Source organism: Scomber scombrus, chromosome 4, assembly GCF_963691925.1.
Source record: "Scomber scombrus chromosome 4, fScoSco1.1, whole genome shotgun sequence".
NCBI lineage: Eukaryota > Metazoa > Chordata > Actinopteri > Scombriformes > Scombridae > Scomber > Scomber scombrus.
The window spans coordinates 11,886,704-12,030,442 of NC_084973.1; the positions used below are offsets into that span (position 1 = coordinate 11,886,704).

The 143,739-nt window shown below is 39.4% G+C and overlaps 10 protein-coding genes across 12 annotated transcripts in view; 5 read left to right on the plus strand and 5 right to left on the minus strand.

Annotated features, from left to right (window-relative positions):
- The first annotated feature begins 2,774 nt into the window (after positions 1-2,774).
- On the plus strand, positions 2,775-4,558 carry nkx2.7 (NK2 transcription factor related 7). The gene is made up of 2 exons (XM_062418187.1): positions 2,775-3,009; positions 4,008-4,558. The coding sequence occupies exons 1-2, from the start codon at positions 2,775-2,777 to the stop codon at positions 4,556-4,558; spliced, it is 786 nt and encodes a 261-aa protein (XP_062274171.1).
- Positions 4,559-10,067: 5,509 nt separating this feature from the next.
- On the plus strand, positions 10,068-10,958 carry nkx3-1 (NK3 homeobox 1). The gene is made up of 2 exons (XM_062418166.1): positions 10,068-10,260; positions 10,564-10,958. The coding sequence occupies exons 1-2, from the start codon at positions 10,068-10,070 to the stop codon at positions 10,956-10,958; spliced, it is 588 nt and encodes a 195-aa protein (XP_062274150.1).
- A 7,296-nt stretch (positions 10,959-18,254) lies between these two features.
- On the minus strand, positions 18,255-25,854 carry slc25a37 (solute carrier family 25 member 37). Its single transcript, XM_062418273.1, has 4 exons — positions 25,628-25,854; positions 21,944-22,172; positions 21,589-21,645; positions 18,255-21,270 (listed from the first exon to the last, which is right to left on the minus strand). The coding sequence occupies exons 1-4, from the start codon at positions 25,784-25,786 to the stop codon at positions 20,741-20,743; spliced, it is 975 nt and encodes a 324-aa protein (XP_062274257.1). The 5' UTR covers positions 25,787-25,854; the 3' UTR covers positions 18,255-20,740.
- Positions 25,855-28,641: 2,787 nt separating this feature from the next.
- Positions 28,642-34,597, minus strand: entpd4 (ectonucleoside triphosphate diphosphohydrolase 4). Of its 2 annotated transcripts, none has more exons than XM_062418088.1 (13): positions 34,292-34,597; positions 33,767-33,894; positions 33,458-33,655; positions 33,168-33,373; positions 32,799-32,949; positions 32,532-32,635; positions 32,238-32,297; positions 31,924-32,054; positions 31,144-31,310; positions 30,707-31,031; positions 30,487-30,572; positions 30,218-30,379; positions 28,642-29,929 (listed from the first exon to the last, which is right to left on the minus strand). In XM_062418088.1, exons 2-13 carry the CDS (start codon positions 33,772-33,774, stop codon positions 29,695-29,697), a joined length of 1,833 nt encoding a protein of 610 aa, XP_062274072.1. In that variant the 5' UTR covers positions 33,775-33,894; positions 34,292-34,597; the 3' UTR covers positions 28,642-29,694. The 2 variants fall into 2 exon arrangements, with proteins under 2 accessions (XP_062274072.1, XP_062274071.1); XM_062418087.1 differs by having other exon boundaries at positions 31,900-32,054.
- An 801-nt stretch (positions 34,598-35,398) lies between these two features.
- Positions 35,399-39,273, minus strand: si:ch211-214j8.12 (uncharacterized protein LOC100000539 homolog). The gene is made up of 5 exons (XM_062417970.1): positions 39,217-39,273; positions 38,208-38,514; positions 37,756-37,922; positions 36,298-37,523; positions 35,399-36,048 (listed from the first exon to the last, which is right to left on the minus strand). Exons 2-5 carry the CDS (start codon positions 38,452-38,454, stop codon positions 35,655-35,657), a joined length of 2,034 nt encoding a protein of 677 aa, XP_062273954.1. The 5' UTR covers positions 38,455-38,514; positions 39,217-39,273; the 3' UTR covers positions 35,399-35,654.
- A 10,919-nt stretch (positions 39,274-50,192) lies between these two features.
- gda (guanine deaminase) lies at positions 50,193-61,007 on the minus strand. Of its 2 annotated transcripts, XM_062418272.1 has the most exons (15): positions 60,833-61,006; positions 60,051-60,139; positions 59,632-59,803; positions 59,298-59,385; positions 54,735-54,840; positions 53,968-53,995; positions 53,746-53,853; positions 53,354-53,461; positions 53,158-53,255; positions 52,883-52,950; positions 52,468-52,614; positions 52,109-52,227; positions 51,978-52,005; positions 51,585-51,881; positions 50,193-51,553 (listed from the first exon to the last, which is right to left on the minus strand). In XM_062418272.1, exons 1-14 carry the CDS (start codon positions 60,959-60,961, stop codon positions 51,805-51,807), a joined length of 1,365 nt encoding a protein of 454 aa, XP_062274256.1. In that variant the 5' UTR covers positions 60,962-61,006; the 3' UTR covers positions 50,193-51,553; positions 51,585-51,804. The 2 variants fall into 2 exon arrangements, with proteins under 2 accessions (XP_062274256.1, XP_062274255.1); XM_062418271.1 differs by having other exon boundaries at positions 51,585-52,005; positions 60,833-61,007.
- A 2,595-nt stretch (positions 61,008-63,602) lies between these two features.
- c4h9orf85 (chromosome 4 C9orf85 homolog) lies at positions 63,603-66,486 on the minus strand. Its single transcript, XM_062418274.1, has 4 exons — positions 66,313-66,486; positions 66,022-66,128; positions 65,128-65,241; positions 63,603-64,603 (listed from the first exon to the last, which is right to left on the minus strand). The coding sequence occupies exons 1-4, from the start codon at positions 66,412-66,414 to the stop codon at positions 64,351-64,353; spliced, it is 576 nt and encodes a 191-aa protein (XP_062274258.1). The 5' UTR covers positions 66,415-66,486; the 3' UTR covers positions 63,603-64,350.
- A 472-nt stretch (positions 66,487-66,958) lies between these two features.
- On the plus strand, positions 66,959-82,424 carry abhd17b (abhydrolase domain containing 17B, depalmitoylase). Its single transcript, XM_062418275.1, has 4 exons — positions 66,959-67,417; positions 69,382-69,858; positions 78,665-78,844; positions 79,764-82,424. The coding sequence occupies exons 2-4, from the start codon at positions 69,392-69,394 to the stop codon at positions 79,981-79,983; spliced, it is 867 nt and encodes a 288-aa protein (XP_062274259.1). The 5' UTR covers positions 66,959-67,417; positions 69,382-69,391; the 3' UTR covers positions 79,984-82,424.
- A 1,962-nt stretch (positions 82,425-84,386) lies between these two features.
- cemip2 (cell migration inducing hyaluronidase 2) lies at positions 84,387-113,586 on the plus strand. Its single transcript, XM_062418276.1, has 24 exons — positions 84,387-84,570; positions 88,287-88,638; positions 88,826-88,966; positions 89,449-90,016; positions 94,385-94,554; positions 95,471-95,662; positions 96,910-97,079; positions 98,699-98,911; positions 99,888-100,093; positions 101,122-101,191; positions 101,820-101,948; positions 102,781-102,869; positions 104,307-104,438; positions 104,902-104,937; positions 105,167-105,322; positions 106,782-106,959; positions 107,724-107,939; positions 108,062-108,264; positions 108,602-108,784; positions 109,042-109,261; positions 109,346-109,447; positions 109,576-109,721; positions 113,157-113,263; positions 113,376-113,586. The coding sequence occupies exons 2-24, from the start codon at positions 88,305-88,307 to the stop codon at positions 113,573-113,575; spliced, it is 4,161 nt and encodes a 1,386-aa protein (XP_062274260.1). The 5' UTR covers positions 84,387-84,570; positions 88,287-88,304; the 3' UTR covers positions 113,576-113,586.
- Positions 113,587-134,291: 20,705 nt separating this feature from the next.
- The window catches only part of trpm3 (transient receptor potential cation channel, subfamily M, member 3), a 124,772-nt gene continuing 115,324 nt past the window's right edge, over positions 134,292-143,739 (plus strand). The window contains exon 1 of the mRNA XM_062418331.1: positions 134,292-134,495. Coding sequence (XP_062274315.1) covers positions 134,292-134,495 — 204 coding nt within the window. The remainder of the gene's footprint in view (positions 134,496-143,739) is intronic.

Sequence of the window (143,739 nt, forward strand, 5' to 3'; positions counted from 1 at the left end):
ACATTCTTCAACCCCTATATTGTTGAAAATGACTATATTGAATTGGTAACAGTAGTTTACAAAACACAGGCTTAAGTAATGCATAACTAGTGAATGGCTCATGAAACATCTTACATATTAATCTGATTATGCAGGTTGCATCATGAATTCCTGTTGCTCACTGTTAAGAAATGACAATGAAGTCACTATGAGTTTCACTAAGAGATTCACCATATGATAGTCATTCTGTGACCATATTCATTAATTAAAATACTGCAGTCATGACTAAAGTGCTATAAGGCATCATCATTATCATTATCTGCCTTTGAAGCCCCATCTTGTAGAGTCACATCCTGGTATTAACAACAGCTCAGTTTCTCAAAACTCCAATCACAAAAGTGAAAAGATTTAACCATTTTGTCAAAACTCTACATATCTCTTGCAAAAGGAAACACTGCGTTCAAAATCATATTTTCTTCTCTCAAACTGATTCTTTCCACCAAAACGAAACACACAGCTATCATACGAATATCTCTTACAGAACATCAATTAAACACTAGTGTGATCAATTTAAAACTGCAAAACTCCAAAACCCTGATGGGTAAAGTGAGCGACACTACTAAATATTTAATGACTATTTTTTGGTTTATTTTTTGTAATGGTGAAATCAGTGCACAAATACACAAGGGTGACAAAGCACATATTTATTTATTATTGAAAGCTGACTGAACTTACTGCAAAAATGTCTTTTTTTTTGGCACACAAAAAATAAAAATCCTTGTCTTGCTCTCACTTTTCATCTTCCTCTCTGTTCTCCATGCTGCTTAATGTTTCCCCAACACAGCAGAGATTGCCTGAGGCCTCTTTTATGCTCTGACATGTAATTGAAATGCTTTGCCAGTTGAGTTTGAACAGGTGAGAAGAGTGTGACACTGATTGGTTATTAGGGTGTAATCAGAGTGGGATTTTTTGAAAGTCAGTGTTTTCCAGGTGAACAATGTGTGCTAAATGATTCAATTTGTGCCCAGACTTTGCAGAAAAATGTGATTTAGAGTGAAAAGAAATCGGATTGTACTAAGAGTTTAGTAGTCGGGAGTCTTGTTGTTGATACATGAGCTTCATGTCTTCAGAATTGTGTGCATTGTGTTTTTCCAATGGAGAAAAACTTGTAAGTTAAACCTCAGAGACAGCGACCTCTAGTGGCATTTAGACTGAGTTTAAAAACAAAACCACAGAAAGAACTTAAAATGCAGCTTCTGAGGACATTGGAGTTTAAACCTTAAATTAAACCAAGGAGAGAACAACAGCCCCCATGGTTCACTTGCACAGGTGTTTCCACGCGTTGTTTTTCTGTCTTTCCTGGCATCTTCCTGGCAGCTCTGTTTTGTTCAGTCTGTCAGGCTGTGACAATCTCAACAATTTTTTTTCTTCTGATTTTGGTAACCTCAGCAACCTATGAGCACAGCCCCATTGGTCTAACAATGAATTTATAGAGTACAAGTATTGCTGGAATGTTGAGCTCTTGTGAGTTTGAGTCCCAGGTTTTTGTTGTTTTACCAAGTTGGTTTAGTACAAATAATTCACCGATTAATAAACACATATATGCCACACATATATACACTAATGTATATAACCGTGAGTTAACCCTCATTAATTGATTATATATTTTAATTAATCAGAAACACATAGTGACTTGATCATTTCTTAATAGTGAGAAACAAGAATTAATGATATGCATTATAGTTCTGCATTTTTATGAAGTGTTAATATTGAATTTTGACATCTGTTCTTACTCCAGTTGTCCCAAACAAAGGATCAATCAACAATTTCAATCATTGCTTTAAAGAAAAAAGGTCGACTAGACTTAAGTGCCCTCCATAGATCTTCCTGTGTGCAGCAGGAGGTCTGTCCTTGTTCCTGTCTGTGTGGACGCGCGTCTCGGCCTCAGTCATGCATCTCAGGCTGGCGCCGCGGCCTCTCCACTTCCACAACATCAGGTGTAATGTTACTGTTTGTTGTGGCCTGAGAACACTAATAACGTGGCTGGAAAACAATGTTGATGGTAAAGCTGTTCAACATCACCTAAGATCACTCAACCCCCGAGGACCTGCTCTCTGATTAAGTGGTTTTGCTTGGCTCAGAAGAAGCTGGTTTTGGGTATATTACACCTTTTTAAACAGGCTAATTAATCCCTTGTAGAGACTTTCTTTAAAATCTGATTGTTTCACTTATTTGTTTCAAGAAGTCTACTGCCACTGTGACAATTTCTAGATGAAAAGGTGTAAAATGAATGAAAGTGGGATGATTTGAGCAACATAATTTTAAGACGACATAGAGGCCCAAATATATTATATATTATTTGCAGTTGCAACCACTGACAGATAAAGGAAATCAATGGCTGAAGGGAAAAAACTGACCTCTTATATAGAATTTAGTTCAAACATGTATTGCAACAGTCGTTTCCAGTACTGCCGTAAAATGTCAACGACATCATCAACTCATTTATTAATTAACCTACTGCACCTCTTCACGCAAAGTGAAGGGTGGATATGATGTGAGGTGTTCCTGCGTAAAGTGAGAAGAAGAGGAGAGCTGTGCGCGCAGGCTGGGTGTTGGCCATTGTTTTGGAGAGAGGTGACACATATCTCTGCCTTGCTATTTAACTGGACCCTTGAATGATTTAAATCTTCACGGGCCCTCACTCATCAGTCTGCTGAGGGAAACGTCCTGCAGCAGCTCCAGCGCAGTGCGTAAAAACGGATCAAAAATAATTTACATCCAATAAGAAAGTGGGGATGCATACCAGCTCATCGACCACGACGCCTTTTTCAGTCAAGGATATTTTGAAACAGCACCATGCCTTTGGAAATGAATTCTTGGTGACTGAGCAAGTTGTTCCGATGCATCATCCACATATGCATGATACGCCCCGGACCAGGGACTTGTATGATTGCAAGGCAGAGGTCGCTGGGATGCAGGAGAAGGTTGATATTCCCAACTCTGCTGCAGAAGAGGAGATAAACGAAAACGGTGAGAAAATACATACATCAAAATCAAATCAGTCCCAGTTTATACACGCAGCTGGTGTATGGTTATTTAGGTTTAGGCCTACAGCCGGAATGGGGCCTTCGTCTCTAATAGCAGGGAAGAAACACAGCTCACCATCACCTGAAAATGTTTTGTTTACCTTTAAATGTCTTTTATTTAAAAACACAAACAAATACCATTAACGAGAATTTATTTATTAATAAACCCCTATCAATAGAAAAGCTATAGGTCTCAGTGATTACAGTCAAATGTAGGCAATCAAGCGCACAAAGTTTAAAGTAAAAAGAGTGAAATTTGCTTTTTTATAGAGGTTACATCAATTACATGATTAAAGTTTAACTGTTGTAAAGTAACAAGTATTCATGTCAGTGATTAAGGTAGTGGAAATGTGGTCATTTAAAAAAATAAAATAATAGTAACTTTATTTATTGAGCACGTTTCAAGCAGTAAGCACAAAGTGTGGGAAAAATTACACAGGCAACATAGACAACATTAAAGACAATAGCAAGCCGTGATTAATGGAATATACACTTAAACAAATGCATATAGCCTACACACACATAAACACCAACCAACATTTGTTTTTAACCTGGACTCTGGACTAGTTAAAAGACCCAGACTAGCAGACCTGAGGGGCCTGTTTGGACAGTAAAGTGTAAGGAGCCTTTCGCCAAAAGCATCAAATGTCTTGACTAAAAAGTTGGACATTTTATCTCTCAATGTCTGCATGATCTAACCACATAACATTACAGATGTTACTTAGTAAATGCTTGCATATATACGAATGATATCATCCCACTGCGTCGGCAATATTTAAAATGTGAACACTTAAAGCGTAGGGCTGCAATTTGTGTGCGTTATTTTTATTTACAATTTTGGCAACATATTTTGTAATTGCGTAACATTCATTTAAATATTATTTAACCTATTTCTTTTCTTTGCTCTTTTTTTTTGTCTTTTTGCACTTTTTTTCTTTTTAGAGATGAGCGGTCTTGACAGTTCTCCTGACTGCGACAGAAAGTCAAAACGCGGGCCCAGGCTGCGCAGGAAGCCCCGAGTCCTCTTCTCTCAGTCCCAGGTCTCGGAGCTGGAGAGGCGCTTCAGGCAGCAGCGTTACCTGTCCGGCCCGGAGAGAGAGCAACTAGCCCACATCCTCAAACTTACCTCCACGCAGGTCAAAATCTGGTTTCAGAACAGGAGGTACAAATGCAAGCGCCAAAGACAGGACAAGTCTCTAGAGCTGGCAGGTTATCCACCTGCACCAAGGAGGGTGGCGGTGCCGGTGCTGGTCCGGGACGGAAAGCTGTGCGGCGCAGGTTCCCATTCAGCTCCTTATAATGTGACTTTTGGACATTATAACCCCGTGTTTGAATATGGAAACAGCAGTGTGTATAGCTGCAGTTATCACAATGTGTCACCTTCAGCCGCACATCTGTCTAATAACCACCTGGCTGATTTAACTGGTAACACAGAGGGGGCCTTCAGCCACGGACACTTCCAGGCTTCATTACAGGGTGTAAGAGGCTGGTGATAAAAGTGATAAAACTGGGCTCCATATAGACGAAGATAATCAAATATGTCAGAGTGTAATTTGTATTGTATATTTTGTGTTGGAAATATTGTCGTCTTTTTTAAGTCAGAGGCACAATAAATGTTGGCTGATTGGTTAGGCACGCAGTCATGAAGGGTGTAATCATTTTCTTTTTGTTGATATTTTCGATTATATGTCGTTTAAGTAGCAACACATGAAAAAGTAAAACTGGTTGCAAAAGGGGCGTGATATAAAGTCTGTTTTTATAAGTTATATATGCCAACTAATCTCCTACAAACTACTTTTATATGCAACAGAAATTGCTTCCTTATGCGGAAATTAATTGTTCTGGAAATGTTTGTTTTCTTGACTTAAACAATATTGTTTTTATGTACTTTTTTTTTTAGTTCTTGTCACTTAAGTCAGGCTCCGATCCATTTTTTAACCAAATATTTTAAAGTTGATCCCTACTTTTCTAAAAAGTAATCAATACTTTTTAATAAGCTAAAAATGTAATTGTAGTTATCTCAAGTTATGTCGACACATCATTTCCAGTTGTAATTTGTAATTTTCCTCTCATCCATATCAAAACAGCCTGATAATTAGAAATCCTGTGGTGATTGCTGGTGGAATTGTCCAGTTTATCAATGGGAGCCATCAGAAGGCTAATGGGTGAAGTGACATCTGAGCTGACAGGGCTGCTCTATCAAATTAAGCTCATCATTGTCCCATTCACAAATCCGCTGATAAGGCTGGAGAGCTTGTCCTGTCCCGGAGCTTTGCTTGGTAAACAAACCCGCAGACAGAGTGGCTCTTTAACTTTTTTAAAACTTTCAATCAAACGGGAAACAGTTCCAGTCAGACCTGTCACTCATCGATGAGACAGATAGGACTGAATTCACCTGCAGCGCTCAAAGTGTTTCTCATTATAACTTATCCCATACTGTTGATTAGTTATTAAACTTATAGCAGCACCCTTCAAATGATATATATTATATCATTACACGAGAGCTTACACAATGCGATGTGGTGGTAGTATTTAAAACACATCAAACCGTAAAGAAGATTTAAAAAGTCCCTCAGATTAAGTTATTTCATTATGGATATATTTCAATATTTCAGGCCACAGATTCTGTGGTGCGGCTGCTCCATCTTCAAATAGAAATTGAGCAAAAAGTGAAACTAAATGTGTCGCCGTTAATGCACGTAGACACTCTGCTGAGGGCCCCCTGATGAGGAGAAGCCCCTCTGGGAGGAGGAGAGAGGAGCTGAAGGAGCATCTCTGCTCAGATAAGGACGAAGCTGTAGACAGAGAGGAGACCAGAGACACTTCAGACGATCAGATAATACCTGTGTGTGTGTGTGTGTGTGTGTGTGTGTGTGTGTGTGTGTGTGTGTGTGTGTGTGTGTGTGTGTGTGTGTGTGTGTGTGTGTGTGAGAGATAGAGAGAGAGAGAGAGAGAGAGAGAGAGAGAGAGAGAGAGAGAGAGAGAGAGAGAGAGAGAGAGAGAGAGAGTAGAAGAAGAAGAAATACTGACTAAATGTCTTATATAAATATACAATATACATTTATATCGGCCAAATAAGCAAAGTTACAAGTTAATTCAGTCATCTCCCAAAAATGTGGAATATTAATTGATTTTCTCTCTCTCTTAATCAACCAAAGTCTGGAAAATAGGCATATATGGTAAAAAAAATATTTCAAATTTGTATTGGACTTGTTTTAAACATCGCCAAATCTGGATATTTTCTCAGTGGACAAATGTAGCTGATGCGCAGAGGTTGTGTTTTATTGAACAGACTATCTTTTGACAAAATTAGAACATTTGGCAAAATGCTGTTCTGTACACAAGTCGCTTGAGAGTTGTGACACAACAGATTGCAGGTATGTGTGTGTGTGTGTGTGTGTGTGTGTGTGTGTGTGTGTGTGTGTGTGTGTGTGTGTGTGTGTGTGTGTGTGTGTGTGTGTGTGTGTGTGTGTGAGAGAGAGAGAGCGAGAGAGGGGGTGGGGTGGGGTGGGGGGGGTAAAGATGTTTGATTACAGTACACAATGCTGTGATTCACATTTCATGAGGGTCAGTTTAAATAAAGCATGACGTGAGTCTGGCCATCAGTGAAAGAGCCATTATGGTTTACTAAAAAAAAAGGCTTAACTCATACTGTTGACAGCATAACGTCAGTTTTAGAGAGGTAGCTGTCTCATCTTTGGCTATGTGAAAACATCCTTTTAATACCAATCTGACAATCTGGTGTTTATGATCGACGCTGAGATGCTGATAATAGATCAGCTTCAGAAAAGGTTGATTTTGTGGTTATGGACTATACTATCAAAGAAACACAGCGTAATCTCGCTCTCTAATCTTTGGTATAATAGCTCATTGTGAGGTTGCCCCTGCAGTTTATAGCTGTTCTCCTGTTTCCTCTGTGGCTTTAAAGCTCCCTCTAGTGGAAGACTCCCACATCAATAATGTAAACCAGTCCTTCACATCCACATGACTGCACACAAATAAGCTCATCTTATTCTAATATAAAATACCAAAAGTCAAGATTAACAAAACTAAGACAGCATTTTAGTTAAAGAGAGCTAAGTGTCATTTGTTAAACTGTGCAGTTAATCCTTTAAAAATATTGTTCTCTAAAGCACCTAAGGGACCTGAAAAAGCTCTCTTTGTTTACATTCACAATTTACAATTCAACAATTAGTTAAGTTGATTGCTTATTAGTTAAATTAAGTTAAGTTCATCTGCTAACCTGTTGAATTTGTTCTGACCATCTGCATTATTTTGTGTTAATGTAGGTTAATTGTGCAAACCTCAAATGAAGCAATTCAATCTGCTAATGTGCATTACATCAAACAACACATAGAGAAAAAGGCTCTGTGCAATAGCCCAGGTGCAGGATACAGTAAAACACAAAACTGATGCTAAACAGATAAAAGTCTGTCACTTATACTGTTACAATGTGGTCTCAGACAAAGAAAATAGCAGGAAAACAACAGAAGATTGATGGCAGAACAAGTCGTAGTGTCTCAAAGAAAACATCGTCACCACCATATTACCTGCTGTGGAAGACAAATGCCTTCGCGGGCTAAAAGGTCAGAGGTTCGACTATGTCACGTCTGATGTACAACTATGCAGCTAAACATCTTTGCAATGATGCATTACATAGAGAGGAAATGTCATTGTTTTCAAAACTATGAGCAATCACGTAGATTGTCTCTGAATAAGGGCAGAGGATGACACCATCTTCTGGTTTAGATCCTCAATAAAGACATTTTAAAGAATGATAGCCCCACCCTGCACACTCTCACTCTCACTGCTGCTTTTGTCACTTGACTGAGAGTCTTTGTGTTTTCTTTCAGTCTAGTATTTTTGATGCAGAACCAGCTGTGTTTGAAGACAGCACAAGGTGAGTGTGTGAGATATATATTTGAAGAGATACTGAAGTGATCAAAGACATTATTTTTTTTTAAGCATAATCAGAAAATTTCTAAAATGTGTTTTTTTCAGCATAATCCCTACTTTCACATTGTATTCCGTCCAGTACTGTGTGATCCAAAAATACACATGGGGGCTTGAGTCACCAACAATGTAAAACTGTGTCTAGACTGAGGGATAAAGGCTTTCTGTGCTTACAGTTCAACATACTCTGGCAGACAGACGGTCGCAGACAAAGAATTCAAGATGAAACATATCAAACAGATCATCTTAATACTATGTTGTCAAGACAACAGCTAATGTTTAAGAAGAGCCTGTTAAGTAGGTTAAAAACGGATTGCTTTCATAACGTTTTACATGCAGCACCTGAGCTTTCATCAGCAGTCCCTTTACCTGATGTTGTTAGGTATCTCAGAATAATATAACTAATAAAATATGCACAATAGATAAAAACATACTACTACATACATACACAATACAGTTAAAACAGATGATACAGGCACGGAGGGAAAAAGATGGTCTGGCTTAATGCAGTTTTTCTGAGTGAGATTGTGCATCTCCCCTTAGCTGCACCTCTAGTAGTTCTGCTTGTGGTAGATTTGAAGTTGATGAAACCAGACAGAGGAGCTGAGGAGGAGCTAAAATATGTATAATCTTATAAATTAGACAGACATTTTTGTATTTAATGCGGTTTTCTCAGCAGTGCAGATTACACTTCTTATAATATGGCAGTGGTGCAAATGGTTTTAAGGTTGTAAGTTCTTATTTGTATCATGATTCTAGTGGTTTTAAGCCTGTAGAGTGTGCATTAGACCAACTTATCAGACAATTGGTGATGTGGAGAAGTCAGGAGGGGCAGGGGGCACAGAGAGGACCATGTTTATCATCCCCACATTCACGCATTTCCAAATGAAGCAGGAACTCCCAGAGGGATACATATACTGCTAATAAATGTCTCATTCTGCAGGGAGAAAGGTCAGGCTGAACCACAGAGAACAACAAATAAACAGCCTCCGAACAATGACTGTGTCCGCTCGGGAGCCGGCCTAAATGTGTCAAACTCATTAGTGCTGCAGTAGGTATGACCACCCACTCTGACCCCCCTCCTAATGGGCAGACACAGCAGCCTCCCCTTGCAGGCGCAGACAACCGAGTGAGTCCAACTAACTATGGTGATATACAATATGAGTGAGACTGTCCACTCTACAATTCAGTATTTTTATCTGGTGTGAAGTCTGCTTTTAGTGTTTCTTGTACATGTGAAAAGAAAATAATGATGTTACAAGTACAATGACCATACTTTCAATCTGAAGGTCTTACACTAGTTTACTACCTCATGTTTTGCATATATCTTAAAGTTTATTCAGCCTAAATATGCATCATATACATAACAAAATATGGGATTTTAAACTACTATATACAGAATTTATAGCATCAATCACTCAGCTTTCAGTTTGTTTGTAGTTTGTGGTGATGTTGATCTTATTATACTGAGTGTTTTTTAATATTGTGTCTGTCAGTATAACACAATACAGCATGACAAACTGCAGCCTCCTAAATAACCATAAAGTTGAATAAACAGCTCTGTGATACAGTATCACAATAACTTAACATTGTAAGCTTAGTAAAGGCAGGGCAGTAGTTTTAGAGTGTTTTAACTAGATACGTACCTAAATAATCCAGCAACTGAGTGTGTAAAGTCTGTTTAAAAAGGGGCCATAATCGTAGTGCAGAAGCATACACAATTAAAAAGCATATAAAATTGTGTATTTTACAAAAGTGGTATTTGCATAGAAGGATTTAGAAGAAATATTAAAAAGTATAATATTATTAAAACTTATTTTTTACAAGACATGTCATGATGTCAAGAATTTCCATGAAGACCTATGAAGGTGAACAAAAGAAAGTAACTTAGCTGCTGGTCCCGCCTCCTCCACTTGTCAGTGCAGTCTGGGTAAACCCGCCCCTGCACTTGTATAAATTCAGACTGTGTGTATGTGTGAGGAAACACACTGCTGCAACCACCTCAGCCAGCCTGCAGCACTGAGAGGCCTCCAATCTGTGGATTACTGAATGGAAATGTCTGATACGGTCAAACCTCGGACTTCCTTCCTCATAGAGGACATCCTCTCTGTTAAGGACAGCGCAAGATTTAATGGAAAATGCTGCTTGCAGAACAAGGAAAGATTTTCAGGGTGGGAAGAGGAATCAGAAAAGTTGTCTAAGCAACTCTCCCCACTGGAGTCAGCATTTGGAGTACAGACAGGTGAGCTTCTGCAGTGTATACATACTGTATGTCTTTCAGTAAATGGTGCAGGGCTTTCAGTTGTGAGAAAACTCAACCAAACTCTGCATATTTGATGCGCAGAAAAAAATAATGATTTTTGAAGGTTTGTATCATGAGAAGCTGTAACAATATGATTTAAGACACTTAAAGAGTGTTGAGAATACATTTTGTTTATGCTGGTGGTTGTTTTCTTCATGATGATCATAAAACTTTTTATAAACTGTGACTGCTACAAACTTATTTTCCCTTTCAATGACCCAATTATTTGTTCTTCTTCTTCAGAGTCATTGGACACATCCTGTCCCAGCACTTCAGATTCCAGCGGTTTTACGTCCTCAGGGAAACAGAAGCGCTCCAGGGCAGCATTCACACACATCCAAGTGCTTGAACTGGAAAAGAAATTTAACCACCAGAAGTACCTGTCAGCCCCAGAGAGGGCTCATCTGGCCAGCACTTTAAGACTGACTGAGACCCAGGTGAAAATCTGGTTTCAGAACCGGAGGTATAAAACAAAAAGAAAGCAGCAAACACCAGAGTTCTGTAAGGATGTGTACAAAGCAGAGGGACTAGGTCTGAGAGACGATTTAGTCCGATCATCATTGATCACCTACAAAGCGTATCAATACCGACCCTACCTGTGGGACTACGGTGGCCCCTGGGGGCCAACGTTATGGTGAATATGATGTATGGAGCTATGATTTATTATCATAAAACTATTTTTAGTATCCCTGATATTTAGGTGTGTTCACTATCATACTTGATTCTTTGTTGCTGTTTTTTTACATTGATCCTGAATCCAGCTACCTGTATGCCCATTTGATTGTTTTTGTCATAACATCATCCTGTATTTTTTCATGTTTTGAGAAAAATGATCTCATACAAAATCATTCAGATATTGTAATGGACAAGAAATGGGTTTGCACAATGAACCACTTGAACTGATCTCAGTTGTGGCATTGCTGATTGTTTCATTATTAAATTAATGTTGATATATTTTACTTTTCTTTGAAGTTGTGTGTTGCAATATATGCAGAAAATACAGTTTTGGGCAATATCTTAGCTATAGCACAAGTTGAGTTCCACCTCTTTAGCATGTATTTTAATATGAGTCTGTTTGCTATGAAAGCTTTATGACAGCAAAATGCAAAGACTGTGCGAAAACTCTCTGTTAAGTTAGTTAGTTAGTTAGTTAGTTAGTTAGTTAGTTAGTTAGTTAGTTAGTTGAATATACAACCTATGTACAATTAGTTGTATTAAATTGGGAAGCAGACAGTTGTTTAAAATACAAGAAAGAACACCGCTCTCATGCTGGAAACATTTAAACTAACTGTGTTGAGTTAAACTCTGATAATACAGTAAAACTACATGAGAGGATAAGCGTGACTGAGATCAGCGTGATATTGTAAATGAGGGCTGAAGAATGAGACTTGATTCCTTAAAGAGCCCCAAACCTGATTACACAGAGATAAACTGCTCTTCAGATTCCTTCAGGTGACATCATGCGGAAAGCCACTATGTAAAACTAAACTGCAATTTATCATCCGGGACAGTTTGAGGGATTTTAAATTAAAATGTGAAGTACACAACAAGTAAGCAGTATAACACATGAGAACAGCCATTTGATTTATCTGGACAGTAAGTTTGAAAGAGTGGGTTACAGTACATTTTATTTCAACTCAAAGCCAGAACAGGCATGTTGTGTTAGTACGATTACAAGATGACGGTTTCACTTGTGCAACTGTGGCATGAAGCAGGGAACCCGAGTGTGTGACAGTGATTATTGTCGTAACAAAACCTGTTTGTTGACAGATTTTTACTGTAGGACATACAATGTGTACAAAGGTGAGAAGATTGTTTAGAATAAGAAATGGAAATGCCATCTGACCCTGTAGTAAGAGTCTCAGAGCTCTGGATTGGCTTTCAGTAAAGATAACACTAAATTTATGAATATTACAAAAAAAATAAACATGTAAACAAAAGTTACAGTTTATTACAACTATACTGCAGACTTTGAGATAACTACTAATAGGTTCCATTGTAAAACAGAAAATCCCATAAGAAACATTTTGCCATATTATTTCATTTCAATTACACGGTCGCCCATAAAGTTGGAATAAAATATTTTTTTATCTCTTTCCATGAAATGATTGTGAAAATGTGATTTATTCTTGATAGATAAAGTGTATATATTCTCAAAATTGTATTGATCAATCTCATTGCACCTGGTCAAAGGTGCTTACTGATGTGTATAAATAGAAAATAAAAAGAGGAATGTGTCTGAAAACAAAATTATTCCAACTTTATGGGCGACCGTGTATATGGTTGTATATTTTAATCTGACCCTTTGAATATACTGCAAGTTATACACTAAAACCTCATCCCAAACATTGTATCATTCAAACAATAACTTCACTTATACGTATGGCTAATGTGATTAAATACAAACAGTTCATGGAGAAAAGAGATTAATTTAAACTAGATATATATGTAAAGAAATACAGTTTTCCCCCTCAATTCTGAATGTAAGATGGGCTACTTTCAGAGATAAGACACTTTACCTTTAGCTTAAAGATTGTTTGTTAACCTCATGCAGGTGTGTGCCAGCACTGTGCCTTTCCACAGGTATCACACACGTAGAGGTGGAATGCGGTTTATCATCTCTGAATGTATTGATATGATCCATGTCTTGAATGCAGAGGGTCATCTCCTTTCATGATCACACGGCCTCTTGCGTGCACGACGCCCTCAGCAGATGCGTTCATGTCCTCCTTTATCATGAAGTTGAACCTTACAATCTAATTAGGTTTGACTGCACACTAACCATAATTATGTGAATCTCCTAACAGGAGTGATATTCTTCAATTCTTCAAGTAAAATTAATTTTCTAAATACTAGGCCTATTGATCACTCTATGTGAAACTCTAAACATTGATTGCCTCACAACCAGTGATTTGGTATATCTTTATCTACATAGCCTACATGGTCTGGATTTTGAAGTTAAATGAAATGTGCTGTTAAGCAACAATAAGAAGTGAAATCATGAATGAGGTCTGGCAGGATACTTAATGATAAGCCACATTGTGCTGTGTCAGCTGACATCTGATCCATAGCAAACATCACATCTCACTGCTCTGACTTAAAGTTAAAGGCCTTCAGATTTATCTGTACACTGTTGCTACCGACTTTTTTTGACCCAGAATGCACCTGCTACCCTTATAATCTGCTCTTGTATGTGTGTATTCTTCATGGAGGACTTTTGTCAGTTAGCTACTACTTGTATTCTGTATGTCAACCACAGGACAGTGCAGTGCAAGTGTTGAACCCTATCACAAAGTCAAAGTGTTGCCACCTCCAGAATCCGAATATTTTTTTAAAAAATGGACACTTTTTTTCTTTGCAAGACTGACATACAATACAATCTGAGCATATTCAGCAGGGAAGACACATATAAATTATGCATGATTCCAGATTTACATATGTAGCTGTATGTCTTGTGTAACGACCTCAGACAGGAAGGAGGACTCAAACGCTTAACTCGAAGGGAATTTATTAAACAAAAAACGCTCTCAAGGAGGATGATAAAGGGGAACAAAAAACGCTCACTCGGAGGACAGAATGAAACAAGGCTTCTCGGGCTGCATGACGGTGACGCTGACAAGACAAAACGAACTGACACAAGACAAGGGAGACAAGGACTATTTGAACATGAGGTAAGGGGACACAGGTGGAACCAATCAGGGGCGGGGTTGACAATCACAGCGGAGGGAAGGCACACAAAGGGAGGAAGTAAGGATCTGAAACAAGAGGGAAAAGGTGAGTACAAAATAAAACAGGAAGTGCATGACAGGACGGGACATGAGTGACTTGACTAAATGAAAACATAAAGGACCAACACATGACACAAGACAAGACATTAACAAATTTGACGAGACATAACATCTTGTTGCAAAGTGTATTTGGATCTCTTGAAAATCCAAAAGAACATTGTGGCATATGCATATTTTTGAAGAATAAAAAATGTACAATAAACCACTCTAAATAGATTTTAGTTTTGCATCTGAGAAGACAAAACATTTTAAACCTCTAAGATAAATTAAAGATTATACCTCAGAACATTCAGTAGAGTAAAACAAAAATCTTTTCTCAACTTTCCAGTATTTAAATGAAAGCTAAATACCAATACTGTGGCCCTTCCAATTGTTCATATAGCTATATGCAAGTTGGCATGTTAGGCTGGAGCAGCGCAACGTCTCCCTTTACAGTGCTGATAAGATGGCATGCAGGATTTATGGCTTTACATAGTTAAGAAGGTCAAGTCTGTAGTAACATAAGCAAAGTGTGAGCAGAGGAGTGATGGCATCGATAGGGAGGTAGACTTGAGAGCTCTCACGCCAGTAACCTGTCTGACTTTGTGAAGTCGCTGCCCTCATCAGAGATTTGTCTTGTACTTGGGCAACAAGTGTCCCAGGATTATCATAATCTGATTTTTGTAAATTCCATTATAAGAAAAATAGTTTGTCCTCACAGTCTTACATTATTCCTCTACCTTCATGTTTCTAGGGGTCTTTTTTTGTAGGTGTTTAATTACCTTTTTCAAAAAGCATGTTAGTTACAAAAGATGTTCTTAGCACTTTTAAAACTACTGTTTACAGCAAAAAGTGTGAAGTTCAAACACTAAATACACCTTGTACAATAAACAGAAAGTTGTACATACATACTGCAAACATATCTTCCAATGTATAAGCTAAAAACATGAACTCAAATGTAAATCTTGATGATTTCCTTAAACTAAAGTGAGTTTTTATCAACAATACCATGCCAGCGGTTGCACCATTCATTCAAAGCGCTTGGAGTAAACAGGTAATTAGACATGAAGAGGGGCAGATAACATCTGTTTTGACGGCATTGAAAATCTGACAGTATCTCTCGGTGTCTCTCAGCTGCCGGGCCTCATACAGACACGTTCATCAGATAAAGGAGCTTGTTGAAGAGCTGAAGGTTAGAGGAGCTATTATTATTACACTTGCCATTGTAATACCTGCACTTCCTCAGGGCTCAAAGACATGGTACATTGATTCACAAAAACACAGAAGACTAAAAACACATCCTCTTGTCTGTGTCTGTTCTACAGGCTTGGGGAGCACCTCTAAATCTCTCCCTGCACCACCTGGATTAACTGGATTTGGCAAGTTGACGATGAAAAGGAGGAGTTTGTAACATAACTGCCACATTTTCTCCTCTTCTGTAGGCTATTTGACTCATGGACTTGTCCCTTTAGCACATGGCTATATGAATATCTGGGATATGGAAATAAAGTAAATTCCAAGATATGCTCAGAGTTAAGTCTCTATTCTCGAGAGTTTATCTTCATTTTCTTTACTTTCAGGAATCTGATTGAACAGTGTGTCATGGAGCCGCCGTGGTGCTCTTCAAGGTGGCCAATGATGCTTTGAAAAACAAGCAGATCTTCTTAACAGATGAGGAGAAAAACCAAACCCGACCACAAAGACAGCCTTTGTCGGTGTTCAAATATGCCGTGACTGCTTGACAAATTTGTTGGAGTTGATAAGGAGTTTTAAAACAGCCCTGATCTTTTCACATGGGAACACTCATAAACTTCCTCGGATAGTGTAACTGGATCCCTCATGTTACGGTACCAGGAGAGCAGCTGCCTCTCTTCTATCATCAGCAGATACACTGCTGCATTCAACTCATTCGATGGTTAGCATTGATTGTGTGGCCAACAGTGTGTGTTTGTGTGTGTGTGTGTGTGTGTGTGTTCTGTGTGTGTGTGTGTGTGTGTGTGTGTGTGTGTGTGTGTGTTTGTGTGTGTGTGTGTGTGTGTGTGTGTGTGTGTGTGTGTGTGTGTGTGTGTGTGTGTGTGTGTGTGTGTGTGTGTGTGTGTGTGTTAGGGTTAAGGTTAGGGTTAAGTCATGGTTAGCGTTACACAAGTAGTGGTTATGGTTATGGTTAGGCTAAGTCTCAGGAACAGAATGCAAGTCTATGTTAATGCCCCAAAAGTGACTTAAGTAAACCTGTGTGTGTGAGAAAGAGAGTGAAAGAAAGGTAAAGAAAGGGGGGGCTGCAGACAGAGAGGGAAGAGCCAGTTATGATTGCTCTTATCTTTGGGATAAAGACATAAAGTAGTGAGACAGTTTACTGCAGATTAGGGTGATTAGAGAAAAGCTTGACAAGGACAGAGGACATGGGCTGAGGGGGGCGTTCATACACTTCAGATAAACAACTCGCTCACGGACAAGGGCGAAATCTAAACACATGCAGGGACAACAACGTTACAGCACAAGTGTACGTGTCCTGAGGCATGTTGGTTCTGAATAAAGCCCTGCACTGTATGCATCTCAATAAAAAACATCAGATGAGTCTTGCTTTTCTGTCATTGCTCAACATACAACTGGGCATATTGTATTTACCTGCATGTAAACAGTAGAATTAATTATATTATCATTACAACCCTTTCTAGTGTATATCTATTATTTCTTTACTGTGTAATTATGTATGCATCTAATATAGCTCTGTGTTCATGTACTATTCACATTGTAAGTTGGAGTTAGTTTAATACCTAGTAGTTAAATGATTAGTTGTATTTTCCTCAAATATATATTATCAGTTTTCCAATTTACAGATGATGATGGGCGACGTGTCATCACATGCAGATGTGTTCACACCCTCATCTTTACCTGTGGAGGACCATTTGTGGTTGAAACATTGTTATGTCCATGTAGAATAAAAGAAAAACTGGGAACTTGATCACAGGGATGTTTTTTTTCTTTCTTTTTTGGGGAAAGTTACAACAATTCCTGCTGTAATCAAACAGTGAGAGTTGATTCAGCTCTGTGATAACTTTTGAGGGGAGGTTTGTGGTTTCTGTGATTTTGTCTTGGATACAGGTACAGTGTATAAGGGACACTTGAGATGAACCCAGGTAAAATAATTCATTAATTCAGTGTTTTTTCCCCATTAAATTCATTTAACATTAAGATGTTTATTATGAAGCAAAGGACCTGCTACACTAGTAGCACAATTTAAAGATTAGGAATATCCTACAAAATCAACATTAACTTCAGACTGATGTGCAGAGAATATTTTTAAATGATTTTTTCCACTGAATTACTACTGCTGGCCGAGTGATTACCTCCAAAATCTCAAATCTGAGTTCAAGACCTGGGGGTGGCACTTCAAGGACAGTCCAAAGCTGGAAACCTGTGTAGGTGGCAAAAAGAAAACCAGAGACCATAGTGCTGACATCATCATCGTATCAGTTTTTCCCATTCATACCTGCCTCTGAGGACTTTCTTTTTGGCTATGTCGACAGTCTTTAAATGATGCTATACTGCCCTCTAGTGGCACTACAACAACAGCTAAATATGTACTTTTATTAAAGGGTCAGTTCACCTAAATTAATAAACATATTTTTTTCATAACACCACTACTAGTGTTCAAACATGCAGGTTGTTTTAAGTCATTAGCTCGGACTTCTGTTTCCACATCAACACAATGGATGTGAGTGGTATTTGGGTTGTGGTGCTCACAGCATTAAAAAAAAAAAGTACCTTCCCACCGACGATATAAATAAATACACTATTTACTGTATATATACTGTAATAGACTGTGTATGATCATTAGCCTCATCCACAATGTGCAGGACCAGACAGGACCTTTTACTTCCAGCAATCATCATGAAAATATTTGGCACGAATATTTGCCTGGAGCTCGTTCACCAAATCCACTCTTATTCCCTTTTAGCCACACTAGCAGCTGTGGTGTTTTTTATGATCCTGCTGCAACTGTTTGTTATGTGGACACTAATCATGGAAAATATATTCCTTTAACCAAATGGTATTGTTGTTTGCTCAGAGTCAACCCAAGTAAACATCTTCCCCAACTTCTTGAAAGGTTCTGGCTGAGGTCAGCAAATACTGATTTAGTTCAGAAACAAAACACAACTTTTCTCACTTGCATGTTTATTTCAGCTCCAGTGTTACATTACTGTAGCAGCATCACAATTATTTCATATTTGCATCGTGTGACTACCAAGCACTCCTCGTCTGAAGATGGCACTCAGTGAAAATCATCCAAACTCCAATCTCAATCATTTGTGCGTACATAGCATCAAAAATATTTACATCAGCATATAGAATATCAGTTATCACTGCTATCTCCTTTAAAATGTAAGCATGTATTAGAAAATGAGCAGTATCATAACACTACTACATGATAAAAATGTACTTGGACATAACATGGTTTGGAAATTATGAATCAACACCTCAAAGAGAGGGTTGCAAGTACAATGCAGAGAAAAATCAAGTTTTACTGGCTTCATTTTACTTTTCTTACAATATGATTAGCTAACTTGTGTGAATCCATGCTGATTAAGCTGAACTATTATATTCAAGCAGACAACAACTTCCATCCATTCATGTGAAAGCTATATTGCATATGTGACTACAGCTTATATCATTTTTTATATAGTCTAAAAAGACAATAAAAATTAGATCAAAATGTAATCTTCAACATTTCCAAATATATTGAAAACTTGTAATGACATCAAACTTCCACCTTATCTGCCTTTGCTCAAGTATTTTAGTAGTCAATGAGAAGTTTTGCAGGATGTTTCACCTTTTAAACAACGCTGAGGCAGACAAGCTTTCAACACAGTCCAAACATAGACAGCAAACAAGCTAAATGAAAGATGCTTAAGTGCTCAAATCATTAGAAAATGTAACGCTACTCTGTATGGAACTTTTAAGGGGGAAAAAAGATGACAATTCACAGCAGGCAGGCACACACATAGTATCATAATTACAGGTTCAAAGTAAGATGCATAGAAGAATACAATACATGTCTTTGGTATATTAACAATTACCCTACTTTACAAGAATAACGAATCTGCTGCTTAAGGGTTTGTGAGACCAATGGAATCCGACGAACTCTCTGAACTTCACCAGAGGAAGAAAAACTCTGTAATTAAAAACAAATAAATGTGTCTGCCTACTGGATTACATCAATATCTGAAGGAATGTCTTGACTACCGAGTGGAAAACAGTCAAAAGAGCTGGAAAGAGCAGAGAGCACACAGGAAATGTGCAAGTACAACAGGATGAGTGGGGGAAAAAAAGAAATAGCTATTCCTGCTCACCAGCTGACTTTCTCAGGTTTTATACTCACAGTCTCATGGTAACAAAGACAGCTTCAAAACAATACTAACAAATATGATAGATCACAAATAGTCTGCACTGACTGCATCAGCAAATCTTATACTCTGAAAATATTTTATATACAATCTTCAACCTTTAGGTTCAAGGTCAATATGACACACATATTGTAACTAAAGCACGTCACTCAAAACCTGAACATCACACCGGCACAAATGTATGTAAAGGTTGAGACAAGGCCACCAACCCAAGTTTCTCAAAAAATGGTCACCCACAAAATACGTATTCATGTTTGTGTGAACAGATATAAAGAAGCTGCCTTCTTTCTGTGACAGGTAAGGGTTCTTAAATGAGTATTGTGCGTGATTCAACGGCGTTGTAGTGCTGCACTTCAACAAGGCAAATAACTGGACCGTAACGGCCTAAACACCTTAACACTAAAAGAGACAAGAGAGAAAACATGGTGTTTTGCACTTAAAGCAGAAAAATAGTAACGAAAAAACAAACAAAAAACACAATTGCTGCAAACTGGCATTTTGAGGAATTGACAGGGATAATAACTGAAAATTTAACATATCACCATCCTCTTTTATATGCATAGCTTTAACAAATTTGACCGATTATAAAATAAGGACCAACTGTGACATTTAATCCCATTACAGAAGCATAAGCAACTTGGACCAAACAAAACTGAAATATGAAAATAAGGGCTTGCTTTCTTAAAAGTCACAGAGCAAAGGAGACAAAGGTGAAGCAGCCATTAATATTTATGAGGCACTTGGAAGGTGCAACTGTTCATGGAGTGAAAATAAGGAATGTGTCGTAATAGTTCTTTATAAATACACAGTGAAATAAAACAAGCAAACAGCATTGTGTTTCTTCCGCATCCGTAAAATACAAGCCTCAGAAAGCTAACCAAAATAAATAAAAAGTTCCAATATTACTATAAACATCGTTCAAGACAATTTAATCATAAGGTCACCACATGTAGAAAAGAAAGTTGTGGTTGATGTGTTTGTTGGGTGCAGGAGGAAAAAAGACAACTAGTCAGCTCTTCTACGTGTATCTGTCCTTTATGAATAGTTATTTCTGTTGCATATCCTGGTTGTGTAACATCGTCCTAACTTAAAAACCAGAGATTTCCTTAAGTGAACAATAATGAGCGCCGTTCTCTTCTGCACCTCCACCATGGTGACTTCCCTTTGAGATAATGACAGATGTTATTTCCTCAAACAGCACACAGTGAGCCTTCTTTCATCAGGTAAGGTTTGCGCCGGCACTTTCCATTACAGGGAGCTGTGTCTTGCCTCTTGTTCCATCTGCTGCTTGGTCAGGAAGTACTTGAAGAACTCATACACTGACCAGGCAATGGCAGTGGAGGGCATCTGGTATATAACCCGAGCTTGGATCCCTTTGAAGAAGGCTCCGAAGCCGCCGAGCCGGTACACTGTCCTGAAGGCATTAGCCATTCCTGATAAATGGCCGCTGATGTTCACGGAGTTGAGTGCAACGTTTTCCTGTGTGTTAAGCAGCGTTTTACAAACATCAAGTGGAGTGGTCACGGCTGCAGAAACAGCCCCTGCTGCTGCTCCTGACAATATGTGGCTGCCAGGGTGGTAATGTCTGTGGGGGTTTAGCTGTTCCTGCATCAGCTCGTATGTGATGAAGTGAACAGCCTGGAAGGGGATGTTCATGGTCAGCTGTGTGCTGTAGCTGCGGTAGAAAGCCCCGAAGCCCTCAGTATGCGTCACTGTCCGAACACAGTCCAAAAATCCTCGATATGGCGAATTATACATTTGCATCCTCTGCTTCACCACTGAGCCATGTGTGAAAACAGAAAGAGTGTTAGTATGTTTTATTACATATATTTTATATATTGCATGTTAAGAAAATGTCTTAATATGGCAAGACAACACTTTTAAAGACCATTAAATGATTAGTTGTCCTCAACAATGTACTTTAAAAAAAAAAAGTACTTTAAAGAAAATGGTGTAATAATTATTCATTATTACACCACTGGCCAGTACAGTCCAAGAGCATAATTAATATACTGCTATGTGTTCTCTTTCCATTAAAGAAAAAGAGGTGCTTGGTGCAATATAGGCCATAAATAAAAAATAAAATATTTTCTTACCTTCAGCTGGGTTCATGACTGCATCATGAAGAACAGTGGCCACACTACCTGCCATACCTGTAAATACAAATACAAACATAAGACTGAGGTTGGGTAAATTAACATTTGTTTTATACACCAGTCATTACATGGTGTTTAGATGCAAGAAAACTCTAATTTGTACCGACAAATCCCAGATAGTATGTTTGGATTATTCATGTTTGGGATATGGCTTTATTCTAGCCATTGTAAACAGGATATGGCATTAGCATGGCTTATTCTAACTACACTCCTCCAGGCTGCACTTCCTCGTCTACTGTGAAAGCGGTTAGTACAACAATCACATGATTTGTGGTTGAGACGGGAAAACTCGTACCATTGGCTAGATGGCTGTTGCCTCCATTCTGAATGACGTCACTTAGGGAGCGTTTGACCCGTTCATAGCAGGCAAAGTAGAGCGCATGAGCGGGAGCAGCCCCGATCACAGTGATGTTGAGGCCCCTCAGTGGTCTGAAGAACCCTTCAGTCTTGATAATCCTTTTCAAAGCCTCATACACGCCTTTGTACTGAGCATTCGGGTCCGGTTGCAGACTCTGCATCCTTGTCTGGAAAAATAAAAAGGCATATATGAAGACCATTTCTTACAATTTACTCCACTTGGGGTAGATTTGATAAAAGGTCACTGCTCGGCATGAATGCGTGACTGTGAGTGGCTTAAAGTGGACACCTGGTGTGGGCCAAAACATGATTTCTTGATGTATTGTTCTCTGTAATGCTGACACATTGTTCTGACAGTAAGTGCTCTTGGCAGCAGCAAGGTCCAGTCTGAGTGATGTGTGTCTCTCCCAAGGCTGGTGGGGGAGGCAGCGCTTTGTTTTACTCTACCATGCCAAGTTATCCGGACAGCACAAAGCATGTTTTTATTTGCGAGGAGATCTGGAGCTGGCCCAGGAGATAGGCCAAGTCTATCTTCCTCAGCATGTTCCCATGTGTTTCCTTCCTTCATGTTAACAATTAAGTATCAATTACATTTCCGTTTGATACATATTTGGGAACTTGGGGCACACAAAACCTGCTGGCACAGCTAAGTTTCTGTGTCTGATTGATGTTTCACAAACCACATTGTTTTGTTGAAGACAAGCAAAAGTGTGATTTTATATTGATATTGATTAAACTTTTCAACAATCAGTTTGATCTATAGGTAGTCTGAAGAGTGAATTATGCCGAGGACAAAGAAACCCACATATCCAACTGTAGACTGTGCTCTTTTTCCAACTTTCCAAATGCCTGATGATAAAAGATCTCATATACTTAAGACATGACAACGACATTTCTCCAGTAACCTAAGGCCAGAACATACAAACAAAATAAAATAAATTAATGGAAATGAACAAATGGTCAAGTTATAACAAAGGTTAGGTAACTAAAAGTTGGCTATCATTATCAGGTAATTCTCAAATATTGATATCTGTATAAGCCCTTAAAAAATCAATTTGGGCTACATTTAAAAAGTGGTAATATATTTGATGTGAAAGATTTATATTAGCTGCCGACTGAACATAAGACTAAAAGAAAGAGTTGAAAAACAAAGTACAGCAGTTTCAGGACTGACTAAAGCACAAGCATGCAAATCAGATGATCATCAGGTTGTCCACTGGCTTATCTTCAAAACAGTACTCATATTGTAATAGGCTGAGAAACACTGATTGATAATAAAACCATTTAAGAAGACTGTAATAAGAAATATTCCCATCTCCTACAATACACTGTATCCTATCTTTTGTGGTGTTTCAGCGTAGGCGGTTCTGTCCCTTTGGCGGTTCACTAATCAGTACCACAGAAGAGCAAATGCAGACACACACCCTTTACTGCATGAGGCTGATTTCAAATGTGCACAACACCGATAAGATCCCCCTCCTACTATTAGCATAGCTCCTGCTGTCTCGTTCTACATCTTCAGTGGACCGTTACCACAATTCAATTAACTTTGAAATTCTAAAAAAAAAAAAACACACCAAGCCTCGTTAAGACAAACATATTCTGCTTATCTGATCTGAAGCTGACGAGACACACCAATTAATTCCTTCATCAAACAAAGACTTGTGGTTAAATGGTTCACTAACTGTACAATTTAACAAACAATTATTTTTCTTACTGCAAGTAATTGCAGTGGAGTCTGTCTGTGATATTTTAGCTGCACTAAAAACTCCATTTGTAAAAAGTAAATGTAATTTTAAAAAAGGAGGAACTTCTTTTCAACTCCTTTTTCACTTTAAATACCCTAAAATTTCAAAACCGATTCTGGGGAACCAGACACTCTGATCAGACTGAAGGAGCACCTCATCTACAGCTCTGTGGTGCTTGTGAAAACTTTGAAAAAAACCTCATGAGGAAACAGTAACAGTGGCTTGTGTAATAAAGGCCCATTGGTTTAATTTGGCAAGATGTCCACAGCATCACACTGTAGTAAAGAGGATATACGGACATTTTAGTTTCAGTATGTTACTCAAAGATGTCTGTGCCACATCATGATTATTGTTAGGATTGTGCAGCAAGCCAATTTAGTGAAACAACACTACATTGTTGGAAAACAAAAGCTGAGCAGAAGAGAGAGGATTGCAGGGGCAAAGTTCACCAATTGAAGTTACAGTTAGCAATTTGCTTTGCAGACACATGCCAATATTTAACACGCTTAACACAAGCCGAAATAAAATTTTAGCTAGAGAACTGTGATTTCAAATGTAACTTTAATATGTTACTCATTAGAGTGAACTCATGTGATGACAGATGATTGAAATGTATCATCATCTGTGCACCCCTGGGACTGCCGCTACATTATCTGAGCAACACAAATCCAGCTGAAAATGTGCTTTGTTGCAGTTCCAGGGCAATTCTATTCAAAAAGTCTGATATTTCTTATTACTGTGAATGTGACTGAAATTGGACAATAATGGTTTTACATTATATACACTTTAGTTTCTTCCCTTTACTAACCACCACATAACAGTTGTAGTGCTATAATGGATTGTCTAATGATCAGGTGGCATAAAACCCATTTGTTAAGTTAGTCGTTTAAGTCTTGTAAGTTATGAAGTGAAAATTATTTATATATTTTTGGTCAGCCTAAAAAACTATTTAAAGATGTCACCTGGGGGCATTTTTTTTCAGTGATTAATCAATATGATAATTGGTAGATTTAAGGACAGAGTTGCATATCTAAACATATGTCCTGTCATATAAAGACGTTTTCTATAATATAAATATATTGCACTTGTGGTTTCTCTCCAGCAAACAGACAACCAAACTAAGATCCCAGTTCATCATATTGTTGCATTATTAATAAATCTTATGTGTGGACACAGACACACTTTGCAACTACACAGTAACGTTTGACAACACTATAAAGAATCAGTAACTTTATTATTTGCCTTTTCTTTTCTTTTTCTTTTTTACATAAATCAAGTGTTGATAAGTAGACATTTCAAGCAATGTGACAGGTACTTGACCTTCACTTAACTACCCCACTTCAATAATGGGCAATAAGGTAAGTTTTACTCATATTCTGTCACTTTATACAAAAAAACTCAGGGAAAACATATTTAGGCACACAGCGAAATGAGCTCATGGCTATCATGCTCATAACTTTGCACTACCCTTACTAATGACTTTGGTCAATTAAGGTTACACTGGTCCGTTCAGCGAGCTACAGTATTAGCAAAGTTTATAGTCAACTTACATCAAGACGGAAACGATAAGAAGTTACAGTACCCACTGCTTAGTTAAGCTAACCGTGTTTCTACTTCCAATGTAATGTACGCTAAGCCTGTTTAAGTAGTTTATCAGTGTACTTTAAGGAAGCAGACCGCCGTGCTGTTAAATGAGCTAACACCGAAGCTAACTAATGATAGGCAGCTTCAACATTTTACAGCTAACGTTTGTTAGCAGGCGGTAGCCAGGTCGTCTGTGGAGTTAGCACTTAAACTGTAAGCTAGTTAGTGAATGAGCCTTAGTGGCAAATACAAGTGAGACTGAGTACTGAGCTGCCATCTGTCTGGTTTACCTTGACAGAGTCCACCGGGTACATCACCGTGTGCTCCAGTATGCCAGCCACGGCTCCTGCTGTCATGTGGGTCATCACTGAGACATGAGGTGGCAAGCTCTCGTAGTCTCCGCCGTCCCCGCTGACAGGCTCACTGTCTGTGCTCTGGATCTCCGACATCTCCAGGGTTGCCACCGCACGGTCCGAGCTCAAACTCCATGCGGGGTGAGCTCTCCCAGGCCGGTGTACTTGCGCAAGATAACACTGAGGAGAGGCGTCGGCGGCATGGATAACCTCAACATCACCACTACACTTTACTGGGAGTCCCAGCACCCGTGTGACGTACGTGCCTCATTACAAAAATATGAGCCAATCACATCCCAGATACTCCAAGAAAGGGGAGGTTCTTGGTTTGAGGCAGCCAATGAGAAGTTTCCGTGGTGGATTCCTTCTGACACTTCGGAGTCCTGCTGCTTGTTATAGTTTTGTGCATCTCTGTATCTTTTGAGACTTTTTTGAATGGGTTTGACAAAAGTGTAATCTCACAGTCCTGCCTAAACAGATAAATGGGCTTGGTCTCTTTATCTGGCACCATCTGTTCTTTGATACTGTAGAAAATACAGGGAGTGATCATGCAGCTTTTCACTGTCATAAAAGGTCATATCCCCAACTTTGTAGTTCCTGCACGTTCAATATGATTTTACACAGTGGTTCAGATCATTTATTTATTTGATATAAGATTAAAGAATGTGTGTATTTATATAATTACTTTACTTTGTGTTTCTGAAACAGCAATCTTATATTTTTAGTAGATGAGTAGTTTTAAGTATAAGTATAAGTGCATAAAACATTAGTGCTCTTAATGCAGAAGAGTCCCCTTCCACAGAGTCATAATAATATATTGTATTACAGTACAGTTCAATGAACATGTGAGCTTTTATCAAATGTTGTAGCTGGTGCAGGCGGAGTCAATTTTAACACTACACAAGATAATTTATTAACTGGTCATATGTTTTGTGGGTGAAATCTATTCAAAATTTGCAAAGTAATTATTGACAATAGATAATTTCAAGTAATTATGAAAATAACTACTCAAACTCAGACTAAAATCACTAAATAGTTCTACTTAGTGGCTGCGTAAATGTGTTGTTTTGTTTTAAAGAGTTGTTTTCCACCAGTTTTTTTTATAGTGTATCTCCTGAAACATACACACACATAGGACAGAATGATTACATCTAAATTATAGTTTTATTACTCATTTCTTTGTCTAGACACACTTTTTATAGACAAAGTGTTAATTTGCATGTTTGTTGTAGCTTCTTCTGTTGTAGTAGTCATAAAATATTCCAGTGACAGGTGCTTAGACTTTGGTTTTTGGTGGCACCTGTTTTGGAGTGAAGAGCTATAATTAATTAGCAGGACAGTTAATCTGAAATACTTATTTTACCAAGGCACTGAAGAAGCACAGATCAAAAGAGCTTGGTGAAACCACATTGTGGTATATTATAAGGTTTTAATGTTTACATTTTTTAATTTAAAATCTTACTTTTGTTTTTTCATTGTATCAGACCCTTAAACAACATAAAGAAAAAAGTTTTACGCTTTAAGTTTATCTCTTAACAAAGAGGTGCATCACATCCATGCTTCAGTTTAAGCCCCTGTATGTGCAATACAATAGATACCACCCTCATACAGGTTCAAATTAATTACTTACTTAATTAAATTAGTCCTAAGAGCCTCCAACAGACTAATCATCTTAATTAGGCTGAATGAATGACTCCACATTTTTTTCATTACATCTCTTATTCTTAATAATTCATAAAATGGTTTTGGCAGTATCAACTTGTCTCTTGTTGCAGGCCAGATGTTTAAAATTTCACCTTGAGATCCATTTGGGAGTCATTTTGTGTTCAGGGTATCATCTGACTAGATATTTACCAAGATCCTGCACATACACCATAAATTCCCCTTGAGTTGGGTTGTAACATAGAATAACATAATCAGTGTAACAAAGACAGCATTAATTGTCTTCACAGGCAAATGACTGGGAATTGATCTATCAACTATCCTGTGTCACTCACCATTGACTGAAACATAAGCCGAGCACACTGCAGTATCGCCGTAGGTGTGTCAGCGAAGCAGCCTGATATGTCAGTGACTCAGCATATAAGAGCTTGAAGAGCCAGTTGTTTGAGCGGTGTAGTTACAGCTTGTATTCACATGTTCAGTGAGGAAACTATGTATACTGTAACACTGTATATGTCTATGAACACCACTTAACCAAACAAAGTAAAAGGTATAATCATTAAAAGGCTGTCCTTTACTGTTATGTACAAGGCTCATGTTCTACCATTTGGCTGTGAAATATCATTTATTTAGTGAAAGTTGTGCCCCAACAAGCAATTATTTCAGTTGTAACCACCAATTTTTTTCTATTAAAAGGAGAGGTGAACATGTTTATAATGCATATATCTTTGGATCCAGGGTAAATTAAACACAATATTGTTGTAGAATGGACAATCAATTCAATGAATGAAGCCTACTAATACCACCTAGTGGAGAGACCACACAGGATGGTCTGTTGTGTCCCACATGTAGAACACATCAAGTATTAACACTGCCCTCACACAGAGCACATGGGGTGGCTGTTTCTACTTGATATGCCTTCACTGGAGGATATAGTCATCAATAATCAGTTGATCACTATTTATTGCATATTTTTCATATCTGCACCAGTCTTCAAGTGAAATCAGCAAGTGAAAACCAGGACAGGTGTTGGTCTAACAAAACATCTGTCACAATGCTTCTGCACAGCTGTAACACACAAACAGCCTACAGTACCTGTGCTGGGCTGACTGCAGATTACGGCTTTTGATAGATACTGGCATGCAGCACTAATCTCAATTACCAAAGATTAAAATGTGATTGGGATAAGCACTGGCTTTTCCGCAGTGACGCAAGAAGTGGTTGGTGTTAACATTATGCTTCAGAAGGGCTGCCAACACCATATGTACTCAAATTAAATACAGACACCATTTGTTGAGTTTAATCTCCTCCTCAGGAAAGTAAACCATAAAACCTTTATTTACTGTATTGCAATGTGACATTTATTTCTTATTTCGCATTCATCTGTGAAAACATTTCACTACACTTTTCTTTATATAAATAATGGGGCGTGTGCTCTCATTTACAATCCCCTCACAGCAGTGATGACAGCTTCTGAAAATGAAGCCCAACGTAAAGATATTCAATGGTTTCCAACTTAATTGTCAGAGAATCCAACACAAGAATTTCAGTAGGGTTTTTAAAGAGATTGATACAAATGTCTTTCATAGGATTTCCTAACAGTGACAAGACATATATTGCACTATTATAGCTATTAAAGTTTACTTGTCTCGCAATATGAATATTTGGGAAGGACACACACACACACACAAAAAAAACAGACCATTCCAGCTGGGCATTACTGTGCATCGTCATTCTCAACTGCATTATGGTTATCCTTTCTCTAATTATTAATCGTATTGCATTTGAGGTTTCTGTAGAAACAGTGAGTGCTAACCCTAACCCCAAACCCATTTAACAACTCTTTAAAAAAAAATGTGATCATGCACTTAAAAAGGCAGACAGAAAGGCATGTCCACATGTAAATACAAAACAAATACAATTACCTATGTGATTCATTTATCCAACTTTGTGAAATTCAAAGTATAGACAACCTACATAGTGTATTTATATGGGCATGGAAGATTACCTATTGAGAGAAATAGCATATTAGTAGAAATAAAACTGAAGACACCTGGAGACAGCTGCCATTTGAATTTGACAAAGGAGTATGTGGCAGGCAAGAATATGATTTTGAGAATGACATTTTCATTATTAAACAAAATAACTTAAATACAATATTGTCATGGCTCAGTTAAGCCAGAAGATTCACATAAAATCTTCCTTAATTGTCCAAGTTCCAGTACCATCTCTTAACTTTATCAAAATCCCCTGTTTTCAGGGCAGCAGGCCTTCAAAAGGCTCACTGAGCAAGCAGAAGGCCTAAGAGAGAAGAGCTGCCCCGACGTTACGTTCTACAAAGCTTAAAGGTTGATGGGGAGGGTGGGTGAGCCAAGGCCGTCTTCCAACCATGGTACAGAAGAGGGGGTGCAGCGCTGCGCTGTCCGTCGATGGATCCGGCGAAGTCGCAGCAAGTACAGCATAATAGACAACACCACAATGAAGAAACACGCCAGGAATAAGTAATGATTGTTGACAAAGGAGAAGCTGTGCCGCCAGTGAGAGTGTACTCCTTTCAGACTTTCCTGTTGGATGTCCCTGGAAGAAAAGAAGATTCAGTTATTTTTATTTGTCTAGTGTTTTCATCTGAACAAGTCCTTCAATTCAAACCCGTAAAACCAGACCTATGACTGTAACTACGGTTCTATCAATTCTAGATGACCGCCAGATGGTACGTAGTACCTGGATATCTATCACTTGCATGCACATGAAGTCGTGACCAAGGACAAGGCATGGCCATGGGTGTCATCATCATTTTTGCTGGCCAATATCACTTTTGGCTGGATTAATAACACCAGGTCCCTAGTGAAAGAAAATCAAACTTACCTCAAAGGCAGAAACCGTGTTCTGTAAAGAATAGCTCCGAGAGTCCACTGGACCTCCTTGTCATAGACCAAAAGAGCAGTCTTCAGGTTTTTGTAATTGGTTGGGAAAGAGAAGCCTGAGTGCAATACTTCATACATCCATGCTGATTTAAAACACTGGTACCTGTGGACACACATAAAACCATTGATAAACAACCCTATCTTTTTTACAGTATGCTCAAGTGGCTAGCTGAGATTTGCAAGGGGTTTGATCAGCCAAGTGTGACTTACTTGAGTCTGTGAAGATCAGCATGTGAGGCATACAAGCCAGAGTCAAAGCGTTCCCTCAGAGTCTTCCACTGGGTGGCACAGTAGCTCTGGAAACAACATCAGGAAAGTTTCCAATAGTAAGACATCAACAAATCCCAAATATCTTTAGCAGAGGTGTTGCATTTCTCTAACTGAAGCTAAAGGAGATCAAAAGTGCTAGATTCTTTACTGTAAGATTTACCTTGGCGGCCTGTGAATATTTAGAAACATTATAATCGCCGCCCATGCGCAGCACGTCCTCCGTGCAGTAGTAGAACTCAGAGAAGCCATAAAACTGGCTGTTGTTGTAGTGAATGGCTGGCTGGTAAATCCCATTCAAAGATGTATGAGTCTCATTGGTGCGGTTGAGGAAGGGCTGCAGAATCTGCCGACACTGGTCAAAGTCCCCTGTGCCTCGCAGATATAGCCTTTGTGTAGAGCGACCAATATCATCCTGCATGTCTGTGGGTAGACAAGGGTCCAGGAGGGGAGACTCTGCTGTCTCACCGATATGCTGACCTAAAAGCCTGGTGTTATTAGAAAATACAGTGTAAATACACCGAATTATGAGTACTGACTAGTTGGAAACCAAAAAAACCAAACTGAAATCAAGCCATTAGATCTGTCTGTGGCTCTCACTTATTTCGAGTGGCAGTATTTCTGATGATGCTCTCCTCGTATCTTTGGCGTGCTGCATTTCCTCCAAAACCCAGGAAGGTGGACACATAAACACGATAAACATGCTCTGTGCGATGTGCGTCACACCCCAAGTTGAACTCTGCCAATAGATTCTTTGCAACTTCCTCCTAAAAGACAAAATAAAATTATCCAGGGGAAAAATTCTAAATATGCATTAAAAATGTAAAGATGAAAGCAGTGCTGACATGCATCACATATATTAATCATGATAGCAAGTGACCTATGTTTAAGGACACATAGGCTTAGAGTTCAATAATGGTATGTCTAGTCTACTATATATTTACAAAAGCAGAAGCTGGACCTATCTAACAAGATGAAAATTCAATTTGATATCACATGGCGTAAAGGAAAAACAATGAGAGCAAAAAGGGAAAGCAGTTTATGTCACACCTGCTACAGTACATCCATCACTACAACACAAACAGAAATTCATGACATGGACAATCTCCATTGTATTCAACTGTCTACATAAATGACTTAATGTTCTCAGTCCTAAATCCTGCTATGGACTCATGCAGCAGGCTTACAGTATGCCTTCAATAGTGATGAATGGAGAGCAGATCGTCTCCACGGGACAAAAATGGTGCATACAGGTTTAACCAGGGAATGACAGAAATTTGGAAGAGGGAGAAGAACAAAGGGTGAGTGGCAAAAATCAAAGGCAGCACAAAAACAGAATTGGTTGTGGATAATAACCTGCTGTGGAGAAGCAAAGCTTACAGTTTTGGGCACTTCGTATGCAATCTGTGTGGAGACCCCGCCCATGTCCAGGACGCCAGCAGTTCTTTTCCTCACCAGCATCTCCTGCTGATCGCTACCAGGGACATTAACCTCTATGACAGCTTCACCATCTTGAAAGATTGACAGAAAACATTATGCGATTATTATTTTACTAGAGATTTGTTTCCTGCACGCAGTCTCACTGGTAGACATATGGAGGCTGGTTAACATGCAGCACATCAGCATTTGAATAATAAAAATTAACTTTTTGAACAGTTGAAAGCTGTTAAAATATTACCTACAAGGTTCCTTACCATTGTGCACATGGTTAAAACTCCCTAGGACAAAGTTTATTCCAATCCATGCATAGACACCTGAAACCCAAGACAACAAATTATATATTTTTTTATCATCATTTTCAATGCTGCATTGGTTTTCAATTAAAATTATGTCGACAATGCAGAGGAGAATACTACAACTGCATTTTTTTTATTAATTTGTATCAAATATGTTATTACATTAACAAGATATTGTAAAAAGCCATGAAATACAATAAAGGTTTAGTTGAACCTAATGCCTGTGTCTTCCTATTATTTCTTTTAATTTACCTTCTTGTTTTCCAGAAATCACTTCCACATGGGAATCTGAGAACAGGAAGTTGAAGTGCACTGGGATGTCTGTTCGCAGATCCTCAAGAAGAGCTTCCTGTTGACTGAGAAAAATAAACACAGACACTTTACAAAATGAATGGCATTTTAAATATTTATCATTTTCTCTTTCCAGTGTTGGGCTTTTTTAACTTGTGGTCTGAATATTTCATACAGCTAAGGCTTCTGGATATAGCATTAGATGATGCTCATTAGGCCATACTATACCTCTCAGGAAGGACTCTCATTCCAGCTGTGCACAGGATGTACAAGGGAGTCTCTTGGTGCTTGTTTTTGGGGATATGTTGGGCTGCAAAGCTCAGCAGTGGATAGATATAATCACTGGCCTTTTCAGGTGTTTTAGCCAATTCAGAAATGCCTAAAAACAAAAGCACAATAAAAGAGATCTAACACAACTCTAAAGAACAAAAATATAGTGGGTATATGAAAGGTAGTCGATAACAATTTGTCCTAAAACATTGTTTCTTAAGTCTTATAACAAACTGCCAACTATTGAGTATTTAATAATCATAATCTAGCTATTCTTTAAATTATAATTTCTTGTGATTACGGGTAGCCAAGCACTACATATCTTACCCGGCTTAATCTTCATGACCACTGGCTTGCGATGTTGATCTCTCATTTGCTGAATGTCCAACAGTTCATGGGGATTACCATTGTGCCTGGGCCAGCAGTACACAAATACCCTAGAGCCACTACTGCCGCAGTCAACCACCAGGCCATAATTCAGGTTGGGGTTGCTTGTATCTGTTGCATCGATATCAGTCACCCTCGCCAAGTGCCTTTTGAAAAGCAAGGTACTGTTAAGGTTAATACTGCCTGAGTTCATGATAACACAAGCACTTAGGCAACAGCGGATAGTTCACCTGTGAAAGTGGTTTTCTTTACTGATCCAGCTGGCATGCCCCTTTCCAGTGACAAGCAGCAGGTAGAGCAGTCCGATGAGGCAGAGAACTAGGCCAGTGAAGAGCAGCTGTCTGATGGATGGTATGAGGAGCCGAGGAAGAACCTGGGATGACAGGCTGAAATGCCATGATGCCGGGAAAAGGCACGAAAAGCTGATCCTGTCAACAGATAGAAGAGAAGAGAGACTGAGCAATGTGTGCATCAGATATCTCAGATACTAGAGGGTTCATGAATCAAACTGCATCCCACACACATGACGACAAACCAACCTTCCCATGACGCAGATTGTCTTCAACTTGTTGGTTTATTTAATGTGAATCATCAAACAGTCGGCTGAAGGAGGGAGGTTTGGTATAGTCCACGGCTCCATCCCGTTGTCCTTACTTATCACCATGACCTGTTGGGGGAAAATATTGGACATTTTAACGTCACTCGGTTAACATCTGCCTCTGAGTTGTTGTTTGAGAAGGCCTAACGTTTTCAGACTGGTGGACATACTCGGTACACATACACAGTACACTGCATTCTTGTTTAAAGGGGGAATTTCAACATGTCTAAGTAGTCAATAGTAATTTAACTGATTACAAGGACGGTCAAGAAAGCACATAGTTAAAAACTGAAACCGGTAGAGTTAGCTAACGTTAGTCTCACTTGCGCCTGAGGACAGTGACTATCGTCTGTGTTTGGCAGTGGACGACAGTTTAAAAAACGAGGATTTTACATATTTTCACGACTCGTCAGCATTAACACAGTATAGTTATTCGTACGTTGCATTTAACTGATCTGATACTTACTAAGAAAAACGTAAAAGTCCCCTCCTGTGTGGTAAAATGGACATTTGTGAACTGCCAGATGCTAACCGCTGGCTAATGTTGAGCGAGTATGTGGCAGCAGGTCTCCGGTGAGTGACGTGGTTGTCCTGATGGTGTGTTTGATTTTCTTCTCCGCGTCGCCCGGAGAAGCAGTAACGAAATTGTTGCATCAAACACCGCCCAACATTCTTCTTCTTCTAATGAATTTCCAGGAGGCTATACACCGACAATGCAGAAAAGCGTATGGCTGCCCTTCATAAACAGGGGTTTATTATTTTTCCCATATTTTGGAATACACATCAGTCGTCTCCGCCCAACATCGCTCTTCTTCTTCACTATACGGCGGGTTGTAACCAGTGTCAGAGTGCATTACTGCCACACTGCATTGTCCACTGGCTCCTCTGACTCCAACATATCTATACTTGGTGATATTACATGTCTTTTCTGCAATGGTTCACCACCCATGTTTTTTTTTGTTTTTTTACATTACATTATACTAGTAATGTAGCTGTGTAATATATATTGTGTTGTGTACTGTATGTGTATTAATATGCAAAATGCCCTTTGTTGTCTTCTTCGTTTTTTCTTACACAATTAATGTATTTAATTATGTTCACGCCAATAAAGTAAAAATTGAATTTGGGTGCTTGTCTACTAAATTCAATAATATTCCATGTAGTGTGCCCAGCCTCAGCTATGATGTTGTCCTCAATAGTGCTTCTTCCTGCTAAAAATCTACTAAACCGAGGAATGTTAACTCTTACTGAAAATTACGAAAGTACAAGAAAGAGAGGAATAATCAAAATATATACTATTCAGTCCATATGAGTTGTGAAATAGAATATTTGATAAGAAAAATAAAATAAATCCAGACTTATTTTTCATTGTTTCTTGTAATAAGTTCTTTTTAAGTTGCCCTATAGTACAGTATAAAGTAAATGCAGCCAATATACAAGCAGCTTTCTGCATTGTAAATTCCCCCACTGTGGGACTAATAAAGGAATATCTTATCTTATTATCAATCAATCTCAATGGTGTAGTAGCTCAAAAATGACATGTCTGTTTATACACATGCCATATGTCTAGAACCTGGTTGTCAAAAGATGAATTTAAAACACATTACCATTCATTCAAGGCACTGTGTAAGCCCCAAATGTTTGACAGAAGTTTTAAGGACATAGTGCAATCTGTCAGCGCAATACCAGCCAGAAAGTTATAGTCGTAAAATATGAAACACTAATACAACTGACTCAAAACAGGATGCACTGTTTTTTTATTTGAATAATTTAAAAATTATCCACCTTTAACAGTGTTGCTCCTGTATCAGAATCTGTCAGTCTCTTCACTACACCCAGACAATTTGGACTTTTCTGAACTTCTTGCTGTCAACCCACTCCTGCTGATTGATTTGCCAGCAGTAACTCACATCTACATACTTAAGTCTCTTACTCCGTTGCATTATGCTTTTCACTGTTATCATCATCACATCTGTCCGTGGCAGGTAAAGATGTTGTACCCGCCCAAGTGGCATGGGAGGAAAGTGTGTAGAATCTGCAGAGTGATTCAGATTCAAGTCGACTCTGTGCAGTACATCCTGTAAAACGCAGTTCAGAGGGCACGGCAAGGACACCAATGAGAGCTTCTCCAGTAAAGGAGAGCCAGTCAGGAGACACCCGAGCGTCCTCCTCAAAGACATCCAGGACATGACAGGCTTCATTTGGCTGTGCTCATAGGAGAAACTGAAGAGTCACAGGGGAGACACAAAGAAGATGAACTGATGAATGAAAGAAGATACATTTAATAGGTAGTTATAAACTTAAGACTTACAATCTAAAGAAGTTTATTACACATTATTTTTAATAAGCCACAGAGACAAAACTAAAATGTGATTGAATGGGTTATTATTTAAAAAAATGCCACAATATCCTGTGTATAGCATCCTTTAATGCAAAGTGTCCAATTTAATACACACTGTATTAAGGCCTTACTTGAGTGTGAGAGAGCAGAGGTAAGGCAAGCGTGGAAGATCCCGATTATCCCGCGCATCCTCCTCCTCCTCTTCTTCCTGTGGCATGGTGGGAGGCTCAGCAGAGATGAGCAGGTCTCTGAGTTTGGGGCAAGCCTGGATGACCTCCAGTAGAGGGGTGTGAGGGTTGGTTTTCACCCCCTCCAGGGTGAGAGAGACCAGGGAGGAGCCTGCAACATGCAAGGCAGGAAGGAGATCCACCAGAGGGCCTGGGCAGTGTACTGAGAGGCTCTGCAGCTGTCCTGACCAGGTGTGGAGGCCTGCGGCTAACAGAGACCCCAGGTTTCTTCCTCTAGTGTCCTCATAATCATCACCGTTAACAGATATGGAGTAGATGTCTGGACATAAATGGCCCAGACTGTCAAGAGAGTCACAAGTTAAGCCCTTAATATCCCTCAGGAACAGAGTCAGATGTTCCTCACCCGATTGTGACAAAACTCTTTTTCTCCTTTTTTCCTCTGCTTGGTTCTGCGAACAGCTTGGCCTTTTGTCTCTACTTGCATCCTCCTCGCTCTCACTACCACACTTCTCCCACAGTATGCTCTCCTCCTCTTCATCCTCATCATCTACTGCTCCTTCCATCTTCTTCCTCCAACCATTCATGCCCTGCCTGCACCTCCTCTCCCTCCACACCTCATCCAGCCTGGGAACTCCTTCTCTATCAGTGAACCCATTCGTCTGTCCAAACTGTTGCTGCTGGATGACACTGCAGGCCTGCGAGAGGCCCTCCAAGGCCACTCTTTCCAGGCAGGGCAGGGAGAGTAGGAGGTAGGCTGCTGCCGCCACAGTGTCTCCGTCTTGCTCCCCAAACCCAATATGAAGAGCAAGAAGACTACAGAGGGGCAGAGGAGACAGAGGTGTGGAAAAGGAGGAAGAGGGGTAAGAGTAGGAAGGACAAATAGTAGATTTAGATGTAGAGACGGAGTGAAAAGGTGAAGGACTGCTAGAGATGGAGCAGAAAGGCCCCCTTCCAAGAGGAAGCAGTGCAGCAGGGGAAAGATATTGACAGCAGGATACATCTAGATGGCGCAGCAAAGGGCAGTGGTGGGCAATGGTCCTGATGACATATCTGTCACAGGACGTACCAGCCAGGGAAAGCGAACGCAGGGCGTGTAGATGGCGGAGGGTTTCAGACAGGACTTTTGAAGGTAGCTGTTGGGCTCCAGATAAGTCCAGACTGTACAGAGCCTGAGACAACAAGTGGGACACATTGAGGGTCTAAGGACAGAGAATGTTGTATTGCTTGTTGTATTGATTCTAAAGAAAAATGTATGATTTGTGATATTGGGTTATACAAAAAACTGACTTGACAGAATATCAAGACATTAAAGAAATACATGATGGACACAAGATACCAACAGAAACAAAACCATTTTTACTATCTACTTCACATCTGTATGGGGACTAGTTTCTGTCTGACCTGACAACGTGCAGCAATGTAGCCACAGACGGTGGAGGTGACAAGACCAGGACACCTTTCCAGAGACAGCCCTCGCAGCTGGGGCACAAGCAGGAGATGGAGGGCAGCTCTGGACAACTGCTTCCTGGTGCACAGCAGCCACGTCAGCTCTTCAACCAGGTTGCCCGCTACAGGGTGAGTTAAAGAGTAGAAAAAGAGTAAGTCTGTAAGCCACTTAATCTGTAGACACGATTAAGTTGTGAAAGTACCTAAAAAATTCCTTAGTTCCCCTTATAGGCACACTTTCATTTTCATTTATTAATTAGGCAATGCAGTATGTACCAGTGAATCAGTACATGGCACTTTATTGCTGGCCATGTTACCTGGCGCCCAACACCGAAGTGCCAAAGTGGAAGCAGGCAGGTGACTGTTTTCTAACTATCTGGTTGAGTATTAAACAAACCCTCACTCACGCAGTATGTTGAAAGGCCCCATGATGTGCCTGAAAGAATAATGATCCAAGTAGTTGTCAGCATAGTCTTTCACCCACACTTCCTTCATGTTGTCTGCCAGGCTCAGCAGACACAGCCGTGTCAAAGAGAGGACAGAGTCATCCTCATCTGTCTTCCCACAGCTCCCCATCCACTCCCTCTTCTTTGTCTTCCTCCGTCTGTGCCGAGCCTTCGCCCCACGCTCACCAGGGGCCCGAAACAGAGGCATCCCTGAGCAACAGTGGCTGGTTTCTGTGCTGAAGTGGGTGATGGATCCGCCTCTTTGCTGCTGTAGGACAAAGAGAACATAATTTACTAGTGTTGACCTGTGGTTGCCAATCTGGGGCTCTTGACACGATTAACAGGACAGGAACCACAAAAAGCATATTTCTGCTACACAAATATAATGCTTTGCAAGTTTTCTAATAAAACATACTGGATGATTTCAACTCTTCATGCCTTACAAAGATAAAAACAAGTTTTTGGTTGAGCTAGTCCCAACCTGTACTCATATGTCAAAACTAGATAGCGTTGTTACAAAGTACAGGAAAGAAGCGTGGGGAATCACTGGTGCAGATTATCATCAATCTTATGTGATAGCTGATATTAAGCTTTTGGCACATTTTATTTTTGGCATATATATTTAGTTGTTGTCATTGTTTTCATCATTAATGCCAAAAATATACTATTATAAACAAGGCACTGTTTTACTTGTGTTGGAAGAAAAACCAGATATGAACAATTAGACAATTGTAGTCGATTTTTACTTTATTACTTTTTGTTGCTGCTTTGGGTTGAATTTAAAAATAGATATTAGACTGTGATATACTAGGTGCGGTTACCCTAACTAACATGTACTATTCAGATATTTATTAGTAATGCAAATATCAAATCAACTCAAATGAACGGAGAAAGAGAAAGAATGAGAGAGATTGACTGTCAAGCGTACAGTGTAATACGGAAGAAGACTTTCTGTTACGTTGACTCTTACCTGCTAGATTTAATAGAGCTTCAAGTTTTCTGATGTCCAGAAAATGCAGAAAAGGAAACCTTTACTCTGCGTGACCCACCTCCTGTCAGCACTTCCTGACTATAGGAGGCTTGATATTGGACATTAAGCCCTGGGTTTAGTCTTTCAGGCACAACGCAGTGACAGGGTAGGTTATGTTGCCAATTTATCAAAAATACACAGCCTTGAATGTCAGCCACGGTCTGACGACTAATGCAACCACAAATAACAAGTTTAATGAATCCGTTTGACTGATAAAGGCTGACCCGGAGCTCTGTTCAGACCGATATGCAACTTCAAAACCTCCCAGTAAGCACATAAGCAGGCTAGGTTTTTCCCATAGTATTTTATATAGCCAAATTCCTTTGCAGCTTATAGCTTATGTTAAAAGATAACTATCAAACTGATTGTTTATTTGTTTGTCTGTCTGTCTTTTCTACCATTACCTTTAACTGAAAGTGTGCTTAACTCTAAGTAACCACATTTACTCACTTACCTCCACTGGTATCAAGCCATTTGGTTTTTGTTTATGACATTAAAATAAAAACAAAAACAAAAGATAACAGTCTAGGGGTCCGTTCCATAAAGCAAGTTGAGAAAAGCGGCGCTTATTGTCCAACACTTGACTTGAATGAGCTCCATAAAGGCCAATCCACGTTCACGCAATCAGAGTAATTCAACACTAATAATTCAATAATAATAATAATAATAATAATAATGATAATAATAATTAAGGCTCAAGTTTTTAGACTAATTGCATGTGCACGCGCCATTCATAAGCAGCCCATGACGTCTAACACAGATCAAACGGATTCACAATGGCAAAATCCAGATAAGAGCGACACAGCAGCAGCACACTGCTGGATACATGTTAAACCTATGATCACAAAAAAAAGAATAAAATCCAAGCGAAAGGCTGGCAGGAAATTGCTGATCGATTGAATGGGTCTGATCTGTCTCTGAAGGTGTGCTCGTGTTGCAGTGTCCTGTGTACAATGGCAGCTGTCATGTAAAACCTCCTCAATCAACGGACACGCCCTGCCTAACAGAGAAATAATCATCATAAATTAAATCATATCTTTTCTTTCAGGCTAAGCAGCAACTCAGACTAAGTCTGACAAATAGCCTGGTCCAGACCAGGTTATTTCAAGCATAGACATATATGCGAGTTATGGGCGCGGCCGGATCTGTGACGTACGTGACATGGGCGGGGCCGCCTTCCCGCAGGCCGTACTTGAAATCATAGACATACCAATTTCGCTGGTTAAAGAAGGTGAAGGTACATTTTTATTTTTTTAAATGCAACCCATTTGATGGAATATCATAATGAGTGAACAAGTGTCAGTGATAGCAAATAATGCAAATCATTACCAAAGGAAAAGTTGTATGTTTGTTATTGTATTATATAATATGTATTGTTTAGCAACAATGAACAGACTCTTCTGATCAAATTATGGAAGCAATAATTAGCAGGTCAGACAAAAAATTATAATATGGGTGCAGCCTCCATGCAGACCAAGCCATTTCCCTGCAAAAAATGTACAATTATTATCTTTTCATCCAGCAGTTAAGAGAGGGGAGACGTCCACCACTGCCGTTTTTTTTTATCCATCAAGATGTTTTGAAATGGATGATCCTGGTGGTTGTTCTGAATTGCCTCTCACAACTTCAGAGTACATCTCTCCACCACCTGCCTCCCCAGCAGACTGCAGCATATAACACACTTGCCACCACAGACTGATAAATCATCTAGATGTCTAGACGAAAATGACTAAAGAATGTTTTTTTATTTCAACAATTTAATGAACAACAAAAATAAAGAAAACATCTGAATGAACTTCTTGAACTTCTCTTGAACTCTTACTTCTCAGTATTTCAACTTCTGTCAAGTAAAGGAAAGGAAATCATAACGTCACTCAATTTGGATACAAAAGTAGAATGTTTATCAATGATAACTAAAGTTATTAATTTAGTCATGAACACATTTGTTGAGAATATAACTGATAGCTTGCAGCCACTCCGTCTTAGTAAGTAACTAAAATGAACATTTCTAAAAAATAATATCAAAGAATATGAGAGCTTTAAAAATTGTATTGAGATGAAAATACTCACCGACCAATCCACGAGTCACTCACTCAGGAATGCCTGCACGAATGAGTGAATTATTACTGCAAATTAGGGATGCCCATGGAAATGGACTGATAGGGTTTCAGCAGCATTTTCTCAATTACCTACATCAACTTAATTTTTTGATGAGAAACAGTTCTCTACTGCAATCTCTTGGAGATAATAACAAAAACAGCTATCATATTAACATTTTGCTTACCAGGAATGCCGTTTTTATATGTGTCATTGCACTCTCTGCAGGTTTCCAGGGAATACGGTTTGTAGAAGTCTGCTCGGTATGCTTCCGAGAACTTGCTCCATGTTGCAACACCTGTAAAACAATTTTCACCAATTAATCTAACTTGGAAAAAAAGTGCATTTTTTAAGTATAACATACGTTTTGTGTTTCTAAATCTTACTGTTAAGCCACATGAAATGAGCTTTTCTTCTGAAGCTCTCTGTTGACTTCTTTGAAGTGGTGACACACCAAGGAGAGGGTCAGTATTGCCATTGGCCATCAGCAGTCAGCAATTGCTCCTTGTGCTGGAACATTCTGAAAATAATAAATACATAGCATAATAACATTTAAATCAAATTAAAATAAATTCATTAGTAACATTTAAATACATAGCACATTTCACAGGGCATATCACATTTTAAAATTGCCCTAACCTTGTTATTAACATATGCCCATGGTCCAAGCAGTAGCTGTGCTGCAATTGATCTATAAAAAAAACAAAAAACAAAAGATAAGACACCATGAAATAAAACAACTAGGAAACACTAGGAAAGACCTCATGTTAGGATGTGACATGATATTTGTGGGCAACATTTTAAAACACAGGACTCAAAACTTAGTCTTCCATGCATCATTTTGGAACAAGATAAGATAGGTGCCTCAGGATTTTTGTCTGTACCCTAGCAACAACTTCATGGAGAACTTGACATGGAACTTCAGCCGTAGCTACGGATAGCTATTTACAGGTTTTGAATTAACTAGCATCTGCAATGACTATTGATCAACTGTTTTTCATCTTGTTTTATGCAAGATGGATACGCCAATGTACATTAAAGGATTTGGAATGAAGGGAAACTTGAAGAGCAGATGTGTCTGTAACAAACAGATGTCGATTTTTTTTTCCTTTTTTTTTAAAATGAGATATAGCCTCTCTAAAACACGAGAGAGGACACATACAATTTGGACCAGCGTCTCAGAAGTCTAAATTCGCTCAGGAGAAATGGGTATCGAGAAGCAACTGGACACCAAACACAAACTGTTATGATTAAAATGAGTAATTACACAATTTATTTAATTTCATTAATCAGTTCTTTTTTATCTTTCTCTTTTCTCAAAATAACATTTACCAGACATAACAGTGACACTACCACATGTATAAAAATAAATAAATACAAAAATAAATAGACTTTTCACTCTTTTCTTTACATACAACCTTGAATCCACCTGTCGGGTGAGTATCTAATTATTGTTAATTTTTAATTTAATATTAAGTGCTAAATTTAAATGATTAAAATGTCTATGTTTAGTCTTTTTACTAATTAAGCTATAATTAAAATATTTATTTGTATTTTGGTCTCTACCCAACAGGTGGTTCGTTCAACCCTATTTTTCCCTTTCTAATTCAACAAATAAAATGCTAACAAAATAATAACAACAATAACAATATCAAAAAACTTAAGTATCAATAAAAGAAACAAAACAAAACAAACTGGTTCAGGGTTGGCTCGCCACTTCAGCCCTACTGTAATGTCCCTTCTGGAACCAGCCGAGCTGAAGAATTTGTAGTGCAGATGGTGATCACGAAGATGCAGGGGATGACAAGGATGGAAGGGATGACGAGGATGATGAGGATGACTAGGCTGATGAGGAGGGTAAGGATGAGGATGGGGATGAGGATGAGGATGAGGATGAGGACCTGGCCTTGTACCCACAGTAAACCAAAAAATAATAATAATCACTATACAGCTCAAATGTTTTTTTTCTTTTCTTTTTTTCCAAAATCACTCTTGTTCTATATTTACAAATTATCATTTGATTGAAATTTTAATAAACTAAACAAAATAAAACTTGCTTTCTTCCTTATCTTATCATGTTTTCTCTTTTCTTTTCAATCATTAAGACATTAAAAATCGATAACAGAATTACAAACAGGTTATATCAATTTAACTTAAGATATATACAATGATGATTACAGTACAACTAATAAAACTTTAACATGGACTTATATACAAATTGATTTCAATAGACACACAACTCAAAATAGCTACTAATCGGTTATTAATTACCAATTGCTAACGTTAGCGTTGTTAGCACCAATGGCTATAAACGGCTACAAACGCTAACCGTTGCTAACTTCCGCTAACGCTAGGACCGCTAGCTATCAACAGTCACCAACTGCTATCAACATCAGTGGTGGCTAACTGCTGCTAACCGTTGCTAATGCTAGCGCGGCTAGCGCTAACGTTTTTTCTTTTTTGTTTCTTTTTCTTTTTAGTGAATATTGCTATATTTACAACTAATGGGTTTATATTCAAACTCACCGGGAATTTACTACGGCAGATGAGCAGCAGTAGGGTGCCTGCTCCAGGTTTATATCTCTCTAATCAAATCAATCTGGGTTCTGATGTATCTGTCTGTGTATCTGGATCAGCTGCTGCCTTGACAGCTGGGTGACACAGGCTTATATACTCTCTAATACAGCCGTTATTTATAACGGTTGTCTACTTAATACATTTAAAAATTAATTATTTATTTATTTTATTAATTAATATTATTATTAAAATCAAACCCACATAAATACACTTTTCTTCAATACATTTTCTAAATTATCCAATTACTTTGTTTAACTGTTTTGGTAACCGAGGGTTACATGTCCATAGTAGGACTGCAGATTGCTACCACAAATATAATGAACACATCACCAGACAGCTCCCTTAGAACACTGCAGAATAAATATGTAACTCTACTAGGAACAGTGAACGGTTCCAAAAATATGTAACTCTACTAGGAACAGTGAACGGTTACAAAACTTCAGCCTTATTTTCACACCATGCAAAAAAAGAACATATCCTCAATATTAGACTGAAAACCTGAGCATTGATAAATAGAGTAAATCTCCAAAACCTGTTGGCTTGGTGGAGTCGAGCACACATATCCTTCGTTGTTTAGGCTGGAGGGTCTGTGAAATGTATGATAGCATGATAAGGGAAGCATATTTGTGATTATGACATCTGATTTCTTGAGCAGTGAATAGGCACAACTTTCACATGAACACATTTGTCACAAAAACATTTTAAACTGAGCAACTGTTTTTATAAAATAGTATAAAATCATTTTGAACACATGTACTGATGTGACACATCTAATACTTACACCTAGTATCCAGTGTCCTGGTTTCCATATTGGGAATAAGATGCGGTCTATGGAGGCTGCATCAACCTGCATCATTGCCATGACAACAACAGCTTGTTTCAGTGACACTTAAAACACCTAACCTTAGTCACAAATAATGTCAATATGTACAGGTTCAACACAATAAAATCATAGATACAACAGATAGATCACTCCATTGTTTATGTAGGGAAAATAAAAACTTACTGGCAGTGAGAGAAGAGGTATCATAGGGAAGGGCTGTTTCCATGTGGAAATGACATAGGCATCCACAGCAAAAACATCCTTTCCCTGTAAAGTAAAGACGACAATTTTCTATTATATATCTTTAAAAAAAACAAAAACGAAGTACTTTCACTGATCAAATATTTTACCACATAACAAAAATAATCCATACATACCCTGTGTCTGCAATTTGTGACACCAGCCACAAACAGCAGTTGATGATCTGTAACATAAGAACATATTGTTGTATGAATTGTAGACAATTACACCTGAAAGACAGTCAAATAACTTTTTGAAAAGTGTACTAACATTTGCCTCTACTTCTTTGTTTAACCTCAATCCCAGGAAGTCCAGCCTTTTTAAAACCGAGGTGCCCACAACACCCATTACCTCATCCTTTGGTTTTTCGATATCCAACACATTGTTGAGCTGAAAAATGATAGTATGAATTTCAATAGCACAAGATGGCAAAACATAAAACAAATTAGAAATGACTTAAAAACACAATTACATGAAAAATACTATGTTTAATGTTGTCTATACAAAATACATATAGCTACCCATGTAACGTGTCCTTCATTCTTACCTGGAGATCCATCACACTGCTTCCAGCATTTGTGTGGAGCATGTGCTTCATGCCACCACAATCTTCACTGCACAATTGAAAACAACCTGTAAGAGAAGCCCAATTAGATGAATGGCAGCATAATTCAAGTAGTAACTACTTACCTTCTTTACAAAATGCATTAATCTCCATACTTAATATGGGGATGGAAGTGGTCGTGCTCCCAGAGGCAGCTGATGGTGTGGGGATGGGAGAAGCCGATGGTATGGGGATGGAAGTGGCCGTGCTCCCAGAGGCAGCTGATGGTGTGAGGATAGGGGAAGTCGATGGTTTGGGGATGGAAGCAGTACACGTTGTGGCTGTGGCTGCTGTTGCTGTTGACAGGCAAGGCAAACAATTAAGATCATGACTTGTCAACACCAGTATGCATTTACCTATTCAATAATGTACTAACTGGATTTAAAATACCTAAAGCCACAATATACTGTGCAACTACATACCTGCAACTGTTTGCCCATTTGAGTTCAACTGTATTTCCAGTCCACTCCCCAATGTTTTCTTCATGTCATCAATCCTTTTTGCATTGCGTCGATTGTTATAATGGTGCAAAATGTTCCTCATTAGAAATATATGGGATGATGGGGTCATCATATTTAAAAAATGATTATTCTTCCTCATTCCACCGAAGAGCTGCTCAGCACACTGACTATATTGACCCAGCCACATAAATCAGGAACAAATTCTATTTTCCGCAACACACCCTTTTTGTCTTTTGTGTTTGCCTCATGAAAGCGGTTGTAAAGAGCGTAATGTTCTGAAGATCCTGTCAGAGGCTGGCCACCTACATCTGGCACTGGCTTCTTTGTCGCTAGCCACGGCAAGCTGACTTTCGCATGACCTGCACAGGCCAATCTGATATTCTCCTCAGTAGCATCCATCAGTCTACCCTCGTGAGGACTGAAAGGCAAGGACAGTAGTTCCTTAATGTTTGTATGTGTTGCCAGTCTCCTTGCAAAGTCATACAAAGTCACATTGGGGAAGTGTTTCATCGATAGCAGCAAATCTGCGAAGTCTCGAGGGCTCTCAGCCCTTAGGTTAAACTTCACACCATATACAACAGCGCAGGGGCATGTGACAACAGCCCATCCACCTTTTGAAAGAAAGTTAGCATCATTAGGAGTACACATTCAAAGTAAAAACTAATTAATTACTGATGGAAACACTTGTGAGTATGAATCAACTCACCAGAGGCCCCGCAGACCTTTGAAAACACTTCATATGTTGAGCGGTCCTGCATTTCTGTCCTCAACCTCATAACTAGGTCCATCCTGGAGCCATTGGAGTCCATGCCACATTCCTTGCAAAGACTACACTCTAAAAACTAATTCAGGGGACCTTTAGTCATTACTTATATATATATATATATTGTTGTGAAATAAAAAGTTCTGAGATACTGTTAGACTTTTTACTTGTAATTGTTATTTTATTGAGCTTGGATGACACACAAATTATGCCTATTGATTCAATATACTATCATGACTTTTTAAATAATTTAATTTTAAGTTCTGTTAATGTAAAATACAATTTGATGACATGTAAACAGCCCACAGTTTCCCTCTCCTGCATGTGCGCGCGGGCATGTTCAAGGCCAGACGAGTGACCACAAAACATAGTGACCCCAGCTGAAACAGCATTGTGGTGAATGGTAGGCTAAGTAATTTTATGCTTAATAAGATATATGTGCATTCACTCAGGATTCTGTTGGTGATAGCCTACTGTAACCGAATACCGAAATCTGGAAGTCCTTACTCTGAAATTTGAGCAGTATTGATAGTAACGTTAGCATACAGTCTGTGTGCCGAGGTAACGTTAGCTAGTAGCTGTAGCCTGTCACTGATTGAGGGCGCACTCACACTAGGGCCAGTTGTTCCGTACCGTGCTGAAGCACGAATGTCCCCCCTCCCCTGTCCCTCGCTGGCCTGCATTCACATTACCTCAAACCCAAGTGTACTCAAGCACGGTTGCCTCCGATACATACGTTGCGCAAAAACATATAGACAGTTTACTCTCATAAAACATGCACAGGTGTGTGTTCGTGTGCTGTGCGCCGGTAAAACACAACACAGCAAATCATGCACTATGATTAAAAAGTGCAAGCATGTTCTTCTAAGTCATGCCTGTGTAGCATGCAGTACTAGATACTTGTGTAAAAAAGACAAATTGTATTTTATTAATTTCTATATGTACTTCCTGTATGCGGGGCGCCAGCCTAATGGGAGTCAATGCAAGCCCTCAAACTTTTGACAAGCACATGACCTGAGGCTGCTCTCTCATTGGCCTGCGTCACGTTTCCCACGGGGCGCAGCCCAGTGTCCCCAGGACACGCCCACTTTTATTGGCAGCGAATTGTTGTTGTTTCATGTTTTTTAATCTACTGTGATTGGACAGTTCCGGCTGTCATTCACGCCCTTCCGCCAGCTGCTGTCACCCAAACTCATGCTGACGGTAGTTTCAGGAGATGACGTTAAAGTGGAGCCGCGGAAATTGGAGAAGATTATTTTGTAATTTCTCTACAAAAACATAATTTCACAAGACTTTCACTAGAAGAGAGAAAGAGGATAAAGCAGCAGCAGGTGAGGGAGGAGCTGAGAGTTTCTCCTGCTGCTGTTATGATAAACGGAGCTAGCTAGCTGGATGCAGTGTGAGTTATTCCTTTTATTGCTTAATCTGTTTGCTGTTTCAAAGTGTCAGCACCGAAACGTTGTGGACAACGACAGGGGAACGAGACCTAAAACATCTCTCTGAAAAAAATCAAACAGAAAGCTGCAGCCATCGAGACAATAGCATGGAGCTAAGTTGTTTTTAGCAGACTTAGCATTGCTGAGCTCTTTCTGCAGCTATTTCACCACATCTGGCCACATGTAGACCTCTGCTATGCCAAGCTCCAGAAGAGGAACATAGATTCAGTCAGTGGGTGCATCCAGCAGCTCCAACAGGACATATAAAAGATCAGGTTGTAGCTGCATTGCTGTTATTAATATTGTAAAGTGTTAAAAAATACTTTATAAAAGACATAACTATGAAGTGTAAAAAACTAAAATGCATAAATGCAGGATAAGAAATGATGGAAGTAATTTTGACTATTACAGTTGATTTGGTGTACATTTCATTATTAAAATAAGTTAAATAAATTATGCTTAATCACAGCAGTGTATAGTGCTTAATGCGCCATCTATTGTCATGTTTAGGTATTGCAACAACTAACAGATTACAGTGAAATCAGGACTGAAGACACAATAACTAAAATATAGGTGGTGTCTCTTTTTAAGCATATTACCTTATTGGTAACTCTGCTTTAACTGCTGGTAACTTTAGGTGATGTGAGTGAAATGAGCATTTTATCATGTCTAATTATTTTTTTTTATTCCTCTCTCTGTGGGTCTGAGATACTATACTGGGACAAACCAGGGGACATTATAGTGTGTTGTGTTGTTTTTAGATTAGTTTTCCTTTCTTATTTTTATTTTTTTGCTGCGGTATGAAGTGGTGCTACGGCTTATTTGACACTAACCCTAGGACCACCAACCATCAAACAGCGCCCCCCCCCCCAAACATTTTTGTCACCAGCCGCCACTGCTTCCAACTGTACCGTGCCAGGGAAGTGTACCGTACTCAAGCACGGTACACTTGCACTACTGCACTTGCAAATTCATACCATACCTCCATGGTGGACTGCTCCATCTAAGTGGTTTCTCATATGGAAGACAATTGTATGATTTTGTGTTGTCTGAAAAGGACAACAGACATTTATACAGCTATGCTGCCGGAAAAAAAGGCTCTTCACCAGCCAGGAAATGGGTGGGATGCTGTGGACATATCCAGAAATGAACAACAACAACAACAACTGACCATTAGATTCAAGATACACAAGGCCTATTAGCATTAGTGTTCTTTTACATTTAGGTTAATTCATTTAAATAGAAATACAACATTTCCACGTTAGATAACTTTTGTTACGTTGCATACCTTAGCTATCTCATAAAACTTCTAACTTCGTCACTTCTATTCAAATAGAATTTCGATGTATACATGCATTGAATATGCCATGACACACACACACACACACACACACACACACACACACACACACACACACACACATACCCAACCTTGGGTACCTGGCTGGAGTGAGATTTTGATGCCATGGACTTAATCACACGCATGCATACTAAATCACGGGCACATATTTGGACTCAATTCACCATCATGGTTTAAAAAAGTATGTAGCTGCTAACATATGTAAGGATTTAAGGATATGGCTTGACTACGCCACCCTGGGACTTCCACATAGGGAAATACTTATGAATGAAACTTTGTGCCTTTTATTGAGTTAGTAAGTGTATGTCTAATATTGTAAAATGGTGAGTATTTATGGCGTTATTTTTGTGCCACATTAGTGAGAATGAAGTGAGACTTATTTGAGCACACACTTTATATTTTGAACAGAAAATATTAATCTGAGCAAACAAAAATGTGTCCTGTGCACCTGTCAACTCTACCTACACGCTCGCTCAATCTCTGCTCTGTGAGATGACAGGCACCCGGCGCGCTCGCGCTGCGTAAATAACTACTGATGAGATTTGAACATAAAAAAACAGACTTGGGAGTATTCTTTATTTCAATCTTTCATGACGTGAGACAACAAAGAGTACAAATAATACCTTTAAAATATAAAACGATCTACTATTGCATGATATTTTGTCATAAATTGGCTGTATTTAGTAGAAAAGTAAACTTATCTTAAATACAGTCTAATTTATCCAGACAAACACATATTCAGCAATCAATCCATTTAATGTCCCTTAATTTCCCAACATTCATAAGACAATTTAAAATGGTGACATAAATACATAAGTATATTATACAGTCCATAAAATCAGACATCTCACCGTTAATTCATTCACTGTCAGTAATGATTAATTAAATATTAGTTTGACAAAATATTACAATAGCAACTGTCTCTGATAATAAGGCACCAGGTTACGTGCAGTATCATTTTCCACTCAGTCAAATCAGGGTGCAGATTTTGACATGAATAAGCCAAGGGTTTGTGCTGCTAAATATTAGATAAACATCTAGGCTTATTTCAGTCTGTCCAGAGAGCAGTCCTACAGCTGGAATGGTAACGTTACAAGTGTGTATCACGAGTGTCCAGTTTCACCACGCTGAGCACTACATTCTTAAGGAAACTGTATGCTAGTGCATAAAAAACTGAATGTGTCATACTGAAATCAAGAGAGCACTATAAAATAGTGTAATAAAATGATCGTTTGTATTTTAAGCACCTGATTTGAGGCATTAGAAAGGAGTGTACAGTGTAAAAATGGATGATTCATTTTTATAACTCAAGTTCATTCCAGTCTTCTGATCATATAGCATTTTCTTGCCACACAAGCATGAAAACAGGAGCATTGCACCACTGTAGATAATCAGGTCAGGCACAGCAGCTACATTTAGCACTGAGCCACTTCACATCACCAGCACAAAGTCTTTCTCTATGTTGCTATGTCACTGAACTTCATGGATGATTGTCCAGTTTAAATATTTTATGGCGAAGCGGTTCGATATTGACATGTGGTTGAATTTATTTTCCTTAACTCACAGTAACACATCACAGCAGCTACCATCATCAGTACTTACATCTGTGCAAGTTTAAACCTGTCTAAGTACATAGAACAAAAGTTATGTAAAAAAAAAAGGCTACAACAACGTGTACATGAACAAAGAGAATTTAGAAGAGGCTTGTTAATTAGCAAGCCGTTGCTACAAATCTGTTGATTTTGAATTAAACGCTCCTATGTGGGTTGAGAAAATGTTTTTACGTCTTAAATTAGGTAAACAATTTAAAACTGCAGTATAAGTGCAATGTTCATAGAACTTATTATGTCCCTTATTTCCTTTTAAAAGCACTGTAACTGTATTAAAATATGAAAAAGATGTACATTTGAGCTCACCTTTGTGTGAACATCATTAAAATCATGTCACCTCTGCCATCCTCTGGATTTAACAGTCAAGTATTTATAGTGATGATTAATTTCCCACTTATTTGTTTAAGAGACAAAAGATAATGGAGCAGCAGTGTTTCCAGCTGATTGTACATATAGAGTACATATTGTTACTCTCTCATGTACTAATTTTAGAATCTAAACACCTTCGTCAAACTGGGGAGTTTAGATGTGTGACTGTGCGCTTAGGATCAAATGATTTACTCTGCTGTCTGCTCTGTGAATGGTACCACCCTCCTTCCAGCCACATACACCTCCATTATATTCCGGTCATCACCTGTCAGAGAGGAAGAAGCAGAAACAAACCTTGAGTAAATGGTGGTTTGCACTCTTGAACCTGAAAAGTTTGAAAGAATCTGAATTTGAAACTCACCCAAGTTCAAGAACTTTTCCAACAGAATCTGAAATGAGAGTGATGATACATTTTTGGTACTTTATTTGACTTCTGTTTAAATGTGTTTGTTCATGCCACCCAATACATTCAGACCGTGCCCCACTACCAACCTTTGGTTCCTCATGCTGGATCAGGTCGATGGGTCCACCAGGAGCTGCTACATTCACCCGCAGGGCATCAAAGTCTTTGCCTACTTCAAAGTTTCCTGTTTGGTTATCCAGGGACAAGGCTAGGAAAAAAACACATTTATTCAAAGAAACTGTTATATTCTCCATCTTGGTGTAAAATTACATCAGTCATGATTGAAAATGTCTTGTTCCCAGAGCTACTGGTGTACTGAATCAGGCATTTCCGCTGCTGTACTCTACTGCAGAGTGACTTCACGTCTTTATCCCTGGCATTTGTGTTCATTATAACTTCTACACAATGCTCGCTCTGTTTCTGACTGACAGCTGGTTTTATGTCCCACCTTGGCTGCCTCCCAGCGTGGCCAACCTGAATACCTCCTCGAAGGGAAGTGTGTGATGTTCTGGGTCCTGGATGGTCAAGAATTTGCATGTGTCCAGTGTTCTCCTCACAGCATCCAGCATAGAAGCCGAGTAGCCACCTGCAACGTCTGATGCAGAACCACAAACACATAAGTCAAACTAACATGAGCATGAGCATGACACTTTCAAATTTTCTGATTTTTCCTGCCTTGAGGCTTGACATTCAACATTTAGTTTGTTTTTATTTTTATTTTCAGTATTTAAACCAGCAAAATACAACTCAAGTGATCAGCTGATGGTCAGCTGGCTGGTGTTCCAAAACATTTTTAGCTGACTACACTCACAAAAACACTAAAATAATTGAGCCAAAACATCAGTCAGCTGCTCTGCTCCTACCTGTTCCCAGCCCCAGCTTCACTTTGTGTTTCAGGACGTTAGACACATTCAACAGACCACTGCACAACCTGGGTAGATGAAGAAAGATGACTAATTAACATTATACATGGATCAATAAAGTGTCATCTACTTATACATTTTTAACTGGAGATTTTTGCATTCAGGCAATTAAATGTTATATAGTATAGGTGTTACTTAATTGGAAAAATCTGTGTCATACAAAGCTTTCTTGGTTCAAGGCATTGGGCCAAAGAGGCAAGCTATGCAAGACTTACGAGATGTTAGAGTTGGGGCAGTGAGACAAAGAGGCTCCTGTTTCTCTGAACAAGTTCAACTCTTCATCGCTGAGGTGGCAGCCATGGGCCATCACTGTCTGTGAATCATTGCCATAATGAATAATATCAGCTGCATTCCGCATTTCTGTCATGTTTCATCTTTCACATTAATGTTTTTCTCCAAAAAATGTCTCACCTTGTCAGTGAGCAGGTTGTATTTGTGGTAGACATCGGTGTAGGACTCTGATTCAGGGAACAACTCCTTAACAAGCTTCACTTCCTCCATGTTTTCACTGATGTGACTCTAGAATTAAACAAACACACTAACATATGTCAGACACCTCATTGTAACTCTTAGAAGAAGAAGAGTCTGGACCAGGGTAACTAATGGGTAACTAATGTCAAAAGCCATTCTACAACACCTCCTTTAAAATTCTTCCAACAGAAAGAGAGATGACTAATTAACATTAGTCATGTTAGTCAGATGACTAATTAACATTAGTCATCTACAGGTCCAACACCAAGCGGTCTCTATGGCAACTGTCCCCTATGGACAAAACATGGGTTTGGTTGCCACGGTGACCTCACCTGAATGTGCAGGTTGTTATTTTTGGCGATTGCTCCCAGCTGTCCGAGCAAAGCTCCTGTGCAGGACAGAGCAAAGCGGGGAGTCACCACTGGCTTCACCAGAGGATACTGCTCAAAAGCCAGAGGAGACAGAAGAATGTGTAAACAAAACACACTTTGGACTTTTGTTACATTTTCTGTCATTGTCCTGTTTATTGAATTGATCATATTACAGAATCTTACCTTTTTGTCCAAGAGCTCTGCAATGAACCTTGAGGGGACAAAATAATAATTATAATCCATCTTGATCTGCCACATTCACATCATCTGCAGGGGATTGTAGTTGCAAAGACATTCTCAACAAACACAGAGAGGTATATGAGGCAAATGTTACTTCACAATCATGGGCACATTCTTTATGCTGGGCATATGCATGTTTTAAAAGGGAAAATATATGGCAAGTATCAAATATTAAAAGGGGAAGTAAAAGTCAAGGCATACCAATACAAAAAAGGTTCTTTTTGAAAACATTATTGTCTTTGGATCCACAGAGTATCAGGAGCCACAAAAGTCATGTTGACATGTTTCTCACTCTCCAAGACATGTCATCTCCTAAAAATGAACTGTTACCATGTTACTAAAATGTACATCCCAACTATCTGTCACACATCTGTTGTTGTCGTTGTTATCTAGGACATATTCTATTAGATGCAGTGACTTTGAGCACTGAAACTGAAAACTTGCCTGCCTCTGTCTTTTTCTCTGAGACACACTGGATAAATTCAGTGTAACTAAAGTTGTTGCCTTGGGGAATTTCTCCTCACTGGAAATTTATTCAGTATTTATCATGTTCCCACTCAAGTAAAAGGCTCACCATTGCACTGATAAATGAACAATAAGATTCACATACTTAACATATCCTTTCAAAAGGCAAAAGTAAGACTCATATCTTTCCAACACACTAATGACCGGTAGATCTGAAAGACATGACATTAAACTTTGGTACTCACCGACAGGTTTCCTCTTGAGACTCCTGAATGGTCTCTTTGTAATGTTTCACAGAATTGTTCCTGTCCATACACACCTTGCCCACCAAGGCACGCTGGCCAAAGTCATCTACAAGTAAAAAATAAGGAAAACAAGACTGTGAAACTTTTGCATAAAATATCATCTTTATACTTGTTTTGAGGACTAGACAATCTAAAGTTTACTTCTAAGGAGGCTGATGAAGTGCAGAACCATATTTATGTATGTGACAGTGACACAGCAACTCCTTTCACTTTCAAAGAAGATCAACTGCTTTTTAATTTTTGAATATCTGGTGTATTCTGTTTGATAAATTTTGTTGGTTTATAATAGTGTTATGTTGTTATCACTTGTACACGAGTATTGCTCTCTCTTTTATTTTTGCTTATGAAGTATATGTCTTTTATGGCCTGGTTAGTAATTGCATGTTAGACTACCTAAGAATACTATGAGAGCAAACATTTGGGGCTTTTGTTATACATTAAACTAGTCTATTTGTTTTCTTCACAAGAGCATCAATAGTCCCAACCTAACAAGAACTTTGCACTCACACCTTTCCCTCCCTATAACACGTACCCTGTAACACTATAACACGTAGTAGAACAATAACAGTTTCTCTTCTCTATGTTTCATAATGCACAGAATATGGCACATAAGTGACACATATTTGAAAGCTGCAGAGTTATTCTAATGGTCTTGCTGGAAATATGAATGATCTGTGTGTGGCAGTGCCTACTGCATACAGACATACTCCTGAACACACAAATCTTTTCTGATCTCGGTTAGTACTTGAACAGGAGACTGCCTGGACATTCCAGGTGCTGCAAGCTTTTGGACTTTTTGTTATACATTTAACAATACATTTTGTCGTAACTCAAGAACAGCAGTGCAGTCACACTTCTTTTTCCTTTTGTGAAAAAGAAATTCTATAATAACACTTAGCAGAACAATAACAGTTCATCCGATCTATGTTTTATAATGCACAGTTGATATCACAGCTTAGATTGTCTGGAGGTGACACATATTTGAGAGTTCTAAATTATACATGCTTACGCTAAAGAGGTTGACAAATTTCAGAGTTAAACCTTGCTGTCAAAAGCCTTAATCCCAGTCATTTTGTATGAATGCACCTGTAGACAAACCTACCACACTTGAAATACAGCCACCTACATATTGCACAAGTGCATGCACAGACTCTTAGATGCACAGACATACACAAAAAGTTATCAGTTTAACTCTATTCCCTGTCCATCCCCAGTGCAGAGTTAAGTTGATATTTTTATTTCTGACTTGTCAAATATACAAGCCCATACTTAGCTGAATGTAGACCAATACAAACTTTACATCATATATGTTTTGTGGTGCCTCGTTGGATTAACTTTATGTGTTACAACAGGTTGATCCTGTAGCATAGGGCCAGATTAACCCACAAGACAGTCAAGTTTTTTTAGTTATTCTAACTGATCAGACAAAGCCGGGCAAAAATTATAAGAAGTTAAATATCCTTGCAGTTGTTATTTCTGTGTCTATTTTATACACCTGGTGACAAACAGAAGGAAAGAAAACTGTATAAATGCTGATATATCTGACAATGAATCACTAACTTTCTTTTGTAATGAAGTAGGCCTACTCTGGTTGTGTGTGTGCGGGCAGGGGTTGGGGTTTGGGGGGACCTGGCTTGTCTTGGACACAAGCAAGGGGGGCTTCAAGGAAAAAAGGTTGGGATCCACTGCTCTACATGAAGGCTTTCAATGATGCTGCCTTACAGAAATTGTCATTTTAGTGGTAATTGTGCTTTAGCAGAGGTTATTCTTCCAATTTCCATATGAACCAACTAATTGACACACATTGAACATGGGACCTAAGGCTCACTTTGCCATAGAGCAATTTTGGGATGAGGAATCAGGAAGGTTTGTAAAAGTAAAGAAGCAACAAAGGTTGAGTTTATAATTTTAATATGTGATTAACTGTGCTGCTTGTGGAATGTGTTCATTACTATTGTTCTGAAGTTTATTGCTGCTTCCTTGCCTTGGTCCATTTTAAGTAAGATACAAGTTCTGAGTGAATATATAACCACTGCTTTGATCCTATAGGTCTGTGTGTCCTGAGGAATGTTCATGTTAACTACATCAAGGGGTCTGGTGGACATCATGTTTTTATCCTATGTTAAGATAAGGTAAAGGTTTGAGGTCTTGGAAAGGGTATGTTTAAGTGAGCGTAGACATTTATGGCTGAAGGTCCCATTTCCTATATCCAGGGGATGTATGACCCTTGTGTGAAATGACTTTGGGTAATAAGTATGCATATATGCAAATGTATTTGTTTGTGATCATTTCTTTGTTCCTTTGTTTCTTTGTTCCTTCAGAGACTCTAATTGATTAGGTTTGTTCTTTGCTTGTTGAGATAAGCTGATATGTGTCACTTTGTATATATGCTATCTCCTTATTAAAGGAGATAACAAAAATTGTTAATCTTAAACCCAGCAGTGTTTTGTGTATTATTTCATATTTGTGTTAAGTGTTTTCAGACAGTTTCCACGACAAGTTCAGTATGAACTACATGATAAAGTCAATACGTAATAATGGACGTATTTCACAGCAAAGATTCTGTGTTAAGTTACAGCAGAAAAAAACAGGTGAAACTAATCGCATTAAAGGTGGCTCTGTTCCATGAACGCTACACTGCCACAAGCCTAGCGCTAATTAATATTATTAGTTATACCTGCACTTTTCCTGCTGTGACATATCAAAGGGTTTTCTGTGAAAGGTTTCCAGCAAAAAAAAAAAAAACTGGATTAACAAACAGTTAAATGGCTGTGTTAATATAAAATAGAAGACGCCTTGGTTTATGTGAGTTAACTTGACTCAACTCAAATAATTTTACTGTCACTAAAAATGCTGCAATGATCATTTGACTGAGATTATGAGTCATATAGCCATATTACAAGGTTTAGTGACCTCATACATCTCTCAATGCAGTTCTGCCCGACTTCAACCTAATGCAGTGTTCATATCTGATGTGTGGGTTAATAATACATGAAAACTTCAACTTCATACACTTCAACACATTTGTTTAGGACTTAGCTTACATTTTTTTCAGCTATTTCTTATTTTAGTTTTGGTATTTTGAATGCCAGGTGAAGTATGACCTCAACTGTTTTAGTATTTCAACAGCTTAAAGGGCCTGATTTACTAAGATCCCAAATAGTGGGTACTAACTTGCGTGCACAGTGCGTGTTTCGGGTGGTCTGCTAAGAAAAACTGCGTAAATGAACATGTGCAACAGGGTGGATACAGCAGTATTTAAATGAGGGTTTTGCGTCTCTTAATCCTCAGTGTTATTATCAACATATTTCTTACCTCTGCAATGTCCCTGCAACATTTCCTTCAGTTTTGGTAAATCACAATGCTTATGCTAAATAACACATTTGCATTTTCTCCTCCCTCCCTGTATTTTGCACATTCGGTGTACAAAGTGTTTCAAATGCAGATTGTCAGCACAGTCAATAAGACCTCACTTAAATGTTATTCAGAAATTGTACTAGTGTCTAGTGTCTAGTGATCATTGATGAGTGATTGAGTGATGGGCCAAATTTATATAAATTTCATATCAGATTTTGCTTGGTAGGGGTAGCATGTGAGGGTAATGCCTGGATATAACTTAACTCCACGGAACAGATTTTGTGTTATGTACTATATATAGGACACTGCTGCAACTAGTATGGTGTTACAGGTAGGCTACTGTACATGATCAGCAGACAGAAGGCAGAACACGTGCATTCAAATCAGACTTCCCTGAGACCTTGAACTTTGGACCTTGTAAGCTGTGTAAGTTACTCACTCTGATGTCTTGTATAATACAAAGTTAAAATCTAAAGTTGTGCGCACACACAAACACACACACTGAACATCCACAGCTTTCGTCAAAACGAAGCAGCTGCTCAGAAGAGGACAAAGGTTCATTGGCATTGATTACACAAAAAACTGTGTAAAGCTTCCAACGCCAGTGTTCAATTCAGCGTGGTTGTATCTTTACATATTTGTGTGTGTGTGTGTGTGTGTGTGGATGTGTGTGTGTGTGTGGATGTGTGTGTGTGTGTGTGTGTGCTCAGTATTACATAACATGACACCAAGGTGATAAGGAGGAGGCATAAAGGTGAACAAAATAAGTCTGTTTCGGACCCAGCTGAGAAGGGAAACAGGACCCACAAGTTGCTGATTTGATTATAACAATTAAGACAAGGCAGAAGTGTTGATAAATTAACACTATGATAACAGTTACTAGTATTTTCTTCTGTTCATCACAGGAGCTGCTCCCACTTTTTACCAGGTACTATTACAAACTGGCAACTTCACAACAATCCACTATTCATTAGTTTGGTATCTATGCTGGCTTAAATCAAGACTCTCCCAATAGCGTGTGTGTGTGTGTGTGTGTGTGTGTGTGTGTGTGTGTGTGTGTGTGTGTGTGTGTGTGTGTGTGTGTGTGTGTGTGTGTGTGTGTGTGTGTGTGTGTGTGTGTGTGTGTTTGAGTATGGGACTTCTTACTTGTAATCTGACCCAGCAGGAGAGATGCATCTGTATGAATGGTAGCAAAATAACATGCAGTGGTTGTTCCGTTTCTCAGGGTCCTTCTCTGTAAAGCACAGGGATCATTTTACAGGATTAAGAGGTTTTATCTCTTGTCTGTAAATTGTTAAGCCACTAAAGTGTCAGCAAACATAGGGTGCATGATAAAAGGATGTGTTATTAAACGTTACACTTTTCTAGGTGTGGCACCTGTTTAGGCCATTAGCAATACCTTATTATCACAAACATATATATCAAACCAGTTTTGGGTCACTGTATGTTATTTCACAAGGTGTGATCCTGAAAAACTCACCACTACTTGAGTGTAAACTTCTTGGGCAAACTTCAAGTCCTTGAAGCGTGACTCTACCGGAAAGGTGTACGTATTGAGCCACTGCAGTAATGGCATGTCCAGAGCTGTGCCAGCGTAGCTGTACTGGGGCGCATGGATGTGAGTGTCCACCATCCCTGGCATGAAGAACTCACTGCAGTGCAGCAAACCATTAAAACATTTATTAAAGCATATTGTTTTTATGTCCTAAATTGTTCTAAATTACCTACTGTAAAATGTGTGATGCATGCTGAAATTTGACATCATAGTAATAGATATAATATCATTGCTGATGCAGAAAACACAGGTGTTTGATGTATTGTAAATTAATATAAGTAAATTAATATCAATCACTGTAAAGGAAAATGATATCCAGTAAATAATTAATATACTCTACTTACTGTTGTGCCAGTTGAGTGACTTCAGATAGGCTAAATCCAAAGGTCTGGGACAGTTTGTCCAGTTCTTCACCTTTCCCAATGAATGCAATCTGATGGCAAATAAGAAAAAACTATGATTAGTGTATGGGTGAGTGTTTGCATGTAAAAAAAGAAATAAAAAATGATAATAAGCTGTGAGAGCTAAAAACATCATACACGTGTACTTATATTTAACAATAATCTAAATGATTATTGTAGCAGGCCAAATATATTCCAACAGTGTATTATGAAATATGAAATTTAAAATAATAATAATGATATCAAATAATAATAGAAACCTTTGTGTGTATGTGTTTGATGGCGCTGATGCATTGCCATTTCTCTATCCAGACCTAGACCTCATCAATAACCAGTCTATGATATCCTGATGCATGAGTTTGGTAACAATACAATTTGTGTTTGGATGAATGCTTGATGTATTTTAAGAGGTTACTAAAAATTATAATTAAAGGTTTGTGTATTGGCCCCTGTTGGCCCCTGTTGGTCAAAAAGTGAAAGTTGCTAAGCAACCGCTGTCTATAGGAGACATGGTATTATGTAACTGATTCTTGACGTCTTTCAAACAGTTTTTACGCAAGGTTTGGGAATATCTATAGAGCTATAAATATTTATCAAGCAAGCCCATATATAGATGATGCCACAGTTTGTTTATCTGTTTGTTCTTAAGTAGCCTACTTCTAAAGCATACCAAAAATGTTATTTTATTCGTTCAAAAATGTGTTTGAGGTATTTTAGAGTCAAACCTTTCCCTCCGTATCCACACCCAGAAGCGCATCTTCCAGGATCTGCAGCGCTGTCTGCTCGGTCGCGTGGACAAATGTCCCCCTGTAGATGTGCGCAATGGCCGTGGAGGGTCTGTTAGAGTTTGCCATCCCTTGACCAGATCAAGTCGGAGTCGAGCAGTCGAACCTACAGCAGCAAAAGCACACCGCGGTTTTGTCCTCTGGGGGCTGTGATCACCATGACGCACAGGGACGCACGGATCCACCTGACTAAACAGATAATCTGCAGCCAATGAGGGCGCGGGGAAATACTGGGTGTGTGTTGGAGTTTTGTAGGGGTGTCAAATTAGGTAAGTAGCCTACTCATCGAATCTGCACAGGTCAGCAGTTTATTTGAAGAAAGTGTTTCCAGGTTTTGCTTTTGTTTTACATTTGATGTTTATATGCCAATGAAACAGCTGGGCAGTTGGGAGTGAACCTTTGAACTGTGTCCTTTTAATAATTAATCACAGTGACCAATTAGCCTAAATTACGTGCCAGTCAAGGTGCTAATATGGTGAGTAATATGAGTAGGGTCAATTTCAAGTGGAACTGTGAGTTCTTCAGTGCGCAGCAACTTGGCAAATTTACATCTTGTAAATTGTGGACGAGCAGAAAGCCTGCGAGCGCAAAATGAAATCGGATCCAAGGAATTAGAGGTTCTAGTGGAAGAGGTTAACAAACATATTGAGTTACAGCAAAAAAAAAAAAAAAAACACAAATTGACTGCTGTCACTGTGATGAGGAGTAGAGGGTGGCATAATGACAGAATACGCACAGGGCGGATTTTTTCCACCCGTGTTCACATATATTCTCCCATATAGCATTTTTTTCAAGTAATATTTCTTTGCTATAACTCAATATATTTGTTAACCTCTTCACTAGAACTTTCATTCTGCTCGTCCAAACTCTCCATTAAGACATGCACAACCCTCATTTAAATACTGCTGTCTGCATCCTGTTGCACTTGTTTTCATTTACGCATTTTTTCTTAGTAGATCACAAATGTCCAAAATGAGCTCCACGAAATGAATGAACACTTCCTCTTGTGAATGAACTTGAGTTTTCAAATAACCTCAATTTCGCAAACATTGCCTCAAATATGACACATCTTATGATGACTGCCAGTCACAAGGTACATTCCTGGATGGTGTTCTTGTTTAGTTGATACTTGTTCCTCCTTGTCAGTGAAGTGGTTTCATGTTTGGCATAGGTTGCCATGGTTTCTGAGACTTTTCTTTTTGACCCAATTGGCTGTTTGACATCACTTTGCATTAATAACAAGGTAAGCATGGAGGGATCTCCTAGTAATAACTGTATAATAATGGAGACATTGCAGAGGTAAGTAATATATTGATAATAACACTGAGAATAACTTGCCATATGTTGGTGACAATGGAGCAAACACATCTTAACCTTTACACACTGTTCATATTCTGACTCATAATTAGTCAATTCACATTAATAAATTCCCCTTCAGTCATCAATTAATGTTTGATTAATCATTCAAAATCACTATCTTATAGTCCAGGAGAACATTTGAACACATTTGAATGCTGATTTTTGATTTAAAAAAAATAAATAAACACAAGTCACATTTGTACATTCACACATATAAAAATGTGTATTAGCTGCACAAAAATGAAAAAAAAAAAATATACATTTTATTTGAATTTGTGTATATTGTCGGTCACATTAGGAAAAGTCCAGCTAAAAGAAACGTTCATATGGTGTTTTTACAGCTGTCAAATGTAAAAATGGGTCAAATTTTACCCTAAACAATATGTAAGGATTAAGGTAACATTAGGGCCGGATACTGTGGGCACAGTATAGTAGATTAATAAATCAGGTAATATCTTCACACACCACAAATAGTGTCATCATTCCATCAGTCTTTTTTCATTTTCAAAATATTACTTTAAACACTCTAATTTACCTTGAAAGCTGTCTGCTAACCACAAATTAGAGCTGAAAAATACACAACTACCAAGTTCTCCTTAATTTCCTTTGTTCACCCTGATTATTTTTTACATGACAATTATTTTTCCATATTTAGCATCCAACCAAGTTCCCACCTCCCTTAAACAGTTCCAATACAAACTGAGCACTATAACCTTCATGATTGTCCAATTTATTGCAGTACTGTTGTATGAGACTGCATTAGACGGATGCTTAAATGAACTGACAACTGAATGTTAGTTTATTGTTGGTGTGACAATGTCATTAATGTAGCAAACACCAACAGTCTTTGTTGTTATTACTCCAGACAACAGGTTGAATGGGTATCTGGATCATTTTGACTCAAAGTTACCTGTATATTTCAGTGAACTTGTTTGAAACTTAAGGGATTTCCTCAAATGTGAGGCATGTGGGTGTTACACCAGACACTAAATAAAAGTGCACACACTGACCTCTATAATGAATCCATTCATAGTATGTCGTGATGAGGAAGTAAGGACTGAAATATTGCAACAATATTTTAAATGTATCAACCACATGATGAATGACAACACATACTCATTTTGGGTGACACCAGCACAGGAATGGCAGGAAGTGTTGAGCGTGGCTCAATAATAAAGGAGAACTTCGACACATATCGGCCCTAACCCCCTCAAAAAAAAAAAAAAAAAAAAGGTTTGCTGGCAGATTTTCAATGAACTTTCTAATCTTGGGGCTTCCGTAACAATCAGAACTAAGCCCATATCCCATATTTGATGAACATTGTCTGGAAATGACTTCACAGCACACTTGCTAAATTTACACACCATTTTTAATATTAAGGAGGGAATTCCAAAGAAAATCAGTTGATATTTTCAGTGAATTTAATCCTGCTTAATTGAGAAGCAATGATACATTTTTAAAAAAAAAAGTCTGGTTGAGGGATAGGCCCAAAACAGTGATATTCTGATATTCTAACACACTCTAAATATCAGGAAATGTCATACCACAATAAAAATGATGTATAAACGGCTTCTCCGTGTGTCTCCCAGTAATATGCAGGTGCTTCTCAGATCAGGGACAGCAAACTATAAAGAAAAAATACTGGAGCACACCGATTTATGCAGCCATTAACAGTTGATACAAACAAATGTTTTGACACAACTGTCTTCAGAGTAAAAAACAGTGTGAAGGTTTTTATTATAGTACTTTCAAATACTGAATATATATGTATCTACCTGGTACTGCTTGTAAACAGGCTGGAGAATGTATGGTATATTATACAGCCTATTCATCTCATTTTGCAGGTCTTTTAATGCACACCATCTCAAATAAATGTACAATCATTCATAAGCTTTCTGAATCATCTGGGATCTTTTATCTTCTCAACTGATGTTGACATTAATTTATAGTTCAGGTTATGCAACAAACCAGCAACACTGTTCATTTGCTTTAGTTCATTTGAGAATGGTCACACCACAAACCACATACTGTAGATATGAAAACTTCTTCTGTGTATACAGTATGTAAAAACAAGTTCACCTGGCACTTTTTCTCTGTCTTTAGGCTTTAATGTTAACTTGGGAGACATCTGGAAGTGCGGCAGACTTGTTCTTCTGTGTCTTCTTTGGTCCTGAGTCACTGTGAAAGTCTTCAACATCATCTTCATCATCGTCTCCGAAGTCACTACAGTCATCAACATCATAATCGTCATCACTGTCCATGTCATCTGCGTCCTTCTTTCCTCGTCTGCAACCTTTCTTTTTCTGTTCTTCATCCTCTTCGTTCTCTGTCTTATCCAGATGTGAGTTAACTCTGTGCAGTGACATAAAAACAACATGAATTGGTGTCACCTGCTGTCTATTTTATACTTATTATGTTCTGTCATCTTGTCAGCAAGCAGATAAAGTAAATGATGGATGGGATACAATATGTGAGAGAGGAATTAAATCTAGATGTAAAGACTGAAAGTAAAATGCTGCCAATTGATCTGGTCAAATTTTTTATTTATTTTTTTAAAATTCTAATGTGTCTAATGTCCACAAGATGGCAGACTTGCCATAAAATCACCTGTGTGTACTGGTCAGTCAGAAAAATGTCAATCTTTTTTTCTATTAACCTCATAATTAAAAATATTTCCACCCAGCCTCAAGCAAATCAACACAAGAACCAATTATTTAATTCATAAACAATAAGAAGACCAGAATGGCCACACTAAGCAGAGACATATTTCGGAAGCAGTAAGCAGAAAATATGAAAATGTATGCAAGATGAGAACAACAAAATGACTCAACATTAATATGCACACATCCATTTTTAAATGATACAGCAGCACTTACGGAATAACAATGTCCTCCTTCTTCCCACACTTGCAGCAGACGTCAAGCTGAAGAGCACAGGGCTTACATATGATGTGATATGCATCCTTCACACTCTTCTGAAAACACTTGACGCTGAAATAAGAAAGCACACATCAGTTTGCATACCTGAAACAAACTACAAACAGGCATCCCTTTGTCGTTTGAGAAAGACTCACAGAAAAAGATTGTTCAGGCAACTTCCCATTCACTTGAATGAGGCCATGTGTCCAAACGTTTGACTGGTACAGTATGTGGCAGCGTAATTCATCCATGAGTCTGGTTTAAATTTCAACTGGCTTCTTTTAGTCAAAGGTTGCTTCTCTTTTGCATTTTCAAACTACAATTTAACATTTCCAATGTATTATACCTGATGAGCAGCTTAATGTAATAAGTGTATGATGATATAAAAGGGAACAGAAGAAAATAACGGCTGTTGTGAACGTGTATCTTGCTTAAATGAATGAATATACTAGTTTATTAGCATAATTATAATCTACAGTGATTTTGCTTTGATTATTATTTGCCAGTAAGTTTAGCAGCAATTACTTTCTTCTTTACTGTTACAGATCTAATGAGTGGGGATATAGACAACATCATTTTGTATGACCATATACCTAAATATCTATATTTCGACAATATTATACACAACTATTGGTGCTTCTACAAAATGTTTACACACACACACACACACACACACACACACACACACACACACACACACACACACACTTATGCCATATCACGATAATAAAATATTCAAAATCTAAGACGATATCTAGTCTCATATCATGATATTGATATGTTATCAAAATATGACCAGAAATGAAACTGTAGATGCAATTAACTAATTAATATTAACGCTGGTGTACTCACCATTTTTTAGGCTGTGTTAGTGTCTTGTATTTGTTGTACTTGACTCTCCATTCGAGCACTTCTTTGCAGCGTTGACAGAGACCATCGTGGATCTTCGACTTTGCCTTCTACAATTGAGATCACATGAGCAGATACATGATGATACATAAAACATGTTGTGGCAGGATGGCTACGGACAGAAAAAAAGCTCACTATTAAGTGTGTGAAATATATAATTCAACGTTACTGTGTCGCTTAGTTGAGCTGTGTGCCTCAACAAACTGCCACATCACATCCAGTGAGTTTACGCACCTTTACTTGCACAGTCGCTCCGTACTTGTCGTTTCTGTAGGCGAAGGTGTTTTGATGCTTCTGCTGTCGCGACCGTGATACATTTCCTTTCTGTGAACTCATCTTATTTACTAATTTCTAGTTACACATGTTACACAAGTAGAAAACACGAACAACCATGCCAGATGAAGCGTGTAAGCCGGAAAGAGATGCCACGTCATTGAGGTCAAAACATACACCTTCCGCTTTTCTCAAAGGTGGTTAAAGTAATTAAAATAAAAACACTTAGTAATAATAAAAACGTTTCTAATAATTTTGCTAAAAATCACGTAATATGCACACTGCTTTACATGAACAAATACGTTAGATAAAATATTTGTCAATTACGTCAACGCTCACCTTGATCGGCGCCTATTGGATCGCTGTCATGAAATAGTAATCTATGATTGGTTGCCCTATACGTCAATCAAAGCCAGCATTATAATTCGCTTTTGACAGGGACCGCCCATTAATATACAGTCGCTGTACGATTGGCTGGCTCGTTTTAGCAGCTTCTTTGCTATTGGTCCGTAGAGCGGCCAATCACCGCTTGTCCTTCCGCAGAAGCAGAGATAACAAGCAGAGTGATATTTTCACAACGAAAGCGGTGATGTTTCAAAGACAGAAAGAAACCGCTGTGATCGCTATTGGTAAGCCAACACGGACGTGAGACGAGAATTTATTTTATTTTAGACCTTTATCAAATGTATCCATGTTGCTATATAGATTTAAACGTTTTGAATGAGTCCACCTCGTTATTATTCAGGACCATATGCTGAGAAAACCGAGCGGAGGAAAACGAAACGACAGTTTGAGGAGCTGTCTGGACCCGGAGGACGAAGCGGTTAGCCTTATAGTAACTCACAGCTGTGCTGCCAAGAAGGATACACACACTCAAAGTGGCATCGCCAAGGAAGAGCACACGGAACAGAAGATAATCTGGCCGAGGATAACCTTGTGAATCTCCTGGCGTCGAGAAGGAGATAAGTTAGTTGGCTTGGTGAGAAGACAACTACGGCGACGTTGGCCAATACTGTCGCCTCAAAATAGAAAAAAAACCCAAAACAAACGTCCAGTCACCATCCAGGTAATGTTTCACAACTGTTTTCCGCTCTGTTTTCATTAATAAAAAAGAAGCATACTCTGATGTTGAGTATTGCTGGCTAATTAGCTCAATACACTAAGCAAAAAACAGTCCAGCCACTGAAAATGAAACCCTAACAAACTAGCTCTGAATCAATATGATCTCACTAAATAAACAGCAGACTTCACCACCATTTTATAGTAAATCTATGCGTGGCACCATTCTTTCTCCCTGGCTGGGAGATTACAGACTATTTGGGGAATATGGAAGCAAATGCATGTATTTTGTTGCTCTCTGGGATACGACAGCACCCTGCTGAAGTAGTATTCATAGATTACAAGTGACTATAAAAAGCAGCCACCCTTAGTCATTTCAGGTACACCCAGTTAATTACATAAGTGGCATACAGGTAATTAAGCTGAACTGAAATCACCTGTGTCTAATCAAGATGTGACAAGTAGTTTATTATATCTGTGTTAGTTTAAAAGCTGTTCTGGCAGTTTATTTCACCTATCATAAACATAATGGACCACTCTATAAAAATCCATTATAAAGTTGAAAAATACCACTCAGGGGATTGATACACAAGAACATTTTTAAGGCTCTGAATATCTATCAAAGTATGGACAATGGAAAGATGGAGGCAGCTGTAAGTCTGCTAAAGGTAGTTAAAAATGTGCATGATTATTGGGAAGGGAGGCTACCAGGAGGTCTGTGGCAACCCTGTGTCTCCTTCAGAGTTAACAGTTTTATAGATAAGATCAGAGCCAGGCAACAGTTATCATTAGTAAAGGAGAAAACCAGCGTTGGACAAAACTCACGTGATAGTTGGATTAGTGTAATGCATGTGAAAGTGGAAAACAGCTCTATAGTCTAATGAGACTGAACATTTTGCTTTCAGGTATAAGCCAAACATCCCACTTTATGGCAGCCCCATGCTGTTACAATGCTTTTCTGCAGCAGCACCCAGAAAGCTTTTAGAGTGTAAAATGCAGGTATAGAGAGAAAAAAGCAAATCTGGGACAACAACTCTCTAACATTAAACCAATCCTGCAAAGAATGCCTTCAAACAGTCCTGGAGTGGCCAAGTCCAGCCCCTCAATCTAATCAAGAGTCTGTGGAAGGATTTAAAATGAGCTGCAGATCCCATGAAACTTGTCCGAGCTTCAGCAGATTAGTGATTGCGAAAAGGTGCTTTGCATGGATGTATGACAGTGGGAAATATAGTCTACAGCATATTGTTGTAATATGACACAATGATCCCTTTCTCCCTATTCAAAAAGGCATGTGTACTTACGCCAGGTCACATTACAAAGTGGCTGCCAAAGAAAAAAGTGCTGACAATATGATGAATGACAATGAATTATTATATTCCTGGAGGACATTTTATCATGTTGACCCATCAGTTTTGGTGTTGACAACTTTAGTACTGGCTGCTTCAATCTAAAGACACCTGGAATATCTAAAGGGTAGCCTTAGGTGGGGGTCCAGACCAAGGTAGTAGAGGGAAACCCTTTTAAGTCAATACTGTCCGAGTGGTTGTGAAGCCTTGAGGCAGACGGAGAACAAACATTCATCAGGGTCAGGGCTATATATCGTTTTTATAATCCTGGCTGGACAGGGCCATGTGTTGTAGAGAGGGGAATTGAAAGTGCTTTTACAAAAGACAGCAGCCTGGATTTTGTCCGCAGTCCCAGAAAACCCCCTTGTTTTTTACTTTACAAAGACAAGTGTTGGTGTGCTTAGGGAGAGCATCATTCAAGAGTGCTGTGCCACAAATCTGCTCTTGTGGTGTTTTCAGCCTGCTGTGGCAAATTTGTGTTTTATTTGTTTTAGAGAGCCCAGATGCTCTTCTTTGAAAAGGTCATTTCTGTTCTTTCTCTTACTCTTAGCTCTCAAAGGCAATATCTACATTTATGACATGTATTTATGTTTCTGTTTTAACAATTCTCGCTCTCTTGTCACAGCGTTTTAAGGATGAACCACTTGTCCCTCAGCGAGCTATGTTGCCTGTTCTGCTGTCCACCGTGCCCCAGCAAGATAGCCTCCAAGCTGGCCTTCCTGCCCCCCGAGCCCACCTACAGCCTCATGTGTGACGAAAGCGGCGGCCGATGGACGCTGCACCTCTCAGATCGTGCCGACTGGCAGTACTCGGCCCGCGAGAAGGACGCCATCGAGTGTTTCATGACACGCACCTCGAGAGGGAACCGGATTGCCTGCATGTTTGTCCGCTGCTCACCCAGCGCCCGTTACACACTATTGTTCTCCCACGGAAACGCAGTGGACTTGGGCCAGATGAGCAGCTTTTACATTGGCCTGGGTTCACGGATCAACTGCAACGTCTTCTCCTACGACTACTCGGGTTACGGGGCCAGTTCTGGGAAGCCATCAGAGAAGAACCTTTACGCTGATGTTGACGCTGCCTGGCAGGCACTCCGGTCACGGTAAGATGATGGATGGATGGAGGGGAGATAAGAGAGCTTGTACACAGATGTTGCCAAAGACTATAGAGGAAGGATGGAGTGATTGATCAGTGGTGATACATGCACTGATATTCGAGTAACTGAAAAGCACATACACTATAATATTGATTTATATTGGAGTGGAGATATGAGCCTCATAAGTGTAGTTCCCCTCTGTGAGGCACTTAAGGACAGCAGAAATACTTGAAGTAAAATAAAATGTCAATAGTAATTTAGTTCAGGCTTGAAAAAAGACGAAGATTGATGAACTGAATTAAGGACATCAAATACATTGCAGGATTTTAGTTTTTATGCAGTCAATTGTTAAAATCCAGAGCTCTTGGGGAAGCAGAAGCAACACAACACAGATGGGTGAAATAAAAGTTGTGAAAACCTTCTCGAACAATGTGTTACAATAATGTCAGTAGTTACGCAGGGTAGCAGGTTAACTTAGCGTGTTGTATTTTTCTCCGTACATCTTATAAGCCAAAAATTAAGCTATCAGCTGTATAAACAGTGAGTAAAGATTCATATTGATAGCAACTCTCTGTTTGTATCATTCTGGTTGACAGTTTTGCATTGGTAGCCAGAGATGATGTTATGAATAAAAACAACGGGCAAGCCTACTTGTTTTTTCAAGCTGTGCATGTCTACAGCTATGAGGGCGTCTCACTTTGTGCTGAATTAAATGGGGACAGCTGAAATAAAAGCAGATGTGAAACAACGTCAGAAGAAACCGCTCTGATTTGACTGTTGGAATGCAGAAAAGGCAGCAACGTAGGTGAACGTAAATCAGAGACGCAAAGAAACAAGAAAAGTTAGAGTGAGAGTAAGAAGACCATATGAAGAGTGAACAGAAGGAGCTGGGTGGAGGCATGAATAGATTGGATCTGATTTAAAATCATGGGTGGATATGATATGACGAAGAATGGTAGTTTAGTAGGCAAGACATGATGTTCCTGTGGGCGTTAACAGGGAGCGTTGTTTCTAGGACTGTGCTGGCCGAACATACGTAGGCGTGAGTGGGTGCTCCGCTGAATATCATTGCTCTACAGGCTATGAATAGACTGAATATCAGTTTACGGATATATTTATCGACCAGTATTCAACTTCTGCTGATTGGCAATCGATGTCTGTGATTTATGAGCTGATAAACCGTCAAATCACTGCAGTATTTAGTTTATTAGCTATTAGCTATTAAGAGCTTCAGTTTGGTGGTGTCAGCATTAGTCTGTATTATGGGAATGTAATGACAATGAAACAAGCACATTTGTCAGTGATTAGACATTGCACACTGTCTAAAGGAATGTGCTGTTGAATTTATTTTAATTCATGTCATTTAAATAAAAAAAAGACTTTCAGTAAACTCTTTTTCTTGTTCCATGATACAAAAAAGTCTGACTAGAAAACAGTATGGACGGATAGATGTTGCTACTTTGAAAATAAATGTTGACTAAGAAGAAATGTTCACTAGTCTGTCCAACCCTATCTCCCTCACTTCCTTCCATACATGTATCACAACCTCTGCTGTATTGACTTCCACAATCTCGTCATCTCCTTCTATTGTCCTTTGTAACTCTTGCCTCCTTCTAATTTTATTTCTGGTTTGCCAGAGGGGCCTCTGTAGTGGGGTACCACAAACCTTTAATACATTCACATACAGCACTGTGCAAAGGCACTTTTTAGATTCTTACCCACGATGTAGTGTCATCAGGGAGGCATCCAAAATGTATTCTGCAGCATGACAACGACACCAAACACACAGCCAGACTCACACAGCGATAAGAATAATAAGGGGTCCTGCAATACATTATATGCCCCCCTGATCTCAACATCAAGTCTGCCTGGGATTACATGAAAAGCAGCTCGTAATGAGCCCAAATCCATTGAAGAACTGTGGAAAATGATCCAAGATGCTTAAACCACTTACTTGCCATGAACCTTGTTGTTGTTTAAAAAAGAAAAAATGGATACATTTAATTCATTATGTTAGAAAGCATCCTCACTTTTAGTGCATTACATTTTTACACAGTATTTGTTTTGAGAAACTACTGTGTCCATCATGTTTGTGCCTTTTTGTTTATGTGGATGAGGGGAAAATAAAAGTTCATCTAGCAGGCCTGGTTGATTTTGTATATTTCCTGCTGGAAGACAAACAAACGAATGAAAAGAGGCGAGGGGGAGAGGGGCGATATCTGCTGAAGGAAAACTAAAAAGGCTGGACAGGAAGAGCCAAAGCACAGTGAATCAATCACAAAGAGAAGTAGGCTTGTAGTGTGTGGAGTGCTCCTACTGTGTCAGCGCTGATGTGGGTGTATGCTCTCTCTGTGGTAAATGCAAGAGATTTAATAGTGTTTGATAGAGAACATTGGTGGGCCCACTGTGTCCGTACCATTTCCAGTTTATAGGATAAACCAAGTGGTCTTCTTTAAATAAGGAAACTGGCAAGTTAAACAGGAAACTCTTGATCATAAAGGTTCTGCATACAGGAAATAGGCCACTGCTGTGAAGAAGAACCTGCTTTTCCTGTGGCCAGACATGGATTACATGTGTTTGTGTGTAGGAGCTACCAGCGCATTCCTTTGCTTACATGTTTAAATCTTAAAGTGTTTTTAATGTATTCTTCACTACCATGCTGCCACACAAACAGTTTTGTCAAAGCTTCAGTCAGTTAGTTGTTGGATCTGAAAGGACAACAGACCAAAGCATATGACAGGCCTTCAGGACAGTATGAAACACTTCTCCTTTTTTCTTTTTCTTTTTACATGTCAACACACTTCTCTCAAAAGCCAGTGTGTGTGTTTGGCTGCTGTGTTCTGCTCTTGATATTTCCTCCTTTTTTTTTTTTTTTTTTAATTCTACTGTCCCAGCCTACTTTTTTTTTTTTTTTAAACTTTAGATACACCAAGGACTCTCCCGTGCCCACATAATCGTGACCACAAGCATAGAAAATGAGTGTTGAAATCTCATTTAATCTGAGCAGAGCAGATGTACGCTTTATCAAATTATGCTCAGTGATTCGTGTTTGTGGGGCAGGTGATTGTTACGGCAAATGCAAAACCCAACTGTCAGCTGTTTTTAATGTTCACTCAGGCATACAGTCTTGATACATTTTTGCATTGAGTGTTAGAGACGAGCTCCCCCGACTGACATCTTATCTCCCTCTGTGTTTTAGTTCTTATTAGTCTGGATAAGTGAAATATGAATAGCAGCACTAAGATCATAGTCCAGCTGCGTATTGACACGACCTAATTTGCCTAGGTCAACTAAACCTTTAAAACGGAAACCCTTGTGTTTATAGTAGCTACAACAAGCACTTATACTTCTGTTGATGTTAATCAGCTGTTTATTAAAGAGCAGAGCAGGTATCGGCCCTACATTAGTCACAGGCTCTGCCTTATATGACTTTGTAGATTAATGATCAGATGAGGCGATTCCAGGAACCAGGAAATGCCTTGATATTGAAGACGCCTCAACTTCTGTGCATGATGTATGTCCCGTGCCTTCTAGTTTCATGGTTAATGGCCCCTCAGCAGAGTTAGACTGAGTTCCCTCTGGCTGTCACAGTAAATATGTTGTTATTTCTCTGCGATGCCTTGTTATGTGTACAGACATCTATCAGTCTTAATGTTCAGGATCAGGTCATGACATACTGAGGCAGGGTTTCTCTATATTATTCATCTCTGCAAAGTCAATTTATGTGTGATTCAAGTCTGAATCTCAGCCTGCGGTGAAGTTTACTCTTTACATGTCTGTCTCAATAATAGTGAAAGGGGATCCCAAAAGAAAACTGCTTGTTAGACTGTAACTCTACAGAAAACCATGCATTTGGAGATGTAAGACGCCATAAAATAGACAGACTGTCATAGGGGTGGAAAAAGGACTTGCAGAAACATTATGTAATGATGTGCTTTTATGGCACTCAAGGCAGTATCGAGATGATGGGGCTAGGCACAGGAACATCCTTCTCTGGACATTTTATTTATCCTACTCGAACCCAAAAAAAGAAAATGATAAAAACTAGGAACATGAGTTTGTTCTCAAAGTCCATTTTGCATGATTTATTTTGGTCTAATCAAATGATGAATGTAAATGTAAAATTTGTGGTTGGGATACGTCAATCACCAGTAACAGTCTCTCTTTCCTTTGTTTGCCATGTCTGTGCCTCTTCATCTTACTCTCCATTATATACCATGTTAATATCCCTGCTGTCAACAATAACTTCTTATGTTTGACCACTCATCCGTCTTGTTTAGTTGATGATACGCTGCTAAAACCTCCAAACACCTGAGATAATATCAACTCAACAAGTTCTGAGTTTTGTACTCGACATGTGCTACAACTCCTCACACAAAGAAAATGAAATGATAGCAGTTATTAAGGATGTTTCATCAACCATTGAGGGATAATTGACAACATTTTGAAAAGGTATAACGAGTTCAAAGGATTTATTAACAGAAAATGTAAAAGAAATCTCATTAACTCTAATATTTAGCTTCTTTCCACACGACTTCTTTTTGTTTAATCCTTTAGTTCGTAGCCTACACAGCTTAGTAAAAATAAAGTCCCTCGTATCATATATTATCTGCCTTCTTAACTCAGCTGTCTGTGCCAAATTTTTAATTGACTGTCTGTGTGATAGAGGGAGCAGCCTTTTGACCTAGATGAACATGAATCAACTAGATTGTATTTATCACATCAAAAGGCCTCTCTGCATGGCCTCGAATTAGTCGGCAGCCTACATCCCTCATGCGAGTCTCTCATGTTAGATCAGACGCACAGCCTGAAGAAGAGAGTTGCCCTCATCTCTCTCTCTCTCTCTCTGTGCTTGTACTGCTGTCTCTGTCTCTCTCTATTTTTCTTTCTGATTATTTGACATTTTGAGCACACCAGATCCAGTCTTTTTTCTGCTTCTGTTGTCTGATTCAGCAGTCATCAATTTCACCCACTCTTGAGCGTTGACCCACTTGTTGTGTAGGTTGCTTTCACGTTACTCCACAGTCATATGACAGCAGGCAACCACCTGTTTGCTGACAATTTAACCAGAGCTGTTCAGGCAGACACACACACACACACACACACACACACACACACTCTCCTCCTGTGTGCTTTTGTTCAGTCACGGCGGATGAGGCACTCCCTCCACCTGAGCAGGGGGTGAGTCAGATGATTCACTAATTGTGAGTCAGCATATGGTACTACGAATTGCACATACTAACAGGGGGAGATGTCAGGTGTGTGTTATTCTTCAACAGATTGGCACCGTATCATTTGCTTTGCCCTCTGAGATGGAGGCGGGCCAGCAGTCAATCCTGCTAGTCTAATATTGAGCGGTAGCCTAGCAACTGATTTCCAATGAGCTTCCAGGCCGAGGTCTTGCCACACTGTGGCTAGTAAAAACGAAAGGGTAAAACTCACATCCTGTTCAATCCTCATTGATCCAAATCAAGATGCCATCCTTCATCTCCAATGTTCAATAATGAGGAGAAATTATCTCAAACGTGGACAATCAATCTTCTTCTATATGAACTGTGTACTTTACTGGAAATGTCAGTGGCAGTTTGACTGATTGAGCCTGTGGATAAAGGCTGCAGTGTCTGTTGGGTGGAGTGCGATCGCTCACCTGACTGTCCTCTTTAGCACAGAACAACAGGAACAGAGCTCAGTACTGACACTTACAGATTATATACTTCTTGTACCTTAATATTAAATTCACACTTACTCGCTCTTTAAAATGTGTTTAAGCATTCAGTAACAAACAGAGTCTTATTTATCTTCAAATCGTAATAGACAGGACAGAGAGAAATGAGTGAAATGGCTCTAAGCAGAATAACAGTGCGCTGAAGGCTTCACTTCAGGATCCCCCGCTGTAGTGCAGATGGCACACTAATCTGTGAAAAATTCCCGTACATATGTTCAGGATATCCTAAAATATCTATTTAGTCATAGCAAGCGCTATGGGATGCGAATATTTTTGGTCTTCAGGGAGCAAGAGGTGGGCAGCCAAGAGGAGCGAGAGACAGAATAGGGGGACGAGGGAGGATGTGATGCATAATAGATTGGATTTGTGTCAGGAGAGTACATTGATGAAGGTTTTGGGGGAGGGGTGTAACCACGGAGCATGGCTGGCAATGGTTCAGTGAGGTCGATTCAAGCTGAGATGCAATGGAGCAAATTGTAGGCTTGTGGTAGCTGGTCCATGGAGGGTGAGGGGCTGGGGGTGCATCTTGTGTGTAGATGGGTTTGCTCGTAGTGCAGCTGTAGAGTTGTCCTCCTCTTTGCGTGGCTTTCCCTGGATGTGTGAGGAAAAAGGTGCCAAGAGAACACGGCGAGTTAGTGCTTAGAGTAAAGTTGCCGTAAGTGGAAGGGCACAAGTTCAAGCCTGGGATTATTCATCGAGTATCTATGTGTGCCCTCGAGCTAAACACTCGCACTCGCCCAGTCGCTCTGGATAACAACAGCAGTTGCGTGTTGTAAAACAGGCGTGCCAAAGTGAGTGTGGGGAAAGCTTCGCTGCTCTCACCACCTAATATCCAGTCACCTGATGGATCAGTCCGTCAAATGGTTTCAATTTACTCTCCCTGCATAGGCTTCACATTGTTGTGACGTCCAAGTGTTTATGTGTGTAAGGATTGGTCGGGCTTTAGTGGCCTGATATGGCAAAGAACATTGACTAGATAAGCATGAGTTAAAGTTGATAACCGATAACGTTACACTCAATGGCCACACTGAAAAAAATGTTCATAACAGTAAACATGTGACTGTCTGTGGGATCAAGAGTTCAAACCTTTGACTTTTGTTAGCAGGTGACAGCTAGAGGCATTACAGCGCTCTGTTGATCAAATTAAACCCTCCGAATGTATAATGATCAAATGCTGCCTGTGAGCAGTAAAAGGAAAGCAAACGACCAAACAGCCCCCTCACCAAGCTTTCATCTCTCCTGGGAGAAATTAATATTGAATATCTATGAAATATAAATCAACACATTTTCAGTCATCTCTCAGACTGCTTTACTTGTTCTTTTCCTTGTCTGTCTTCCTCTCAGCAGAGTTCATTGCTCCCAGCAGTGGAAGGTCAGATGGATTTTATTGAAAGTCGACTGTTCTTTAACTCAGTCAGCACCTCACTCACATGTTGCTGTTTCCGTCTTTTAAACGTTGATATCCACACTTCACTTCACTAAACCTCCTGAAGCCAAAAACATATAAAAGTAGGATTGAAATAATCTACTCATCTTCAGGGAAATGGATTATTGTTGAAATGTAGGGTGTTCACCTCTCTCTACCCTTTTTCTAGATGCTTTTGAGGATCTAAAGACTGAACTGGGCTGAAATGAATTCTGCATTTACATCAATCAGGCTTTTTTATTGCAGCTTTTGAAATTAGTTTTTTTTTAAATTTGCAAATAAAATGTTTTTGGGGAGTTTTTCTAAACTGTTATGCCACACCAGAATTGACAGTGACCCTTTTGAAACTTTCTTCTGGCCTCAGCTTCTCTGTTCTTTATCTCCCTTCAACAGCTACTTTATGGAGATAAGCTTTCAGCTCATGAATTGTGTGTATTATATGAAGCCAACCTTGAGAGTTAATGTTGCTGTTAACATGACATCACCTAGAAGTTGGCAGGAACACTTTCCCATGCCGTGCCAGTATTTTCACCCCTATTTATACTCTGTGAAGGCCAGCTGACACACTAACAGTAAACAGTTCTTATATTCCTGCTAATGACAGTCTGCCAGCGAGACTATCTGTGTACATTGCCATGCTCCGTCTGAAGCCGATATGCCTGCGTTCATGTTAAGTCTATTGCCCTTTATGGCAGCATGCCTACATTACTGCAGGGTGTATCTCAGCAAAGGTTGTGTGTGTTGTTCGTTATTACAATAAACCATCTCAATGCAGTAGGGAGGTGTCAGACTCTGTGTGCTCATGTATTGTTCATTACTGTATATTATAACACTGCTGTGGCAGAGACCGTAATGTTCCTAATTTTAATAATGGAGTGTACAGAGATTTTGTCAGGCCAGTTATAGCTGTTAACTATGGACGATCCAGCAGTGCAAGGGTACAGACAGTGATGCAGTGTTCTCAGACTAGGTTTCAGGTCGTCAGCTGACTAGCTGCTTGCTAGAGTGGGTCACGTTCTCTATAATCAGCTGTGGAATTTTCTTCCCTTTTGATTCCTCTCTCTCCATTTCTCCCACACTCTCAGTGCAGTATCAGTGTCTCTTTTGCTCTGTTTCTTCTCATTTTTCCCTTGCTCCCCTCCTCCCTTTGGAGTCACAGGACTACAGTGGGGGTCTTCTGTTAGACTGCTTTGAAAAGCAAGAACCTAGCCCGTATCACATCTTTGTGCTTGTTTCAGGAAGCCGCACAATCACTGAGTCATTGCCGCACAACACTTCATCTGATGTCTCAGATAGCACACAGGTGTGTGTTTGCTTATGGAGAAGCATGTAGAGGAAATGAGAGACTAATTGGCAGTGTGAGTGTAGTACAATGTTTTTGGGTAAAAAGCTGATATTACCTGGAGAATTAGGATTAAACCAAACAGCTGGTTTGTCCTATTCATATGAAAAACACGTCAAGAAAATCACATTTTAACCTTTCCACTTTCAATTTCGACAGCTGCTTTTTATCGTTATCAAAAGGCCAAACTTTGTGCCTGCTAGTGTCTGTTAGAGCACACACACAAATCATCCAAATATTTGTGGCTACTAGTAGCGTGAACACCCTGTTCCTGATCACCAGAAGTGTGATATTCACATATTCCATTTCCCTCCCTTAGGTATGGCATTCGGCCAGAGAACGTGATCGTCTACGGCCAGAGCATTGGCACTGTGCCCTCGGTGGACCTGGCTTCTCGCTATGAGAGTGCTGCAGTTGTCCTCCACTCCCCGCTCACCTCTGGCATGAGAGTGGCCTTCCCTGACACCAAAAAGACCTACTGCTTTGACGCCTTCCCAAAGTGAGTGGACTGTACAGACAGATGGCACGTGTGAAGGCCGAGCTAAATGTATCACATATTGCAACCACTGAAAGGCACCCAGCCTTCCTGCACTGATAATAAACACATGTAGTACACATGCCTTTTTAAATACAGCAATGTATGAATGCACCTGAATCAAGAAAAAAACATACACATACAAAAGCATGAAAAATTGCATCATTAATGTAGGTGCCAAATCAATTCATGAGTTTTTACTTGAGACACAGCTTAAAAAAAAAAAATCAATAGCTCCCTCTAGTGGAGTTCCTGGTGAATTTCAATTGGTGGGGTTTAAAATTGCAGTCATATATGGCGCTTTTCCACTACACCGTTCCAGCACGACTCGCCTCGGTTCTTTTTGCGTTTCCACTATGGAAAGTACCTGGTACCTGGTCCTTTTTTAGTACCTGCTCTGGTGAGGTTCCAAGCGAGCCAAGCCGGTACTAAAATGTGACGTCGACACAATGCTGGCCGCTGATTGGTAGTTGTCGCTGGAAGAGTCATGAGCCGTCCCACACAAGAATCAAACCCGGCATTTTTAAATACCGGCAGCAGCGTTACAACCATAGTTACAGCCATACGGCTCAATTTTCTTGCTTTGTGTGTGACAGAAAGCCACATACAGCAGCAAGTACACCACTGCCTCAATGTTCTCCATTGTTTATGTGTTTTGTGTCGCGTATAAAACGAAGTCACGGCAGTTTCGCGGAGCCGTGCTATGACGACCCCGCCCACGTTGAGTAGGTACTTTTTTGTAATGGAAAAGGAACCGTGCCGAGTCGAGGCGAGCCGAGGCGAGTCGTGCTGAAACTGTGTAGTGGAAAAGCGCCACTACTTTTCCTCCTTTGTCTTCATGTATTTACCTACATAACTCACCCTTTCTTTCTTTTCTCTAAAGCATTGACAAGATTTCAAAGGTGACGTCACCGGTGCTGGTGATCCACGGTACAGAAGACGAGGTCATCGACTTCTCTCATGGCCTGGCTCTGTACGAACGTTGCCAACGCCCCGTGGAGCCACTCTGGGTGGAGGGGGCCGGACACAATGACGTGGAGCTCTATGGACAGTACCTGGAGAGACTTAAACAGTTTGTTGCACATGAGCTGGTAAACTTATAGAGGAGTTGGGGGTAAAAAGGGGTGGAGAGGGAGGAAGAGAAGAAAGCATTGATATGTTAGGAGAGGGTGGATAAAGGACAGGTGGTACAGTTTTCGATCTTTTTCATGAAGTGATGCAAGTAGAAGTAGTATGTCTGTGTATTACTGAAGTTTTGGTGGCGGGATTCTCTCCATTATCACCTCTCCCCCCCTTGGAACTCCAGCTCACTCAGGCCCAGAGCCTGTCAGTACCGTCCACTCCACATGCTGCAGCTGTGAACTTAAAAAAACAAACACCCATCTTTTGGAAACCCATTTGTTTTGTTTTTGCTATTAGATTTTCTTCTTTTTTTTTTTTAATCATGTTGCACATTGCTGCAGTGTGTGAATGCAAGAGTACGTAGACACCATACCATGTGTACAACCTGTGTATGAGAGATTATGTCAGTGTGTATGTGTCATGTTTTTGCTGCCTTTTAAGAAGGACATGGTCCATGATTCTTAACGGGGACCTCTTAGTGGCCGATGAGGCTTTTGAGGTTCAGTGAAACAGCCTTGTTCTAATCTGGACTGGACCCAAGTGGACCAGATTCTCTCCAATCTAACTGAACTCCATCTGACTTTGAGGTCAGGTTTGGTCCTACACACTGCAGTCACCATCAATTTATTTTTTTGTTATTGTTTATTATATTTTTATATATTATACATTATATTTGCACGTATCAGCTGTCACTGAAGAACTGTACAAGACAAACTGACCTATTTTCTAGCTGTGCCAGTGTTGCCAAATGTTTAGTATAATATATTACAGAGACTCAAAAAGAAGTGTACTTTATACAGTTAACATACAGAAACATCTCCGAGCCTTTGTCAGATGTATTCAGTCTTTACTTCTTTGTTTAGTCTTAGAGTGGTACAATATGATGTTACAATGTGCAGGAATGTGATGCAAGATGGGCCTCAGTCAGCAGCTCATGTAGCCAGTTAAAAGGCTGAGGCTGTGTATCGTTGAGAAATTTAGTGTGTTGCCACAGAAAACATTTCCACAGTTCTTACTTCTGAGTTTACCTTAAACTGTGGTCACTTTAAGATCAGTATCACTATGCTGTTATCTATGAACTTGATGTTTTCAAGCAAACTCCCATAAATTCTTGAACAGTTTTATGGACAAAATATCAGACCCAACTCTGAAAATGTTCGCCTTGAAATAATAACTATTAAGAAGCCCAGTTTTGACAGTGTTATATCTGTCTTTTGGGTCTGAAGATATCGAGTTAAATAATTTACTATAGTTATTATTACAGATCTTGTTTATGTACCTGGATTAGATCTTTCTCGATGTATCTTTTTTTTATGATAAAAATGTAACTACTGTTTGTGCTCTGATCAAGACTTATACCACTAATGCCAATCACGACTGAACAGTGAACATGATAAACGCAGTCCGTGTTAATGTTTTTTTTAGTTCAGTAAGTTTAAAAAAATAAACATTTTATTTTGAGTTATTGAAAAACATCTTTGTTTTCTTTAGTATATTTGAGCTGAGAATGAATGGACACCAGGACAATGGGTTATGTTAGCATACATGGCTCAGCTTTTAAAGGCCTCCATCCCCGACAGAATGTTTTTCTTCTGTTTTTGTCTTAACTTTATCTTTCTGTCTGCATGGTATTTCAGGATCCATTGTTGTTTGTTGGTTTGCCCTTTAATGCTGAGTGAGGCAACACAAAGCATTAGCCAGCTGCATTTATTGTACTGATGACTCCATTAAGTTTCTATCAGAGCCCTGAAAAGCTAAGTGCTACTGCATGCCACATATGGCTTATCTCTTATATTTCTGGCCAATATAAAGACACAGAATTACATAGTAAATCTCAATGAATTATTTTTGCTCTAGGTATTTTAAATACCTGTATTGCGCTTGAGCCTGTGTTCACAAATGGGGTCAAATGATGTTATGTGATAATTGACCAACAAGCCAACAGGTGCTACTGTAAACCTTCATGTGTGATAACTTACAGGTTGAGAGGAAGCTATGTTCGTTTGTCAGACTGACCAAGATCAGCTAGGACTGGTAACTGTTGTTTGTCAGCTGATTGTATTTTGTCATGAGGAGAAAAAAAAGTTTTTTTTCACAACTCATTTCTGTCTTAAAAACTATGTTGTGCTTTCTTTCATTGTCACTTTGTAAATACTATTTGTACTGGATATGATGTCATTTTTTTTGTCTCTCACAAACTTTTTTCATCATCTCTGAACTGTAGTTCTTTAACTCTTGATATGACAACTGTTAGACCAAGGTAGAGCATCGTTTTGGCTTTTCAGACGACCTTTGCCACGGTCACCTTGACTAATGTCATCTCTGATTTGATTAGATTTTTTTGTACAGCATATTTCAATACAGAAGGAACTTATATGTAATAACAATATTAATTATAGTAATTCAAATGTCAATAGAGAAAAATAAAAATAGTATTTGAGAAGCAACCCAATTTGTGACTGAACTTTTTTTTTGGGGGGGATAGGTTTTGTTATGCTGCTTAATTTTCAGTTTGTATTATGGATGAAGATGGATCATCTTGTGCCATGACAACGAGGAATCACTTGCTCTTACATGTGATTAAGACTGAACAATAGAGAATAATGGAGTGCTCTCCAGGCATGATGGGTACTGACTCTTATTGTGATGAGGGAAAGCTCATTACCCTGGGACAAAAGTGTGCTTATGTATTGGCAGAGCTCGGATTCTGATGCATTACAGCAAAGTAGGTTGATATTTACTGCCAAAAACACAATTCTTCTGTCCTGAGCTTTAACGCTTAAACTACTGGAATTCTATAACTACTAGAACTACCACAAGCATACAATTAAGTGTATTTTACACAGTGTGTTTTTCTGGCTTGGAGGTACACAGTAGGGTACTTCCTCAGGTCAAACTGAAGATATTTCAAATCAGACCCCACTGAGAGGGAAGAATGATAACTCGATATACTGCTGTGGCTCAAGAGGTCAGCCCTGCTGCCTGGGCTCAGGGACAGTAACCATATAAGATGAGGAGCCAAGTGGGAGATCACAGAGGTTACGATAAAGGATGTGGGGGAAAAAATCCTGTGGTGAGACTGCAACTAAAATGAAAGACGCAAAAGTCACGTTAGTGATTTATATGATACAGAGGGTTTTTTATGTTACGTGTATTTAATATTTAAACTATAATATTAACTCTTCAGCCAATGAAAAAAGATTTTGCTAATTTCTCAGTATTAAGGTAAAGGTTCTGTTGCCTGCACCCAATCTTCTCTTTCATACCAGCAGGCGGCAGTGTGACTCAGATTTAAGCCCCTCCCTCAATCCCTACTGCTGAAGTGGTCCTGGTGAGACGTTCAGTAACTCCCCGGAAACCCCTGTTTCCTTCTATTAAATCTCATATTTAGAGGGGGCTTGTCACACCTTCAGAGCCGATTGGTAATAGAAAACACACAGGCCACATAGCACTGGTTTGTGCTTCAGCAGCAAAATTACAGTGCCATTTCTGTTATGGTCCATCCACCACACATAAAGCCTGTCCTGTTCATTACAGATAATTACATTAGTTCTGACTTTATGTGTGGACAGGGAATCATCAATATACAACAGCATACTCTAATGACTCTTCTGACAACAGAGGACTATAGTGTTATTATTGGAGTTGGTTCCATTCTCATAATACTAACAGACTACCTCACCACAGTCACCACATCTCATGTTTAGCTTTTGTTGGAATATATTATTGACCCAGTCATGCTGTGTATACCTCAACAGAATTTATTTATATATAATGCATCAACAGATCTATAATGTTATCAATAATACTATTAGTGCTAATGTCCTCGGGATTATACTGTATTTAAATTTAACCACAAGGCCAACCAAAGACATTAATAAACCTTATTGTCTGGAAATGAGATTACAGAAATTGTAAGTGAACATTTTAACTACATATAAATATGTCTTTATTAACTTTATTTTTGGGGTGTGGGGGTGGGTGGAGGGATGAATTAGGAGGTAATTAGGAGGTAACCCTGGTAACGCCCAGGTAATAATAATAATAATAATAATAATAATAATAATAACAATCATCATCATCATCATCATCATCATCATCATCAGCAGCAGCAGCAGCAGCAGCAGCAGCAGCAGCAGCAGCAGCAGCAGCAGCAGCAGCAGCAGCAGCAGCAGCAGCAGCAGCAGCAGCAGCAGCAGCAGCAGCAGCAGCAGCAGCAGCAGCAGCATCTTGTGTTCTTCACTACTTTTGGGTACACATATCTCGCTCTTCCTCATTTACAATTGTTTTCCGACAGCCTGTGAACGCATCATCACTTCCTCTCTCCCAAGCCGCGCCTGCTTCTCTCTCGGTGGGACTGGAGGGGCTGACCGACGGACGGACGACAGCCCATCCGCAACAGACAAAAACACCATGTGAAGAACAGGTATATAATAAAGGGGCACGGAAAGCAAACTGCGAGGGTGAGAAATTATTCATTCGTCTCACCGGCACCGAGTTAGCGTTTTCACGGCTCGGCAGAGAGCGGATGGACAGAGCGGGAGAGGAGCAGGACAGTCTCACCGACGGTACGTTCCGTTTACATTGTGTCTGTGTCTGTCTGTCTGTCAACCGCTGGAGGTAATACGAGGAAAGGTTTATCACTAGGTTTTATATGGAAGTTTTATATGGAAGTAAAAATAAAAAGGCAGAATTTGTTTTGTTGTTTCTGTGCCCCAAGCTGGTGTGTAAAAGTTGTTTTCAGTCTGTTGCTAACTAACTAACTAACTAACTAACTACGTGTCCCATCTATAACTTGTGAGTTGTCAAAAAGTACAGAAATGTAACTTTAACGCTAGCCGACTCAACCAAAAAGAGTGTGGTTTACCTAGAATTATTATACAGTTATCAGTTGTGCGTAGTCATCTTATATCATTATCCCTTAGGTTCCTCTTCTGTGGTGACATTTCTCTTATGGACTACCTCTGAAGTGTTTCTTTATCGTGTGGAAGGAGTCACTGTGGCCAAAACAAGCCAATAAATCATCATAAACTGTGACATTTTCCCAACTTTTAACCACTGTTTAACCTCAGTATACATTAATGTGGGGTAACTGACTCACCACGCTACTGCCAGTGTTGGGAGATTGAAATGTAATAGGTTTAAGATGAGTAGTTAACCTGTTTAAATGCAATAAATTGTGTAACTATTTTACTTCATCAAGGTAATGTAACTTATTGCATTTGATTACTTTTTGATGACTCTTTAATGTTTTCAACTGAGCTATAATACCATAACTAATGGCATAAATGAAAACCAGGCAGCGTAAACTTCACTCAGTACTCAACACTGATTACTATCAGACTTTTATTAAATGTTCTTCAGTATAATTTGAATTAAAATGGGAATGCTTTGATTTTTAATGGACAACCACCAGAACAAATCACAAGTATTCAGATCATAAACAACAAAGTCTGACTGCAGTAAAGGAAAAATGTATCCATACCCTCAAACCAAGTCCACATTCAGGTCAGCTTCATGTGGTGGTGAAAGGGATATGCTGTTCACAACTTTTTGACAATGGTTCTTGATTGTCTCCTTTTCAATGCCTGTTTTTTATTTACAGCATATTCTGAGGTCATATACAGATTTAAAATGAACATATATCTTTGAATAGCTTGGAAAATATTGATTTTAACATAAAGAAAATCACAAGAAAACATTCAAAGCAACAGAAAGAATGTTATATTTGACATATAAACTTTTTTACTAAAAATAATATATTTGGATGTAACTCCTTTATAATCACCAACATTTTGAATAATAATAATAATTTTGAGTAATGGATTACAATTACATTTTTTGGTAATTTAATTACCTAACTTCATTATATGTAATTAGTTACTCCCCAGCACTGACTACTGTAAATGTGTAATACAGTTATGAAACAGCTGTATCAGCATATAGTTTTTTCAGTGACTGTAGCCAACACATGGCTTTCTGCTGTTTTCACTGCCACTGTCGATTTCCAAATAAGCAAAATTATGATTTTACAGCTCAGGAATGTTTGATGGTCTGTCCCCCTTTGACTCATGTGTTTCCCTGACATCTGTTTGATATTCAGTAGCTCTGAAATCAGAACAATATGAAAGTGAGGGAGGGAATAATGAGTCCCTGATTGTTAGGAAATACATGATGTCCATGAGGTTCAGTGCAGCCTTGTGATCGTTGTAATTTCCAGACGTTGAATAAGCCTAAGGTGAGTAAGTCCACAACTCTTTAAGCTCTGACAGGTCAGTTAGTACCAGGGGAGCAGGACCAGGAGCAGCTTGGCCCTTTTATGGTGAGGAATGTGAATAAAAACATAGCCTGAGATAGGGTTATAAAGAAAGATGCCAGAGGGATCATCCCATCACAGCAGGCTCCTGCTGAGTCAGTGCAATGTAGGGCACAGACTGTGAGGATATGAACAGTCAGACGTCCAGAAGAAGTTGAAAGTTGCATGCCTTTTAGATTAAGATGGACAATTTGTAGTTTTTACAACAACAAAAAAAGATTCACACTGCAATGAGGGAGAAATGGCAACTGTCTCAGCTTCTCCAGTGTGAGGATTTTTTGCTTTTCTCTGTTTTATATCGTTGTAAACTGAATATCTTAATGGTTTGGACTGTTGGTCAGACAAAACAAGACATGATTTTTTGCTCCGGCAAACAAAAACTGAACATTACATTATTCCTTGTTTTCTGATGTTTACGGTAATAGATAAAACAATTCATCAAGGAAATAATCAACAGATTAATCAACGATGACGTTAGTTTCAGGCCTAAATTGGATAATTCATGAGCTTCTATTGGGGCCTGTGTAAATGACTGAGCCCTTGTTGAGCAGTCCTTGATTGTATATTGCTTTGTTTATGAGCTGAAGAGGTTTGTTGTGCTCTGGGCTACAATGATGACTAATTGGCTTGAGAAGACAATGGTTGGTTTTTATGTGTCTGTGTGTGTTTGAAGCGTTGATACAAACACACTGCACAAGGTTTCTTCTTGTTAAAGTGGGGGGTTTTTCCTCGCCGCTGTCGCCAAGTGCTTGCTCGTTGGGGAATGTTGGGTCTCGGTGAAATAAAGATCTAGACCTGCTATGTGAGAAGTGTCTGAAATAACTTCTGTTGTGATTTTTAAATTGAACTGAGCTCATACAAACTGGGGCGATCTAAAGATTTCTAACAGGGCTGGGTAATTTTTGAAGACACAATGGGCATAATCTGTCATGTCAGAGCTTGAATATGCTGATGTTTTGTTTATGAAGACATATAATAGCAAGAGGTTATGTCATTACAGTGGTACAGGCTGTTTGTTTTAATGAAAAGTGCCACTGAAGCCCTTTTTTCTGCAGTGCCATTTCCTGAACTTCCTGTGTGTTTACATGTGCAGGTGTGTTCATATGACCTTTTGTGTGTGTGTATGTGTGTGTGTGTCCAAGGCTGCAGCTCACTCAGGACTACTTTCATTTGTGTGATATAGGGAGCATAGCACAAACTGGAGCTTGAGCACTGCTTCCCTTACTGTAATTGGTGCCATCTGTTTTGGCTGTGTTAACATTGTCTCAGGAATGTTGCGATCCATTATTCACAACCTCCTCCGTTACTGTGGACAGGAGCAGCTAATGTCACGCTGTTCAGGCCAAAGCAGTCAATGCAGAAGTTGACTTTTTTTTTAAGTTATAGAATTAACTGTAGGCAGACTTGCAGGATTGTTACCTGGAGGTCCATGAGTCAGATATTTTGTGGTTTATTGCCCGTTTTTCCCAAAATCATACCCCTTTTTCTCTCTTTGCCTTTTCTGATTTTTCTCCCATTTTATGTTCTTTTAGTGTCTTCTTCCTACCCTTTGACCTCTGTAGTCTTTCCTCTTTTTCATTCACACCCTCGTCTAATCCTGCAACACTTTTTTTTCTTTCTTTTTTGGTATTTCACCAGCTTCTGCCCTGTGGCACCATTGTGGTCAGTGGTTTTAAAAAGAAAATGCTGTGTGTGATTCAAATGCTTCTGCTGAAAACAAACTTTTAAATCCCAGAACTTGAAAGATTGTCTAAAACATTTTGGATGTTATTGCTACTGAGAAAACAGTAAGTCTTACAGATTTTCTCAGTGACAGCAACACATTTCAAATTTGCCAAGAATGAAACATTCTCAAAGACCACATTGTTTAAACTCAAATTGTTTATAAACGTTTCTTTTTTGCTAGACTCTCACTCTCTCTCTCCCTCTTTAACCCAAACCCTCTTTTTCATTTTTCTGTCCTCTCAGGTAGCAGACACATATACCATGCCGACAAGTGATGGGCCTAGCCGCTTCCCAGTCTTTGTGGCTCCGTCCCACGGCAACCACCAGCGGTCACCAGGTTATGTCCCAGGGCGAGTGGCTCCGGTCCGCTCACCGCCACCTGCCAAAGCTCCACCGCCTCCACCGATAAAACCTCATGGTCCACCACCAGAGTGTCCAGCCACTTTCAATGTGTCAGAGGAGAACCAGCGCAGGGAACGTGCTCTGGGACTCAAGCAAAGAAAGAACACACTGATCTGTTTTGGAGTGTCGATGGGTGCTTTCCTCCTCACCCTCATTCTCGTCCTTAGTCTCTCAAGTGGTGAAGTTTTAGATGGTCAGTGTTACAAAGCACAGATTCAAATTTTTATGATAAGATGATTGATATTTTATGATTAACTATTTAAATGTTGCTTCGCTATTTGCTCTGTTACTGTATGTGTTTGTTACCACTGATATTCTCTGTGTATTTTTACAGTCATCTGCAGGTTCTCTGATTTGTCACTGATTGGTTGTTTTTCCAGAGAATTGTCCAGACCACAACCCATCCCTGAGTAGTTGGAATCCCGGCCACCAACCAGAGAAGACTGTGGTTGTCAGGAGGGGAAACTTGTTTAGATTAGAGTCTTCTGCCACCTTCTATTCACTAACCGTCCAGTCAGGAGGTAAACTGTTATCAACTTTATTTTTATTGAGCACTTTTCACAAACATTAAGACAAAAAATACACAATGCAGTTACATAAAAGTTCCAATGCAATAAGAAATGGAAACAAAGATAACAGAAAAGTGCATTAAGAAATGTTAAGTAGCAGTTTGAGTTGTCACATTGATGGATTCACATTTGTTAAACATGATAAGTGACAGTTCATTTATATATATATGTATATGTATATACACTGAACAAAAATATAAACGCAACACTTTTGTTATTGCTCCCATTTTTCATGAGCTGAACTCAAAGATCTAAAACATTGTCTATATACACAAAAGACCTATTTCTCTTAAATATTGTTCAGAAATCTGTCTAAATCTGTGTAAGTGAGCACTTCTCCTTTGCCGAGATAATGTATATATGTGTGTGTGTGTGTGTGGAGATAACATACAGCATGCTAGAACTCACCTTTGTCTCCCTCTGACCTCCTATAGGTCGAGTAGTTTTTGCAGACAATGCTGACGGCACCAAAGACATAACTTTGAGAACAAGACATATCCTCATAGAAGCTGGTGGAGACTTTCACATCGGTGCACCCAAATGTCGCTACCGTTCTCGTGCCACCATAGCCCTTGTGGGCCGCTCTGACGACAAGGCGGTCCCAGAAATACCTGGCCTGGGCCGCAAGTTCATTGGTGTCATGAGCGGCGGAACTCTGGAGCTACATGGCACTGAGAGAGTTGCCTGGTCTCTTCTGACCCGAAGTGTCCCAGCCACCGGTCTGGCCACAGGGGGTCACGCCTTCCAGCGGAACTTCAGCCGAGGCATCAACCTGCGAGTGGTGGACCAGGACACAGCTGCTGTGCTGCTCTCTGAACGCTATGACACGCATGACTCTCGTAACGACAGTCGACGGCTCACCCAGCTGCTTCGGACCCTGCCGGCGGGTCGCATTGTCACACTGGCTGTAGGAGACTCTGCCGTCAAAAGTCTTCTGGATGAAACCAAGAAGGCAATTGAAGAGAAGCTCGGCAGCAGCTTTGTCCATGACCTCAAATACAGGTGAATAACAGTGTCTTTTTATGAATATAAGAGATATACAGACCTGTATGCTAGATACTTATTTCATTGTTACACATACTAATTTCTCTTAAGTAGAAGTGAACCAATACTGATACTGATATCAGTCCAATACAGACTCAAATAGCTGGATCAGGTATTGCTGACAATAGGCGGATTGGATAACATTATTTTAATAAATAATTATTCAGTAAATGTATATCTAAGTATGTGTTGCAGTTTGTTTTACAAAGTTAGGAAAGCAATGTTTAAATCAATCCTGATGTTGTCTTACACATAAAAGAATGGTCCCAGTCTTTTCCACACAGTCAGGCATACAGCTCATTAATTTAACACTGGCATCGGCCGATACTCAAAGCTCAGATATCAGTATTGGTAATGGGACTGAAAAAAGTTGCATTAGTGCATCCCTACTCTTTAGGGTCGTAAATAGCCTAAACTGATATCTATAGAAATTAAAAGATGTAATTACATATGAACTGAGTACAATAAAACAGTGTATAATAGCAGATGTTAATATCTGATATAGATGAAAATATACTTGTGTAGATTGGTATATGCTGTTGTCCTGACCTGTGTGTGTGTGTGTGTGTGTGTGTGTGTGTGTGTGTGTGTGTGTGTGTGTGTGTGTGTGTGTGTGTGTGTGTGTGTGTGTGTGTGTGTGTGTGTGGTTAAACTGTATGAAAATATGCATGAGTGCGTCTGAGGCTCAGCTGTGCTGCAGGATGTGCCAGCTCGTAGAGAGTTTGTATTGGTTCTCCATGGTTTGTTGTTTGTTGCAAGTCTTTGGGAGTGTAATGTTTATTCTTGGTGTCCAGGGGCTGATAAAGAAGGTTTATGTGTTTTGTTTAACCTCTGAAGTAAGAGCCCTTTTCCTTTGAAACAGCGATACTTGGACTCACAATACAAACATTTTATTTCCAGGTCCATCCTCCCTGGAAAAATATTGTCTTTCATTTAACTTTCTTTTCATTCGGGATGCTCCTTTGAATCGTTTTTTACGTATTTCTCTTCCTGTTTCCTCTGTATCTTGCCCTGCCAGGAAAGGAAGCACATACCGGATAACAGGGTTACGGTCGGAGAGTTTCCAGGATTTGTGCAGAATGTGGTGATTCAGGAGAATTTTATATCCACCAGGTTTATTCCCTTAAAGGACAAGTACTGGTATTTTGACGTAGGATGTAGTTCTGGCCATTTGGGCTTATGCTTTTCGTAAACTCGCTACTGTCACTCAAACACATTTATAAACTTTCTTTCAGTGGAAAGTCTAATGTGCAGCATGTAACTCTAGGTTACTTGTTGCTTGGCCTGGTTTGATTGTGGGTTGGCTGAAAAGCCAAGTTGTACGCCAGATTCTCCAGTGTCACATTTCACCTCTGGGGGTGGGTGCCAAGTCAGCACAGAGTCTTCAAACAAGTCCACTACAATCTACAGCACAGTGTTTAAAATGGATCAGATGATAGATCCCAGCATATGTTCAGAAGTGTGTGTGTGTGTGTGTGTGTGTGTGCGCGTGCACCAGTACGGTAATGGTGTGCACACTCTTCTAATCCTTTCAACTTTTATTGTAATGGGGATTTTTGTCTTAGCTTTCTGTGGATTTGCCTGTGGTAGGAGGAAACGCATAGTATACATTTATGAGACAGCATGCAGTTTAATGTCTCATTAAAGTCTCACTTTGTTAGGCTGAGTGATTTTTAGGTTGAAGCAGTTGGGTGGTAAAAGCATGTAACCATATAGGATGTCATGTCATATAACAATGAAGCAACAATCAAGTGATGACATGTGGCGTGTTGTGGAGAAACAGTAGGGAACATAACTGGACCATAGTAGGAACATTTTTTATTATTTTGCGTCAATGCTTTACACCTGGGATCCACGAGGGCATGTTTCATGGCCCTCTTTAACCCTTTTTGATCTCCAACTCTTCTTTCCAATAAATGTTCTCTAGGCTCTCCTCTGTTGCGTCAACCATCGTTCCTGGCACAGACACAAGTGTGTTGTCCTCTGCCTCGTGCCTGTTGACCCTTCTGTCTTAGATCTTTTGTCTCTAAGGAGAGCACTCACACACACATAAACACACATTCATGCTGGTCCATAGTGATTTCACCTCTGGCCTCCACGCTATGCTATTTCCAGTCAAACAATGAAGTTGTTAAAATGCTGATGAACATCAACTTGAGGATGTGGCTCAAGGGAAAAGTACAAGTGTTTGCACTCACTCTGTTTTTCCTGTTGTGTGCCTCCAACACCAACAACGAATCTCTGTCTGATTCATAGAGTGCACATTCACACAGGCTGCATATCAGCAGCCGCAGGACAAAAAGGGGGCCTTCCTTGATTTTCTTTCTTCTCCCCACGGGAAAACTTACAGAAAGCCACACGTTGGGGCTGTGATGACAGAACAGAGTCGGGCCCCAGATGGATCCTGTTTGTGTATCAGTGGGGTGCACGGTGACATGGCACAGAGGCTCTTTCAACTACAAGAAGATGTGTTTAGACTGTGATTATGCCCACGGGAGCCGTTATGTGCAGGGACAGATAATAACGCAGAGACAAATCAGAGTTGATAACTTTACAAACTGCTTCTAATATGTAGAGAGACTTCATAGGTAATAATTAAGCATCAGAAGTAACTCCAGTTTTCTATGATGTTCAAATGTGCCATGAGTTGTCACATTCACTGCAGAATCATCATAGTGCTTGTTAAAACTGAGTCAGTGAGTGAAATGCAAAGTTGAATGATGGCCTCTTGTATTGTTAACTGTATGTGGAATAACCAAGTAATGCTTTAGTGGAAACAACAGGCTTATGCAGAGATTACTTTCCTCATGTTTAAGCATCCTCCCAGAAACAATGCCTGGGGTTTAAAGGGGTTTACTTGTGTATATTATTATATTTGTGACTTGGGAGCAATCATTATTCTGTTGTGTGAATATTAAAGTTATCATTACAGTCAGAGTAGGTTAGTATCCAAAATCCTCAGCTAATGTCTGTAATGTAGGTATTATGAAAGGTCATGTTGCTCAGAGGTGGTTTGTGTTGTGTTTAAAGGTCACGCAGTAACAATGGTCTTAAAAAGTCATTCAGCTATCGGCAGGATACCTATAATGCAAGGAGTCATTCTAAAGAAGTCAAGGGCATCACATTTAATGTTCAAGGCAGCGAGTCCACCACAATATCCTGTTTCAGGTCACACCAAATCCCTTTCACCGTCCCCACCCTCAAGCTCTCTCGCTCAAATGATTTCAGTCTCTCCTTCTTATTTAATTATTTTAATCTCATTTAAAAATAATTTTCTTGACATTCCTGTTTTATAAAGTATTATTCAATGGAGTGAGGAAGGAGGAACAAAAGTAAAAAAAAGAGCTAGATTTCAATTAAGTTTTAGGTGTGGATGCTATACCCATTATTCCTCTGAGCCGCATGAACACCCTCTCTGAAATCTCTTGTCATCATTTTAATAATCACTTGACTTCTCCTATCTCTCGTCCTTTTTTAAATTATTACATGACATTCAATCTGCTATTCAATCATCTGCTCCTGTCTCACCACTTATCCTGCTCCAGGCTTATCACAGGCATTTGCTCTGCCTTCAGGGCTTTCACCAGCGACTACATTAGTTTAATCTCTTTTTCAGATATTGTGAGTATGTGCCTGTCCGTTATGATCTGTTAAATATGTAGTCTGAGTTGAAAAGGTTTGTTTGATATCTTCAGCCTGTTGCCCGTAATACACATAAAGACACTCAAACACAGAAAAGCTTTATCGTGCCAGTCAGGTCACACCATGTATCTCACTTACTGTCTGTAAAATGTTTATTTCCACTCTTAGCTTTTTACACCGAGACATATCTACTAACAGTAACATGTAACACCATCACTTTAATTCCATCAAGATTTTGGTTAGCGTTTTTTATCACAATTCATGGGTTGTGTACAAAGTTATATTGTAACGGTGCATCACTGCTGTTGAAAGGAGTAAGAATGAAACTGTATCAGTCTTACTCCAATAAAACAGCCATGCTATTATAATTTAATAATCTATATGAAGAACTGGTAACTTCTCATTTGGCTCTAATTAAGTTTATTTCTGCATTTGTGTGTGTGCGTGAACTGAAGGTGATTCAAACTCAAAACCAAAGCTGTGAGGCAGATAAAGGATGAAACAAGTGATGAGTAATGAGTTTGCAATGTTATACTCCATGAAGTTACACTCCAAGGCCATTTTGGTTCATTGCACCTGTGTGATACAGATGTGTGAAAATAGTCTATGTAATGTCTGAAAATGACTCCCTCTCCTCTCGGCCTCGCTCCCACTTCCCTCTTTTCATCCCTCTGGTCTCTGCAGACAGGCGTGGGCTTTAGTCTCCGTGGTAGGTGGTGGTAACGCATCATGCTCTGAGGACGTTAGGGAACATGAAAACCATGACACCGGAGGGAGAGCTCTGGCAGGACGGAACTTCAGCACCGTGGATGGTGTTGGCTTCTCAGTCACCGCCTACAGCGAATGGAAGAACGGTGAGAAATAGTTTCTGGTGGAGTCAATAAAAAAACAGTTGAACACATACTGTGTGGTTCAGTGATGACAGCCATTAAAATAAATTAGTTATCAGCCATTTATTTTAATGCTTGTTGGTCAGCTTCATTATCATGGAAGTAGTTCAGGTGAAATTACTCAAGCTTAGGGGCAAAAGGTTTAGAGGAAGGTGACAGGGTGAGGAATGAGGTGTACCACATGCCAACTGCTTTTCACATCAATCATCTGAACATGAAAGACATTTTCCTGCCTGCGTGGACGATTGTGTCGTAATGACAAATACCAAGTGTTGAGGCAGATGTAAGTGTGTGTGTTTGTGTATATGTGTGGTTCAGGCGAGGCACTAGCACACACTTTGAGCCGTTTTCTCTGTTTATTGCGACCATACATGGCCACACCTCGTAAAACACATTTTGACAGTGACTCAGTTTCAGTTAAAAATGATTACATTTCCTGAGGTTAACACTGTAGCTAATCTTTTTCTACATAATTATTTGGAGTAATATTGCCCACAATTAAACAATATAAATAACTGTTTTAGACAAACATTTCATTTGAGACATTAATTCAGAATTATTTAGTTGTCTTTCTTATACCAGTGTAATAGGAGTTTGCTACTGTTGGTATGAAAGCAATTTAGTCCATCTAAAGGGACTTTTTCTTTACTTGAAGACTATACATAGACTTGAGACTTTACAAGCTCTTTTATGACTACTATTAAAATGTTGTGGCACATGTTAAAAAGTGTGTGAAAAATCACAGTTACCTTCAATTCCTAAAAAAATATGTTGCATATTTAAGAATTTAACAATACAGGAGCATTTCTTTGTCTATGTCATTTTATACTTTTCTTCACATTTTCTTATCCCTTCGTTATGTTTTGCTGCGCCCTCCTAGGTTTCCCCATCTCAGGCTTTCAGGTGGATGCTGTGGATCAGGTGGTGCTGAACCTGCAGGATGAAGTGCAGCAGACCTGGAAACCCGGGAATCAGATTGTTGTTGCAAGTACAGATTATTCCATGCACCAAGCTGAAGATTTTACCCTGCTGCCATGCCCTGACTGCACCAGCAGGCAGGTCAGGATACAAGGTAAGTGGTGGTGTCCTGGGCTGTAAACTCAAACTGTATTTGTCTCTGTGGGTGTTTGTCCTACGCTGACCTGCTCCTATTGTGTGTGTGGCTTGTAGTCTGACCCAAAGCTTGAACTATAGGTATCATTTTCAGCTATAAATACAGTGCTTGTAAAATATGCAGGCGGACAGAGAGAAGAAGAGGAAGAGATATACAGTAGAGGCATATTTTATATTAAAAAGCTTGTGAGAAGACTGATAACTACTATTGCATCTGCAGCAGAAGAAGATCAAGATCTTGGGCTAATTATTTGCTGTTGTCAATAGATGTGATAAGCAGATGAACAGTAGTGTTACTAATCTTCAGGTCCAGAGAGATCTCATTTCCTGTTCAGCGGTTACGGTGATGTAAGATTATTGAAAGAGGCTAAGAAGAGATTGTCAGCTTATGTTTTGATAGTAACTTCAACTTATAATAAGCAGAGTGCTTATTGGATTTGGATACATTGTCACTGCTTCCTCCTACCTCTGCTCCCCTAATGGCGTTCCCTAATCTGTTAGTTACTCTTTTTCTCTCTCTATCAGACATGTTTCCTGATCTCATTATTCTGTTGTCGCCAACTCCCTTCCCGGAGAGAAGGGTGTATTAGTGTGTGTGCGTGTGTGTGTGGCTAGTTTTGTGCTGCTGCCGGGAGGAAGGCCTGAGCAGCTGGAGCACTGCCGTGCAAATTTATCACTGGCAGCTGCACCCTGTGGCCAAGAAGAAAAAAAAATGTGTATTTCATATGTATTTGATTTCTTTTGTTTTTACATGTCTGTTATTTTAGTCAGTGTTTTTTTTTTTTTTTTTTGGGTGTCTGCATTTATATTTCAGTGTGTGCTGCAAGGCATACTTCCTGTGGTTGACAGATGAAAGCACACCATTTTTGGAAATAAAATATAGTTAAAATAAGCTGCCACTACCTGTTTGTTTCAACACTTTCTTTTAAGCGCTATAAAAAGAGTCTCAGTATGACTTGTGCCACCTGAGAAAGCTTGCACCACAGTTTGAACCCACATTGTTTTGCACTCTGCTGTTAATTTGTCTCCTCTGCTGTTATTCAGTCAGATGTTTCCTTCCATGCTCATGCTTTCTTTGGATGAGATGGAATGCAGTGATTGACATTTGTATTTATGCAAAATAATAACTTAAGATTTTTTTCTTTGAAAGGTTCACTTTATTGTAGCAAATGATCAAGAATGTGTTGTCCTGTCTGTGTTGCCCAGGAAAGCCTCAGTATAACCACATAGGAGAGATCATAGATGGGGTCGACATGCGTGCTGAAGTGGCTCTGCTCTCCAGAAACATTCTCATCTACGGAGAAATGGAAAACTCCTGCTACGGAAACAACATGTGCCAGTTCTACAGCCATGACACCTATGGAGGCCACATCAAGGTGTGTGTGTGTGTGTGTGTGTGTGCGTGTGCGTGTGTATGTGCGTGTGTATGTGTGTGTGTGTGTGTGCATCCGTGCGTGTTTAATTTCATAGCACAGGCCCTTGTTTAGACTCTGTGCTTTATGTCTGTATTTGCTGATCTGTGTTTTCAGCAACTTTCTCATTAAAGGTCAGCGTGTCTGCAGGAATCTGCGTGACAGTTTCCATACTGCAGAGCTTAAGAGTGCGTACTCTCTATATTTATATGCCCTCCTAAATGAGAGGGGTTATTCATGTTCCCAGGACAGTTTGTTATGTAAAGCACCTCTTGGTTCTTCACCTTCTGCTTCTCTCACTCCAATCTGTTCTGTTTCTCCTCACGTCAAGTTTTCATTTTAATGACACTAATTCCTCAGTTCAGTCCTTAAATCTGGTCAAACACTGAAGACGTAAAACAGATTAGGAGCATCATATTCTCCCTGACCTACATGAATCTCTATATACACAAGGAGTTTACTGTACTTTGGTTGATGATTTCGCAATTTCATTCACATTAGTGGCAAATGATAATAACATTCCTTAGGCTCTATGTAACTGACCCCCTCTTGTGCTAAATAAAAGAAACACTCCTTTTTTCCTGCCACGTTAACTGTTTCTTTCCCATTTGAACTCCAGCAATTATTACACAATCTGCCCCTAAACTCATTGACTATTCCACCCCCAATCTCTCTGACCTTAACAACAGAGCTATCACACACATAGTGCCCACCATCGCACGTTATCCTCAATCCCTCCGGATATTAACATATAAGTTTTGGCAGTCCTCTCAATCTCGCCCAGTAAATATGTGTATGTATGTATGTTTTTATCTATGTATGCCTGCAAGCACTTACATATGTATATGGATGTACATATGCAGTAAGAATGATTAGGTTTAGGAATGTGCATGTGTAGAAACAATAAAGACTATCTAGTATTGCTCATCAGTGGTCATAAGTGTGTGTGCGTGTTGGTTGGTGTGTACACTATGTGAATGAGTGTGTGTGTGTGTGTGTGTGTGTGTGTGTGTGTGTGTGTGTGTGTGTCTATGTGGGTTATTCACAGTTAGCTGAGAGATTGGCCAATACCTCTTTAACAGGAACCAGACCTTGTGGGTTATGCCATACCCATAAAAAGCCCTCCTAGAGAGCATTGTACAATATATTTGTGTTGGATTATGTGTTGACATTCATGTTTGTTCCATTTGTGTTGCGTGTGTGTGCATTCTCTATATGTATAAATATGTATAACGTATAGAAAAATAATATATGTGTTTAATTTGTGCTTCTATAACTCACATCTCTTATTCATCAGGAGGAACATCAGTGGTTTCGGCGCAGTTTGACTCACTGGAGCCTGGTTCCAACTGTGCTATAGTACATATCCCAGTGGGATCACTGACAAATACGGAGAATCATACCGAAGACCTAAATCTATAATGGAAGAGTCTTTAGAAAGTTAGCGTTTTTTTGTGTGGAATAATATAAACCTTGTGTTACACTCCACAAAGCCAGTTCATTATTCCTGCTTGATCACTTTTGAAATCTTCCCTCTCTCTTGTGACTTAGGTCCAACCATGACCTTTTTGTTTCACCATCAGATCTTGGGTAACTTCTCATCGGTGCATCTGTCCCATGTGGAGCTGAAAAACATGGGCCAGCAAGGGGAGACAGGCCGCTACCCCGTCCACTTCCACATGTGCGGGGATGTCGACCAGAAGGGAGGCTACTGGGAGCCCACCTACGTGGACGGACTCTCCATACACCACTCCTTCTCTCGCTGTCTCACCATCCACGCCACCAACGGTTTGCTGGTTAGTGGAGTGTGTGTGTGTCGAGTCTAAAATGCATATTAGAAAGAAGAAAAGATAACTGTATGCATATGAAAACGTTGGTATCTTTGGTGGATGTGTGAGACGGCTCTAACTAATGAGTACCAGATGACAGTGTCTGGTGAGTGCTCATCAATTACAGCATCATTCACTGGATTACTGTAATGGCTTGTTTCCTCCTTCCTTTTTCTGATCTGTCTTGCTGGAGCTTTGGAAGGAGGTTCAATAGTTAATAGTTAGTCCCCAATAATAAGTATCTTACCTTTGGCAAATTTAGATGTTTTATATACTTTTTGAATAAGTAAAATCACATCACACATTCACAAGTACATTTTTGACAATTACGAAATCTGAAAATGTCTAAATGTGTTTTTGTGTGACCTCTATGCTTTGTGAGATTGCTTTTGTGTTTGTGAGTTAGGCTCTCTCTTGATGTCATTGCCAAACGGTGATGGGTTAACTTTTGTCCTTGATGACTGAAAGCATTTGTGCAAGCTGCATCGAGGAAATGGAAATTTCAAGGGTTTAGATAACATTGTTTGACTCTGTTTTTCCTGTTTCCCTTCTGACAGAAAGACCAAGTGAATATTCTGTTGTTGTGTGTTCTTTGACAGCTATCTTGATACCATCATTCTCTACCCATTCTTCAGATGGATTTAATTAAAAAACAGTTGTACTCCTTTAGAAATGTTGAGTCTCTAAGGAGGCAGGCTGTAGTTGGAACATGCACATTTGTGTCTTGTGGGTTGTTGATGATACCAAGATTGATCTAAATACTGTCTTAGCCCTCTTGTTTACCAGAATTTTCTGCATATTTCCATAAACTGTATCTTCCTAGGAAAGGTTTTACATAAATGGGATATATTACTGTATTTCTTTTCTCCTTCTGCCAAGAACTTAGTCGTAAAAATCTTTAACTGGCTCCTTTTTCTTCTTGTGCTCTTCCCCCCTTTACCAGGTGAAGAACACTGTGGGCTACGACACCTTGGGTCACTGTTTCTTCCTTGAGGATGGGATTGAGCAGCGTAACACTTTCTACCACAACCTTGGCCTGCTGACTCGACCTGGGACTCTGCTGCCCACCGACCGCAACGAGACCCTCTGCATCAGCATCAAGGACAAAGTTTACAAGGGCCACACTCCCTCACCCAGCACAGAGTGCAAGTAAGAGTTTAGGAGAATGTGCTGGTATGTCTCTGGTTACAGATATGAGTACAGTTCATTGCTCAACAACCACTGCAAGTCCAGAACTTAGGATAAGGATTTGGATTTTCCAACATTAAGAAACTATATGCTTGTCTCATTGATTTACATATAAAGTGTGGGTATAAAAAACAACTATTTATTTATTATTTATTATTATCACATTATATTAAAATTAACTCACTGATCAAAGTTTTGTTGTAGTTTTAACAGTTTCTAACTGCTCTGTGAGGCATACACACAGGTTTGAAATGACTTTTAACCTAATGTATCCACCCACAGTGATCAGGAACAGCTGCAATTCAGAGAGACTGGGGATTTGTTAATCATGAGCCTGGATAATTGTAATTGTAAACAGATAATGGGGACAGTGGTTGCCAAGCCCTGACAACTACAAATAAGCCAGCATCTTCACTCAAAAGTAGCTTCATACTCATGAGGGAACTTTAAACCTGTCATTGAAAACAGTGAACAGTGAAGCCAAATAAACATAAATGATCTGTGACACTCTTTAATCTATAAGTTTGATAATAAGTCTTTGACTCTCAAGTTAGCGTGGGAAGATTTTTGAGATAGGGTAGATGTACATTGAGAAAAGACAGAGGGGTTCATGTTTATGTAAGAGAGATACTGAAGTTAGTAAAAGTGTGTGTGAGAGATACTGGCACAGTGGTTTCACCCATGCAATAACAACCGCTCCTCTCCACAGGATGTTTTTGTGTATTATCAGGAACAAGAAAAGTGCCACTGGAGAGAAGCAGCAATGCCTGTTTCCAAGAGTTTTGGTGTGTGTTAGCAGAGTAGTCCCTATCCAAAGTTTATGTTGGAGAGATGGATCATTTGGAAATTTTGAAATCAGTGAATTTGTACATCTTTTCTACTGCCCCTTAATAGTCATAGTATTGGATATGCCAAGGTAATGCCCTTTTTAAAATATTTGTCTGTGTCTGTGTCTGTGTCTGTCTGTGTTTGGTGGGTGTGTTTCGTAGGGCAGTTTCAACATTCTGGATCGCCAACCCCAACAACAACCTCATCGGCAATGCAGCTGCTGGTTCTCAGGTAATAACAGCAGAGTTATATAATTATAAAGTAGCTTAAAATGATTTTTTTTAAAAAGATGATGAAAAATGTATGAGCTCTGTATTGATATATGGACTGTATTGAAGCTGCACTGGCTTTGGTGTTCCTGAACTTTACATAATGAAAATTGATTTTCATACCCATAACAAAGTGATCCGTCAATAAAAAAAGGATTTAAGAGGCTTTAGTGTCTGATAGAGGGGTACAATAACATAGCAATACCTCTAACATAAAAAAGAAGAAGACCTCGTGTGGGTCTCTTTTTCATTTCGGCACAAACAGTGTGGAGGTCCACTGGGGAGGGCTAATGTAATACTTATTGGTAGGGGGTATTTGTGTGATATTTAGGATGTCTGCGTGTGTCAGATGAACCACAAACTATAATGAGCTGTTGAGCTCATATGAACTCCTACACCTGGTTCATTCCTTTTTGTGAGACTTGAGCCATATGTATTATGTTGTTCTACTTATTTGTTTTCTATTTCACTTCAGCTCTCTACCTATTGTTGATATGTGCATGAGCCCAGATAAATAACATTTTGCTGTTGACTAGCTGTGCCAACAACAAACACAATTTGTTCTTGTTTCTCGCCTTATCCTTCTCCAGGATGCCGGCATATGGTTTGTATTCCACAGTGTTTCAACAGGAGAATCTCATGGGCTGGTACCAGAGACCAAAGCAGAGCTCACTCCCTTGGGGATTTTCTACAATAACCGCGTACACTCCAACTTCAAGGTATCATCAGTGTTGCTCATCTTAAAGCTTTTTTTTTATTATTAGTGTAGGTTCAAATCAGTGTGTATTTTTTTCCTTGTGTACAGTTCAATGTACTAAGCTATGCCAAGCCTTTCTGTGTTTCTCTTTCTGCCTCGTTCTCTTATACAAGCAAGAGAAATATAGTTTATAACTAAAGAACTGCACATAATACTCTGCATACTCATTTGGTTCTTGCTATGAAGAATCACACACACGCGCACACACACACACGCACACACACGCACACGCACACACACACACACAAGGGGGCTCTACAATAGCCGTCTGTTGTGTAATGACAGAAGTCGGGCAGGTGAACTGTAAGTTCTTTGTCCAGCCTGACCACAGCAGGCTCTCTTATAGAGGAAAGGAGCCCCAAGGTTTAAGACTATACCTTGCTTATACTACAGGACCAACTGCACAGGTTTCCATATACACAAGACACACTCACACAAACGCAGACAGACATATTACATTTTTCCTTTAATTCATTTGTGCAGTACACTTTTAAATGATACCAGACTAAACCACATCATGAAGAAAAATAAACACAACATTTTCATTCACATAAATAATTTACAAGAGTTCTGCTTACGTCTTTCTGCAGTTTCCTGTGCAACACTGATTCTCTAACTCTGTAAGCCCAGAATTTAAATTTAGTCCGTTTTTTATCGCCTCAAGTACCACACTGTAAAATATACTAGTACTCTTACTTACTGTATGTCAATCCAACAGAAATAGACCAGTGGCACATACTGGATCTCTAAAGAAACCTTGGAATTTAATTGCAATCATACTTTCGACTTCCCAGGCAGGGCTGTTCATCGATAAAGGAGTGAAGACAACCAATGCTAGTGCTGCTGACCCCCGGGAATACCTTTGTCTAGATAACAATGCCAGGTATGTATGTATGTGCAAATGTGTGAATTAGCATTTTATGGCCAGCTTCCAGTTCATTTGAGAAATATACAGTCTGCCATTTATACTGTGCATAGAAATATGAATTGGTCCCAAGAGGTTTTTTTTTCTTGAGTTGGTAGTCAAGTATATGTAAATGAATAGTGATTAGTCAATATGTTTTTAGCACAAAGCCTATAGCTGTGCACAGTTAGAGGGTCTATGGTGGAAGACCATATGTAAATGTACCACGGGGTACAGTTACAGAAAGTAAATATTAAGGTATTTGTGGTTTACTAATGTATTTGTTTAATGCCACTGTCACTAACTGTGTATGAATTAAGTGATTTATAGCTCCCTACTGTACAGCATATATCTCTTACGATATGGCCATTGAATGGGATAGATGGATGTCCTTATGACGACGGTGCTGCTGCATCTTAGTGGAGGGTCTGTCAGGTTTGTGTTGACAGTGTAAATAAGGCTTCACAGATAGAGTTTCCACTCTGCAGCACGCTACCCAAACACTGCCCTCAAGTAGACGGAAAATATCTTATGTGTCCACTGAGACTGCTGGCCACGCTCTCGGTGTGTATGTGTATGTGTATGTGTACAGAGGTTGCACGAGGGGGAGGATTTTAAATGTTAGAATGTGTGCTAAGTATTAATGTTGCATAAGAGAGAGAGAGAGAGAGAGAGAGAGAGAGAGAGAGATATGTGTCTGTAATTGTAGGAAACACACATTTTTTTTTGTGTCTTGTTATTTTTGTGCCCTTAAAGTATATGCGTCTCAGAAACCACAGCAGCTAATGTTCCCAAACCTGGCAGATGGGTTGGAAATCTCACCCACTACTCAGACAAAAAAACAAAAAACAGAGTGGCCAGATGATGATGCTATAACAACAAACTTTACGTTTTGGTTTGTTTCATGTAGTTTTAAAATTCATAAATCATAAATGTGGTGCACATGTTGGGATGCTTGGTCTGAGCTTTTCTGCACAGTCCTGGAATGTTCTACCACTAGGGGGCACCACAAATGTATTTCTTAATCTAACTGGGAGATTTATCCTTATCCAAAAAAACATTCATCCTGAAGTGATATAAACCCTTTTGTTACACTCCACATAGCCTCAAATGCAGCTGTAGGACACAATTTAAGAGACAATGATCATTGGAGCCATAAGGGTCCAATTGCGCTGCTTTGTCCTGTATGTCCTGTAATTATTTGTGTATGCAGATTTATACTATGATGATGATAATCAGCTGTTAGTCATTCATAAGCCAGCGAAGGTTAAATTTGTTTAATCAGTTTTGAATGTGTTTGTATGTGTGTTGTCTAACCTTCATGAGGACCACATCTGCAGAAAAAATAGGGTAAGATATTGGTTTGACATTTGTTTGTGTGTGCGTGTGTGTCTGTGTGTCACGTGGGTTTTTTAGATTCCGACCGCACCAGAATGCAGACCCTAGGCGTCCTCGAGTGGCAGCACTCATTGACACACTTATCTCCTTCAAGAACAATGACTTAGGAGCTTGGATACGAGGTGGAGATATCGTCATCCAGAACTCTGGGTAAGACCGCTCACAGGCTGTAATGTGTCCAGCAGCCACCTCATCGTGTCTTCTAGGGAAATGAGGACAGGGACTTTTCTGATTGGGAAAAAAAAGGGAAAATTGTGTAACATTTATGCTGGCAATATGATACAAGTCCACCCAAATTTCTGTGATGACATCATCCACTGTTGGTGATGAAATACACTTTCCTGCACCCTTATCATTCCAGCTAACTTTTTATTCAACATTATCTTGATTTCCATAGATTTTCAAGTACCTGTGAAGTACCTGATATAACACTTTGAATATATTATCAGATCCAATAGATACTTTGATCACCTTTTGTCTGTTTTATTCATTTCTTGAATACTGGATCAATAACGATACTTCCATCTTCTCTGACAGCTTAGGACAGGTTCATGGTATTTCAGTAACAGACATTTTTAAGTGTAATGCATATTTATTTTTTCTCATTGCGCAGGTTTGCAGACAATGGAGTTGGATTATCCTTTGCCAGGTGTGTATTTATCTAAATCACTTGACTTATATCAGTCTAATTATTTTATTGAGCCATATTTTGTTTTTTTCTTTCCCCATGGTGAACTTACCAAGAACCACATATTGTATGATATTTGCTGTGTGGTCACAAGTATCTCTTTCTTGTGCAGTACAATGACTAATCTAGAGGCATAAAACTATGAACATGTTTACGTGTATGTATGAATTTTATACCCTCTTTTTTCCAGTGATGGCAGCTACCCTAAGGATGAAGGCTCCAGCCAGGAGGTGACACAATCTCTCTTTGTGGGCGAAAGCCGAAACAGAGGGACCAATGCGGGCCAGAATAAATACTGGGGCTTAGGAGGGGCTGATGCAAAGATGAGGACACTGCCTAGAAACAGGTGAGACGGAGCAAACAGGGAAGATAAAATTGCTGAAGGGAGGAAAGATAAATCTGAGGAATTTAGATGGAAATCCAACTCAAACTGAGTTTTGTGAGGAATTGCAAAGGGAGGGAATTGGAGGAGTCTGCAAAGAAAAATATGTCAGGAAAAACAAACAAGGAAGAGCGACTCAGCAAGGCAGTGAGGTAGTTGGACAGATGGACACATGAGGCTGCTACAGCTGCTTTAAGCAGTAGGTGGACTTGTGAAAGGAAGTCCTGTGTTGACTAACTTCCCTCCAGTGATATTTTAGGCAGCTTATGAAAAACTGGTGGCAACACTTCAGTGGTTTCGTAGAAAGGGATTACTCATTGTAGCATTTTGATAATTTAAGAACATTTGCTTTCTGTTTAGGACATCAGGCTTTTCTGACACACAGCTCCTACTTCTTTTTAACTTTGTTTTGATTTTTTGATTATCTTTGGAGGGGAACATATGAAGATCTGACATAGCTCCCACTGATAGGTAAACTATCAGTGGGTAAACTATCAGAAATATCTTCTCAGGGTCTCCTTACAGTTCTCCCTCTGTCTGTCTTTCTTTTTGTCTCTCATTACAGATATTTTTTATACAAGAGGAGAACAACATAAACAAAAGACTGACAAATAGTTTTTTTTTTGGTTTTAGGGGAATACAGTTTATGTCAGTTTGTTACCACTGTCACCACTTTGTACAACTTTACAGCCATTTTTATAGGCTTCCGGACCGCACTGTGACATCTGGCTCAGTCAATCTGTCTGTCGCCATGGTGGTTGCTGCCAGGACTGCCGACACTCTTTTTTTTCTTGCCACAGAGAATGGATGGATAATTTGATGATTTAATTAAAACGCGAGTCCAATAAGGTTTCAGTAATAGCGATTACATAAAACACAATTTTACTTGTGTGAACTTTAGTTACATAACAAAGCCCACATTATGAAAACAAATGAACGTGACATTTGAATAATTAGACCAGGATCACTGATTATGCTGGAGCAAATTGGAGAATTGGTGAAGATTTGATTATTACCTCAAAATGTCAGTCTTACCTACTCATTGTAAACTTTTATATGAAGGAAGTTTGTGTCAATGTAGCATTTGTAGCAGTGTTCTACACTGACCATAGTGTCTATATAACTCATGTTAAGTCATTTGGGAGGAACTGTAAAATTCACTGGAGGCTGTATGACTAAGATTTATGGGACATGTAATTTCTGCTCCATAGTGAGCTCATTGGCTTGCTGAATCATTTTGGAGATTTATTAACATGTGTCTCTGTAACTCCTTTTGGGTTTAGGCCAATGTGGGGCTAAAACGAGAGGCCATCCATTTGAATTATGGTCCCTTTACTCTTTTTACTTCATTTGTTTTCTCACATGTATTGATGTCAAATATCTTTTCTAGTCATACGCTATTTCTTCCCTTTCTTCACTAAAGGACATTTCCAATCCGAGGTTTCCAGATCTATGATGGTCCGGTGCGGCTCACACAGAGCACGTTCCGTGGATTCATCCCTACACCAGAGCGTTACACCAGCGCAGTGGGATTCAGCCTGAAGAACACGTGGCAGCTCACCCCACGAAACAACCTGTCCCAGCTCAACTTCCACTCCACTGTTAGTACACATTTATGTTTGATATAACTTCACCTGAGGCATCCTGAGCACATTCAACCATTTAGTGTATTGTAAATATATTTGCACTATAGTATTACAATTACTCCATCAAATTAACATGCAGTTCAGTGTGGAGCCTGTTAAGCAGTCCAGTAGGGTCCTGAATGGTTTCAGGCTCTGTATATAATTAATATTGTGTATATTTTGTCTTGTTTGTCCTTGATTTCATGTGACATCTCAGGACAGATAATCCCTAAATGTGACTTTTTTTAACCATACATTTGTCTCAGCTCTTTCTCTTCCTTCCTCTTTATCATTCTGTTGCGTCATACTTTGTTTCTTTCTTCTCTGCAGATTCACTGCTGTTAGAAAAACAGCAATTGTAAACACTTTCCTGTATAAACATTTTTTTATTGATCTTAGTCCTTTTCTCTTTGCCTCGCTCTAAGCTGTCTCTGCCCCTTTGGCAGCTTCATCCGATTTGTTTTTTAACGCCCTTCAACCATCCTCTCATACTGACGAGAATGCAGCTCAGTCACTGAGTTGACATTTATGTGAAGCTGCGGTCAGAGAGGAGACCCCATACAGAGTCAGGCCTGTGGAGAAACAATGAAACACTGCTGCCCTCTAGTGGTTGTATAGTACAGTGTCTGCCTCACTTAAACCTGTCACTAACAAACCCCAATTACACTTAACTGCATCTAAAGTCTGCTATTAATTTGTATGGTGGTGTTCATGACACACTCTGTGTATACTATCCTCAGGTGGGTCTGCGGACGTTCTTTGGTCGTCCTGGCCAGTGGTTTGAAGAGAATGACCTGGATGGGGACAAGAACTCAATCTTCCATGATGTGGACGGATCAGTGACAGGCTACACAGACACTTACGTCGGCAGATTAGACAACTACCTGATCAGACATCCCACCTGTGTCAACATGTCTCAGTGGAATGGAGTGATCTGTAGCGGCCGCTACTCCCAGGTACAGTGGATGTTCTACATTTTAGTCGTGTTGTTCTGTCCCTCTAATGTAAAATTCCTCTTTATCATCCTACACTCTTCTTCTTCTTCTTCCTGACTCTACTACATCCTCTTCTCCCTCAGGTGTACATCCAGACCCAGGGAGCTCCTAACCTCAGTCTGTCAATCAGCAGAGATGAGTACCCCACAATTCCTCTGGTGCTGAGGGGGATCAACAGCCAGGGGACGCTGTTCCAGCCCATCCTGATGATGAGCAAGAGCTACACGCTGCACTGGAGCGGACCTGCACCCAGAGAGGTTGTCCTCTCCCTCATCAACTTCGATAAGTGAGTCACCAGAGCCAGTTATGTGTAAGGAGGGCTGCTGCAAGTCAATGTATTTATGATATATCTTCAAATTTTGACAGGAAATAATAACATTATTTTCAATTTCAAATATTTTTTATCACTCTTATCAGTGTTTAACAAGAATAGACCAAAATGTCCTCACATCTTCAGTTATATTGTGTGATTTCTGGTTTTGTATTAGCCACATGATAAATATTCTCAGCTAAAAAACATACTTAACTAATGAGATAATAATAACATTTCTAAATGTTTCTAGTTATGAGAGGTCTTGTGGAAACATTGGGTGATGTTGAATGTCTTTCATTCTCTCCCTCAGAGATGACTGGGTGCTGGTTGGACTCTGTTACCCAACAGACAGCACTTTTCAGATCATGGCCGACATCAACGATAGGCAAAGCAACACTTTTGAGGATATGACAGACTACGGCACCGTGCCATCTCTCAAAGAGCTGGAAAAGAGACCGATGGAGAGGAAATACTTCTTTGACCTAACTACTGGGTGAATTAACACAATACATTGTCTTCTGTTTTTCTTTTACCCCTCACACACATAATTAGACATGAAAATATTGCAGTATGCTCACAGAAGCAGAAGCAGCTTAAACTTTGTAATTTGACACAAAGCAGAGTGGCTCCTGATCCTGGTTTGCACTGACCTCAAAGGTCATTCTTCTACATTGAATTCCTTTTGTCACTCTGGTTTTCTAAAATGTATTAATTCTGCCTGTTCTTCCTGTTTTCCTCCCATCACACTAGCTTGTTATGGCTCTACCTACGAGCCCGGCACAGCCGTGACGGTCACAGCTACTGCTCTGTAAAAGGCTGTGAAAGAGTGAAAATCATGGCTACCACGTCTTCCAAACAGATTTGTAACTGTACAGCCAAGGCTTATCCCAAGTACTCCAAGACCCCCTCTGCAGTGGTACCTATGCCTGCCCTCAACACACAACCCTGCAAAGTCTGCGGAGCAAAACAGGTTTGTGTTGCGACATTAAGATACCTGTACCGGTAAATGTAATTTCGGTCCAGATGTTTGCAACCAGTATGTTTTGTGTCTCAGCTTGTGTTTTCCAGTGAGCCATGGACATCCTATCTCCAGACACAAGTCAAGTCTCTCAGCAGCAAAGAGCAGCAGAAAGGAAGCAACAGCTCCTTTATCACTGTAAGAATATCAGGCTTCAATAAAGAAACAACAGATTTTCCTTGTAGATGCTGTATTTTCATGTGACTGGAGCTTTTGGTTCATGCTTTTATGTGTCTGACCCCTCTGTTTTATCTGTTCCTCGTTAGGTGAATGAGGTGACGATGCCCTTCTTTCAGCCTGGGTATTTCCTAGTGTCTGTGGACGCCTGCTCTGGGAAAGTCACCAAGAAAACCTCATTTGCCAAGATGGACGCCAAGATGGCACAGTACATGAAAACTGGAATACCAAAGAGGTTAGAAAGAAAAAATAAGATAATACCACTCACACAAACACACAGTATTTCTGCTTCAACACAAAAAATTAATACTATTGATGTCAGTGTGAATGAGTATTTACACCAATAAGATTAAATAAGCATAATTAATAATAATAATAATAATAATGCATTTTATTTAAAGGCGCCTTTCAAAGCACTCAAGGACACCTTACAAGGCACAAAAACACGACAACAGTACATCAAACAATAAAAATCAGGTAAATTTTAGTGCAAAGATAAAGAAATAAATATGAATGTGACTATAAAGTGCATCAGTGCAACAAATAAGCAAGAACATGATTGCATAGTTAGTGTGAGACAGAGTATGCCACTCTGAATAAGTGCGTTTTCAGGCGGGATTTAAAGGTGGAAACAGAGTCCGAAGTGCAAATGTCCGGTGGGAGAGAGTTCCAAAGGCGGGGGGCAGATAGGCTGAAAGCTCTTGACCCCATGGTAGTTAAGTTGGCAGATGGGGCAAAGAGCTGGTTGGCGGAGGAGGATCGGAGAGTTCGGGAGGGTGTGTAGATGTGAATAAGTTCCAAGAGATATGATGGTGCCAGGTTATGAAGGATCTTGTAAGTGAGGAGTAGAATCTTAAAGTCAATGCGGGATTTGATAGGAAGCCAATGAAGTTGCTGCAGGGCAGGAGTGATGTGTTCAATAGAGGCGGTCCTGGTAATGATACGGGCGGCCGCGTTCTGTACCAGCTGGAGTTTGTGAAGAGATTTCCGCGGAAGACCAAAGAGGAGAGCGTTACAGTAGTCCAGACGGGATGTGATCAGGGTGTTTACCAGGATAGCGGTGCAGGTTGGTGAAAGTGAGGGACGGAGACGGTTGATGTTCCGTAGATGGAAGTAGGCAGTCCGGGTAACGTTATTGATGTGGGCTTCGAAAAATAATGTCCTATCCAGGATAACACCCAGGCTCTTTACCTGATGCGATGTAGGAACAGTGGAATTGTCAATGGACATGGAGAAAGTGTTGAGTGTTGTTAGGGTAGATCTGGTAACAATGAGGAGGACCTCAGTTTTTTCGCCGTTGAGTTTAAGAAAGTTGAGTGAGAGCCATGATTTAATTTCCAGTAAGCAATCCGATAGGGCGATGGGTGGCAGAGTGGAAGAAGGCTTAGTGGAAAGATAGAGTTGGGTATCATCAGCGTAACAATGGAATTGAATGTCAAATTTCCTGAGAATATGACCAAGAGGTAGAAGATAAATAATGAACAGGAGGGGGCCAAGGACAGAGCCCTGGGGAACACCACTAGAGACTGGGGAGGAGCCGGATCTCAGGTTCTTAAGTTGAACAAACTGTGTGCGGCCAGAGAGATATGATCGGAACCAGGCCAGAGGGATGTCAGTGATTCCAATGGAGGATAACCTGTCCAGGAGGATGTCGTGGGAGACAGTGTCAAAAGCTGCGCTCAGGTCGAGGAGAACCAGAATGGAGAGAAGTCCACAGTCAGATGCCATCAGGAGGTCATTGGTGATTTTCACTAGTGCTGTCTCGGTGCTGTGAAGGGGACGGAAGCCAGACTGAAATTGTTCATAGAGTTTATTGTCGGATAGGTGGGTTTGGAGCTGGGCTGCAACAGTTCTTTCCAGAATTTTGGAGAGAAATGGCAGGTTTGAGATGGGTCGGAAGTTGTTCATATCATTCGGATCAGTGCCAGGTTTCTTGAGTGTTGGTGTTATTGCAGCAGTCTTTAGTGATGCTGGGACAACACCAGAGGTCAGTGAGGAATGAATGATGTCGGTTATTAACGCGGATAGGGCAGGTAGGCAGATTTTTACCAGGTGGGTAGGTAGAGGGTCTAACTGGCAGGTAGATGGCTTGGATTTATGAATGAGACCAGTTATTTCAGAGAGCTGAAGGACGATGTAGGCCAAGAGTGCGGAGAGGATGCAGAGTTATTTGAAGCAGTCAGTGTCTGGTGGATTCTCAATTTTGGCATTGAAGAAGGTCATGAAGGCATCACACTTTGCGACTGTGAGTAAGTGAGATGGCAGAGCGTCAGGAGGTTTCAGAATATTGTTGATAGTTGAAAATAAGGCTCTGGTGTTCCCATCAGCTGTCCTGATTAAGGTTGAGTAGTATGTGGTCTTGGCTGAAGAAAGAGCATCCTTGTATTGAAGTATGTGATTATAATACATTTCTTTGTGAACTGCAAGGCCGGTTTTTGCATAGAGGCGCTCCAATCGACGGCCTTTGGTTTTGAGCTGGCGTAGTGCTGATGTGAACCAAGGAGCATAGGGATGCATTTCAAAATAAAATATAAAACAGAGAGTTTTTGCTAAGATGTGCATTCTAAAATAAAGTGGATCATTCATATTGAGCTCTTAGATCATTTATTTTCTACGGCTTCTGTTCCGATCATTTGAGCGGGTAATTTTGATCAAAAGATTTGTGCTTATATGAGACATACAGGTTTTGAACTGCCTGTCGGAAGTAGCCCAAGGGTCTGTCTTTTCTTGATTAAAAGCTGTGTTTTCCCTGTCTACTTTTAACTTTTTAGAGCATGCCATATGAAATTAATTTCCTTGAGCTGTACGGATACTAATAGATTATGTAAAAACACTGCAGACCACTGATTGGTCAGTCGTTTATCTCATTCACAGGCTTTCTGTTTCAGAAAAAGCTTTTGACTGCTCCATCTACTCGCTCTGCTGCTCTGTCTCTCACTTGCTCCCTCTCTCTCAGCTGCCCTGCTTGAAACACAGTATTCACATATTTGCACAAAACAAGTTTTTTCCTGTTAATCTTGGTATTTACCACTGCATCAGTTGGATGTAATGAAAGAATGAACAGGAAAAATGCAGAGGAGGAAAATTAAACAGAAACTAAGAGCGTCTGTCTCTTCAGTAAATCATCTGTTGATTATATTTGATGGTTGTTTATTTGTGCATTAGAACGTAACTGTCGTGAAACATTCAGAAAATAATGTTGTATTTCTGTCATTCACACGCTTTCTCTCTCTCTTGGAGAAAGCTTTCCACCACTGTTTTTCTATCACTCACTCACACAGAAGCCCCGCCCCATTGCTGCAGCGGAGCGGCTCAGTTTTATGATAAATATTGAGCGTGTCCAAATTGCACCAAATTTAACACTGCACTTCTTAGGGTCCCCAGCAAGGCACCTGCCAAGTCTAAAGTAGATCAGATGAACAGTTCTCAAGATATGTCAAGGACATACATACATACATACATACATACATACATACATACAGACAGACAGACAGACAGACAGACAGACAGACAGACAGACAGACAGACAGACAGACAGACAGACAGACAGACAGACAGACAGACAGACAGACAGACAGACAGACAGACAGACAGAAAGAAAGACAGACAGACAGACAGTGGTCCCTTGATTTATACTTAGATTTACAGATTTGATTGTTTTCCTGATCAGGTCGATTGTGCTCATGGCAACAAGAGGTCAGCTAGAAGGCCTAACTGCTGTAGCACCACATCTGGTCTCCTTTGGTGTGGCCAAAGTTGCTGATCTGCACAGTAAAGGTTAGTGGCACCCTCACAAATTGATTCCTGCCTTTGACTCTCTTGTTACTACATATCTGTCAGATCAGTGTCCTCTTTTCTCATACACTGCGACTGCTGTCTCTCACCACAGAGAGTCTAGCACTCTGGGGATTCCAGGGCAGTTCTTCACCCCCTCCTTGGGTCTCGCTCCAAACCGGGCATGGAGATGAGTTCCTGGGGCTGCAGGAGCGCTACCTGCCGCTTGGTCTGGAAGCATACGGCTGTTCGCCACATGCAACTAAAACACGCAAAGACCTGGAGCTGCTAAAAAAAGCCACGGGACTACAATGACCAATGTGAACTATACAACTTATCTACCCAAAACCCTCTTGCACACAGATACACAAACACACACAACCAGCTGATGAATGTGAACTGCTGAACCTTTAATTTATTAACAATGGCAAAGATTTTTTACAAGTTTCAAGTGGAGAGAAGGTATTTTATTATAAGCGGGGTGAGTATTTTAGTGATTTTGTTTGTGTGTCTGCGTGTGGATGTGTAAGTATGCCTTGGGGCCGTTGAGTCAATGCACTTTCCTTTTAAAGACACAACATGCCTTATCAGCCAAAATGATCAAATGGAGCTTTGCAATAACTTTATTGTTTATCATGAACAATAGCAAAAACAAATCCAAAGCAATCATTAACATCTACCTGCCAGTTCTATTATTTATTATATAATAAATGGAAACAGAACAAAATGCATTAGTTACACACAGGCCAGAAGGAAATTATGACAATAAATTGCATTGTCCCTGAAAAATGATGTTCGATTGGAACTAAAAATGAATTGAGATGGATTCGATGTGCTCAGGTCAAAGGGAAATAATGAAAATAAATGCCATTGAATCTGAGAATTAAACAGCTATATTAAGCCAGAACCTTTCGTGTACTAAAAATAAACCCAGTAGCTAGTTAGGTATGTTAACTGTTACCATTATTTATTGCAAAACACCTATATTTTTTAAAACTAAGCCATATTCATACTAATATTTAAACAGTCTTGTAGACATAATAGTTTGCAGTGAATTGAATCTGGTTATCTTGCCTTATTGGCTTTATCTAGCTGTCTGACATATAAAAAATATTGTTAAAGAGAAAAGTTAATCACATTTGGAGACAGTTTGTAGCCCATTAATCTTTTTTCCACACATAGACCATTATATCTGTAACATCTGAATCTTTAACTGGAAAACCTCCTCTGATCATCGTGCAGCTGTACAAAAAATTCTTTAAGCACCTTTTTTATGGATTCCTACCTGGACTTACTGGATCTTTTATTTCTCATATTTTTATTTATCTCTTCACAGTGATGGTGTCTCAAGTGCTGGCCACATGTACAGCACAGTTATTCATAAACTGTAGATAACTTTTTTTTTTCTTAAACAAAATTGAATGTTTAACCTTTCATCTGCCTCAAACATGATCTTTTCATGTGCATTATTGCCAAAACAGTATGTTGAGATGTGATGTCAGGGTGCATTTTTTAGAGATGGCACCCTGGCTATACAGTAGTTAGCAACAAAATGCATACAGATCATATTCTAGCTGTAAGGCTTACATTGATACTTACAGTATATAATCTTTTTAAAGGGTGTTTGGATGTGAGCAGGGCTCCCCCACTGAGCAATGATTAGTACCTGTCTGTGACTGTGTGTGTGTGTGCGACTGTGTGAGTGTATGACTGACTGTGTGAGATCGAGAGAGGAAGTTTACCTTGTTGCCTTTTAACCACTCTACTGTTAAAAAGAGCAAAAGAACGAGAGAGAAATGTTTTTCCGAACCTTGCCTTTTGTTCAATTGATGCTTTGAAAATGCACAACCAAGAGTTCATTTTTTTCTTAATTAGAAGTGAGCTTTGTAAATAGTGTTTAATGTTATAACTCAAACTGTACATGTAACGGACATGTCAAACAGGTTGTCAATTTACTGTGTGTTTGATTTTTTTTGGTCAAGTAATGGAAAAATTGAAGTCAATTCTTTCAACATTAAAACTTGGCATGTGTTATGAAATTGCCAGTTAAATAAACATTTATGCTTTGTGATAAAATTCTGCTTAATCATTGTCTTACAACAGTAGCTAAAGGTGAATATTAAGCTCAAGGGACACATCTGTCTGAAAATGATGAAAATGATACCTCATATTCAGTGTGTTTGCTCTTCACCTCAGTAATTTCACCACTTGGGGGCAGCCTAGTATTTTTGAGGGAGTCCTGTCTTGAAATGAAATCTAATCTACAACTATTACATTTATACATGAATAATGTCAGAACATGAAATCAATGCAGCTGAATTATATGTAAGTTACAATAGAGTAGAAAAAACGTCTGAAAAAATGCCAATTTCCTGGTCTAATGATACAAATATTTTCCTACTTAAGGAAGCTTTAGATTTACGAAATAACCATGGGAAGAGGCAACAAAGATATTCGATATTCAATGAGCCTCTGAAAATCACAGTCAACGTATTCTATGAAATAAGTGAAGTATTAGATGTAAAGATTTTTACAGTAGCAAGATGGAAAGGAGCAAAACAAACCACATACAAACTGCAGGTCAATGAATAAGTAATGGATAAACAAAAATGTGTTTGGGCACCTGCCTCATTAATTCATAGTCAAGCACGTGACATAATAGTGCGAGACTGATTGTTACTGTGTGTGCTTGTGTGTGAAAATCCTTGACAAGAAAAGGATATAAGAACTGTCACTACCTTAAGAAACATGATGCATTCTCCACTGACCACAGCCCACCACATTGGCCATAAAATGGTCATGAAGACTAAGTGTTCTCACAAACTTGGCACTATTCTGGGAGCGATGCGACACCATTTGCCAGTGAAATGATTCACATGAGGACAGCAGCTCCATCTGACTCCAAGACATCTGCCATAAAGAAAAAAACCCTAACCCTAACAATGATTGGATTGCACTGCAGCTTTTCCATTGTCTTTCACTGGCCTCTCTCTCTCTCTCTCTCTCTCTCTCTCTCTCTCTCTCTCTCTCTCTCTCTCTCTCTCTCTCTCTCTCTCTGTCTTCTTTTTGATTGGCTTGAACACATTTAAACTCCCACACTGATACGTTATCAGGGTAGACCATTACAACATTTGCATCACATCTACCATATAGCTTTTGATTTTCAAAAGCCTTGCATGGAGTAATCTTTGTGTCCTTTAAAAAAAAACAACAAACAAAAAAGCTTTGATTATTGTGTTTTTATGTCACATTAATGGACTGAGTTTTCTTTACAGCTGAGTTATACTTATTTAATACACAGGCGTTTGAACTGTGCAAATACAATTACTGAAATGCCAAGGCTAAAAATATGACGCTTTTCGTGTGTTTGCTGGAGCGTGGGTGGTAGCCATTTAGCAATATAATGTATTGTTGTCATGAGAGTACAGCTATAGAAACAAACGTACATTGTGACACATCAGTAACTACTGTATCTGTTCTTTTAATTGTTTTTTTTGTTTTGTTTTGTGTTTTTTTTCTTCTTTTTTTTAGTTTAACACCAATTACTTTATGGGATTTTTTTCTTCTCTTTCTAACCTTTCTTTAAAGGTTAATTGAGACAGACGAGACAAAGAACAAAAAGAAATGGTTGAAAAAGAGAAACAGGAGATAAAGCTGCCTTACCAGTGCAGACATCCAGTACAGTAAAGCTTAACTGGAGAAAAAAATAGGCTAAAGGTATAGTATAAGAGGAGAACATCACCATTTTTTCAAGTCTGTCTTAAAACAACAGTGGCAGTGAAGATAACAACATCTGGGACTTATTCATCTTGTATTGTGCCTAACTTTATTGGATCACAACATATCACAGAGGATATGCAATTAATCATATGTTCTGGTTCAAGATGAGACCAAACACAAAATGTGGCCTGCAATAGACTAGATAAACCTTGTTTTTAGCCTAGCCTGCTATGTTGTAATGCTTATCATAAAATGGTGAGGACTGCTAAAAAGACTGAAGTCTAGAGTGATTACCATAGGCTCATCTTAAATACTATCAATATTTATTTATATACACAACATAACACATACATAATTTACAAGCAGCAGTCCTGAAGCCTGTCCTGTAAGTAGGACTATTCTAAGGGCCTGTGACTGAAAAGGGCCCTAAAAAGTATTACAACTTCAGGTATTTTTCTCAATATTAAATGATTAGCCTGTCGTCGTTAATATGATCCTTTATTTACAATGTACTAATAAAACAGACTTTTTATTTCTTGTAAAAAGTAAACACCCAGAGAGCCCGCCCCCCCCTTCTTTCATTAAATGGTTTGGTCCTGCTCCCAAATAGGCGCGAACAGGACTTGTTAGCAGTGAACTTCCGTGAGGAATGCAGGAGGAGCGACATATCTGAAGAAATATTTAGCTTCCAAAAACAAAAAGGAAGTAAAGAAAGACAGGAGAGAGAAAAGAAAAGGCGACAGTACATCACCTAACTTTTCACAAAGAAAGGCGGATTTGTCTGTGAGTGGTAGAAATGAGCTTTGCTCCGAGTTAGCTTTGTCCATAGTGAAATATACTTACTTTTGCTTTCCTAACATTGGGTTTACATTTTGCTCTGTTTTTAGCCGACATTAAATCAATGCAATCAAAGTTTCTGCAAGGTATTCATACTAAATTAGTTGTCTCTGCCCGTACCTGGAGCCAGGCCCAACAGATGCAGCTTGAGGCTCAGCAGCCCTGTCTCCTCATCCTCCTACCAATGAAGCAGCCATACTTCCACCTAAAGGAGGAGGTGAGCAGCACTGGGTTAAATGATATGTCAGTTGGTGTAAAAGCAGGGGGTCTGTGAGAATTTCTTTATTGTTATTATGATAACAAGGAAAATAATTTTTAGTGACAAGAATTGGTACTGAGTTGGTATATATATATGTATACTTATTTCAAAAATCTGCTCATTTTGTTCTATTATTCTATAGATGATAATGTTTATTTTAAGTGGAGAGGTTATTGTATATTCAATTTATATTTATTTCAAGTTGTGTTAATATTAAAATAATACACTTAGAATTTAACCATTAAAATTACATTTAAACAGTAAAAGTTGGCATTTAGCACATATCTTATAGAGGGTGTCAGTCTTGCATCAAATGGTGAATTCCACTGAATAGCCGTTTTCACACATGAACTCCAGACAAAGTCCAGAGAATCAGTTCCGGACATTTTCTGGATTTGCCCTTTCACACATGTAGCACACAACAGGAGACATCTTCACACCTATACTAAGGATATGCTCAGTTTGGTTTAGTTGAGCGGAGCAGGATGCAGGACATGATGCAAAAAGTACGCTGTGGTTGTAATTCTGTATTTTTAAACTTTTCATCAGAAACAAAACAGCTTTAATTTTACAAGAAATCAGGGGAAGTCCGCTTTCCCATTAGCACCAGCTTCACAGTGGAGTGTTTAGTCAAAACAATGCAGCTTAGCTAGTGTAAAATAGTGGCTTTGGATGAGGAGTTGACTGCTGGAAGTCAAACATGTTGTGTTTAAGTTTATGTTCAACAGTTGTTCAACAGTTGTTTGGTAAATTGCTCTTGCTGCCTGCCATACTGCTGGATTTTGTTGCACTTATGACAGTGAGCAGTTGTAGCTTGCTCGCCCGCTGTGAATTCTCCTGAGAATTCAACGCTGTATTCACACATGGGCTCAATTGGACATCACACAGGCTTTGTACGAGGCATGTGTCAGGGTAAAGTCAGTTTAATGTCCGGTCCCACTGATTTAGACAATTGCATTCACACATACAGCTCCTCTGGGTAATGTCCTAAAAAATTTCAGGGTTGCAGTGCATGTATCAAAGGGGCTTTTGCAGAATGTTGCATGCATGTCTGCACAGTGTTATATTTTCACAGCTCACTGTCAGTAAATATCGCACAGTAAGTATTGGACTACAAGAGAGTTGCAAGCCCGCAAAGGTGGAGTTATTGAGTTATTTAAAGCTTTGAATAGGTCAACTGGAGTTGCGGTATCTTGTGATACCTGCATGGGGCCCAAAATCCCTGGCGGGGTCCCTGCACATGACCAAGTGCATGATCCCTTCCAAGCCTGGAGAGGATGATAAATATTGACTAATTATGCAGTTACTGCATTTTGTCTTTGTATGGCATGAGCATCTATGAAGTGGACGCACGTTACACGTTACATGTTACATCTCTAGCTTGTTTAAGTGTCAGAAACGGACTTTTTGCCTTCCTTAGATAAGTGGAAGGGTGTGCAGTCTGCATGTTTGCATGGCAAAGCAAGTCTAAACAAGTGGGTCTTGAGCTGCTTTTTAGGATGACCACACTGTTCACAGATCTTAAGGAGCGACATCAAAGAGAGAGAGAGTGCCACAGTTTGGGAGCCACAACCTCAAAAGGACAGTCTCCTTTACTGTAGTTTTAAGCGTAGATCAAGGAACAACCTGCAAATCCTGATTAGAGGACCTTAGAGACCTGCTGATGACGTAGGGCTGCAGTAGATCTCTAATGTAGGCAGGCAGCACCTGCCTGACTGCTCTATAGGTGAACACGAGAACCTTGAACATAAAACATAAAAACATGAATTAACATTTACATCTCAGTGTGAAACACAATGCACCTGAGCTTTGCAATGTTTCTCAGCTGGAAAAAAACATGAGTGAATCAGAAACTTGACATGTTGGTCCAATGTCCAGAGCCTGGTCCATAGTGACACCTAGATTTTGTTATGAAGGATTTAACTGGTGAGCTAAGAGACTCAAGACCATGCCTTATCTTATGGACAATATTAGGTGGGGCAGAGAGAGAGAGAGAGAGGTGTGTGTGAGCAGAGCAGCATATCATTAGATGAGTCCACGCAGCAGTTTTGTAGCTCTACAGATAAATTCAGGGTAAGTTTATCTGGATTCAACAACTCACCACATTGTATAATTTTTAAATCTCAACATTCACTCAGTTCAGCGGTTCCAGTTGATTCCTCGCTGATGCTCAGGGATGGTGGTCCTCCTGAATAATTAAACAATTCTGACTGCCATGTAGGGGTCCGTTTCCATGACAACCCTTCTCCCGGTGTCCTGGCTGCCCTGAGGGTAATGCAAATCTCCTGTCTGCTTAATGTCACAGTTACCGCTGCAAAGTGGCACACAAACATGGGTTGGGGTCAGAGGGAGCTTTTTGATTACACGTCCGGCCTTCGGCTGCCTCTCTGCCCCGGTGTCGTCACAGAGGACAGGTTGAGGTTCATATGCTGTCATGACTGTAGAAAGTGTAGCAGCTGGATGCAGTAATGATAACACTGTCGGAAGAAGCCAAAAACACTTTCAGTTTGGCTTCCTCTCTCATGCAGTATAGTAATTGACCACAAACGGCTTCAGTAAGTACTGATGAGTCAGTGCAGAGAATCTTTTAATGATGTCCGTAATCTTTTTTGACAGTATGCTAATACTCCCTCTACCATGTACACACACACACACACACACACACACACACACACACACACACACACACACACACACGCTTTCTTGATCCACCTCACACACAACACTACTCAGAAATAGTCAATTACCCTTTAACATCAAATGGTTCATCAGTTCCCCGGCCTATTAGACAGTGAATTAACCTTATCTACCTGTAGATGAAGTATGGGTGTGACGGTAGTAGCTTTCAGTCAGAGCTATTACTAGAAAATATGCGGTGTACTTTCCACGCAGCATGATACTGACTAATCAGGCCCAAAGAAATGCAATAAAAAACGGATTATGATGCAGTTATTTATTTTCAGAGGTGCTTATACCCTATTTTAATCATTCACTCAATTAATATGTGGTTATGTGTTACGGTTAAGGCCTTGAAGGGACTGTGAGACGTCTAAATGTGAAAACCCAGCATGGGATTTTTAAAGCCAAACTTTCAGTGAGTCTTGACGGATTTGTACCCTGTGTTTCATGAGTCAGTGGGTGACTCAGAGAAGGGTAAAAATGAAATTGCTCTGTGTGTACCAAACATTAAAAGGTTCTGTAGTTTAGTTTAATTTAATTCTCATTTATTTGACTGTAAACAGACCTTGTGGAGGCTGTTAAGGCTCAAATGCCTTGCTTTCAACAGATTCAACAGATCTGTGTTACCGCTGAGGACTAAATGAACACTTATGCAACAACATAAAACCGCTTGCAAACTCAGTGTTTATAGAAATATGAGAAAGGCCATTAGTGTTCGGTGATGATGATGATGATGACTATGAAAATGATGATAATGATGGCAGCAATCGTCCCTGACGCTGCCAGCCTCGAGCCCTGTATTAACCTAATCCTTCCTGTGTGGTTACCAAACCAAAATAATCAGTGTTCCCCAGAGAAGCTGCACCAGATTTGTGTCTGCTGTGACTGACCAAACATCAGGGCTCTGCTGAGAGCCTCATCTCCAGGCTGTCACTGATACATCTGATCCTGGTCAACTGCTATGGGTCCAGGCTCAAACACAGAAGGATTGCAGAGTAAATCCACTTAGCCGCTCCTCTCGTATTTAGCCTGAAGACAGCCTAAAGACATGCAGATACCTCACAGAAAGGCACTCAATCTGATAACCTTCTGAACTGGCTGCCTTAATTGGTTGGCTGTGTGTCCTCCTGTAATAAAGCATGTATGTTGTGGAGGAAGGGAGCAGTGCCATCAGAGAGACCCCAAAACATCACCCCACTCGCTAATTAGATATAGATTTTGTGTGTCCACATGTGGAACTAAGAAGGAGGCCCAATATTTTCTGCTGTCGCACGGTGTTGATTGATTACCTTTGTTCTTCTTCTCCCTCAATCACATAACCCCAAATATTATCTATCAAATATGGACATGGAAATCTTGCCTACTAATGAATACAGAAATATAGTTCTGTTGGTAATTTCTTCCTGTAGTAATAAAGCAGTTGTTAACTGCACAGGTAAAATGAATGATGAAAGTGACTTTCTCCTCTATTGATGTTTTATGGTTTTCCACTAAAGTTAAAATCCTAATCTCCCCCTCAAGTGTAAATGATGCATATCTTAGTTTTGTAACTTAAGGTTATAATGGTGAGCAAATTTTTTATGTCCTCTATCCCTTCAATGTACTATCCACACTCATCCTCCTCCTCCTCCTCTTCACCCTTGTCATCCAGCCCCTTTCCCACAATTATTATTGTCTCTTCTTATTTGTGGCCTACGTGCAGTATTTGTAATAATGAGTTTGTTGAATAGAACCACCCACTCAGAGTCAGGTAATTGATTACTAATTGCTACACTGTTGTGTGGAACTATTGTCTAAAATGCTACGTCTCCCTTAATTGCTTTATCATGCTCACACACGTCTCCTTAGATCTGTATCTCTCCTCTCTGAGCATCTTTAAAATTGATCACAGCTCAAGGTGGGTTTATTTGTCTGTGTGTGTGTGTGTGTGGAAATAAACGACCTGATCAGTACCAGTTTGTACCTGATGTGACAGACCACAATTGGATGAGCCATGGTACAATGTTAACGCTGCATCAGAGCAGACAGGCCGTGACAGAGAGGAGACAAAGTGGTGGAAAAGAGAGAAGAAGAAAGGAGATGGATGGTGAGACAAAGTGTTGTGAAGCGTGGGGAAGAAAGGAGGCCGGTGGAAAGAAATTAAAGAACAAAATAAAAGGAGTGGAATTGTTTCGAAGGAATATCAGTGAGCAAAGTGAGACGTTATGTCTTGCTGATGTTTCCAGACAACAGAGAGGAATCTCAGGGCCCTAAAGTGATCAGCAGCTTGACAGGGGCCTCTATCTGTGGTCCAACAAGACCACTCCTCTCTGTTGCTGTGGCATCCGAGAGATCTCTTCATTAATTCATGGAAGAGTGACGTACTAAATTAGCACTTGTTAGCCACCCGCTGTTTGCTTTTAGTCTATTTGCTATCATTAACCCTCCTTCCTTCAAACTGTCCTGTGTGTATGTGTGGTTATGCATGCATGGGGGAAATGGGGGAGGGGGGGTTGCGGTGGGCATCATAACTGCCTCACCTAGCAACCTGCCCCAGGGAGATGCTCAAAGGGTCTGGATCACTGGGGGTGACACACACACACTGTGCCTCCCACCCTGCAAAGCCCCTCAGAGTAACTGTGACTCAGGTGGTTTTGTGCTGATGATGTTGCGCCTGTCACATGCTCATCAGGCCCAGACAGCAGTCAGATCTGCAAGAACAGGTCTGTCCTCATACCCCTCTTCATATCCTCTTCCTCTCACTTCTGCTGAAGCACAAGGCCTCATCAAAGTGTCACAGGAAAGGGAGCGAAGACAGGTCAGCCTATGATAAAGCAGAAGAGACTGAAGAAAGAAAAAAGATATTGCTTCATCTTCATCATCACCTTGGACATTTATTTAATCTCTTTTGCGGCTAGAAAGCATCATCTTCTTTATTCTAACTTTTCAGGCTCAGGCATTTAAACAAATCAACCAATCAGAGAGCAGCCTCACATCATTATAATACCCAATATAATAACTGGAAGATTGTGGTGTAGAGGCTGTCAGGAGATGATTGAAGAATATCAGGATCTTAGTCTTCTACCCAGTGTGTCTCCTGGACTGGAGACTGACAGTGTCACACACACATGCGCCTGCACATGTACAGAGCTTGCGTCATGCCCTTTCCTCTAACCCACCTCCACTAGCAGAGGGACGTCTTGGCCACCTGTGGCTTCTGACTCCTGCAGCCAGCCATCTTCTCTCAGCGAACATTTATCTCTTCTTCCTATCACCTGGTCTGTTTCCTCTTCCCTCACCTGGTTGTAAAATTTCCAGCATTAAACATCTCTGTTGAGACTTTTTTTTTTTTTTTTTTTTTTTTAAGGAAAGAAGGAGCTTCTCTCAGAAGAGGATTCAGAAGTCCAAGACTCAAGTGAAGGAAGGTGAAGAGGAAAACAATTCCCAAAGGAGCCTTGGAGACTTTCAGAGTGGTAAGACATCAGCCATTTTGAATCTTAATGCTCACTTGGCGATGAAGCTTTAGACATTATTTTAAGAGCTAAATGTATTTTTAAAGAAAAAGTTAACACCTGGACAGAAAGTTCTATTAAATTGTGAAAATGAAGACAACGTTATTCTGCCAATGTCAATTTTTTTTTACATTTGGTTTGTTTGAGACTTGTTTCTGTGTTGATGATTATAATTGCATTATAACAGATCAAGAAGTGGTTGGCTGCTGGCGTGCTAAATAAATGATTTCTTCTCCCTATTCCCTCTCTTTCTTGCTTTGTCCCTCCATCTGTTAGCTGTTGGACACTGAAGCAACCATATGCTCTCTATGTATAAATCATCCTGCTCTCTGTTAGTCTGATAAAACATGGATTTAACACATTTCTCCAGAAAAAAGCCTTTAAGGGTTTCTCTGTCCATTAAACTATTTAAAAAAAAAAAAGTATTTATTTTTCGCTTATGTCTTTCCTTAAGTATCGATGTTATCTTTTTTTTGGTGTGTGTGTGTGTGTGGGTGGTTGGGCTTTGAGAGCTTCTTTCTTCCTCACACCTTTTACCTACAACGACAACAACTACAGCATGACATCACTACTATTCACATAGCATTAGTTTGTGAAGTCTTTGTTTTATCTGAGTTTTATTTCAACGATGCACAAGTGGCTGAAGACGAAAGATTTGTTCATGATCAGTGTGTGTGTGTGTGTGTGTGTGTGTGTGTGTGTGTGCGCGTGCGTGTGTGTGTGTGAGAGAGATGAGTATGGCTTGACTGGTGAGCCAGTGCAAGCGACTCATTCATACACACACACACACACATACACACATGTTCCAAATGCATAAATCTGAACATATTGAGGACATCATCGGTTTGCTGGCTGTCATTTAGACTGTTGTCACACAGCCTGTGAGATGTGTAGGAGTTTCGGCAGCAGTGTGGACACTTTTAATGACACTTCTCCACAGGAGGCTGCGTTTGTTTTTAGCTCATCTGTTATTACAGCTTGACAGGTTGTCTTTCCTAACTGAATCACAGCCAGCTGATGAGAGGTGAAAACCACAAAAGAGAGAATATAATTCCAGTCATACTGTGTGCCTTTGTTTTTGGCAGGTGTGCACTTTATTGATTTCCCTGGTTCCTCTGTTGCAGGATGGTCTGCTGAGGGAAAAGATAACTTGCACATTACACAGCTGCAGTGTTGATTTTGTGGGTGGAAGATCCCTCTTTTGTTTGCATCAGTAATACTCCACCAGAGTATTGTCTGTAAATATATACCTGATGCTCAAAGCAGATATGCATGAGAGAAAATTCACAAACTGTGGCAAAGAAGAAGCACCCATATTGTCTGTGAATGCTGAGTGTGAATTATTGATGATGTCAGCCTGCTTAAAAATGCATCCCCAACCTTTCTGTCGCACAGAGAGAGGAAGCAGTAATTAGTGTTAGCATATGAGAGAAGACAGATACTAATTATCAGTGGGGTAAGCACAGCAGACCCCATCCTCTTTTTTCTTTTTTGGAAGAAACTCTTATTTCCAGCCTCAGGTACACAAATCCCAAATTCTTTAAATCACCATGTTGTTAATCATAATCCCTCATTTTTGACACATGATCCAGCTTGTTTGGTTTCAGAGGGTTTCAGAGGGATGGGTGAAGTGCAATTGAAGAGAAAAAAAGAGTTTCTGTCTGATTATGAAAAGATAAATGCAGAGTTGGAAGAAAGACTCAGGCGAGCCACTTATCACAGACCATTTCATGTTCAAGGACGGGCCAATCCTGAATTCATTAGACAAATTTACATTGATTTAAATGAAGGGGTTACATGCTGGACTTTGGCACTCTCAGATGAATAAATTTAACAAATTGTGAAGGAATGCATGGATTGGTCTGTCATACCTGCCTCCTGCATTAAAATCTTTGATTATTTGGTATTAATGTGGAGCTCATGGATTAATCTAATGGTGTATTTTGTGAGCAGAGACTGAAAATATTTTTCTTCTAGAAATGAAAACTTTAAAAACAAAAATGTATATATTTATTTATTTAATAATTTGTGCTATTTTTCCTTCGGTTTTTGTTTTCAGTAACCACTGATATATTGATATTTGCCGTCATAAATCAAAAGATTCCCCACTCTGCTGTCAGTGTACACTTTATGACTATGGTCTGTATAAGGATGAAGAAAGGAACTTATGGCCGCAGTAATCTGATCATCAGCACCACAGAAGAGGATAAATATCACAGTGAAATCTGATTCAGATAAAAACGTATATATCAAATCAAATAAAGATCGGATTAAGCTTTGTATACCCAAGACATGCATGTGCAGAGCCTTCTTCTCTTTTTCTATAAGTTTTGGTCTTTTGGCTACTCCATCACATTTGGTCTTGACTGTGGCGAGACATTTGGCTGACATTTTGTTTATAACACTTGTGCCTGTTGAGATGAAGCTTGTTTGATGTTTGAAACCAGATTCTGCAGCTCGCCTCTGTATTTGTTTTCCTCACTAGTTGGAAACATTAATGCTGTTGAGCACTTTCAATTAGCCAAGGTCAGAAACACTTTCAACAAAAAACCTCTTGAGAGCTAATCCTGATCAGCTTTTACATTTTTTCTTTTTATAATGAACATTTTTAAACCCTGCTGGCGACTAAAAGACTTACAAATTAGCTTAGCCTTGAAAACATTGAATGCAATAACTCAACTTAATTTTAATGAATCCTTTTACAATACCGATTGGTACATTTAGTCAATGCAGTGAATATAAAACTGTTTACAGCTAGTGGTGAGAAATAGAAGGTGCAGATTGAAATACCAATAAACGGATAGAGCGATGGAAGGAATGTTTTATTTTAGAGCAAAGAAGCTACTGATTTTTTCGTGCATGTTTTCAATGAATTGCAACAGTATGAAAGCTGTAGCATCAACAGATACTTGATGACAACACTCAATGATTGCGGTTTGAAATTACATTATGCCTGTAACTGAGGACAGTATTCACGTAAAAGCTCAAACATTATCAAAATGTTTTAAAATGATCATTATATTGTAAATATGGAATAAAATTATATTTGATTTAATTTTTCATAGATCTGAAGATGATCAGAAAGTAATGATAAGATTTTGCATTGCGTTGAAATCTTTATGAAGTATGACAGATGTTTTCTTACTGTCTTCTGTGTCTGTCTCTGATTTTGTCCTCCAGAAGAAGATGACGAGGAAATCTCACAACAGAAGAGTTCTGACCCCGCTGTGCACAGAGATAAAGGTAGGAGACATGCTTCTTGTTTCTCCAACATGATAGACAGATGCAAAAACATGACTAGTACTTGTTGTTGTACATGTTTTGACTGTATATTTATATATACATGTATTCATTCATATGCACAACATAAGCTGAGTAGATTCTGAAATTAATTTAATAGTTTATTTTATTTCAATAAGTCATCTGGAAAACTGCCTGAACACATACTTTTGTTAATTGACAGAAGAAGGATGCTGAGTAATTTTATTAATTACTGACAGTAAAGGTTTACAACATTTTTCTCTATGTCCACTACTTCTTACAAGCTAGCCCTTGAACAGTAAGCATAAGTATAAGTTTCTTTATTTTTTCTTCACGTATTGGAAAAAAAATCCTCACCTGGGTGACGAACATTAACAGAAGGTTTTATAAGGCACAAATTTCAAATGTTCAGATTAAGAAAGGAGCCTTCGCTCTGGATGTGTAAAAGTTTATTATAGCGGCATCTGGCAGCAGATGAATAATTTGTTCTTCAAACTGAATTTTTGTATTTAAACACGGTTGAAATAATAAAACCTCAAATGTGGTTCAGTGTTGTTATGTACAGGTGATAGTTATTACATCAGCAGCTCTGCCTCCATGATTCAGACACTGAAAATAGACTTTGATCATCAGCAAACTTCAAGATAAAAAAGTAATGTCTTTTTAAGAAGGTCAGATAATTAGTATTTGTTTTGGAGATTAGAAGCAGACTGAGCAATTTTTCTCAAGTATTTTGTTATTCTCTCAGCTAATGATGGCTCCTTTTGCAGAAGCAGGCTTTACTCTTTTTTCCTCTTTTTTATTGTGTTGGTGTGAGCTTGACACTAATGATCCTGTTAATCAGACAGCCTATTAGAAAGCCTCTCCAAAGAAAAAGACACTTGTTTAATGAAGTGACCTGAAATTAATAGCTATGCTTTTGAACAACTTTGTAGGAGTTTTTGTTTTTTTTCTTTTAAATGCATGTATTTATTTGGTGTTGAACCATTTATATATCACACTTTCATTCGTTTAAAATGAACAGAATGTCCCCTGGGGATGTCTTTCTGACTCAGTATTGCTCTGTTATTTTTGTTTTTTATCAAACCATTTATTTCATTGTGAGCAACATGTCCAGTATCTGCAGAAAAAAACTGTCTGGCAATTCAAGAAATGAGTAAGTGATGAAATCATGTAATACATTTGCATGTGTACATCTGTATGTGTATGTGAGTGAGACATGAATATTTTTGCAGGTGATTGGTTGTATGTCTGCTTGGGGGAATGTGTGTTTGCGTGAATGTAATGGTGTGAAATTGTACATGAGTGCACAGTGATACATGGGAGGATTATAATGAAACACTGATGATGCAACATCATATTTTTTGGTTTAGTAACCATGGCAACCACCAAACCCTGTGTAGGTGGGTCTTTGATGTGAAAGAAGGGAGGTGGTATCTGGGGGTCAGGAGGGAGGCAGATGTCAGCATGTACAGTTTGACATGTCCAAACTTTAACACATCGTGTCAGATTTTCTGAAAGCTCCTCAGGGGAAAGTTGACAACTCCATTTTCCTCTGTGCTTTTCAGAGTTCAAGATTTTTCTGCTCTCTGTTGCAGGGTTTATTCACCTGTTTTGGCCTGTGTCCCCATTTTTGACATAATGTAGGTAACTGAGAGATGTTAAGTCACTAAATTTGAGTGTGGGATCTATTAGGTGTTCTGTTGTTAGGAGTCAGGTGTGTCCCAAACTGATTTTATAGAACATATTATATAAGTTGGCGCCTTTATTTTTCTTCTTCTATGTCTAATCCAAATACATATCTGTTGCTGCATACACAGATATCTCCTGTATCCCTCTGTGTGTATCAAGTGATCCTCACATTCAGCTGAAACAACAACAAAACAAAAAAAAACTTTTTTTAAATAGCATACTTCTTTAGTGTGTGTAAGTGTGCATGTTACCATGAGCTGATCCGAAATTAATATTACATTTACCCTTTAGTGGATTTATGCAGCTCAGTTTTTCACAGCTATCTCCTGCAGCTAACATTCCCCAGGAGGAGACAGAGCTAAAATGTTGACTGGTCTGTTTTGGTCTGCACATTAGTTAAGATAATGTCACAAAAGTACTTTGACACTGTAAGCAGTAGGGTTGGGTATTGATAAGAAATTATCAATATCAATGCCATTGTCGATTCTTCTTATCGATACAATTCTTGATAAATTCTCTTATCAATTCTAAGTGTTATTATGTCCCTGGGAAAGACGGGGGCAGTGAGGTGGGTGTCCCATACAATTGCAAAACCAACTCTTTCCTTTATCAATAACCTTACGATGCAAAATAAACTTAAATACTAATTTAAATACTCATACTCATCCTACCTGTTAAACACTAAAACATTAAATGATGTTATAGTTTGCACTATTTTGTGCAATTACCAAGGATAGTAAAATAAATAAGTTCTCCAACACCGTTTTCAGCACAAAAACAGCCGCTTTATTACCTGTCAGAAGAACCGTCTGAAAGAGAATCCAATCTCCTCCTGCCATTTGACTTTTTCTGTGAATGACTAGTACATCCTACCTTAGTTAAGAGAAGTTCGCCTGTTGGTTTTTGTTGCAACTGATATTACCTTCGTTCACGGAGCTGGCTTGCTGGCGCAGGCTGTCAAACACTCAGCACTCTTGATATTTAACTCCGTGTTTGTTACTCAGGTGCTTGAGCATGTTAGTTGTATTTCCTCCTTTACAAGTGATTTCCGCCATGCAAAAATGGCAGGTGGCAAAATTGTTGTCTTTTTTTGTAAATTGTAGCCACGCTTTCGATCGCTTTAGTCTCGTCTTGTCCATGGTTCTGGTTGAAGAGGCCCTGTTGTTGAATTTGCGGTCGCAGAATGTGACGCCAGTGCGCAACGTGGGAATATCAGGAATCGTTAAAGGAATTGATGACGTGTAGGCACGAACGATTCCGATGGATTGAGTCATTTTGGACTTGATTCCTAACCCTAGTAGGCAGTGACTTCACCATTGTTAATTATTCGTTTGTCTTATAGTTAGTTAGCTGTGAAATTTTGTTGAAGGCTAAAATTGAATTTAATGACACCTGTCCTATTACGGTGAGCTGCTTAGCAAAAGATTTCCAGAAACTAGTTCCACCAAAATTCCTCTTTGTTATTAACCTACATTGCATAACAAACAATATCATTTTGCTTATTCACCTATGCTCAATTAATATCAACTCGCATCAAGCTGTACATTTTTGATATTTTTAAATCTGGACCGTATTTTCCCTTTTTTTGTGTGTCTATGTAACAACTGATGATGATGACAATTTTTGAAAATGGTCCAGTATTGAGCGAGAGTGTTGCAGCCGGAAGCTAAGTAATGCACTGCAGTGTAATTCTTTGGGGTAATTGTGCCCGTCAAAGTACATCCACTATGCTTGTTTTTGCCACTAACTGGATCAGATTGTGATTATAAGTGTCTGACAATGAAAGTAAACACAGAAATTAGCCACCTGTAGCAGCATTATGGACGACTGCAAATATATCTATACTCAGAGCAGCTTGCCGGCAAACATTATCCGCACATGCCGGTTTGTTTATTCCACACAGTAAGAAAAATGTGATTACAACATGCAACTGTGTGAGGATTTACAGTATGTAAGTCTATCATTCAGCAGTAGTCCATGAAAATGCATTTTGGAAACTTGGACTCATTTTATCTCATCTACTAAGTTACTACTTCTCTAGTGTCTCTTAGTCAGACACTTATAATAACAATCTGAGTTTTTTAGTGGCAAAAACAAGCACTTCTGTTGGACATACTTTGACAGGCCCCATTGCAGCCTGTTTCGCACCTGCTGAAGCTGAAGTGCTCTTGCTCAATACTGGATCAACTCCAAACATTTTTGTCCCAATTAGTTACTCAGACCCAAAATAATGGGAAAATAGGGTCCAGGTTGAAAAATACTTTCCTGTTCACGTCAGCCATTGCAGCCGCTTTGTGTATAAAAGCAGTCTAAGTTTAAAATTGTGAAAACTTTAGAACAGTCAGTTTAAAACAGTCAAATTATTTATAAATAGAGAAATCCTTGCATTTTGATCTTTAATGTTAGAGGAAGTTCAGGCATATTATTTCATAATCTTATATATAAAAAAATGAAGAGATGCGTTTGTATTAAAATACTGCAAATAACCATAATACAAACCTTGTGCAAATGATAGACCAATTAAAATAATAATATATAATTATTATAGAGAGCACACATGCCACATATAACAATTTGTATTTTGTATAATCACATAGTTTCCAACAGGGCTGCAGCCTTTATTGATTAATCTACCAATTGTTCCCTCAATTAAGCAATTCATTGTTTCACTCATAAAATGTCGGGAAATAGTGAAAACCCCAAACATTCAAATACATATAACAGATAGAAGCAAAAAATATTTATATTAACGAAGCTGTAACACGATAATGGTTGGCATTTTCACTTCCATGTGACTGAAACTACTGAAAATAGTTGCCTGTTGATTTTCTATTGATCAGCTAATTGATTCATGGACTAATTGTCCATTGTTTAATCGTGTGATCATCAAATCAATTAATTAATTGTTAATTAATTTCTTGTTTTCTAAACAATTTTCAACTTGAGCTAGAACCACTTTGTAATTTTGCCATTTCCCTTCGGCTTTTGTTGATTAAATACATACTAATTAGAAAACAGTTAATTATGTGGCTCTCAGTTATTCAATACAACCGACTGTTTTCACCGCCAACATTTTAACATGTCAAAGCAGGAAATGATACAATCAGTAACATTAATGATGCCTGAAGACGCTTTAGTTTTTTTCAGTTCCTGACAATGATATCAGTTCCTTGATCACTTGGATTGAACGAAGCCACTGTTAATGTTATCAGCTCCACCTGTGCTTTTCACTACTATGACAAGTCAAAATGTCCACTGTGAGAAAGGTGTGTAGTTCTGAATTTAATGTCCCTGTAATGTCATTCTATGTTTGATCAAAACTTGTTATTGTGTGTTCAACTGTCTCACTCCTTCGCTCAGTCTCCCACTGTCTCTTGTTCACTCTTACTCCTCTCATCCTTCAGGGAATTTCTGTCTTGCTTTTTCACTTTCAACGTCCCTCATTTGCTCAGTCACACACACACACACACACACACACACACACACACACACACACACACACACACACACACACACACACACACACACACACACACACACACACACACACACACACACACACACACACACACACACACACACACATATAGATATATATGTAAACACACTTATAAACACACTGGTGTGTACTCCCAGGTGGTAAGTGGTTGCTGGGAGTGACGACAACAATGTCCCTGGTGTTCAGACACTGTCACCTCTTCTTACTTTGTCTCCCTGTCTCTATCCTGGTATCTCACTTGTTCTCTCTCGGTCTGCTCACTCTGTCTCTTTCATTTTGTCCTCTTGTCCCAGAATAATTTTCTCATCTTCTGAGGCCAAATAAGAGTTTGAAGCATTGCAGTTCCTCGTAGAATAACAAGCATTTTTCTCCCAACTACACCTGAAAAAATTATTCAAATTCTCCCCTACTGTCACCTCCACAACTCGGCAGCGTTGCCAGCCTTTTAGCACATCTAAAGACTTTAAGTGAGAGGTGTGACAGTGGAAGAAGAAGACCAAGCAGGAGAAGAAGATCACGAGTGCCAGTTTAATTTGGTATCGCCCTTTTTTTAAGTCTTCAATCGCACCAGTGAAACGGAGGCTCAGGTGGCTTAACTCATGAACTGTGAACCAAGCACATCAAAGAGAAAGAAGAGGAAGAAGGAGGAGATGTGTATTCTGGACAAAAAGAGGTAGAGACTGAGATTGTGAATGAAAGCTCGGGGAGCAGGAGGATCAGGAGAGGGAGGAGATGAAGGTTTAATAGCTGTGGGTATTCAAAGCACAGTTTTCACTGTGAGAGAGTGACTTAGCTCAGCTTAAAGCAACACTGCGCTACGCTCCAGAGGAACCCCCTCTTCGTTTTCCTTGTCTGGTAGCTTTTTGTTTTGTCTTTTTCCTTTCCACTTGTCTCGCTGTCTTTTGCTCTTTTTTTCTGTACTTATTCTGACCACTATGTGAGCCTCTTGTTATTTTATCTGTCTTGAAGTCCCTTTTAACCGGATCTCAATGCCATACACTCCAACCCCCTCCTCCTCCTCCTGTCTCTCTCGCTCTCTCTTTCCCTTGCCTTGTTTCTCTCTCTCTCTCTCTCTCTCTCTCTCTCTCTCTCTCTCTCTCTCTCTCTCTCTCTCTCTCTCTCTCTCTCTCTCTCTCTGTGAGGAGGGAAAACGGCATCAACGGCCGAGCCACAGTAGCAGCACATGCAACAGGGTGCAGACAGCACCTTCTGCATCGCCACCTCTCCTCTGTGACTCTCATACCTTCCAGACGAAGGCTACAGAGAAGAAGAGAAGAACACAGGAGTGCAGCCGTGCAGGTGAAGATCTGTTGTCCCACATCTTTTCATTAAAAGATCAGAAGAGGGGGAAAAAGTGAAAGAAACAGGTGCAAAGGAATCGGAAATTTCTCGCATCGTTTTCTCTACTGAAAAGAAGACTTGAAGAAAAAGTAAAGAGACAAAGACTGAGAAAGTCAGACTGGTTCAGTTGGCAGCAGAGCTTAGCATTAAGTGGAGATGCCACCTGTGGCACTAGTTTGATTAAAGAACAGCCTCCTAGACTGGGTGTGGCTGCCTGACTTCCCACATCTCCTTGACCAAATTTTAACACCAATGGCTTCTAAGAAGAAGTGGGCTGAGCGGAGGGAGTTGCGCAGGGAGCGACCATTTTCCACCCGAGATGATTCATCTGTTGCGTCTGGGACATCTGGGCCAGGACGTCCCACCACCAGGGGACGTTTCTCAGAGTCGTGGAAAAGGCTCAGCTCCAGAGGGGGGTCCACCAAGAGGGGGGCACTCAACTCTCAGCAGCCACCGGTAAGATGTTTCAAGGATACACAGACCCCCTGTACATGCTTCCCCAAGGATTAATCAATGACCTGAGTGCTGGGAGGGAAAAAGGACAGGAAAGGCTGCTGCTGTTGAGATAGCGCTTTGAGGTGGTTAAGCAGAGGGATTAGGAGGTAAATGGGGTGGAGGAATTTGGAACTTCTTCTTGGTTGATTCATCAGTTAAGTAATGTGCATTTAAACATAATAACCCCTCAGTCCTCAGTAGATTATTCACTCTACGTTGCCCCTTACTGAACATTTTTAGTGATATAAGACTTTGCTTTGTCTAAAGTAAGTCTGGTTTTGCTGCTGTGCAGCTGTTTTCAGCTTTACACTGTCTCCCATCACCTGTTACCCTGGAAACCAAGTACTGTAGTTTATTTATATGTAGTTTCATGTAGTTAATATATTGTAAACCCTGTTGCATAAACATAAAATTATTTAACATTTACAGTTAAATGTGCTTAATTTTCTTAACTTTTGAAATACTACTAAATTATAGTAGTATCTGTTTTGCTAGTGCCAGCTGCCTCCTGGAGCATGTTGGTGATTTTGATGTCTGTGCTCTCTGTGCATAATTGGTGAATTGACCAAATGGCCAGTGTGTCAAATCCCCACAGCATCCAGTAGAAATGTAAAGATGCAATGTTTAAGAATGATTCAAACAAATAGGGGACAGGATACCCCCCCCACACCCTTTCCTCCAAACACCCCACCACCACCATCACTCACTCACTGACTACATAGTTGTGTCATCGCGAAGATATCAAAATGCTACAGAGACATTAAAACCAGCAGTAAATTACCAAAGGACTGCACAGATGAGAAAGCCATGCAGCACCATGGAGATAGATTACAACTAACAACAAAGTAACAACTAAACAGTTACACACTTGCATATAGGGTTCATATAAATGTAGTCACAGAAATCACTAAGACCGTAAGACCTAATTTATTTATATGATATTTCAATATTGATCTAGCTCACTACGATGTGCTACGACGCCAAATGGCTTATGCCAGCTTACACATAGTTGGTGCAACACATAGCACTTCATCAGCATCAGCTTACATGACCAGCTGGTTTCTCACTCTGCCAGTGTCTGCAGCAGCAGCCGGCTGCTTTCTTGCCTGAAAAATTGTTCAAATTTAGTAGTGACATATCGACAGTGTTGCAGCGAAAAGTACAGCAGCTTTCAACTTTGCTAATCTCCGCCATTGCTGCTCAGGGCAGTGCTATGTCTTCTTCTTCCCATGTTGGACTGAGGGCAGACTGGCTGCTACAGTGACTCACTAACCCCTCTCAGGCACAAACTGGTAGAACAGACCAGACAACTGGTTAGCATAGTACCATCAGTAGTCTATCTAATATCTCTGCAACAGAATACATAGATGTCTTTCACATAATGTCGCAACTGTTTCTGCACAGTCAGAAAATATTTTTGAATGTTTTAAACTAAAATTATGGCAAATCTTATACATTTTATACATTTTAATGCAAAAAAAGAGGGTACAACTGCAGTGTGCAATAATGTGTGTGTCGTAAAATGAGATTGTAGAGAATAGATGCATCCCATTTGCAAGGTAACTATTAGTAATTAGTTATTATTTGAAGAACTGGCAGCTTTATTGCTTTGTAATTCATGTATAATGAATAGCGTGAGATGTTTCCATCTTAATAAACTCTTATGGATCCACAACAATACTTCTGTTACAGCAGTTACTAAACTTAGTCTAAGTAGCAGAGGTAATGTTTGTTTGTTGGCTGCTCAAGTGACTGGCAACAATGCTGTGATATGCAGTGTAATGTTAAAACAATTATGGTTTAAACAGAGGTTCTGCCACTTTCAAGCAAAAACAAACAATTATCCTCAAATAAACGTAACCAGCTGGTAAGTGGTTATTAAGTAACATTAACGCTGGAGTGCGGGACTTTTGTCTCCCCTTACTGGCAGACAGAGAAAAGAAGGGACACTCATCTGTGACACAGGCATGTGGACCAGTCTCATGTGCACCCCAAAGCACAGGCACACAGAGAGGGCCGGTAAAAACGAATATGTTTACAAAATGTATTTAAATGTATTTTAAAAAATGTATTTTTTATATGGTCCACTGGCCTACTGTGATTTGTCCCAATGTCCCAGTATGCTCAGTGGCCAGCACACAGCTGGCAGTTACTGTGGAAGCTGTAGAACGGTGGATAAATGGTTTTGGGCGTCACACAATCCCTGCGAAACGACTTGTTCCACTACCAGAATTTGATCCATTTGGAGTCTAGAGGAGCTGCACGATTAAAAGCCAAACACCCAGCGAGGGAATGTTGCACCTGACATGAGATTTGAAAACACTCTATTTTGAAATACAGAGAGATTTATCTGGCTGTTACAGGCTTAATCAGCATTGTGTGAACTCGTTTGGCAAGGGCTTGAATGTAGTGGACGTTCATTTATATGTAAAAATATCAACAGAACAACTGACAGCTGGGAGCAGGCTTGTAATGACTTTGGATAATTTATCTAGTGAAATTAATGTGCATGGTGCAAAACACAACTAGTAGTAGCAGTGGAGTGTAGTAGAGGCTTGTGTACAATAAAAAAAAAATTGATGAAATCCATCCACTCTATTTTTGAAATGTAGAACTTAACTGATGTTTATGGATCAAGGTCAGAGTAACTAAAGCTGGCTGCTAGCTGGTGCTCATGGACAATCGCACTTTGCCAATCTGTGGGGTGATATTTGGCAGAGAAGTCTGAGCTGGGAGATGTGTGGGAGACCGAGATATGCATGGTTGGAGACACAAGATCAATTTCAGTTTTTTCAGTAGTGCTTCAATAACCAGTGTTATTTTGTACTGCACACATAACAGTCTCAGAGAAAATGTTTTTTTTTTTTTAAGTAATACTTACTATGAAGTTGTGGGCTGTCGGCCAGTGTTGTCGCAGTTGTATTCAAGGACTATGTAAATACAAATATATGTGTTTTTAAAAAACTGACTCAGTATATGCTTTGACAGTAAAATGAGTGTTCATGCTGCAGTCTGTGTCTCTAGTTGGATTTCTGTTGTGTGTGAATTTCTGTCATCTGGGATTTGTGTTGCTTGGATATGAACTGCAGTGATACCACCTCCACACCACTGCTTGTCTCAAATCATTAGACACTTTGAATCATTAGTCTATGTAATGGCCAGATGGATCCATTTGTGTTTGATCATGTGTGTGTTTCTGAGTAAAGGAGTCAATGATCCTCTGTGTAGGACTGACTGAATGACTAAAGAGTGAAGGATAGAAATTGTGAGAGAAAGCGATGAGAATTCCATTTTCAGTGATAGTGCTGATAGAGTGAGACGAGGCCAAGACCGATACAGAGAAAAAAAACACTGGATTCAAAGTTAATCTCTTGAAATCTGTATATCAATGTAGAGGTATTAATCTGTTTCTGTCAGACAATCACACATCTACATCTACATCTACATGCAAAGCCAACAAATACAAAAATTAACCGTGATTCTAAACTAATCTGGAATAATTTGACATTTTATTGTACATGAATTAAAGGGAACTATTAATGGGTTTTGACTGGTAGCAGCTTAATATCACAAGAGTCTACAGCCTTGCTGTGGCTCTGTGAGGCTGTACGTGGGCATAGCGGGCATAGCAGTCATAACAGCTAAATGCTAATGTCAGAATGCTACTGTAACATGCTCACAGTGACAATGCTAGCATGCTGATGATTAGCAGGTATAATCTTTACCATGTTCACCATCTTATTATTATTTGGTCATAAACCAAAACAAAACAAAAAAGGCCTGATGATGCGCAATATGAACAGTTAAAAACCAACTGGCAATACGTATAATCGATGTTGAGATATTTCATAAAGCAACAAATGTCAGCCTCATAGTGTCTCTGGAAAAACAATTTGGGGATCTCAAAAGTCACAAGGATTTATCTTCTGGAAACCAGGAATGTCAAAGTAATCCATCCAACAGTTTTTGAGATATTTCATTCTCAAACAAAGTAGTGGCCTGCCTTACAAACCGACATTGCTCCCAAAAGCATTACTGCAGAGTAAACCTTTGCTCAGGTTCAGTTTGGATGGAGCTTATTAGTCTCGCTCTACAGGGGCAGCAAAACCAGCAGTGAAGTCAGGAAAATGTCACAAGGAAACAGTTTTGATACTTACAGTGTGAGTGGAACATTAGTGTGTTAGGATTTAAAAAGCCAAATGCTTGAAAACGTGTGTCTGCTGTCAGTTTAGATATTTTGACACATCATAATAGGCATTAATGATGGCTCAGTTTCATAAGTTTCCCAGAGGGTCAGCAATGAGGTTGGGACACCTAAATGGAGTGCAGTCGTTTAAATGTAATTGATCACACCTGTGGTTTTCCTGCTATTTCATATCGAAGTTGTCTGGTGTGAAATTGGGATATGGTAATAATAAGTAATACATGGAGCAAGCTTTTGGGCAGCCAACATAGATGCATTCTCACTGAAATGCTGCCAGACGTTTTCAAAAATGTTATGTTGGCACATGACCTCACAATTGAAATAGTTTATTGTCCCACTTATTTCTTTTGCCAGAGGGGAGTAGAGGCCACGATGTAGTTGCTAACATTGATGTTCTGCACACTGTTACTCTTTTGTTAGGCAATTGGGGACCCGCCTTTTGTCCCCAATTGCACAGCCCATCCCCAGTCAATTGGTATGAAGTCTGGTTTTTGTCCTCGAAAGTGGCTTAAGTCATACCCACAGAGAGAGACACACACACACACACACACACACACACACACACACACACACACACACACACACACACACACACACACACACACACACACACAAGCACACACATAGAGACAGAGACTCAGTTTTTGATAGCCATATTGAGTTTTGACTCTTTTATCTGTTTTGGTTAAGCATGTTATTGAACTCCCCCTCGTTAAAAGAAAATCTACACTCTCCTTATTTTGTGTGAGTCTATGAGACTTGAGGGAGGAAAGTTGTGTGATAAAGCTCATGTTTCAGTTTTAATCATGCTTGTGTCTTTATTGCCATGTGTATGCCCTGCAGTTCACCATGCCATCTGTGGATCATGGAGGCCGTCTGCTCAAGACGGCTGTAGAAATCCCCAGTCCCTTTTACGGCATGATGAAAATGTTACTGTGTGTGTGAGATGTCTGTCTGTGTGTATTTTCAAGTGTGAACCAGTGTGTCATGAGCCCCGTCCCTTGGAGAATATGGCAGTTTGAGATAGGATGGTAGAGTCGAAGCCTTTGCAGCTCACACCATCGTGCTGCTGCTGCTGGCTGTAATGAGCCTCATCTCATGTCACAGTGGGACCACAGTAGTCTTGAAAACAGACATTTTACACACTGTGATCACCCCTGGCACCAGACCATGACTTCAAAAGCTCCCATAGCCCATTTATCTCCTTTCCTCAGTGTTCTTTAGTCGCTTTGATTGGGCTCACTGGTGTTAACTGTGTGTTTCTTAAGATTTCCCTCATGTTAGAAATCGCCAATTATTCATGAACTTTAATTCAAATGACTTTAGAAAGTTTATGATGAAACAAAACTAAAACTGTGAAAGTTAAAATGTCATCTTCTAATAACTGCTTTGTTAGTCATCTTCAGTACCATCCCACGATAATAATGGTATAACAATAGACATGATTATGCAGTTAAAATACATTTACTGTAAAGACAGTCCATCTGTGTAACTGAAGACTGTGTTTACATCAGGGTAAAGTAGGAATCAATCATGTACTATATTTAAGGCATTATGAAGTGTGTTAATTTTAGCTAAATTTTAGTTTTGCTAAACTGAAATAGGAAGTTGTGTCAAAACTGCATAGAGTCTTTTTAACTGAATCACAGCAACTTGGTCATGTGAGTCATTAATGTAAATGTAAAACAGCCATAAGCTGGTAAAAGGCTGAACTGTAAAAAAAATGGTTGGAGAATTAAAAAGGCGATAATAAAGAAACTGTAATAAAAATAATACAGTTTCGCAAGAGAGCGCAGCAGTACTGCTGTCAGTAGCAATAACCAGATAGTGTAAAAACACTGTCTGTTTATTTATAATGTCTCATCCTGAACTCTATTGTGACTAACCATGCTGATCTTGGACTACACATTATTATTTAGTACACTACAACATATGTGGTGACTAAACAATATTCCATGTTAATTGAATTTATGCATATGTCTAAATTCTTAAACATGTCCACTGAACAGTGAAGATGTCGTTTTTGCATCAGTTACCGTATGTCCCACATCATTGTTAATGTTTCTAGCATTGTTTGGACACTTTATTACTGCGCCATATACCATAACCCTTATAGTGCATCGCTCCTAAACAAAAACTTGACATAAAACATTTTTAAATACGACAAGCTCCCGACATGACTCTCCTCACAATATGCATTTGCATGCTTATGCGTAAGTTTACATTTTCTTCAGTTTTATATAAAGAGCTGGTTCAGATTTTGTTATTGAAAATTCAATTCAATTGTTCTTTTTGGATCTCTTGTTCTCAGAAGAGACAAAAATGAAAATGTGTGAATGCTTGTGTTGGATTCCCATTACAATGAACTCAAGTGTGATATTACTTCATGAGGCAGAGGTTGGAAAGAAGCATAGAGCTTTGTTGGTTCCTATGGAAACGGTGCATGGTTCAGTGATTCATGTTGTTTTTCGGGGGGGGGGGGGGGGATGCTTTTAGAACAAAGATTAGAAGTTTGCACATTTAAAAGTGTTTCTTCTAAGGTACAATAAGAAATCTCAATATGCTCTTTTGCTGCTCAGTGGCACGATCGACCAAGTGATTGCTTCTCTACACATTTTAGTTCTGAGAAACACCAATATAGGTTTGGAGTCCTCTTGGGTGACAGCGAAGCTTAGATTTAAGTTCTTTGATCTTAGCAGTAACGTACATTTTCATAATCGTGATCAAGTTCATCCATAACCTCCCACAAACAAGGAAGGTAAATCTAGTTGTTAGTAGTTACAGTACCAGTGCCAAAATAACATACAGAAAGATGAACCTACAGCTATAATACAGATGTTCCACCTCATATGCAGCCAGTCACGTTTTCCTAAATATTTCATGAGTTTGACAGGTGGCCCTGGTGGAGAAAGAGTTTAGTTAAAACAAATAAAACAAATAAAAAAATCAACTGTATGCCAACTGCAGTCAAATCAAAATGCAGCTGCAGGTGTTGTCACCGGAACTAAACATTCTGAACACATTTCACCCTTTCTTAAATCTCTGCACTGACTCCCCGTGAAAACTATTTTGCTTAACTAAATTCTGCTACTTCTATACACAGTTTTAAATGGCCTTGAGCCTCAGTATATAAAAGACATACTGATAAGACACAAGCCAGCAAGAATTCTCAGGTCCACAGGCGATGATCTTTTAACTATGCCTTGTATTAACTCTAAAGCAGGGGAGGGTTCATTTCGTGTTTATGTCTCAAGTAGTTGACGCCCTGCCTGAGGATCTGAGAGAGGCCACCACACTGAACACTTTTAACAGCAGTTTGAAAACATTACTTTTCACAACAGCCTGTAGCGAATTTCTTTGTGCATGTGACATTTGACATTCTCCAGATTCTTGTGTAACTGCACTAAAGGCTTTTACGGTTGTGTTGCGATTGTATTGCTGTTTTATGTAAATCACATGTTGTTGTCCTGTGTATGTAATGTGCTATGTAAATAAAGTTTGACTTGACTTGGGTTTTTTTTTCTGTCAAACAGTTACAGTCAGCCAACTCACATAGAGTACATTATTATTAAAATGCAGAACACATGCAGCATTAGTTGTTGACATCTAGGCTGTGACTTTGAGTGACGATACTAACTAAGACTCAGACCCTACAGGTGGATGCTAGAGTTCTGCAATGACAACAAGCTAGCATGTGAGCAGGGTGGAAGCCGGCATGCAGCAAAGTGTGAGCAGAGCACTGACGGCTTAAATACAGCGCTTCTAGGTAGGGTGTGCTAGATTCAACATCGTTAACTGATAAAGTAGAATATCCGCTAAGATACTGTATCTTATTGTCTATGGTTTTTAGCGGTATCATTTACATGGTACTGTATTGCAAGGGTAAACGGATCATAAGGATCAGACATAAAACCCAACCTTTGTGAACCCCACATGAGGAAGATGAAATTCTATGAACAATATACTATATGAGCTGAACCATAAACTATGATTGAGTCAAATATGCTCAAAGGTAACTCTCAAATCTCTCAAACATTTGCTACTATCACGATGACAGTCTGTACAAACAGTGTTGTAAATCAGAGTAAAGCCAACTCAGGTTTTTGTAAGCATCAGAGGTTTGAGATATTCCTGGAGCTGTCTGCACTGAAGGCTGGGCTTTTGTGTTGAGTTTCCTGGTCTGTCTATTTCTATCTATCTATCTATTATTTCTGGTGGTGCACATAGTCTGAATATTTGGATTGGATATATTCTGCAACTGTTTTGGTCCCTCTTATGTTTGTGGGTTCGGCTTGCTGTAATGTGTATTGGTAGAAAGAGATAACAGTCGAATATGTTCAAGGAAATGAGACCACCAGCAGGGTGAGCCTTGAATGTGCAACGGTTGAAGCTGTGGCCCAAATGTGTGTTCGCAGTGCACAGAGAAAAGAAATTAGTGTTTTCCTGGGAAAGTTTGCTCCACAGTCTGTTGCTACTGGCAACTTGTTTGCTGTAGTCTTATTCCTCTGTGCTATGAAAAGTGAACCAACTGGTGCATTCAGAAAACATACAGAGCGACTGATTTAGCATTTTGTGAACTTGTTTAAATGTTTTGATTGAGAGACGAGGACACTGAAAACAAAGAATCACGCAGCAGAACATCTCTCATCTCATCTCAACTAAAAAAAAAATCTTACTCCACGTCCACGTCATGTCAAATGCTGTATAGTGTGTTGAAGAAGTTATGAAACTTTCTTGCACAACTGGCCAGGGCAACACCACTCATGTGCAAAGTACAACAGATTGTTCATAGGATGAAGTAACATAATTTCCTCTCATTGTGTTTTCTCAATTTATTATTTTTGCAAACTGTATAAGTGAAAGCCGAATTGCACAAATTGCGTGCTTATTTTTTATTCTCCTCTGATATTTATTTTGTCAAGGACATCAAGTGTTATCTTCTTTTCAAAACTCAATACAGACTGAGATTCTGTATTCAATTCATCTCCATTGTCCAGTATA

Coding starts and splice junctions, on each gene's coding strand:
- nkx2.7 (XM_062418187.1), top strand. CDS start 2,775: ATGCATACCAGCTCATCGACCACGACGCCTTTTTCAGTCAAGGATATT. Junction 3,010..4,007: donor AGAGGAGATAAACGAAAACG/GTGAGAAAATAC, acceptor TTTTCTTTTTAG/AGATGAGCGGTCTTGACAGT.
- nkx3-1 (XM_062418166.1), top strand. CDS start 10,068: ATGGAAATGTCTGATACGGTCAAACCTCGGACTTCCTTCCTCATAGAG. Junction 10,261..10,563: donor AGCATTTGGAGTACAGACAG/GTGAGCTTCTGC, acceptor CTTCTTCTTCAG/AGTCATTGGACACATCCTGT.
- slc25a37 (XM_062418273.1), bottom strand. CDS start 25,786: ATGTCGGAGATCCAGAGCACAGACAGTGAGCCTGTCAGCGGGGACGGC. Junction 22,173..25,627: donor ACCCGGTGGACTCTGTCAAG/GTAAACCAGACA, acceptor TTATTTTTCCAG/ACAAGGATGCAGAGTCTGCA. Junction 21,646..21,943: donor CAACAGCCATCTAGCCAATG/GTACGAGTTTTC, acceptor TTGTATTTACAG/GTATGGCAGGTAGTGTGGCC.
- entpd4 (XM_062418087.1), bottom strand. Junction 32,950..33,167: donor GGTCATGAAGATTAAGCCGG/GTAAGATATGTA, acceptor TTTTGTTTTTAG/GCATTTCTGAATTGGCTAAA. Junction 30,573..30,706: donor AATATTCACAGGCCGCCAAG/GTAAATCTTACA, acceptor TGTTGTTTCCAG/AGCTACTGTGCCACCCAGTG.
- si:ch211-214j8.12 (XM_062417970.1), bottom strand. CDS start 38,454: ATGCCTCTGTTTCGGGCCCCTGGTGAGCGTGGGGCGAAGGCTCGGCAC. Junction 37,923..38,207: donor GGGGCCTTTCAACATACTGC/GTGAGTGAGGGT, acceptor CTCACCCTGTAG/CGGGCAACCTGGTTGAAGAG. Junction 37,524..37,755: donor ACATTGCTGCACGTTGTCAG/GTCAGACAGAAA, acceptor TTGTTGTCTCAG/GCTCTGTACAGTCTGGACTT.
- gda (XM_062418271.1), bottom strand. CDS start 60,961: ATGGCAAACTCTAACAGACCCTCCACGGCCATTGCGCACATCTACAGG. Junction 54,841..59,297: donor CCTGCTGGGTCAGATTACAA/GTAAGAAGTCCC, acceptor TTTTACTTGTAG/ATGACTTTGGCCAGCGTGCC. Junction 52,615..52,882: donor GAAGCTGGGGCTGGGAACAG/GTAGGAGCAGAG, acceptor GTTCTGCATCAG/ACGTTGCAGGTGGCTACTCG.
- c4h9orf85 (XM_062418274.1), bottom strand. CDS start 66,414: ATGAGTTCACAGAAAGGAAATGTATCACGGTCGCGACAGCAGAAGCAT. Junction 66,129..66,312: donor GAGCGACTGTGCAAGTAAAG/GTGCGTAAACTC, acceptor TCTCAATTGTAG/AAGGCAAAGTCGAAGATCCA. Junction 64,604..65,127: donor AAGGAGGACATTGTTATTCC/GTAAGTGCTGCT, acceptor GTCACTGCACAG/AGTTAACTCACATCTGGATA.
- abhd17b (XM_062418275.1), top strand. CDS start 69,392: ATGAACCACTTGTCCCTCAGCGAGCTATGTTGCCTGTTCTGCTGTCCA. Junction 69,859..78,664: donor TGGCAGGCACTCCGGTCACG/GTAAGATGATGG, acceptor TCCCTCCCTTAG/GTATGGCATTCGGCCAGAGA. Junction 78,845..79,763: donor TGCTTTGACGCCTTCCCAAA/GTGAGTGGACTG, acceptor TTTTCTCTAAAG/CATTGACAAGATTTCAAAGG.
- cemip2 (XM_062418276.1), top strand. CDS start 88,305: ATGCCGACAAGTGATGGGCCTAGCCGCTTCCCAGTCTTTGTGGCTCCG. Junction 101,949..102,780: donor GCGTACACTCCAACTTCAAG/GTATCATCAGTG, acceptor TCGACTTCCCAG/GCAGGGCTGTTCATCGATAA. Junction 109,262..109,345: donor AAGTCTGCGGAGCAAAACAG/GTTTGTGTTGCG, acceptor TTTGTGTCTCAG/CTTGTGTTTTCCAGTGAGCC.